Source organism: Schistocerca nitens, chromosome 1 (genome assembly GCF_023898315.1).
Source record: "Schistocerca nitens isolate TAMUIC-IGC-003100 chromosome 1, iqSchNite1.1, whole genome shotgun sequence".
NCBI lineage: Eukaryota > Metazoa > Arthropoda > Insecta > Orthoptera > Acrididae > Schistocerca > Schistocerca nitens.
Window position 1 is genome coordinate 493,040,354 of NC_064614.1, and position 121,896 is coordinate 493,162,249.

The 121,896-nt window shown below is 40.7% G+C and overlaps 1 protein-coding gene across 2 annotated transcripts; it reads left to right on the top strand.

Moving 5' to 3' along the window:
• The first annotated feature begins 51,355 nt into the window (after positions 1-51,355).
• LOC126252625 (N(G),N(G)-dimethylarginine dimethylaminohydrolase 1) lies at positions 51,356-117,068 on the top strand. 2 transcript variants are annotated; one of them, XM_049953529.1, is made up of 6 exons: positions 51,356-51,649; positions 52,547-52,649; positions 54,138-54,286; positions 90,141-90,236; positions 91,102-91,230; positions 115,084-117,068. In XM_049953529.1, exons 1-6 carry the CDS (start codon positions 51,389-51,391, stop codon positions 115,207-115,209), a joined length of 864 nt encoding a protein of 287 aa, XP_049809486.1. In that variant the 5' UTR covers positions 51,356-51,388; the 3' UTR covers positions 115,210-117,068. The 2 variants fall into 2 exon arrangements, with proteins under 2 accessions (XP_049809486.1, XP_049809494.1); XM_049953537.1 differs by having other exon boundaries at positions 54,138-54,235; positions 115,084-117,067.
• The last annotated feature ends 4,828 nt before the right edge of the window (positions 117,069-121,896 follow it).

Genomic DNA, 121,896 nt, shown 5'->3' on the forward strand with positions numbered 1-121,896 from the left:
TAAAGATAATAGCAGTGCTTTGGTATCCTACGCCAAATACGTGTAGAGATATATGTTTCATCAAAGACGTCTGCCGTACTTGTTTTATACCAACTACCTTATCTGATGGAAAGAAGGAGATACATTACGATCTGTAACTTAATAAATCTACTATTTACATGATCCAAATGAGATATTATATAAAAGACTCGAACAATTCTTTGTAAAACAAATGCCGTGCCATAACAGCACGTTATGCACTGTATATTCCATGGCAAACACCCGCCAGTTATTGGCGCTAGCGAAACGTATCTGAGGGTAACGATTAACGAATTGGAATACGGAAACTAGCTATTCGGCCAAAGCCGGTAACGAATTGCCCGCCCCGAAGGAAAAGTGTGAATTACGAAACGTGTTAGGAGTTCCGAATCGGTGATCCGAGCTCCGTGAAACAGATGCGTCTTTAGAATGAAAGAACACACTGGTCAGTCAGCATGCCAGTAGCCCGATAGTGCCTTGGGTTATGACAGTTGACTTCGGTCTGATGACTGTTCTTTTAATCTGCGTGCACGTTTCTAGTTTCAGCAATGTTGCCTGAGGATCTGGCAGCTTAATGATTTCGTCACTGCAACCTACCAACGCTTTACAATAGCAGGCAAGAAACGAACAAGAGATTTTCGGTACATTCACAGCAACGTAAAGTATATAAGATTGCGTTATATAAAAACATCCACCCTGAAGTAAGTATTCTTGCGCCAGTTATATAACTCCAGACGAGAGTTGGGATTAATCCTTAACCATGTTTACTATCAATGTGCCCCTTAGTCCCGGTTGAATTTTACGTAACGCGGTATCTGTTGGCATCAGAGCATTGGTAGACATAAATGTGTCGGGCAAAAAGTGAAATTGCGGAAATAAAAACTACACGTGGACAGTAATAAACGCATTGCGAAGAGAAAGCGTGTGTGTAAACCAAAATGATGCAGTTTCGGAGTGCTGACAAAAAAGCTTTAAAGTAGAGGTAATGAGAGGAAATTGTGATTTACTGGCTATTTTGTACCACAGACACCATTTTTCTGTTCGCGTAATGTACCTTCTCATTGACAGAACGAAAGACGTTAAGTTACCTGCAAACATCATTCTTTCCGCACTCCATACTTGAATTGGACGGGAAGAAACGCTAACACGCTGTCTGACCGAAAGTATACCGACACCTTTTAGTGAACATTAATATGGGGAGTGTCCACACTTCGATTTTATAAACGCTTGACCTTTGCTGCCATCACTTTTAATGAGGTGTCTGTGGAGGAATGGCAGCCCATTGTTTCTCAAGAGTCGAAGCCACAGAAAGTACTGATGATGTAGACGCTGGAGACTAGATCGAGGTCAACGTTCTAATTCATCCCTAAAGTGTTCACGTCGGGGCAGGTACTTCCCTTCAGGAATGTTGTTGTCCAAAAACACCTGCCCCACAGATGTTGCTTCGTGGCGGAGTGTACTGTCACGCTGGTACAAAAATCCATCCTTTCCTAAGTGTTCCTTTATTCTAGTGATAGTCGCCCAACCAATACCCCTAACTTCAGTTTGCTGCAGAGTCCTTGAACATATTCTCAGTTCGAATATAATAAATTGTCTTGAGACCGAGAAGCTTGTGTTCACGAGTCAGCACAGTTTTAGAAAGAATCGCTCGTGTGAAACTCGGCGTACCCTTTTCTCACATGACATATTGCAAACTATGGATGAAGGGCGACAGGTAGGGTCCAAATTTTAAATTTCAAGAAAACATTTGACACGGTGCCCCACTGCAGGCTGTTAACGAAGGTACGAACACATGGAACAGATTCACAGATATGTAGTGGCTCGATGAATTTTTAAGCAATAGAACCCAGTATGTTGTCCTCGACGGTGAGTGCTCATCCGAGACAAGGGTACCGTCAGGAGTGGACCGCTGCTCTCTATGCACATAAATGATCTGGCGGTCAGGGTGGGCAGCAATCTGCAGTTGTTTGCTGATGATGCTGTGGTGTACGGTAAGGTGTCCATGTTGATGACAGTAGGAGGATACAAGATGACTTGGATGGATGATGGATGACAGTAAATGTGGAAAAATGTACACACATCAAAAAAAGTTTTGCATCACCTTGGCTCCGAGAGTTCCGGAACATGTACAGAAAACTGGAGTAGAGATCAACATAAAAATCATTTCCGCCCTTTTTATTGCTTCTGAAAACCACACATTGCATGTTGCACCACCATACAGTGAGACCTTCAGAGGTGGTGGTCCAGATTGCTGTACACACCGGTACCTCTAATAACCAGTAGCACGTCCTCTTGTATTGATGCATGCTTGTATTCGTCCTCGCATACTATTCACAAATTCATCAAGGCATTATTCGTCAAGATTGTCCCACTCTAAAACAGCGATTCGGCGTAGATCCCTCAGAGTGGTTAATTGGTCACGTCGTCCATAAACAGCCCTTTTCAATCTATCCCAGGCATGTTCGATAGGGTTCATGTCTGGAGAACATGCTGGCCACTCTAGTCGAGCAATGTCGTTATCCTGAAGGAAGTCATTCAGAAGATGTGCACGATGGTAGCGTGAATTGTCGTCCATGAAGACGAATGCCTCGTCAATATGCTGACGATGTGGTTGCACTATCGTACAGCCGTTACGGCACTTTCCGTGACCACCGGCGGCGTACGTCGACCCCACATAATACCACCCCAAAACAGCAGGGAACTCAACCTTGCTGCACTCGCTGGACAGTGTGTTTCAGCCTGACCGGGTTGCCTCCTAACACATCTCCGAAGATTGTCTGGTTGAAGGCATATGCGACACTCATCGGTGAAGAGAACGTGATGACAATCCTGATCGGTCCATTCGACGTGTTGTTGGGCCCATCTGCACCGCGCTACATGGTGTCGTGGTTGCAAAAAATGACTTCGCCATGAACGTTGGGAGTGAAATACATGGTGTCGTTGCTGTCAGCGTTCCTCCGAGCCATAATCCGTAGGTAGTGGTCATCCACTGCAATAGTAGCCCTTGGGACAACTGAGCAAGGCGTGTCATGGACAGTTCTTGTCTCTCAGTATCTCCCCCATGTCCGAGCAACATCGCTTTGGTTGACTCCGAGACGCCTGGACACATCCCTTGCTGAGAGCCCTTCCTGGCACAAAGTAACAATGCGGACGCCTTCGAACCGCGGTATTGACCGTCTAGGCATGGTTGAACTATAGACAACATGAGCGTGTAGCTCCTTCCTGGTGAAACGATTGGAAATGATCGCCTGTCAGACCCCCTTCGTCTAATGTGCGCTGCTCATGCATGGTTGTTTTTTTTTTTTTTTTTTACGTCTTTGGGCGAATTTAGTGACATCTCTGAACAGTCAAAGGGACTGTGTCTGTGATTCAAAACCCAAAATCAACATCTATCTTCACGAGTTCTTGGAAACGGGGTGATGCAAAACTTTTTTTGATGAGTGTATTTAATGCGGATGAGTAGGAAAAACAAACCTTTAATGTTCGAATACGGCATTAGCAGGGTCCTGATTGAGACGGTCACGTGATTTAAATATCTGGGCGTAACGTTGCAAAAGGATATGAAAAGGAATGTACCTGTGAAGGCTGTGGTAGGGATGGCGAATGGTCGACTTCAGTTAACTGGGAGAATTTTTGGGAAATTATGGTTCATCTGTAAAGAAGACCGCATATAGGACGCTGGTGCGACGTGTTCTTCAGTCGGATCGAGTGTTTGGGATCCGTACGAGGTCCGATTAAAGGAAGACAGCTAAGAAATTCAGAGGCGGGCTCCTAGATTTGTTACCGATAGCTTCGAACATTACAACAGAGATGCTTCATGAGCTCAAATGGGGATCCCTAGAGGGAAGGTGTCGTTCTTTTCGAGGGATACTATTGAGAAAATTTAGAGAACGGGCATTTGAAGCTGACTGTCGAGCGATCCTACTGCCTGTAACATACATTGCGCCTAAGGACCACGAAGATACGATGAGAAATTAGGGCTCATACGGAGGCATATAGATAGTCGCTTTTCCCTCGCTCTGTTTGCAAGTGGAACAGAAAAGGAAATGACTAATTGTGGTGCAATGTACCCTCTGCCACGCGCCGTACGGTGGCTTGCAGAGTATGTGTGTAGATGTAGACGGAGATGTTCCGCCCACTAGTCGGAGTCCCAGCTTTTATGGTGGTCAATTTTAAAGACATTTCCATTAGGTTTTCATAAAATTTTGATGTGAAGTATTTGGTAACTAATTATTATTATATGCCTTGTTGTAACTCTGCTTCGCAAATTTTGTAAACTAACGTTAGTTCCCTACTTTATAAATCAACATTACTAAGAAAGCGGTGGGCGGTTAGAAAATTTTACTGCTAACACAGATGCGAAAGTGGGCGGTAGGTAAAAAAGGTTGAATACCCCGGTTTTAGCGTATACAGTACACAATGTTGTAAAATATCATCATATTCCTCCGCATTTATCGTTTTCTCAAGCGCAGTAAGCGGGCCACAATGTGAGGGTACAAGATTTTCTAGATTTTTGTTGCCAAAGTTTTTTGAAACTAATCATTTTTTTATTGAGTGTGAAACCTCGTACTAATTTTGAATGTAAATGAACAAGTTATTCGGTTGTTATTCAGAAACATCGTCCAGAACATAAAAGTTTAAGTAAAAGGACCGATTAAGGAGCAAGTCTTGTTCCGTATGTTCCATTATTTGTCTGCTTTTCTACAGACAACACAATACTCCCTGACTTATTTTATACTGGCAGGTATGCTCTCGTGACATCTAATGGTCAACTCCACATGACATGGGGTTTCCCGATGCTTTAGATTATATTGCATATGTGTTACCATCTGTCATGGGCTTGACAATGTTTCTTAGGATACAGCTACAGATGTAATTTTAGAACAAAATCTGTGACATGTGGATTTCCTTCCAGGCTGCTATCGCTATAAACATCTAAGAATTTGTAACACTGTATTTCATTTATTGATTTACCACCACGCATTATTTCTAATGGTGCGCCAGGCCTTACGTAGTACAGAATTGCAAGTGTTATGTTTTATCCAAGTTCTATGGCAGATCATTTACAGAGAACCAGCTGTCAGTTTTCGAAAAAGGTTTTATTTCAATATTCAGGTCTTGGTTTCTGCATTAGACTTGATTTTAACACTTTCGTAGTCACTAAACAGTTCATAGAATATAACTAACACGTAGTATATGGAGACGTGGTCGATAATAAAATGATACCTGTTATTCTACTTGCTTACTGTCCCAGCGAATTATATCTCCATAAAGCGTGATACCATCGTCCTCGATGATAATACACCGAAACATATGACTAAAATAGTTACAGCTGATAGAGGGAGGAGGATAACCCAAACTTTTACCAGTTAACGTCCAGGACGGAATCAGTAATCATAAGGCTCGGGTAACATCAATGACTGCGTCTATAACGAACAATGTTTTAAGAAAATATTTTATCAAGAATGACAGGGTTGTGCACTGTGGACGAACGTGTGGAATACACATGCATGAAACTCAAAAGCGTTGTATAATATACTTTAGACAGGTTTGTGCTGAGCAATGTTGTGAAGTATGGAAACGACCCACATGTTTCAACATATGTGTTGGGAAGTTACTGCGAAAGTAAAGAAACCTTCAGTTCCGATTTAAGTCGAGCCAAAGCCTAGTATACAAACAAAGGTTGAATGAAGCCATAATAACTGTGAGTTGAGCGATGTGAGAAACATTCTATGAATTCCCACTGGACTCGCTTCAAATTCGCCTCCAGCCATCGAGACGAGGGTTTTCCGTTCAAAAATGGTTCAAATGGCTCTGAGCACTATGGGACTCAACTGCTGTGGTTATAAGTCCCCTAGAACTTAGAACTACTTAAACCTAACTAACCTAAGGACAGCACACAACACCCAGCCATCACGAGGCAGAGAAAATCCCTGACCCCGCCGGGAATCGAACCCGGGGTTTTCCGTGATTTGGCCGGCCGGTGTGGCCGTGCGGTTAAAGGCGCTTCAGTCTGGAACCGCGTGACCGCTACGGTCGCAGGTTCGAATCCTGCCTCGGGCATGGATGTGTGTGATGTCCTTAGGTTAGTTAGGTTTAATTAGTTCTAAGTTCTAGGCGACTGATGACCTCAGAAGTTGAGTCGCATAGTGCTCAGAGCCATTTGAACCATTTTTCCGTGATTTCCCTAAATCGCTCCAGCAAAATGCTGGCATGGTTCCTTGGAAAGGACACGGCCGATTTCCTTCTCACTTTCAAAAAAAAAAAAAAAAAACAGTTAGAGCTTCTACTCCGTCTCTCTAATGAGCCCATTGTCGACGGGACGTCGTTTCCTTCATTAAAGGAATTTTAAAGTAAAATTTTTGCCAAACAATTTGATTGAAGATTTTAAGAAGTTTTGGTCGTACGTTAAGTCAGTAGGCGTATTGCAGTCATATTCTCACTCACTCAGTGACCATATTGGCCCTGAAGAGGAAGATAACAGAAAGAAGAACCATTTCACCACGGAAGATCATAATACGATTCCTCTTTTTAGCTATGTATCGCACGCATGCCGAAACGGAATATAATGTCGCGGGGTGTGGCCGCGCGGTTTAAGGCGCCATGATACGAATTGCGCGGCCCTCCCGCCCGAGGTTCGAGTCCTGCCTCGGGCATGGGAGTTGGTGGTGTTATTAGCAGTTAGTTTAAGTAGCGTGTAAGTCTACGGACCGATGACCTCAGCAGTTTGGTCCCTTAGCAATTCACACACATTTGAACACATCTGGCATATATTGACATAAGGGGTCGTGAAACAGAAATAGAATATTTTGGTTGGGAAACAGAAGTAAAGATCGGTCCTAATTACGTAATTAGTCATAAAAATCGATCCTAATTACGCAACTACATACATAGCGCTACACAAGGAGCGCCTAAAATCGCAATACAACTCAATAACTGACGACGCCATCGAATTGGTGTTATTCTCCTGCGAAAAATTTTCACAATACCACTTGAAACTAGTGGCAGACGTATTCAAACTCTACACTTCACCTATAAGCTGGTGGGGAAAAGGCTGGAGTGGAAGGTACTATCTTTATTTTTTTGGTGGGAAATATGTTCAACTGATGAGATGCTGGTGTTGAACAGAAAGGAGTTTAACACATGTATTACCCGTAAGCATACAGCTGAGGACTGTATCTGTTGCTGTTTGACGTCAAAATTCGCTACAGACACCTGCTCAACAATCACCCTGCAGCCCAGGTAACTGAAGCCAAAACTCACTACCACAACTGATAGAAAATGGTTCACTGCTCTAATTACGCATCGAAATTGTTGTTGTTGTTGTTGTTGTTGTTGTGGTCTTCAGTCCTGAGACTGGTTTGATGCAGCTCTCCATGCTACTCTATCCTGTGCAAGCTTCTTCATCTCCCAGTACCTACTGCAGCCTATATCCTTCTGAATCTGCTTAGTGTATTCATCTCTTGGTCTCCCTCTACGATTTTTACTCTCCACGATGCCCTCCAATACTACATTGGTGATCCCTTGATGCCTCAGAACATGTCCTACCAACCGATCCCTTCTTCTAGTCAAGTTGTGCCACAAACTCCTCTTCTCCCCAATTATATTCAATAACTCCTCATTACTTATGTGATCTACCCATCTAATCTTCAGCATTCTTCTGTAGCACCACATTTCGAAAGCTTCTATTCTCTTCTTGTCTAAATTATTTATCGTCCATGTTTCACTTCCATGCATGGCTACGCTCCATACAAATACTTTCAGAAACGACTTCCTGACACTTAAATCAATACTCGATGTTAACAAATTTCTCTTCTTCAGAAACGATTTCCTTGCCATTGCCAGTCTACATTTTATATCCTCTCTACTTCGACCATCATCAGTTATTTTGCTCCCCAAATAGCTAAACTCCTTTACTACTTTAAGTGTCTCATTTCCTAATCTAATTCCCTCAGCATCACCCGACTTAATTCGACTACCTTCCATTATCGTCGTTTTGTTTTTGTTGATGTTCATCTTATATCCTCCTTTCAAGACACTCTCCATTCCGTTCAACTGCTCTTCCAAGTCCTTTTCTGTCTCTTACAATGTCATCGGCGAACCTCAAAATTTTTATTTCTTCTCCATGGATTTTAATACCTACTCCGAACTTTTCTTTTGTTTCCTTTACAGCTTGCTCAATATACAGATTGAATAGCATCGGGGAGAGGCTACAACCCTGTCTCACTCCCTTCCCAACCACTGATTCCCTTTCAAGTCCCTCGACTCTTATAGCTGCCATCTGCTTTCTGTACAAATTGTAAATAGCCTTCCGCTCCCTGTATTTTACCCCTGCCACCTTCAGAATTTGAAAGAGAGTATTCCAGTCATTATTGTCAAAAGATTTCTCTAAGTCTATAAATGCTAGAAACGTAGATTTGCCTTTTCTTAATCTTTCTTCTAATATAAGTCGTAGGGTCAGTATTGATTCACGTGTTCCAACATTTCTACCGAATCCAAACTGATCTTCCCCGAGGTCGGCTTGTACCAGTTTTTCCATTCGTCTGTAAAGAATTCGCGTTAGTATTTTGCAGCTGTGATTTATTAAACTGATAGTTCGGTAATTTTCACATCTGTCAACACCTAATTTCTTTGGGATTGGAATTATTATATTCTTCTTGAAGTCTGAGGGAATTTCGCCTGTCTCATACATCTTGCTCACCAGATGGTAGAGTTTTGACAGGACTGGCTCTCCCAAGGCTGTCAGTAGTTCTAATGGAATGTTGTCTACTCCCGGGGCCTTGTTTCGACTCAGGTCTTTCAGTGCTCTGTCCAACTCTTCACGCAGTATCATATCTCCCATTTCATCTTCATCTACATCCTCTTCCATTTCCATAATATTGTCCTCAAGAACATCGCCTCTGTATAGACCCTCTACATACTCCTTCGATCTTTCTGCTTTCCCTTCTTTGCTTAGAACTGTGTTTCCATCTGAGCTCTTGATATGCATGCAAGTGGTTCTCTTTTCTCCAATTTTCCGGTAGGCAGTATCTATCTTACCCCTAGTGAGATAAGCCTCTACATCCTTACATTTGTCCTCTAGCCATCCCTGCTTAGCCATTTTGCACTTCCTGTCGATCTCATTTTTGAGACGTTTGTATTCCTTTTTGCCTGCTTCACTTACTGCGTTTTTGTATTTTCTCCTTTCATCAATTAAATTCAGTATTTCTTCTGTTACCCAAGGATTTCTATTAGCCTTCGTCTTTTTACCTACTTGATCCTCTGCTGCCTTCACTATTTCATTCCTCAATGCTACCCATTCTTCTTCTGCTGTATTTGTTTCCCTCATTCCTGTCAATTGTTCCTTTATGCTCTCCCTGAAACTCTGTACAACCTCTGGTTCTTTCAGTTTAACCAGGTCCCATCTCCTTAAATTCCCACCTTTTTGCAGTTTCTTCAGTTTTAATCTACAGTTCATAACCAATAGATTGTGGTTAAAAACAGCAGTCGTAATAAATGGGTCATGTGCAGCAAATGTATTGGGGAAAATCGTTGTCCCAAAAGATTGCAGAAGTGGTGGCAGTTGAATGTGCGTTCTTCGATGTACGGCACGGAACTAGGGAAATTATAGGCACTCCTACCTCCTCTCATCCCTCCCCCTCCCTCCCTCCCTATGGTTGGGACACAGGTATTTTCAAACAGCTAGCTGCTACCGCGGATGCTAGCCGCGCCCTGCTTTGTGACCTAATGCCATCACCCCAGAGGATGAGTTCGTGGTCAATGGCTGCCTTGAAGTGACGGCCCAAGGATCAGCCCTTCACCAAAACAAAAGTATCTAAAGCCACCTATACAATATGAGAGAAATCAGGTCTGCTCCAAGTGCACCTTGTTTGTTCATATGAAATGTAGTGGCCTTGAGTTTCCATCACGTGCATCGCTACATGAGTCTGCTGACAAGCTCTCTGATGTGTCATACCAATACACGGATTTGTTTCCAAACTACAAATTTCCAATCTGCACCTCTCATTGAGTCTCATCTCAGTGTTAGGCGAGTGTAACTATACTTTTCACGATCATCCTATCCAAAGTGCATGCATTTATATCAGCAGGAAGAGGGGAATTCTTAGGATATTTTAGTAGGCTGGTGTGTAGGACATAAATGTCCTTGTATAAAAATCAAACAACACATGGGTATTCCAGCAATATGACCATATGCATACGGAAAAATATCGAAAAAATATGAAATAATGACATAAAATCGATAAAAATTGAGGAAAATCTAATATAATTACGACAAATTGATGGGAAATGCGTAAAATTGAGGGAACTACGACGAAGACATATTAAATCCATTAATTTCCTAAGAGACAAAACAGCAGTCTCCTGACTTCATTCTGTTAGGTCTATAAGCAGCTCAAGCAGCGGATATACACTGATGATGCCTTCCTAGTACACCTGGATAGTGTAGTAAGAAATATTTTTATCATTTTAAAGTTTTTCACCATAGCGCTTGGGGTGTAAACTTGCAGAATGGTTGTATGCCTGATGTTGGACAAATATATCCTGCATTATAGTATTAAGAGCATTGCATTCATCACAACTAATACTTCATAAACCATATGACTATAAAAATATATCATTTTTAGGTGCAGAACCATGTAACCATAGGAGTGTGTGTTTACACTCTACGATCATTCCTCTCGTGCCGATATCTGCCTAGTACTGACTCCAGACAGTGGAGTAATACTTCAGAATTGATAGCACAGCTGGTTTACGTGATCTGTTTCAAACTCCATCCATCTGGAGCTCCATCATGTATAAACCACACGTTTCTTCTTGACCGTCTCTTATATCATCGCAATACTCTCACATCTGCTATACGCCGATAAGAGGTGCTAGCCTCCTTGACTTGCATGCATCTGGAGGGATCTTGAGCATTTGGATGGGTGCTGTGAGTAAGATTGGTGTGGAACAGTCTTCACCGAACAGCAGATTTGGACACAGCTCGCCCTGTTCCTTCATGAGACGTGGAATGTTGTGCGTGTAGGAACCTCATATTTCTGGTCAGTTGCAGATTAAATTGGCGACCTTGTTGCAGGGAGGATTGGTCGAGAAAAATGTTGGAGGGATCAGTCAATCTCTGACTTTATCCTACGAATGCGGGAATACTCTTTGACACCCATCCACACAGGGAAAGATGGCCAGTTGTAATCGTAAACTCTGCACTATGATCGATGTACTGAAAAGATGTAGATAAATTAATTGTATCAGTATAGGACGCTGTCTGGTATACTTTGAGGTATATGGTAGAATGCATGTACTGCACAGTCATGTATCTGCATTTGCAATCTAGTATATGGTACCTCTAAAGTAGTGGCGGGGTGATTTAGTGATGATACAGAAATTGGGAAGCATCCTGCTGTGTCATTGGCTGGGTTTGAAATTATGAAACAGCTGGAACACTTCGGTGTATGTGATCGAATTGACGTACTGCACAGTCATTTATCTGCATTTACAATTTAGTTTACGCTGTACATGACCAAATGGACGTACTGTGCAGTCATCTACCTGCATTCGCAATCTAGTACACTACTGGCCATTAAAATTGCTACACCACGAAGATGACGTGCTACAGACGCGAAATTTAACCGACAGGAAGAAGATGCTGTGATATGCAAATGATTTGCTTTTCAGAGCATTCACACAAGGTTGGCGACGGTGGCGACACCTACAACGTGCTGACGTGAGGAACGTTTCCAACCGATTTCTCATACACAAACAGCAGTTGACCGGCGTTACCTGGTGAAAGGATTTTGTGATGAATCGTGTAAGGAGGAGAAATGCGTACCATCACGTTTCCGACTTTTATAAAGGTCGGATTGTAGACTATCGCGATTGCGGTTTATCCTATCGCGACGTTGCTGCTCGCGTTGGTCGGGATCCAATGACTGATAGCAGAATATGGAATCGGAGGGTTCAGGAGGGTAATACGGAACGCCGTGCTGGATCCCAACGGCCTCGTATCACTCGCAGTCGAGATGACACACATCTTATCCGCATAGCTGTAACGGATCGTGCAGCCACGTCTCGATCCCTGAGTGAACAGATGGGGACGTTTGCAAGATAACAACCATCTGCACGAACAGTTAGACGACGTATGCAGCAGCATGGACTATCAGCTCTTAGACCATGGCTGCGGGTACCCTTGACTCTGCATCACAGACAGGAGCGCCTGTACTCAACGACGAACCTTGGTTCACGAATGGCAAAATGTCATTTTTTCGGATGAATCCAGGTTCTATTTACGGCATCACGATGATCGCATCTGTGTTTAGCGACATCGCGGTGAACGCACATTGGAAGCGTGTATTCGTCATCGCCATACTGGCGTATCACCCGGCGTGATGGTATGGACTTCCATTGGTTACACGTCTCGGTCACCTCTTGTTCGCATTGACGGTGCTTTGAACAGTGGAAGTTACATTTCAGATGTGTTACGACCCGTGGCTCTACCCTTCATTCGATCCTGGCGAAACCCTACATTTCAGCAGGATAATGCACGACCGCATGTTGCAGGTCCTGTACGGGCCTTTCTGAATACAGAAAATGTTCGACTTCTGCCCTGGCCAGCACATTCTCCAGATCTCTCACCAATTGAAAAAGTCTGGTCAATGGTGGCCCAGCAACTGGCTCGTCACAATACGCCAGTCACTACTCTTGATGAACTGTGGTATCGTGTTGAAGCTGTATGGGCACCTGTATCTGTACACGCCATCCATGCTCTGTTTGACTCAATGCCCAGGCGTATCAAGGCCGTTATTACGGCCAGAGGTGATTGTTCTGGGTACTGATTTCTCAGGATCTATGCACCCAAACTGCGTGAAAATGTAATCACATGTCAGTTCTAGTATAATATATTTGTCCAATGAAAACCCGTTTATCATCTGCATTTCTTCTTGGTGTACTAATTTTAATGGCCAGTAGTGTATATTGTACTTGCAAAGCAGTGGAGGGGTGATTTAGTGATGATACAAAAATTGGAAAGCTTTCTGCTTTGTCATTGATTGGCATTGAAATTACAGAACAACTGTAAAAATGCTGAAATTCATTGTGCTATCAACTTTCGGTTTAGCTCCTGACACAGACCTTGAAGTCATGACATAAAAAACAAGTGGATGGCATTGTATAAAGCTGTAGTCATACACTGCTTAGATGTGTTACAGCCGAAAGAAACAGTGTATTAAACTGCTCATGAAGGACTAATACAGGAACCCTCTCTTGCGATTGATAGTCTGCTGGATATGGTCTTCCTCCAGTACAGTCAATAATACTTTATGCATATCTGGTTCAAATGGCTCTGAGCACTATGGGTCTTAACATCTGTGGTCATCAGTCCCCTAGAACTTAGAACTACTTAAACCTAACTAACCTAAGGACATCACACACATCCATGCCCGAGGCAGGATTCGATCCTGCGACCGTAGCGGTCACGCGGTTCCAGACTGAAGCGCCGAGAACCGCACGGTCACACCGGCCGGCTATGCATATCTGTGCATGCGACTTCGAGCACTGGCCATGTGCTCCAATGGGGCGATTCATGTATATACAGGGTTATTACAAATGATTGAAGCGATTTCACAGCTCTACAATAACTTTATTATTTGAGATATTTTCACAATGCTTTGCACACACATACAAAAACTCAAAAAGTTTTTTAGGCATTCACAAATGTTCGATATGTGCCCCTTTAGTGATTCGGCAGACATCAAGCCGATAATCAAGTTCCTCCCACACTCAGCGCAGCATGTCCCCATCAATGAGTTCGAAAGCATCATTGATGCGAGCTCACAGTTCTGGCACGTTTCTTGGTAGAGGAGGTTTAAACACTGAATCTTTCACATAACCCCACAGAAAGAAATCACATGGGGTTAAGTCAGGAGAGTGTGGAGGCCATGACATGAATTGCTGATCATGATCCCCACCACGACCGATCCATCGGTTTTCCAATCTCCTGTTTAAGAAATGCCGAACATCATGATGGAAGTGCGGTGGAGCACCATCCTTTTGAAGGATGCAGTCGGCGCTGTCGGTCTCCAGTTGTGGCATGAGCCAATTTTCCAGCATGTCCAGATACACGTGTCCTGTAACGTTTTTTTCGCAGAAGAAAAAGGGGCCGTAAACTTTAAACCGTGAGATTGCACAAAACATGTTAACTTTTGGTGAATTGCGAATTTGCTGCACGAATGCGTGAGGATTCTCTACCGCCCAGATTCGCACATTGTGTCTCTTCACTTCACCATTAAGAAAAAATGTTGCTTCATCACTGAAAACAAGTTTCGCACTGAACGCATCCTCTTCCATGAGCTGTTGCAACTGCGCCGAAAATTCAAAGCGTTTGACTTTGTCATCGGGTGTCAGGGCTTGTAGCAATTGTAAACGGTAAGGCCTCTGCTTTAGCCTTTTCCGTAAGATTTTCCAAACCTTCGGCTGTGGTACGTTTAGCTCCCTGCTTGCTTTGTTCGTCGACTTCCGCGGGCTACGCGTGAAACTTGCCCGCACGCGTTCAACCGTTTCTTCGCTCACTGCAGGCCGACCCGTTGATTTCCCATTACAGAGGCATCCAGAAGCTTTAAACTGCGCATACCATCGCCGAATGGAGTTAGCAGTTGGTGGATCTTTGTTGAACTTCGTCCTGAAGTGTCGTTGCACTTTTATGACTGACTGATGAGAGTGCATTTCAAGCACGACATACACTTTCTTGGCTCCTGTCGGTATTTTGTCTCACTGCGCTCTCGAGCGCTCTGGCGGCAGAAACCTGAAGTGCGGCTTCAGCCGAACAAAACTTTATGAGTTTTTCTACTTATCTGTAGTGTGTCGTGACCATATGTCAATGAATGGAGCTACAGTGAATTTATGAAATCGCTTCAATCATTTGTAATAGCCCTGTATAATATGCTTGATGTCAATACGCAGATGGTATTTGTTTTTTCAATATATTTTTTTCGATATATCAGAAGAAAGAGATGCAGTAAAATCTTATAGGAGGTGCTATTATAAGGAGTGGTATAGCTGGTTAAAGTCTGGATGCAGACAGTTCTCTCAAAACTACACAGATTTTTCTCATAAAACACATAGAAATCAGATGTATCTATTCTCGTGGAATCATGACTGTTTTTATAACTATCATCATGCCCGTTTGTTTAAAAAATAGGTGTTACCACAGGTTCTGTGTTATTTCATATTTCATAACCTCTAATTATAGACAAGATTTGAATTATTACTCATTGTGAAACATAGAAATAATACTGTTTTCCTGACGTGTGTAAATCGCATGAAACAGGCTGTAATGATCAATTTGCTTACAAAACTAGAGCGCAATAATCTGCTGCTATTGCGAAAGATTGTCTGCTGGATAAAAGAAATTTTACATGGAGGTCTATAGAAGGGAGCGATGGAGCAAAAAATATTAAACACTGGCTCCAAGCACTATGGAACTTAACACCTGAGGTCATCAGTCCCCTAGACTTAGAACTACTTAAACCTAACTAACCTAAGGACAGCACACACATCCATGCCCAAGGAAGGATTCGAACCTGCGACCGTAGCAGCAGCGCGGTTCTATACTGAAGCACCTAGAACCGCTCGGCCACAGTAGCCGGCCAAAAATGTCAAACGTTTAGCACGCGGACGGTATTTGTTCCCAACATATCGGAAGCGAGAGACACGGTAAAATCTATCACAAGACAGGCTCTCATGACTTGTTTTGAAAGAACCAGTGTGATATAGCATCCCATCGGTGTTGCTGTAGTTTCTCCCACTTCGCTGGATGTCGCTAAGTAATAAGATGCGCATTGTATCCTGCAGTCGAATGTAAAAACTATAATAATTTTGCTCATAAAACTAGAAGAAAATGGACTGGGTCTATATTCGTGCAAAGAGTACATTTCTTATCATTGCGATTGTGTTTTTCTTCTTAAACCTAAGTAACCTACTCTGTAGGAATCAGTATGGGTTTCGAAAAAGACGTTCGTGTGAAAACCAGCTTGCGCTATTCGTCCACGAGACTCAAGAGGGCCATAGACACGGGTTCACAGGTAGATGCCGTGTTTCTTGACTTCCACAAGGCATTCGATACAGTTCCCTACTGTCGTTTAATGAACAAAGTAAGAGCGTATGGACTATCAGACCAATTGTGTGATTGGATTGAAGAGTTCCTAGATAACAGAACGCAGCATGTCATTCTCAATGGAGAGAAGTCTTCCGAAGTAAGACTGATTTCAGGTGTGCCGCAGGGGAGTGTCGTAGGACAGTTGCTATTCACAATATACATCAATGACCTTGTGGATGACATCGGAAGTTCACTGAGGCTTTTTGCGGGTGATGCTGTGGTATATCGAGAGGTTGTAACATTGGAAAATTGTACTGAAATGCAGGAGGATCTGCAGCGAATTGACTCATGGTGCAGGGAATGGCAATTGAATCTCAATGTAGACAAGTGTAATGTGCTGCTACTACATAGAAAGAAAGATCCCTTATCATTTAGCTACAATATAGGAGGTCAGCAGCTGGAAGCAGTTAATTCCATAAATTATCTGGGAGTACGCATTAGGAGTGATTTAAAATGGAATGATCATATAAAGTTGATCGTCGGTAAAGCAGATGCCAGACTGAGATTCATTGGAAGAACCCTAAGGAAATGCAATCCGAAAACAAAGGAAGTAGGTTACAGTACGCTTGTTCGCCCACTGCTTGAATACTGCTCAGCAGTGTGGGATCCGTACCAGATAGGGTTGATAGAAGAGATAGAGAAGATCCAACGGAGAGCAGTGCGCTTCGTTACAGGATCATTTAGTAATCGCGAAAGCGTTACGGAGATGATAGATAAACTCCAGTGGAAGACTCTGCAGGAGAGACGCTCAGTAGCTCGGTACGGGCTTTTGTTGAAGTTTCGAGAACATACCTTCACCGAGGAGTCAAGCAGTATATTGCTCCTCCTACGTATATCTCGCGAAGAGACCATGAGGATAAAATCAGAGATATTAGAGCCCACACAGAGGCATACCGACAATCCTCCTTTCCACGAGCAATACGAGACTAGAATAGAATGGAGAACCGATAGAGGTACCCAAGGTACCCTCCGCCACACACCGTCAGGTGGCTTGCGGAGTATGGATGTAGATGTAGATGTAGAATAGAGCTCGATTGTAAGATATATATTGACGTTAAATACAGTTGTTACAATTAAGTGTTTACGCATTCAGAATGGCGGGCACTTGTGGAGGCGGTGTGGAGACGGTCCAGTGCGGCGACGCAGCTGTGCCCCGACCAGGTGGCCAGCAACCGCGAGCTCGTCCGCTGGGGGATGCCAGTAAGTCACAAAACATGTTGAGGCACATGGAAGTGGGCAGTAGCATCTGGCCATTTGAAAATAACTGTCCCCCCTCTGTTGGTGGAGGGAGGGAGGGAGTGGGAGGCATGAGAGTAGGTAAGAGTGCCTGTAATTTCGCTATTTCGTGGCTGTACATCAAGGATAATACACGTTCAACTGCCGCCCCCTCTGCAGTCTTTTGCGATAACGATTTTCCCCAGTACATTTGTTCCAAATGACCCTTTGATTATGACTGCCGATTTTGTCTTTTTTTTTCACGACAATTTCGATGTGTAATTAGAACAGTGAAGCATTTTCCATCAATTGTGGTAGTGTGTATTGACATCAATTACCTGGCCTGCAGGGTAATTGTCAAGTAGTCGTCTGTAGAGAACTCTGATGTGGAACAGCAATAGATTCAGTCCCCAGCTGTATGCTTACAGTTAATAGACTTACTAATCTCCTCTCAGAGCTCAGATGGCAACCCAGTACTAAGCAAAGAAGGAAGGCAGAAAGCTGGAAGGAGTATATAGAGGGTTTATACAAGGGCGATGTACTTGCGGACAATATTATGGAAATGGAAGAGGATGTAGATGAAGACGAAATGGGAGATAAGATACTGCGTGAAGAGTTTGACAGAGCACTGAAAGACATGAGTCGAAACAAGGCCCCGGGAGTAGACAACATTCCATTAGAACTACTGATGGCCTTGGGAGAGCCAGTCATGACAAAACTCTACCATCTGGTGAGCAAGATGTATGAGACTTCAAGAAAAATATAATAATTCCAATCCCAAAGAAAGCAGGCGTTGACAGATGTGAAAATTACCGAACTATCAGTTTAATAAGTCATGGCTGCAAAATACTAACGCGAATTCTTTACAGACGAATGGAAAAACTGGTACAAGCCGACCTCGGGGAAGATCAGTTTGGATTCCGTAGAAATGTTGGAACACGTGAGGCAATACTAACCTTACGACTTATCATAGAAGAAAGATTAAGAAAAGGCAAACCTACGTTTCTAGCATTTGTAGACTTAGAGAAATCTTTTGACAATGTTAACTGGAATACTCTCTTTCAAATTCTGAAGGTGGCAGGGGTAAAATACAGGGAGCGAAAGGCTATTTACAATTTGCACAGAAACCAGATGGCAGTTATAAGAGTCGAGGGGCATGAAAGGGAAGCAGTGGTTGGGAAAGGAGTGAGACAGGGTTGTAGCATCTCCCCGATGTTATTCAATCTGTATATTGAGCAAGCAGTAAAGGAAACAAAAGAAAAATTTGGAGTAGGTATTAAAATTCATGGAGAAGAAGTAAAAACTTTGAGGTTCGCCGATGACATTGTAATTCTGTCAGAGACAGCAAAGGACTTGGAAGAGCAGTTGAACGGAATGGACAGTGTCTTGAAAGGAGGGTATAAGATGAACATCAACAAAAGCAAAACGAGGATAATGGAATGTAGTCAAATTAAATCGGGTGATGCTGAGGGAATTAGATTAGGAAATGAGACATTTAAAGTGGTAAAGGAGTTTTGCTATTTAGGGAGTAAAATAACTGATGATGGTCGAAGTAGAGAGGATATAAAATGTAGACTGGCAATGGCAAGGAAATCGTTTCTGAAGAAGAGAAATTGTTAACGTCGAGTATAGATTTAAGTGTCAGGAAGTCGTTTCTGAAAGTATTTGTATGGCGTGTAGCCATGTATGGAAGTGAAACATGGACGATAACTAGTTTGGACAAGAAGAGAATAGAAGCTTTCGAAATGTGGTGCTACAGAAGAATGCTGAAGATAAGGTGGGTAGATCACGTAACTAATGAGCAGGTATTGAATAGGATTGGGGAGAAGAGAAGTTTGTGGCACAACTTGACTAGAAGAAGGGATCGGTTGGTAGGACATGTTTTGAGGCATCAAGGGATCACAAATTTAGCATTGGAGGGCACCGTGGAGGGTAAAAATCGTAGAGGGAGACCAAGAGATGAATACACTAAGCAGATTCAGAAGGATGTAGGTTGCAGTAGGTACTGGGAGATGAAGAAGCTTGCACAGGATAGAGTAGCATGGAGAGCTGCATCAAACCAGTCTCAGGACTGAAGACCACAACAACAACAACAACAATCTCCTCTCTGTCTCTGTCCAACACCATCATATCATCAATTTAACATATTTCCCGCCAAAAAAAATAAAGATAGTACCTCCCACTCCAGCCCTTTTCCCACCAACTTACAGGTTAAGGGTAGAGTTTGAGTATGTCTGCTAGTAGTCTCAAGTGGTATTGTGAAATTTTTCCCAGCTGGATAACACCAGTTGTATGGCATAGTCACTTTTAGAATTGTATTGCGCTTTTATGAACTCCTTGTGTAGCGCTATGCATGTAGTTGTGTAATCAGGGCCGATCTTTATGATTAATTACGTAATTAGGACCAATCTTTACTTCAGTTTCCCAACCAAATTAAATAAAGTACACTAATCTAACCTTTCTATCCTGCATATGGACAATTTCCATGTGTTGGGGTGCACTGGGGCTTTACATCCAGAAGGAACAGCTTCTGAGTCCCAGAAAGAACACCACCGTCTTTAATTTCCCGCCAATTCCCGGGTGGCGTGGGATGGGACCTCAGCACAGTCATGGGACAAAGAAATTCCCACAAAAATTCAAAATTCCCACCAATAGGATATGTGGAGGAGGTGGAGTGGTAGGGGGAGGTCCGCAGGCTGAAGAAAACACATGACCTCATCCAGGTGTGAGGGTGGGGGTGGTCTTGGGTGGGTGGGTGTAATTAATCAATCAGTTTAATTAATATGCATGTCAGGTTGATATCAAAATAGTGCTCGGAGTACCCTTCTACTAGGGAGGAATAGTGCTCGGAGTACCCTTCTACTAAGGAGGAATGATTATCATAATAACATAAGAGAAATCAGAGCTCACACGGAAAAATTTAAGTGTTCGTTTTTCCTGCACGTTGTTCGAGAGTTGAATGGTAGAGAAATAGTTTGAAGGTGGTTCGATAGAGCCTCTGCCAGACACTTAATTTTGAATTGCAAAGTGATCATGAGAATGTAGCTGTAGATGTTGTAGTCCAGACTGCTAAGACGTCGCACGTCGTCTGCAAACGGCGATGAAGACGTCTACGTTCACCCCGTTTCCCACTTTTGCGTCAGCCAAGAGGCACACGGGAGCCACGAAACAGCCGGGCAGTCCCTCCGCAGTGGGCAGCTACTGTGCCGTTCTCACGGTGACGCGTGGGGTAGTGGGGGCTTGTAATCATTGATGGCTTCACGTCCGTCAGGCATAGCGCGGCAGGGAATGGCAGTAATCGAGCCAACAACAGCGCGTACGTCAACTCAGTCGTTCCACTGTTATTTAACGTTCTTTTTGTTTTCGTAACTCTCGTAGTCCTACAACTGGCTTGCGAAATAGACATAGAACGATTAATTTCTTTAATAGAAGAACGGTCAGTTTTTGTGACAAAACTATAGAAAATCACAGTGACAGGGTTCAAACAAAAACTGCGAGGATTGATATATTCAAGGATCCTAGTGGATCGTTTCAAAACGTGAACGACTTGGAAAAAATAAGTATGGTAAGTTGTTCAAACTCTTACATATATTTTATTGTACCATTTTCAGAAATGTGTTTACATTGAATGGAGTAATAACAATCATCCTAAAGAATTATATTTTAGAAAACTGACAATTTAAAGAGATAGCTGTAGTCAACAAGCAATCCATCATTACGTTTTTCACACTGTTTACTGAAATTCCTCCTCGTACCTATCTAGCTGTCTGCACTCATTGTCCAATTATCCTTAATGTGTCTTTAGTTTCATATCCGTCTCTGTCACGAACATAGTTATGGAAAACGACACAGGCTTTTACAAAGTCTACAGAAAAGTCAAGTTCCAAGTTCAAAGGTCTTTAAAGAAATACTCCATTTGTTGCTCAGTATTCTGAAGGCACATTCTACACACGTGCGAGCTCTGGCAAGACGGTAATTCAAAATTATTTTGGCATTTGTCAGTATATTCTCTCTTCATAATCGAAGGAGGTGTCTGTGCAGTCGAAAAGTGTCATCCCCCACGAAAAAATGAGGTATCTTGAGACCTGCTGTACCAGGAAGACGTTTATCTTCAGGAATTTCGAGATATTTAGTTACTAGTGATTTCCACATGGCACTTGCTCTGAATATGTTTGCGTCACAATCCTTTCCATAACTTCCAATAACGACAAATATGAACTAGTACTTTGAATCTGCAACCGCTATCAACACTATGGATGATATCCTTTGTAGTTTAAAAATATTGAATTTCATGGCTTCACAGTTCGAATATGTGTACTATCAACAGCTTCAGTGCAGAGTGGAAAATTTGCTTCAGCGCTCGGGAGGCCAATTGAGGAACTACTTGAATGAGAAGTAGCGGCACCAGTCACGATAACTGATAGCTGTCGGGAGAGTGGCGTGCTGACCACGTGCCCCTCCATATCCACATCCGGTGATGCCCAATAAAGGGCTGAGAACGGCAATGCGGCGTTCGGTACTCTTGGGCCTCCAAGGCCTATTCGGACGGCGTATTGTGTTAAGAAATTGTCAGCAATTGTTTCCCACTGCACTTACGTAAACACAGTCATGCATTCGCAATGCAGAGACCAAACACTATAAATGTGCAACGGCTTGCAAGATATGAAATGATAAAAACAGAAGAAAGCTACAAATTAGCGTCGAAACAATATTTGTAATTGAGTAAATTTTTTTCGTTTACTTATCAAGTTGATTTCTTTGCACTGATGGAGCTCGTGAAGTGTGTGAACATATCTCCGTTTCTGTGTCTGCGTTCAGGCAAAAGTGTTATGAAAAAGTGGGCAAATGTTCGAGATTCTCGTAACGAAAGCAAAAAGAAGAGTAAGTGTTCCTCTAAATCAGCGGGTGGAAGAAAGGCAACCAAATCATATGTTTATGGAAAACATTACAAATTTTGGAGAAAGTGACTGGCAGAGCCTCTACAGAAGGAAGCAAGTCAGTTGGTAACGAAGAATCTGTTGATGGTAATTGTGACACTGATTCTAGCAGAGAGACACACATCTTACTCTAAGGAAGAAAACGTTCCTAATTATCGGTCGGTATTCGTGGGATGTTTCCACTGAAAGAGAAAATTTTAAACGAGAGCTTTTTGCGTCTAATCAGACATGGGCATCTGTGGTTTTTCATCTCCAACTAGAAAACAATTACATAGTTTCGCAAAGTTTATATTATAGTACAACCAAAGCAAAATGTCATCTTACATTACTTTATTCTCCTCTCCTACTTTCAAATACGAAGTGCACATTCCGCGTAATAGTAAGCTGAGGGCAAGAATTAATTGTTTGTCTTTTATGATGTAACATGTAGTACTGGCATCGTGCAAATACTCACATATACATGTCAAAGAAGATAGTCATTAGTGTCATTGCCATATCAAAAGCTCTTTTGTACTTTTAGCTATGTTTCAATCGTAATAATGTGCAGTCTAGAACTTAGCCAATGCTATCATACTTTTCCAGAACAATATTTGTAAATCAAATGCATTTACTTGACAAATAGCACCATATAACAAAGACTGTTGCGATTATAAAGCATTTATGCATTTTATTAAGAAATGACTCCATGCCACCACACGTGAAAAAAAATCTGGTATTTTAACTGGTTAGTTTCTTGAAAATCGACTGAGAGATGTTACGGAAGTAAAACATCACGTGATATGATTAGAAAGTTTTTTTCTTTTTTCACAAGGAAAGTAAAGATTTTAATGAAAAAATGAGTTCATAAAAGGATGTGGCATAATATTTTCGACGTTTCTCCATGCCGTGAGCAACAACAGCCGGACAACTGTGAAATCACCGCGCCGGCATGTCGTGTACAAGGCGCCGTTTTGACGGCTGCCGGGTAAATGTGAAATAGGCGCGTAGGGAGCGGGGATTGAAAGCCCTCGCCCACCTCACTCGCTAAAGTTACGATCTTCGTCGTTTGTGTGCGGAGCCCAAGCTCTGTCCGCTGACATAGCGCCTTTCTCATAAGCCTAATCTGTTACTGTAGACTCTTTCTCATATTATTCAAACATCAATTTTAGACGCGTGATTACTGAATGCAGTTTGTTCTGTTGTTAGTTCTTTATCACTATTTACAACAACCTAATTATACAAGCCGGTCATGTGGCTTAATTCACATTTCATTCTTAACCATAATAATTCATTGCATTTTAGATGAATGTTTATAGTAATATAGTATAATTAAAAATCTGTAATGGAACAATGAGCATATACCATTTGTTCAAAAGTATCCGGACACCCTTACGTAATGCGGAATTAATCAATAGATGTCACGAGAGATGTACCCGCCATTACGAAAGGAGAGTATCCTGTTGACAGTAGAGAAGTAGAAACTACAGAATAGGTCCACCAGGACATATCAATGATTTTGAATGGGCCCATGTCGCCTATTGGTGATGCGATTATGAAATGGAAATGTGAATGAACAACCACAACTAAACCAAGACCAGGGCAGATCTCATTTACCGACAGACATGGATAATCAAACACTGCGGAGGGTAACTGTAAGAATCGCATGAAATAAGCGGAGCGAATCACCCATGAATTCAATATGCTAGAGTCTGTGCAGGATACAGTATCCGATGCGCAGTGACCAATTTTCGTCCAAAGCATTGGGCGAGTTCATTTGTTTCTTTGGAAGGGGAGGCCGACAAGTGTTTTGTCACCTTTTGGCCGATCGGCGACGACAGAATCGAGGTGCACGCCCTGAAATCTTTCTCAACCGATTTTATAGAAACTATTCAGAGAAAATTTCATTTTTGCTTTACTTGTAGCTTTGCATGTCAGGTTCATGTTATGATCATAGTTATTGTGATATTTACTTGGAAGTAAGACACTGTGACAAATTCGAAAAAGTTTTCAGTGAAAAATAGGGGACGCTATGTTTTTGCGTTTGGTGCATATTACATAATATGTTGCCGCATATGAGATTTAGCCAACATACTGAATTTTTCGTTAGACATGGTTTGAGATCTCTATCTCTCAGCGATCACGAGAAAACTGATCTGTCGTAGCACACGTTTGCGATCGCGCCACGCCAGCAATAAAGCCCGAGTGAAGCGTCTATAACATTCCTCATATTTCATAGATAGTTTGACATATCAACATGACATCGTGGCAAAAAATAGCACACAAAGAGGAGAGCATTTTGTCGTATCTTTATTATGCGCCGGGCGGTGTGGTCGAGCGGTTCTAGGCGCTACAGTCTGGAACCGCGCGACCGGTCGCAGGTTCGAATCCTGCCTCGGGCATGGAAGTGTGTGATGTCCTTAGCTTACTTAGGTTTAAGTAGTTATAAGTTCAAGGGACTGATGACCACAGAAGTTAAGTCCCATAGTGCTCAGAGCCATTTGTACCATTTGAGCCATTTGGTTATTATGCAAAACTTCATCATCTAACGTGTTGTTTCACTAACTACAGACATTATCTATGAAAGATTGTAATTTTTATGGGCCATCAATAGCTCGGGAAACGAGTAATACAATGGGTTTTGGTACACCATAAGTGAAGACATTACACATTTATTTTGTACCAAGGATGTGTTTTTTCATTAGATAGTAACCTTACTTTTCCTCAGCTCCTCACTTAATAACTCACTGTTTCAGAATTTTCTCGCAATTACATCTGCACAACATATTAATGAGGTGATAATGTGTAAACTCCGCTGTGTTTTGGCAAACTAAGCAAATTTTAACATGGCAACAAGATAAACGTGTAGGTTTTACTCAAACTTCGCCACTCATGATGCTCCTCTAAAAGTTACAAATGGTTAACAAGTCAGGCGAAAATAAATCGCTGAATTATTGGCGGAATTCTTTTTAGATACCCAACCAAAATAGAAATGACATCTTTTTGAATGGTCACCATGCAAGCATTGGCGTGGAGGGGCCCTACTTAGGCTTCAGTGTAGAACGGCTTTCCCCTCCAGCACTCGGCATTCCCCCTACGACGCCTGCCCATAATCCCCACCACTACCGCTCTCCCCACGCATGCCCTCCCATCTGTGCATCTGCTGGCCACGGTATTCTGAGCGAACTCTACTATCAGCAAGTAATAAGTATATCCAGGAAGTTAAAAAGAATAGGGTATAGTGATCGAGCAATTCCTCACTAGCCACACATTTCTGTAGCCTATGCTAAGCGTCGCCACTGGATAGTGGACTGGAAACGAGTGATTTGGAATGATGAATCATATACCGTGTGGCAAACCGATTAAAGGGTCTGGGTTTGGCGAATGTCTTAGAGCGTTATCTGCCATCGTGCGTAGTGCAAACAGTGAAGCACGAAGTGACATTACGGGAAGAGTGTGTTCTTCGTGATTAGGGTGTGTCTCATTGCTGCCCTAAAGAAAACGCCAAATGAGGAAGGATATGGACATAGTTTACAGAATTCCATACTGTGTACATTAGAGCAACAGTTTGGAGACGACGATTGTTTGTATCAGCATGACGATGGGTCCTGTCATAACACAGCATCTGTGAAGAAATGGTTTGTGGACAAGATCATTCTTGAAATGCACTTTCCTGTTCAGAGTCTCGACCTGAAACCAATGGAACACCTTTGCGGTGAGTAAAAATGTCGACTTCGGTCCAGGCCCCAGCATCCAACATCACTAGCTTCTCTAGTTTCGGCTCTTAACTGAAATACTCAAACAATGGAGAGTCCAAGATGGACTAACAACGATACTGTTGAACTGAAATATTGTATTGTAGTCCGCACAATGTGCGGGTCCTTTGGCGGCGAACAAAAAGAGCAATGAAATTTCGGAAGCGGGTCCAACGGAACAAATGTCGAAATAAGTCAACAAAAATGATAAGAGAGGGACATTTTTGCTAATCCCCGGAATTTTAAGGAAAAGCAGGTGCACAAAAGATGCGGTGTTTCAAAGTACTCCTATCCTAGCGGCATAGCCGGTGCAGTGTACACACGAGAATACAATTAACTTCATACTTAGCTTCCCAGATTTTTCTTTTTTTTTTGTCACACACTGTCCCATATGCGGTCTGACAGACCGCTATGTTTAAATTGCCATAAAAATTGCATTTACCAATGTCAGTGAGACAGAGCAGCTTTTTATATAAAATGTTGCATTAATAACACACACAAAATAGACTCAAATAAATTTTAAAGTTTATTTTTACGAAAAAGCGCATTTGAATACAGAACTGCACAAAACTGACGTAACATTACATAATAATATCAAAGCTATAAAAACTTAAATACCATGCACTCCAAATTTTACTTTTTGCTACATTTTTATTGTTTATTATAAGTGTAATAATAAAAAAAGAAACTCCCATAGAACATTTAAAAAATTACACGAGTGCTCTTTTGGTTTTTGGTTTCATTCTAAGAAGTTTTCTTTGCATGCCCTGCAAGTTTTTTTTAGAGCGTTGAAGCGGATTGGCTACTTGCAACAATGGCAGACATAAGAAGTCTTCCTCTATGCTTTTGGGGCACAGGTGCAGCATGTTTTGCGTTTTTCCGATCGTTCTACGAGTTCTGCTCTTGGTTCTTCTACACCCAAAACACGGTAAATGGGTGCACGAAGTTCACGAGGTATGTGAGAGTTGTTGACTCGCTTTTCTATTTGTAGTGTCACCAATGCGATTGCAAGCTTCTTCAAAAAATTAAAGCGGTTATTTTGAGTAGTGTCTTTGTAGGAGTTGTGAAGGGCAAAGGTATTCACCCCACTTACGTCCAACATGCGGAGAAACAATGTCACTGGCCATTATTGCGTACGTCGTGCTGTTGAATGCTCGGCACACTTCTCATCTAGGGAATCAACGTCACCTTTAAAGTGATTATAGTATGAAATTATTTCTGGTTTACCTGTATCACCATCTTTACGTTCATTATGGCGCATAGATGATATTAGAATCACTGCCCTACCCTTTTTGCACAAATAAAACTGGAGTTACATCGTGTGTGAACGCATACACTGCAGAGCTAACTTCCTTGTTACTCGCAGGTAAGAATTCTTCTGGTATATACGTTCCTCTTGTTTTTCAGTGTCCCCACGTACTTCAGTCCTCTTGATTTGAGACATGTTCCTAACTCTATTGAACTAAAGCAGTTGCATGCAGTAATATTGCGGTTAGTCTGTGCAGTTGATTTAACTAGTCTAACCATAGCTTGAGTTGGTTTCTATAACTTTTTCTCTACTGAACTTAGATTTTGTCAGCTGATTTCCTTCTAGTGTAAACATATGCATTAAACAGATAACCAGTACATGAGCCACATGACTTTCAAGTCGTACTTGCATGATTTGTTCAGAATGTACATTCTGACTCTGCATTTGCCATGAAATGATACCAGCAGTTCATCAGTGCGTGTGCATTCTCTAATACTGTACAACATTGTACAGTCGATAATAAAATTTGTAAAAATTTTTGACACTGGCACCAGAGGATCGGTTTGCTTGTGTTCAAAATGTGTTGCAGGGCCTTCGAAATTCAAGCATGTTAGCAGTACACAAAACTGGTTTTTGGTTATAACGTATCTAAATATATTACATCCATTACCTTCTGTGGCACAAAATCATTTGTAATCTTCTCTGCTGGATTTGAAAATGTGTGAATGAAATAGTAAACCGAAAAATGCTTTTAGTTCATATAAATCAGCTTCATACCACACATTTGGACCATTTTCAAGTTTTTCTTGGTTTATTTTTACCTTAGTCTATTTCAATATGACACTCAAAATATCGTTCGTCACAAGCAAATTCCAAATAGTAAGAGGATCTGGATTATTGCCTACTTGAGCAGCTGGTCGCACTGTCGGCAAACGAGTGATGTTGTGCTGCCGAACACGAGATCGCCTGAGAAAAGGCTCTGGCGACCAGCTATACTTGTTTCGACCAAATACACACATCAAAAAAAGTTTTGCATCACCCTGGTTCCCAGAACTCTTGAAGATAGACGTTGGCTGTGGATACTGTATCACAGACACAGTCCCTCTGACTGTTCAGAGATATCACTAAACCCGCGCAAAGATGTAAACAACCATGCATGAGCAGCACCTATCAGACGGAGGGGGGCCGACAGCCCATCCGTTCCGGTCATTCCACCAGGAAGGAGGTACACGGCTCTTGTTGTCTGTAGTTCAACCATGCCTAGAGGTCAATACTGCGGTTCGATCGCGTCCGCATTGTTACTTTGTGCCAGGAAGGGCTCTCAACAAGGGAAGTGTCCAGGCATCTCGGAGTGAACCAAAGCGATGTTGTTCGGACATGGAGGAGATATAGAGAGACAGGAACTGTCGATGACATGCCTCGCCCAGGCCGCCCAAGGGCTACAACTGTAGTGGGTGACCGCTACCTGCGGATTATGGCTCGGAGGAACCGTGACAGCAACGCCACCCTGTTGAATAACGCTTTTCGTGCAGCCACAAGACGTCGTGTTACGACTCAAACTGTGCGCAATAGGCTACATGATCCGCAACTTCAATCCCAACGTCCATGGCGAGGTCCATCTTTGCAACCACGACACCATCCAGCGCGTTAGAGATGGGCCCAACAACATGCAAATGGACCGCTCAGGACTAGCGTCACGTTCTCTTCACCAATGAGTGTCGCATAGGCCTTCAACTAGACAATCGTCGGAGACATGTATGGAGGCAACCCAGTCAGGCTGAACGCCTTAGACACACTGTCCAGCAAGGTGAAGGTTCAAATGGTTCAAAGGGCTCTAAGCACTATGGGACTTAACATCTGAGGTCATCAGTCCCCTAGACGTAGAACTACTTAAACCTGACTAACCTAAGAACATCACACACATCCATGCTCGAGGCAGGATTCGGACCTGCGACCGTAGTAGCCGCGTGGTTTCGGACTGAAGTGCCTAGAGCCGCTCGGTCACATCGGCCGGCCAGTGGAGGTTCGCTGCTGTTTTGTGGTGGAATTATGTGGGCCGACGTACGCCGCTGGTGGTCATGGAAGGCGCCATAATGGCTGTACGATACGTGAATGCCATCCTCCGACCGATAGTGCAACCACATTGGCAGCATATTGGCGAGGCATTCTTCTTCATGGACGACAATTCGCGCCCCCACCGTGCACATCTAGTGAATGACTTCCTTCAGGATAACGACACCGCTCGACTAGAGTGGCCAGCATGTTCTCCTGACATGAACCCTATTGAATGTACCTGGGATAGATTGGAAAGGTCTGTTTATGGACGACGTGACCTACCAACCACTCTGAGGGATCTACGCCGAATCGCCGTTGAGGAGTGGGACAATCTGGACCAGCAGTGCCTTGATGTACTTGTGGATAGTATGCCACGACGAATACAGGCATGCATCAATGTAAAAGGACGTGCTACTGGGTATTAGAGGTACCAGTGTGTACAGCAATGTGGACCACCACGTATGAAGGTGTCGCTGTATGGTGGTACAACATCCAATGAGTGGTTTTCATAAGCAAAAAAAAGTGCGTAAATGATGTTTATGTTGATCTCTATTCCAATTTTCTGTACAGTTCCGGAACTCTCGGAACTGAGGTGATGCAAAAGTTTTTATGATGGGTGTATATTTCTAGCAGAATAATTAGCTAAAAGTTCAGTTTCTACACTTCTGTCCTGATCACTCTGACTACTTGTTTCATCTTCACTTTCACACTGTTCCGATTCTTAATTACGTCACTTTTCAGTTTTGTTATCACTATCTGATCCAACATCACTTCCTAAACTGTTCTCAAACCATGTTAAAACAGTACTCTGTAAGTCAGGGTCTGTAACATGAGCAGCGGACGAACCTGGCTACTGAATCCATAACGTAAAGTCTCAGGTGCGGTCTCAGACCGATACACTAAATAAGCAGTAATAGTGCCGATCCACGTCACGTTCAAGTGGCTACTGACGAAGAAAACCACGGCGGCTTTGGGAAAGAACAACGAGACAACGCTGTAATCGCCTGCCCCACACCTTTCCATTAGCAGCAGAGTAGCAATAAACGCTAGCGGTCTGTGAGACCGCACGTGGGACGTTAAGTGTTAAAATTTGCAAAGTATAACTACGATGTTGGGTAAACAAATTACGTTTAATTTTCTGCGAAAATATAACTTTTTTCTTTTTACTGCTGAAGTCTTCCATTTGTAAGGTATGCGACCATCCATACTTGGCATTCTGTAATTCCTTGGCAACGTCTTGATCTCTAAAAACATTATTTATGATCCTTTTTGAGTCATCATCATCAAATAACTGTGCAAAATTTGCACAACAAACAAACTAGAAAAGTTAATGCATAATAACTACAAGGCCAATGTAACATCAGGAATGGAAGTACATACCAAGTACACGTACTTACAATATGATAAGGAAAGCTCATAGAAGTGAGCAACACAAGAAAAACGTACAGTATCATGCACAGTTGCCGTTAGGCGTATTTGAAAAAGATGTTATTTGGAGACGTCACATGCCATACTGAAGACAGCAGACTCGAGGACCTTGCTGTATCAACTTGGCGACGGATGGTGTTGATGTCAAAGATCGAGTGAAGCTAAAACATAAACTTCTTGTCCCGACATCCCATCAAGACCAAATTTTGTCTCAGTTTTGCAAAATACTGTTATGAGCTTGGCTCAAGTACTGAAATCACGCCATCTGTTTGAGCAACAGGTAAATGCAACTTCAGTTAGTCTTATTTAGGTCAACAAGGCTATGTTGACCAGTTCGACTCACAAATGGCGTTGCATGTTATTTATCCTGTATCGACGATACAAACACCTTCTATATCTACCGCCATCAGTTGAAAAAACATCAGACTCTCTGGTAGTACAGGGCTGGAAGTATTTAAGCAACGCCACGCAGAAGAATCGGGCAGCTCCCATTTGAACAGCGATCTGAAAAGACAGTTCTCTCTAAACGTAATACGAACAACACGTGGCAGATTAATAATGTCTGAAGTGTTTACTACTGGTATATAAGGCTTGAAGCGTATAGTGACCTGTACTTCGATGACTAAATTGTCATTGTCGACTCTTTTCCGTCTAATAAACTTTTCATATCTTATGAAAATGCCTAAGCATGGAAAGGGAAAGTGTTACGTTTCGGCTGATTACACAAAAGAGCGGACTTTTGTCAAGAAAGGACATATGGGTCAGGATGCGCTGTGTGAGATTTGTAGCTGTTTTACCTCAGTAACTCACGGGGGTAAGGCAGATGTGAGGCATCACATTTCTACGAGGATTCATGCAAATACGCGAATGGTTTGAAAAGTTCTCGGAACGGAATAGAAAAAAAGTATTTACATCACTGAAACTTTTTTTATTTTTCAATGTAGTCTCCTTGTAGATTAATGCACTTGGTCCAGCGATGTTCCAGTGCCTTGATATTATCTCGAAAACGAGTTTCCTCCGGCCCTGAAAAATTGTTGTCCACTCCAACTATGAATTCTTGGTTTGAAGTGAATCTTCGTCCACCAGGAAAAATTTTCAGTTTTGGGAAGAGATGGAAGTCTGATAGAATCATATCAGGTGAATAAGGCGGATGTGACAATAGTTCGTGTAATTTTACCATGCAACGCACATGTGTGTGGGCGCGCATTGTCTTGATGGAAGATGACTTTCTTCCTTGCTACACCTGGCCTTTTTTCGCATATCTTTTGTTGTAATTTATCCAGGAGATTAGCATAGTATTCTCCAGTAATTGTTTGCCCAGTTGGGAGATAATCTACAAACAGAATCCCCTTCGCATCCCAGAACACTGATGCCATGACCTTTCCCGCCGAAGGAATTGTCTTTGCTCTCTTTGGTGGCGGAGGGTCAGCATGTTTCCACTACTTTGACTGTTGTTTTGTCGTTGGGGCATAGTAGTGCACCGAAGTTTCATCTTTGGTCACATACCGGCATAAAAAATCTTGTTCGTTTCTCCTAAAACGGGCCAAACATTGTTCCGATATGTCCATCCTCATGAGTTTTTATCCAGCGTCAAGAGTCGCGGCACCCAACTTGCAGATATTTTTTTCATTTCTAATTCTTTAGTTAAAATGTGATATACCCTTTCAGATGACATCTGACAAGCGTGAGCAATTTCACGTATTTCAATCGGCGATCCTCCATGACCATTTTGTGCACTTTTGCAATGATTTCTGGAGTAGTGACACATCTTGGCCGACTAGTGCGCGGATCATCATCTAAGCTCTCCCGACCAAATTTAAATTCATTTGTCCGCCTGGCAACAGTTGAATATGAAGGAACTGAGTCCCCCAGTGTATTCTGGAAATCGGCATGACTGTCCCTTGCTTTCAACCCTTCTTTACGAAGTACTTAATCACTGATCGAATCTCTATTTTTTTCCATCTTCGCAAATCACTACGCGGGGACCTGCTTTCAACCCTTCTTTACGAAGTACTTAATCACTGATCGAATCTCTATTTTTTTCGATCTTCGCAAATCACTACGCGGGAACAACAACAGAATCACGTCACCGCCATAGCTCTCTTCCAAGAGCACTGACGTGGCACCTTTTTACAGGCAACAGTCCAATGAATATCACGTGTAGAGCTCGTTGAGCTAGCGCCGATCTCTCGTGGTGATTCCGAGAGTTTTTCAAACCACCCTCGTAGATTCGCGGTAGCATTAACATCAAAGCCTGTTTCTATATTCATTATTAAAGAAGATAAAAAAAAAGCACTCCGTCTTCAGGCCACGAGTGGCCTACCGGGACCATCCGACCGCCGTGTCATCCTCAAGGAGGATGCGGATAGGAGGGGCGTAGGGTCAGCACACCACTCTCCCGGTCGTTTTGATGGTATTCTTTACCGAAGCCGCTACTATTCGGTCGAGTAGCTCCTCAATTGGCATCACGAGGCTGAGTGCACCCCCCTCCCCCCCCCCCCCCCGCCCTCACAGTAAAAATTGCTCGTTGCTGCTGCTGAACCCTTATGCAGTCGTCAACCATCATCAGTCCTTCAGTTTTCTTGACTGTACGATAAAACTGAATGCTCCAATGTATCCTGGCTCCGAACCTCCCGTAACGCAGACTACAGCCAGGACCAAAGCTACAGCGATTGTTAAAAATATTCTCGCACCACACTCCGTGTCCGAACACATGAAACAATAGCAAGAAGTTTCAGTTTATGGCATAGGCACCGAAGCATCGAACCACAAGACCGAACAGATGTTTGCTTTGGTTGTTCAATGCTTAACTGAAACTGCCAGAATTCAACAGAAGCTGTTGAAGTTTGATTGTCTGAATAACGAAACATCGGAGACAATTGCAAAGTTTTGTCTAGACACTTTAAGACAACTGCAAATTCCATTAGATAAATTAATCGCTTTTTGTGGAGACAAACTAGTACCAACTTCGGAGGGTTTCATCGACGCAGCCAGCGAAATGTGTTTCACCAAATTAAAGAAGAACTAGGAAAAAAATAGAAAGAATTGGATGGCCTGCCCATATTCTCCATAGTACTGTATCAAGCGCTGTTGGTACCTTAACTGTCGGCAGTGAAACAACCGATATGAAAATATTTATTTTTCAATATACCCGGTAAGGACAGCTGAAAGAGTACTGCTTATACGTTGATATCAATCATCAGACTCTTCTATCTCAATCATAAACAAGATGGCTGTCGTTAATGTCGGCAGCTCAAAGAATTCTTTAGCTTTGGATTCCATTAAAACAATTTTTTGACTCCAAAGAGGGGCCACCGAAAATAATTTCAGAATTTTTCAGTTGTCCGATCAATGAAATCTACTTCACGTTTCTGCAATCAAACTTGGTTCAGTTTGAAAAAAAAAAAAAAAAAGTCGTGAAGAAGAAGAAAAGTCTCGATAGTTGAGATAAATATATTAATCGACACTCGAAGTTGTTTGAATGGAAGGAAGACTGCCAATTTCATCGGCATGCAGACCAGGATGAATCTGAACAAATTAAAGACTGAGAATCGTAAACAAGAAACAATTACTTTGATTTCGAAATTTGAGGAAGAGACAAAGGCTTTATATGCCATAACATTTGATTACTCAGAGATATGGGCTATTTCTTTTGACAAATATCAAGTATTTGATTGGATGACGCCATCTGAAACCCCAGACTGGGTGATGATTGAAAACGCTGTTATATACTGTACCTGCCTAAAATGGTGTGAAGATTACGGGCGACAACTATTTTCAGGAATATAAGTACCTGAAGAGCGTTTTAGAAACTGATCGTGACTCGAAAGAATGGAAGTCTAAAAGACTCCGTGGAAGAAAGGTGGACTTACTTTCTTATAGAAACCGAAAATCCTGAACGCCAATGCCAACTGATAAAATTACGCGAGTATTTGTTTTCTATTTACGTACGCAACGCCTCTGTGGAAAGAGCATTTTCACCCAGTGGACCGATGAAAAAATCGACTGCTGCCAGGGTATGTGGAACCAGTCTTACAGTGCCAATTTAACTACAAGCTGACTTGCATGGAGTTTTATAAATACGTAGAAGCGAAAGAAGACTTGCTGAGAAAGAGGAGAAATCTTCCGAAAAATATGCAGCACCAACTACATCTGTCGCAACAAGTTCCTTGTAATTATGTTCTAAAAAAATAATTCCATTAAATAAAATTTTACTTCATTTCTACACCCCCGTCTCAGATTGTCCTGACGAGGTCCCAGCTAGATATGGCAAGCCTGAGTATAGTAGACGTCCATAACGGAATGAATGGCCATGTTTTGATTTCCAGCGACTCCAGTAGTCATATTGTACATGCAGAGAACTGAACTGGTAGAGTCTATTCTTACCTATTACCATCTACTGAACAAATACATCCGCGGTCTCCTCTATTCGTGGAGTCCGTCTCTGAACACTGCCCACAATTCAGTGCCCTGTTGCATGTTTAAAAAAAAAAAAAAAAAAAATCCGAAACACTTCCTGTTGACCTCCACATAAGTTTTCCCTCAAAAATTAGAACATTTGGCCAGTTTTCTCACTATCTTACAGTTACGCTTCTTTGTCTTTTCGTTTCTTAACAGGCACGTTACTTTCTTTCCACCGTCCCTTCAATATTCGTGTTTCTACCACGTTCCTCTTTCTCTCCCTCCTCTACCGTCCGTTCCTGCCAGTGCCCTCAGTTTAAATCTACCTGATTCCGATCTGTCTTTGTTATCCTACGTTTCATAAACCAGCATGAATTCTATCTGCAGTAGCTACTCCAGGCTATTTACTTATATTATGGTTATTTCTGAATGTTGTATTCATATTAAATGTAAGTACACTGACGGAAGAAAATCGTAACACCAAGAAAGAGTTGTGCGACATAAACAAAAGATGGTAGGCGTGGTCTTACATCTGAAACATGTCTATTCAAGTTACGTGCCTGTCGGGTAAGAGTTGCACTAGTAGTGCCACCATGAGGATGCAAATCAGGATTGCTTTAAACACACGCAGTAACGGTCGTGATCGTTAGTTACCTCTGAGATTGAACGTGGTAAGTTGACGGTAGTCAAGAATGCCTTTACGACGATAAAGACGTCATTATCTTCATCTCACTAAGTTTAAACGATTGGGCTACGACAATCTGGATGTTCCTTCTGCGATGCTGCAGAAAGACTTGGCAGGAATGTATCTACTGTACATGATTGCTGGCCGCTGAGATCATGAGAATGGCCGCGCGGAGTGGCCGAGCGGTTTGAGGCGGCTTATCACGGACTGCGTGGCCCCTCCCGCCCCCTGGGCATGGGTGTGAGTGTTGTTCTTAGCATAAGTTAGTTTCATTGGTGGGTAAGTCTAGGGACCGATGACCTTGGCAGTTTGGTCCCTTAAGAATTGAAACACATTTGAACATTTCACAAGAATGTACGATCGCAAGAAGACCGGGCTGGCCACGTGGCACGAGTTTGCGACGTTTGCACGGAATGACACTTGTACGGAGAAGGAATCTGTTGACATTTGTAACGGAACCCAGGACACTAGGTAACGGACGGTTCCAGAAGTAGGATACACCGGCCTGCCCGCCCCTACTTGCGACGTATTCTGGGGAAGGCCAAAGTCCATTTCCTGCACCAAGTTCCCTGTCTCCGTACCAGTTCGTAGTGTGCGCGGCTTTCTCCCAGAGTTTAGTCTTTCACTTGACCCATGACCGGCAAATAGTGTTCCATATTTTAGTGCTGAGTTAATGGGGTTCTCCGAGACCACCTAAGGTAAGCATTTACTGATTTACACTGGGCTCCAGTATACAGGGAGTTACAAAAAGGTACGGCCAAGCTTTCAGGAAACATTCCTCACACACAAATAAAGAAAAGATTTTATGTGCACATGTGCCCGGAAACGCTTAATTTCCATGTTGGAGTTCATTTTAGTTTCGTTCGTATGTACTGTACTTCCTCGATTCACCGCCAGTTGGCCCAATTGAAGGAAGGAAATGTTGACTTCGGTGCTTGTGTTGACATGCGACTCATTGCTCTACAGTATAGCATCAAGCACATCAGTACGTAGCATCAACAGGTTAGTGTTCATCACGAACGTGGTTTTGCAGTCAGTGCAATGTTTACAAATGCGGATGCCCATTTGATGTATGGATTAGCACGGGGAAATAGCCGTGGCGCGGTACGTTTCTATCGAGACAGATTTCCAGAACGAAGGTGTCCCGACAGGAAGACGTTCGAAGCAATTGATCGGCGTCTTAGGGAGCACGGAACATTCCAGCCTATGACTCGCGACTGGGGAAGACGTAGAACGACAAGGACACCTGCAATGGACGAGGCAATTCTTCGTGCACTTGACGATAACCCTAATGTCAGCGTCAGAAAAGTTGCTGCTGTACAAGGTAACGTTGACCACGTCACTGTATGGAGAGTGCTACGGGAGAACCAGTTGTTTCCGTACCATGTATAGCGTGTGCAGGCACTATCAGTAGCTGATTGGTCTCCACGGGTACACTTCTGCGAATGGTTCATCCAACAATGTGTCAATCCTCATTTCAGTGCAAATGTTCTCTTTACGGATGAGGCTTCATTCCAACGTGATCAAATTGTAAATTTTCACAATTAACATGTGTGGGCTGACGAGAATCCGCACGCGATTGTGCAACCACGTCATCAACACAGATTTTCTGTGAACGTTTGGGCAGGCATTGTTGGTGATGTCTTGATTGGGCCCCATGTTCTTCCACCTACGCTCAATGGAGCACGTTATCATGATTTCATACGGGATACTCTGCCTGTGCTGCTAGAACATGTGCCTTTACAAGTATGACACAACATGTGGTTCATGCACGATGGAGCTCCTGCACATCTCAGTCGAAGTGTTCGTACGCTTCTCAACAACAGATTCGGTGACCGATGGGTTGGTAGAGGCGGACCAATTCCATGGCCTCCACGCTCTCTTGACTTCAACCCTCTTGACTTTCATTTATGGGTGCATTTGAAAGCTCTTGTCTACGCAACCACGGTACTAAATGTAGAGACTCTTCGTGCTCGTATTGTGGACGGCTGTGATACAATACGCCATCCTCCAGGGCTGCATCAGCGCATCAGGGATTCCATGCGACGGAGGGTGGATGCATGTATCCTCGCTAACGGAGGACATTTTGAACATTTCCTGTAACAAAGTGTTTGAAGTCACGCTGGTACGTTCTGTTGCTGTGTGTTTCCATTCCATGATTAATGTGATTTGAAGAGAAGTAATAAAATGAGCTCTAACATGGAACGTAAGCGTTTCCGGACACATGTCCACATAACATATTTTCTTTCTTTGTGTGTGAGGAATGTTTCCTGAAAGTATGGCCGTACCTTTTTGTAACACCCTGTATGGTGGAGTATACAAACAAACAAGAAGTGACTTATTGGCGCAGTGTAAACTTTAAAAAGAATAAATGCGGAAGAAGTCCATCCACAGAAAAAAACACAGTTTTAGGGGAAGGTAGTCATGTTTGTATTCCAGATGAAGAAGAAAATGAAGTGCGAAAACATTTTGTCAGCGCAACGAAGCGAGCAAAAGAAACAGACGCTACAGAAACAGCAGTTTACGTTGAAGAAGTGGGGCAGCTCTTCAATCGAGGCTACGACTTAGTAACATTGCAACCATCACACAGAAGTCTGAAGCAATCGTTATATCGCATTAGGCAAAAACACGTGGGAATTAGACAAGATCCCACTGATTCTGGAGATACATTCATCGAAGAAAATAATTTACTGATGAATGATAAGAGCAATTTTTAACTTGCAGATGATAACAGAAGGCCGAATAACGGAATATTTGTATTTGCCGGCGAAAGGGAAAAGCGTGTCCATAAAACTGCGAATCATTCTTTTTGGATGGAACATTCAAGAGTTCGAGCAAGTAGTTTGTTCAGTTGTTTATACTCCACGCCGACTTTAACAGTTCTTGGGAGGAAACAAACACCATTCCAGTTGTTTACACTTTGCTGCCAAATAAAAAGCGAGAAACATAAGAACGTTTCTTTAAAAGCTTCTAAAACTAACGTGACTGAATGGAGCCCTGCATCTCTGACAATGGGCTTCGGAATTGCTATCGTTCAAGCAGCTAATAGTTTGTTTCCTGGAACAGAGGTTACTGGTTGCAGTTATCACTTTAATCAGTGTATGTGGAAAGAAGTTCAGTGTTGCCGCTTCGTTGCAGCTACAATGAAAACAAGGAAATACGCTGTTACATAAGAATGTACTCTGCTCTAGCACATCTTCCCCTGGAAATGTTGGATGATGGATGCCTGTGTATTCAGGAAAACATGCCTGAAAACCCGAAGCTGCAGGATTTTTATGACTTTATGAATATGTGCCAACAGACACTGCAGTGAAAGGCGCCATCGCACTAATAACGTCTCAGAAGCATGCCATAGAGGAATAAATACATCAATACCAAAAGCTCATCCGAATGTTTACTCATTAGTGAAAGATATTCGGGAAGATGGCAGAGTACCACGACCACAAGTTTGACCGACTGATTTAAAAGTTTGATGGGAAAAGAAGAAAAAATCAGCAATTAAGACGACGAACGATTACAGAGTCTTTAAAGAAACTCCAAACTGATGGGAACACAAAATCATTTCTGACTTATGTGGCCTATGCAAAAAAGTTTCATTGACGAAGAAAACGTCAGAATCTTTGAAAAATTTGTAAATATTGAAAAGTAATTCAATGTAATCATTGGCTATCTTGTAAATATTGTAAATTAATTCTTAGAATCAAAATCTATACAGCAGAAACGCAGGCAAATGACATGCAATTAAAACCATTCTCCTTCCGTTGGAATATCAGCAATCCAGCCTGAAACTGGTAAAGACAAATTAAATTATCATGAAAAAGTGGCTGGTCGCATTTTTCAACCTTACAACGTACGTTAAAACTAATTTCTAGAAACACGTATCTCAGACTACAGCAGTCCTGTTCAAGGATGCGGCTAGGCTATCGCTCGCCGCCTGGGATGTGAGCGCTCGCGGTGAAATGGGACCGTCAGACGCCGTTACGTAGGGCAGCACGGCCGTCTGGTAGCACAGCAGAAGGGCAAACAATGGGCTGCCTTCTGAGGAATCACTATGATTAAGTTCGGCGTAACCTTAGATACGAACATACAATATATACAGCGCAGTGCTTAAGGGGAGATTCTACCCAAAAATTGGACTTTTCTTCCACTTTGCCGATAGCAACCAAATTTGAGTCTATTATGCAAAGATATAGCAATATCTACGTTTAGAAGTCCATAACTTCACTGGTTTTCGAGTTTTGAATTTTTAATGTGATTTTAATGGTATTCTTGAAAACCAACTTTTGGTACTCACACCAGTGTTTATACTCACGCCACAGTTTTTAGCCGGCCTGTGTGGTCGTGCGGTTCTAGGCGCTTCAGTCTGGAACCGCGTGACTGCTACGGTCGCAGGTTCGAATCCTGCCTGGGGCATGGATGTGTGTGATGTCCTTAGGTTCGTTAGGTTTAAGTAGTTCTAAGTTCTAAGGGACTGATGACCTCAGATGTTAAGTCCCATAGTGCTCAGAGCCATTTGAACAGTTTTTACATGCCCAATTCTATACGTACATTCACAAGACATAGTTCAATGGTTTTGTGCAGTCATTTTATAAGAAATATTAATAACTTGTTTTCAGTGTTTATTTCAAATTTTCGCCTTAAATTTTCTTTACTTATCGGACGTAAATCTGATGATAAAATAAACACATTACATTTTAAATAATATTAATGCATCAAGACTACTTCCTGCGAAAATATTATTCAGATTGGTTAATGTTTATGATAAAAAGTTGGCACTGAGCTTAAAAATCAAACTTATGGTAAAATATATTTTAACCTTTTATCGCAAAATGGAATGTTGCTGTGAGACACATACACATTAAAATTCATTGGCACCATAGCGTTTTTCCTTCCTTCTTATATGAGGCTGCTTATTGTAATTTCAAGATCAGAGTAGCCTTTTTCTCGAATTTGCAGAATAAAAATCTACTCACAGTCTTCTTGAGAAGGCGCAGTGGTCTGATATCTGATTATAAGCCATTGCCTATTTCCTTGGAGCTTATTGATTGTACTGAACAAAAAATGGCTCTGAGCACTATGGGACTTAACTTCTGAGGTCATCAGCCCCCTAGAACTTAGAACTACTTAAACCTAACTAACCTAAGGACATCACACATATCCATGCCCGAGGCAGGATTCGAACCTGCGACCATAGCGGTCGCGCGATTCCAGACTGTAGCGCCTAGAACCGCTCGGCCACACCGGCCGGCCGTACTGAACAGGACTTCAGTTTCTTCCCTAAATTTATATTTACATAGTCAGCAGGGAAAGTAATTGATTTCCGAAGACTGGCTGCCAGTTGTTTCGCTTCGGTTTTCCTGGAACTCTTGCTACTTGTTTTTTTCCAGTTTGAGTTTATGTCAAGTTCGAAGTAGAGATGGTTCTATTTGATGGCGATAGAAATCAAAAATTATCTTTGGCATCTTTAAATGTGCCACAACCCGTTACGCAATTCGTAGTTCAAACATTTCTTAGACGTACTTGTAATTCGACTACAGCCAAATCATTTTGGGATGTAAGAGTACACTCCAAAGATGTGAAATAGGCATTGCCAGCCGCTGTGGACGAGCGGTTCTAGGCCTTCAGTCCGGAACCGCACTGCTGCTACGGTCGCAGGTTCGAGTCCTACCTCGGCATGGATGTGTGTGATGTCCTTAGGTTAGTTAGGTTAACGTCGTTCTAAGTCTAGGGGACTGATGACCTCAGATGTTAAGTCCCATAGTGCTTAGAGCCATTTTGAAATAGGCATTAAATTCTTTTTTGAAAAAGGTGAAGTTTTAGAGTGGAGTCTCCCTCAAAATGGAGGTCTAGTTAGAAACTTAAAAGCGGTCAGATACATCAACATCAACGTATCAGTGTAGGATGCCTAGTCTATATGTTTATTGTATGCAGTGGTATCTTGATAGGCTTAGTGGTCTTTTAATATGCTTCAAAACGTTGAATACAACGAAAAAATTCTGTTTACAACAACATTATAATAGATCCCATGTAAAAGATTATGGACACTTGGAATGCGGAAAAAAATGCTTTTAAGCGATGTTATTGGAGAAAGTATTCGTCATACGGGAGCAGAAAGAAAAATGTCTCAGTAATTTTTTAGTATGAAAATACATTTTTGTTTTCAGGGGGAACACTGAATGACTGAATCTACCGTTAGATCAAGTTACCATACTGCTTTTCAGCTCGCAAGATGTCGTGCAGTTTCACCTATTTTCGGATTATGTTGACAGTGTGAAAACTCGAATACAGCTACAAACTATATAACTACACTATGACGTTTGCGTGATTAGTTTCATAGCCAAATTAGGTTCGTAAACTTCTGTTTCCTCAATGTAAATTTTCACAACTTTACAAGTCTGCAGGTGTGATTATGTTGATGTTTAGACTCACATGTACATGCTACTTTTTTGTACAATGAAGAGAACGAAATCCACACATAGAAGCTCACTGGCAGACTTCAACTTAAGAGCTTGTCTTCGAACCGGCATTCCTCGAAGAGTGACACCAGACACTATTCTTTAGTAAAAAGCAAAATTATTAATTATTCGTTGGCATTCTGAGTTTTTATGTTTAACTTATAAATAAAATGGTAACGAAATACAAGTTTGTCAATTTAAATTTCGTCCTAAAACAGCAGTCATCGTAAGGCTGCAACAGTCTTAAGAAATACCATGTTTCTTACTTAGCTGCCCTCCGTTCCCAGCACAACAAAATATTAAGAGAGATGTTGAATTTCGTTGTCAGTTATTCTTATGTTGGATTTCATTGTCAGTTCTTGTTAGTACAACAGTATTGAAGACAAATTTGCCACGAAGCGTGTTAATGAGGCAACCTGAAGCGATACATGGTTGCCCACTGCTGTGGCGTGGGCGCGAGGAAATACAGAAGCGTCCGATCTTACCCGTCGGCTTTGACCCATGACGTCACAAATGTAGCGGAAACGACCATAAACGACAATTCCAATATGGCGGATATAAAAACATCGCATACGTATTATCCAATATGGCGGATATAAAAACATCGCATACGTATTATAAACACTAAAATACACAAGTTTTTCAAAAAGCCTAATGACTCTAACGGGCCAACCTTTGGAAATTGGGGGTTTTTGGGTGGGGACAAACTAAATATACACAAATGTAGCCACCGACGGCCATACAAAACCACGCAAAACAACGAAATAAATCAACATCACAAAACTGACCAAATACCAAAAAACACATTCCTATCCAGAATCGGACACTTCCCTTGACCTATATAGGTCAACAGAACCTACCGATCACATCCCCCAATACAAAACTAAAAAACCAACACTTCCCTTACACCTACATACATCTACAACAGCTCCCGATCACATAAATTACGATCGAACACTTCCGTTGACCTATATAGCTCAACAGAACCTACCGATCACATCCCCCAACACCAACCTAAAAAACCAACACTTCCCTTACACCTACATACATCTACAACAGCTCCCAAACACATAAATTACGATCGAACAAAGATAATAATAAACAAGTGGTACTCGAGGCCAGGCAGGGGGGGCTGCGCCCCCCCCCTGACCCCCCCCCCCCCCCGCCAAAAAAAAACCTCCCAACCTAACCTCGTATTCAGGGCTACGCTACAGATCAATGTGTAGGTCCCTAACGTCACAGCTCCCAATCACATAAATTACGATCGAACAAAGATAATAATAAACAAGTGGTACTCGAGGCCAGGCAGGGGGGGGGGGCTGCGCCCCCCCCCCTGACCCCCCCCCCCCCCCGCCAAAAAAAAACCTCCCAACCTAACCTCGTATTCAGGGCTACGCTACAGATCAATGTGTAGGTCCCTAACGTCACGGGTCAAAGCCGACGCGTGAGATCGGATGTTTCTGTTGACACGATGCCTGTCATCTCGACTGCTAGTGATACGAGGCCGTTGGGATCCAGCACGGCGTTCCATATTACCCTCCTGAACCCAGCGATTTCATATTCTGCTAATAGTCATTGGGTCTCGACCAACGCGAGCAGCAATGTCGCGATACGATAAACCGCAATCGCGATAGGCTACAATCCGACCTTTATCAAAGTCGGGAACGCGATGGTACATATTCCTCCTCCTTACACGAGGCATCACAACAACGTTTCACCAGGCAACGCCGGTCAACTGCTGTTTGTGTATGAGAAATCGGTTGGAAACTTTCCTCATGTCAGCACGTTGTAGGTGCCGCCACCGGCGCCAACCTTGTATGAATGCTCTATAAAACTAATCATTTGCATATCACAGCATCTTCTTCCTATCGGTTAAATTTCGCGTCTGTAGCACGTCATCTTCGTGGTGTAGCAATTTTAATGGCCAGTAGTGTATTAGACTTCTTAGTGTGCCTGTATCTGCGTAAAGTCGGTTAGCTCTTCAAGAGCCCCAGGCTTCGTGCGTGACTCCGTGCAAGTGTTACAACCCCTGTGGCACTACCGAAAGGGAAGACCATCGTGTTCGGATTATGGCTCTGGTGCATCGTACTGCATCTGCAGCAGCAATTTGAGCAGCAGTTGGCACTACAGTGACACAAGGAACTGCTACAAATCGGTTACTTCAAGGACAGCTCCGAGCCAGAGACCCTGTGGGCCGGCCGCAGTGGCCAAGCGGTTCTAGGCGCTCACTCCGGAACCGCGAGACTGCTACAGTCGCAGGTTCGAATCCTGCTTCGGGCATGGATGTGTGTGATGTCCTTAGGTTAGTTAGGTTTAATTAGTTCTAAATTCTAGGGGACTGATGACCTCAGATGTTAAGTCCCATAGTGCTCAGAGCCATTTTTAGACCCTGTGGCGAACATTCCACTGACCCCAAACCACCGCCATTTGCGGCTTCAGTGATGTCAAGTGAGAGCTCATTGGAGGGCAGGGTGGAGGTCTGTTGTGTTTTCTGATGAAAGCTGGTTCTGCCTTAGTGTCAGTGAAGACCGTGTATTGGCTAGAAGGAGGCCAACTGAGGGCCTGCAAGCAACCTGTCTGCGTGCTAGACACACTGAGCTGGAGCTAAAGTCTGGGGTGTGATTTCGTACGACAGCAGGAGCACTCTCGTGACTATCTCACGCACCCTGACTGCATATTTGTACATCAGTGTCGTTACTCGATCTGCTGTGCTGCCGTTCATAAACAGCATTCCAACAGGACAATGCTCGCCCACATAGCGCCGCTATAACCCAACATGCACTACAGAGCGTCGTCATGTTGTCTTGGTCCGCTCGATCACCAGATCTGTCTCAAATGGAGTCCATGTGGGGCATCATTGGACTCCAGCGTCACCCACAAACTGCATTAACCGTCCCTGTATTGACCGAGCAAACGCAACAGGCGTGGAACTCCATCCCCCAAATTTGGCATCTGGCAAATGTACAATATAATGCATTCACATTTTGCATGCTTGCGTTCAACATCCTGGCAGTTACATCGGTTATTAATGTACCTGAATTTAACGTTTGCGATTAACCTATGATCTTGCAATGTTAATCATTTAAATATGTTACCTGCACAGATGTATACCCGGAATTTCATTACCTTACATTAATTATTTTTTGGTGCTGCGATTTTTTCCGTTGGCGTATTTTTATAACATCTGTGTTGTTATGTGAACAAAATGTAAAATACACTACTGGCCATTAAAATTGCTACACCAAGAAAGAATGCATATGATAAACGGGTATTCATTGGACAAATATATTATACTAGAACTGACATGTAATTACATTTGCACGCAATTTGGGTGCATAGATCCTGAGAAATCAGTACCTTCAGTTTGGAACCGCGCGGCTTCTACGGTCGCAGGTTCGAATCCTGCCTCGGGCATGGATGTGTGTGCTGTCCTTTGGTTAGTTAGGTTTAAGTAGTTCTAAGTTCTAGGGGACTGATGACTTCAGATGTTAACTCCCGTAGTGCTCAGAGCCATTTGAACCAAATCAGTACCCAGAACATCCACCTCTGGCCGTAATAACGGCCTTGATACGCCTGGGCATTGAGTCAAACAGAGCTTGGATGGTGTGTACAGGTACAGCTGCCCATGCAGCTTCAACACGATACCACAGTTCATCAAGAGTAGTGACTGGCGTTTTGTGACGAGCCAGTTGCTACGCCACCATTGACCAGACGTTTTCAATTGGCGAGAGATCTGGAGAATGTGCTGGCCAGGGCAGCAGTCGAACATTTTCTGTATCCAGAAAGGCCCGTACAGGACCTGCAACATGCGGTCGTGCATTATCCTGCTGAAATGTAGGGTTTCGCAGGAAATCGAATGAAGGGTAGAGCCACGGGTCGTAACACATCTGAAATGTAACGTCCACTGATGCGACAATAGGTGACCGAGACGTGTAACCAATGACACTCCATACCATCACGCCGGGTGATACGCCAGTATGGCGATGACGAATACACGTTTCCAATGTGTGTTCACCGCGATGTCGCCAAACACGGATGCGAACATCGTGATGCTGTAAACAGAACCTGGATTCATCCGAAAAAATGACGTTTTGCCATTCGTGCACCTAGGTTCGTCGTTGAGTACATCATCACAGGCGCTCCTGTCTGTGATGCAGCGTCAAGGGTAGCCGCAGCCATGGTCTGCTGCAAACGTCGTCGAACTGTTCGTGTAGATGGTTTTTGTCTTGCAAACATCCCCATCTGTTGACTCAGGGATCGAGACATGGCTGCACGATCCGTTACGATGTGGATAGGATGTCTGTCATACGACTGCTAGTGATACGAGGCCGTTGGGATCCAGCACGGCGTTCCGTATTACCCTCTTGAACCCACCGATTGCATATTCTGCTACCAGTCATTGGATCTCGACCAACGCGAGTAGCAATGTCGCGATTCGATAAACTGCAATCGCAATAGCCTACAATCCGACCTTTATCAAAGTCGGAAACGTGATCGTACGCATTTCTCCTCCTTACACGAGGCATCACAACAACGTTTCACCAGACAACGCCGGTCAACTGCTGTTTGTGTATGAGAAATCGGTTGAAAACTTTCTTCATGTCAGCACGTTGTAGGTGTCGCCACCGGCGCCAACCTTGTGTGAATGCTCCGAAAAATTAATCATTTGCATATCACAGCTTCTTCTTGCTGTCGGTTAAATTTCGCGTCTGTAGCACGTCATCTTCGTGGTGTAGTAATTTTAATGTCCAGTAGTGTATATTGGGTGAATATTAATAAAACTGACAAACTGCATGGACGAATTCTTGGCTGAAAATTGAGGGAAAAAACTATGAAAATGTGTCCGGAAATGGACGGTGTGCGTACAACGACAACAAATCGTCCAGGAACACAGTACAGAGATGCATCGCAGCCACATCACAACAGATGTTCAAAGTGGCCTCGATGTGCTACAGTGCACGCGGTCACATGTCGCGTCACGGATTGCCGCACTCTTTAGCACATTCCGACTTCTCTCCAAATAGCGCCACAGGCGTCGTAAACTTGCTGTTGAAGGCTGTGCACATCAGGAACTGGTTCAGCATATACGATGCTTTTTAGATGCCACCAGAAGAAAAAATCCAGGGTGTTTAAGTCTGGTGATCTAAGCAGGCCATGCTACAGGACCTCCACGTCCTACCTGCCTAACGCCCGGGGAAGATGTTGAGGTGTCGGCGATCTGTAATGCGGAAGTGCGGTGGTGCTCTGTCCTGCACATTCTCGCTTGATGCCTTTCGGAATATGAGAGGTTACGTGGTATCTTACGGCAAGAAAAAAGGAATAAAAGTGAGATAGTGTTAATACTTTCATCCTTCTTTACCTCCTCTGCATTACTGCAGATGACGTGTCACTGAGCACATTTGTACTGTGCATGCAGTACACGTGAGGTGCCTAGTTGTTTCCACTGCCCTGTGTGGAATACATAAGTTATTGTACACTTCACTAACCTACTGTCTTCATGATGATGATGTCCCCAGCGCAGAAAACAGCACGCAGGTCGTGGATTCTTTTTCTTGAGGCTGAAATTAACTTCGCAAGGAACTGCTGCTACGAATAAACTATAACTCATTTGGGATGCCACTCGCGTTTTTATTGATACAGACGCGAGAAACTATTCTTGATAACAACGTATTAAACATATCTTTCCACAGTCAATATATCTGGCTAAAATAACATGAAATACATCCTGCCACAGACAACATGCCTGTCTACTGGAACCGTCAGAACTGGAGAATAAAATTACATGAATCAAATACTACTATTACAGACAACATGTCTGTACCTAGCGACTGTCGGAACTGTAGTAACTAAAATTGCATGAAACAAATACTGTTGTAACAGATAACATGTCTGTCTACTGGAACGGTCAGAACTGGAGAGCCGGACTGCCCGAGACATTTGCGCGCCAAGCCAGCAAGGCGTGACCCGAACGTCACCGAAGTGCACCGGCAGTAATATCGTCAGTCTTTTGTTTTAGTAATACTTTGATTTTAATAATTTTGAAATGACTGATTGATAGCTGGCCGTTGAGATATGTTTATTTAAAAAATGAAGTAATTTGGATGACAGGTTTAATTAATAGTAGCAACTAAAGTTTAACGTTTTGGCGCCCTACCGCCGAACACAGCAGCCAATCACAGAGCAGCAGCATCACGCCGGCGGTCTTTCTCACGGGAGTGGTACCGAATCTAACATCTGTCACCGGTACCTCATCCCACATTGCGTCATCTCTATGCTTCTTGCGTCTCCACTGCCCTGGGAAAAGGTTCCTGGAGCCTAATATGATGGCTGAATAAGCCAGAAATATTACAATCTGCAAGACGGAGCATCACCCCAGATAGAGCATTCTACGCGAAATTCACGTACGTTCTTCCATAGAGGCGTTGTGGAATAATAAACGGTCCAAGTATGACGTCATCAGGAATCCCTGCCCACACACTGATGCTGAACCGACGCTGTTGAGACGTCTCAACCATTCCCCGAGGACTGTCTGTAGCGCACAGATGACGGTCACACAGATCGATGATGCCAGTTCTGGTGAAGGTTGCTTCATCGGTGAAGAGGTTTGATGACAGAAATTCCAAAATTGTGATGGTTTGGTGAAAAACTATCGACAAAATTTTTCCGTAGCGGGAAATCCGCTGCTGGTAATAATTGCATTCGTTGCAGGTGATAGGGATAGTAGCGGTTGTCATGCAGGATAACATAATCGTACTTTAGCTTACACCATGTCGGCAGACCACTTGTGTGGCGCTTGTACTAGGGTTCGTCTTCCCTGCACGTTCGTCTATCTGAAAGGACCCGCAATCACACAAACGACCAAAAACGGCCTGAATTGTCTTGTGATGGGGTTGGTGTCTGTGAGGGTACCTGATTTGGTATGGCCGTGCTGCCTCTCGACCTTCCATCTGCGTGGCCGTACACAAACGCTATCTCGGTTTGTTCGCGGCACGAATGCCGGACCATTCTGTTGCTTGCAGTACGCTACGTCAGTCACACATCCTGCATCACACAAGGAACACACGGCACATGGTCAGAAAACTTTCATTCGTCAGCGGCGTCTACCATGTCAAAGATGAATTTCGGACACATGTTCACAGCACCTCCATTCCCAGTCAAGATCCGTCCCTGCAGTTTGCCTGGCTCTAATAAGAGACCGATTGATGACCCTAATCTCGCCAGTAACAATAAATAAATGAAATTATTGGTGTCCGTATTCGTTCAGTGACGAAGGTACTGTTTCCATCAGTGGATTACGTCGTCCAAGATGACAACGTAACACTTAAAATTTGCGTGCATCTATCCCAGACGGCTATAGGCTGTTTCTGATACCAAAGTTGTCCTGAACAATTTCAGAAAAATTACAATATTACATAATGATAAGTTACTAAGGTGGATGGTGACGATAGTAAAGCAAAAGTTTAAAAGCTTAACTCCGTTTTCAAATGTTACTTTACAAAGGGAAACCCAGGGAAATAGCCCCAATTTAAACCTCGTACGATTGAAAAGCTCAACTCACACTTTTCTCACATGATATTCTAAAAGCTTTGGATCAAGACAGTCAAGTAGATGCAGTATTTCTCGATTTCCGAAAAGCATTTGAGCCAGTACCACATCTGCACTTATTGTCAAAGGTACGAACATATGGAATACCGAGCTAAATTTATGACGGACTTGAGGATTTTTTTGGTAGTGAGGACGCAGCTTGCTATCTTGGGTGGACAGTCAGACGCAAAAGTTAATTTTTGTGTGTACCCCAGGGCAGTGTGCTGGGACCCCTGCTGTTCATATTGTAGACAATATCAATAGTAACCTCTGACTTTTTGCAGGTGATGCAGTTATCTGTGTTGAAGTACTGTCCGAAAGAAGCTGCATACATATTGGGTCAGACCTCGATAAGTTTTCAAATAGGTGCAAAGATTGTCAACTTGCTTTAAACGTTCAGAATTGTAAAATTGTGCACTTAACAAAGCGGAAAAAACATAGTGTTCCATAATATCAGTGAGACCCAATTGGTATCAGCCAGCTCATACAAATAATGGCTCAGTCTTGAGTAAAGAAGGTGGTAGACTTCGGTTTATTGGTAGAATACTTGGAAATTCAATAGTTTACAAAGGTGATTGTTTATGTATCACTTGTGTGACCCATTCTAGAGTATTGCTCAAGTGTGTGTGACCCATACCAGATAGAACTAATAGGGGATAATGAACGTTTACAGAGAAGTGCAGCACGAATGGTCAGACGTTTGTTGATGTTTGGACCACGGGAGAGCGTCGCAGAAATGCTGAAGAAACCGAAATGGAAAACTCTCGAAAAAGAGACGTAAAGTCTGCTTACAAAGTTTCAAGAACTGGATTTGTGATGACTTTAGGAATATATTATAATCCCTATATAACACTCACATAGGAATCGTGAGGACAGGATTCGATTAATTACAGACGCACAGAAGGATTTAAACAATCATTTTACCGCGTTCTACATGTGAATGGAACGGGAAGGAACGTCAGTGAACTGGTACCACGCATCCTGCCTCGGGCATGGATGTGTGTGATGTCCCTAGGTTAGTTAGGTTTAACTAGTTCTAAGTTCTAGGGGACTAATGACCTCAGCAGTTGAGTCCCATAGCGCTCAGAGCCATTTGAACCATTTTTTGGTACCACGCACATCACAGTGGTTTGCAGGCTATAGATGTCGATGTAGATGTAGACGTAGAAGTTAATTTTGCATGCCTTGGAGGATGATGCACTAGTTATTAGCTTTAAAAAATTTCTCTCCTTATGAGTTGTCTACACAAAGAAAATAATTTTTTGGGTTGTTGGGGCTCCTTGATGCGTTTACCCCTTTCCACTTTGGCGCCTGTTGCATCTGGTAACGTCAGCAGTGGGGAGACGCGCGGAGCCATTGGGCGTCGAGCGAGGGCTCCGGCCAACGAGGCGCGGCCGCCACTGCACCGCCGACCCGCCCCCCCTCGCCGCACACACACCGGGCTGGAAGGCGGCCGCAGTAGCTCGGAGACCACAGAAGCAACATGGCGTCTTCTCTGAAGTATACACACGCAGTGGTGTGTCGCATACCGCTCTCATTCAGGACGCGAGCCGAAATCGAACTCGAGGAGGCGAAGCGGCAACATGAAGCCTACGTGCGACTTCTACGCGAGTTGGGTCTCGACGTAATCGAGTTGCCACCGGACGAAGCGCAGCCAGAATGCGTTTACGTAGAGGATACGGCCGTCGTATGCAACGGAATAGCGCTTATCACCCGACCGGGATCGGCGAGTCGCACGAAGGAGGTGAGCAAACGCCAGTGTTGCGGCGTGTGCAGGAGTGACGTCAGTCATTACAAGCAATTTTTTATTGTGGTAGACGGGCGGGAATCTCGTGGGGTGTATGTAGCACCCTTCCCAGATCTGGGTCACGGGGTTGGAGCTAGAAAGCGGTTGTGCGCATGCTCGATACAGAGACGCCTTTAAAGCTCCATAGGGTAGTTGTTAATGACGTTAAAATTAGTGCGCTCTGGTCAAGTCCTCACTATCTAGTCGCGCCTTTTCTCAAGTGGGTCAGAGACTGCAGCACGAATGACATCACCGGCACAGTGATGTCATGTGTGCTACTATCGCCTGTTACAGCCGATTGATGATCTCATACAACGCTTCCTTTCACTATCTGTTACAGGAAATAGTAGCGCACCGTTCTCGGTCGACTTACATTAAAGGGGAGCGGACTTAACTGTACCTTAGCGGATCGTGAATAAATCGGCTCGGACTTGGAGTGGATATTTTGTTGTTACTAATTCATTTTACAGATTTAAAGAAATTTTTCCCACGAATTCCGTACGTAAAAGTGAAATTAAGATTACATCAGTTTACTTTCGAAATGAAATCTGATTTTTGGTCCTGAATTGTATGCAATAAATCAGCATAGTTCTTGTCAAGTTAATGCGATGCAAGTCAATACTGACATAAAACATGAAAACCCTTTCCTATTATTGCTATCTGAACAAATAAATGTTCCACAGATAATCTCATTTTTTGTAGATTCGTTAATTTAATACAGTCTGGTTTCAACCTACAGGTGGGAACTGTAAGAGCACCCTTTCCTATTATTGCTATCTGAACAAATAAATGTTCCACAGATAATCTCATTTTTGTAGGTTCGTTAATTTAATATAGTCTGGTTTCAACCTACAGGTGGAAACTGTAAGAGCAGTTTTGAAGAAAGAACTTGACCTTCCAATTGTTGAAATTGCAGATGAATCAGCAAAGCTGGATGGTGGAGATGTCTTGTTCACAGGTGATAAAGAATTTTAATACTTTGACATGTCCTATATTACACGTACATTTACTGTACACATTGTAATCTTACAGGATCAAATAAAATTCAATTCAATTCAACAGCTACTGTTTGGATTCTTGTTGGTGCTGTAAGTGTTAAGAAAGTATTACTGAACACTGCCCCTACATGCAGTTGTCTATACAGCTATTAGGGGAGAACAACAGAGAAAACATGCATTTTAACACATTTTCAACTTTGTGCAAAGATTTAATATCTATTTTCTATGGAACAGTTATGAAAAATTGTAATATCTATTAGCAGGTTGTCAAATCCATTGAATTCAGGTCACTAACTTAACCCTTGCATTTCCACAAGAAACTGGTTGAATGATAAATAGTAAATTTCTTTTATAGAAAATCTGTTACTTCATTTCGTAGTTCATATCAAATAAACAGGACTTAACTAAAAATGTTTTGACAATTTGAAGTGGCTAGTTATTTTTCATTTCATATTTAGATTTCTCATTCATGAACTGTGTACTAGGCTGTAAAATGATCTGACTCCTGTTTTAAAAGTTGAATTTGCTTTGGTAATGTTGGCTGCTTTTACTTATAATATTTATGATGTGTAAACATTTTTCAGAGGTTTTTAGATGTAAATTTAATGTAATTTTAATTGTAATTGCATTGAATGCAGGTAATTCATTTCTATATTGGAAAGTAAATGGCTTTACATGCAGCTTTTCAAGGTAGATTATCCAGATGAATAACATTCAGTGGGTTTTTGTTACTGTAAATTTTATCAGTGTTAATTCGAATTGCCTAGATGGCTTTTGCTCTTTCATATGTTTGTTTTGCACTGATACAATACATTTGTTTCTTCCACATTCCATTTCTAGTAGTCCAGCACTAATGGAGAACAATCTGCTGCTTTCAGAATTGAATTACTGTAGGCTATATCTACATTTTTCAAAAAAAATACCGAGTAGTGAGATATTCTATGTGCAGGCAATAGGGGATATTTGATTATAGGTGATACACAACCGAAAAATCTATCCCTGAAAATCAAGGAAGGGAAAAAGACAACTAAGTTGTGGAAGTAATATGAGAAACATTTCTAATTTTGTAATGCTAACAGTTTTCTTTGTGAAGTTCCCTGTGAGGGTCGGTCATTTACTTGCCTTATGATGCTTTCTTCTTTCATGTGTTCACAATTGGTAAAATGATTGTTTACTCTAGAGGGTAATATGAAGCTTACAGTCATTTGTTGAATAGGCGTATTTCTCATGGCTTTTGTATTATATTGATGAACAAATAATGCTACATACTCATATCAATCTATGAAGTTTCTATTTCTGTTAGGGTTGACAGTTATGAGAATTTATATTTTGTTGGACATGTGTCTTACATTGGCCTCTTTTTGTCAGTTTTGAATTGTATGATCTAGCTTTTCACCAAACCCATCCTTCAATTTTACCTCATGATACAACCAGTCTGTCATTTGTAGGTCGCGAGTTCTTTGTTGGTTTGTCTGAATGGACAAATGAAGCAGGAGCGAGAGCTGTGGCAGCGGCATTTCCAGAATTTCCCTGCACACCGGTCAAGGTGAGACCTTGTGTAGACATCGATGACACCTTCAACTTAGACATGATACAGGTGAGAGTAAAAGCAGGGGCAAAAACTGATGGCATTGGCATGGAGGATTTCCCCAGCGCACAGATTGGCACAGTAGTCTATTGGTTCTTCATCCATGAATTAAAGCATCTAAAGCTATTACCTTAAGTTTTGAATTTATTTATTTTGTGCTACGCCTGGAAAAAACTATTACAAGTGCTACAATTGTTTGGTTAGTTTCGTGTTCCCCAAATTAGTGTACTATGTCATAATGATGTGAAATGAGTCATTTTATATTCACATCATAAATTATTTTTTAAACATGGCTACATGCTGACCAGTTAAAAGATTTTTTATTTATTTTATTTTTTAAAGAAAAGCTCATAACTTGAATATTGCCTTAATATTCCCCTACAATATGATTTTGACAGTCTAAGATTCTCTTTGAATATGAAGTTGATAGTGACATAAGTTGTGTTGCTTTCAAATCTTGGGGTTCAAGAAGCCTATGCTAAAGTGCAATGCAATACATGGCTGAGTGCCATGAAATGTTAATATTTGCAAACCAATTTGGAACACAATAGTAAATGAACGAATGAGGTGCACTTAAATATATGTATCAGTTGGAGAAGAACAGAAAATTGGGAAATCCCCAAATAAGTTGTTACAGTGAAAAAGTTTCATTGTATTTTACTGCAATGCATAATACAAGAAAATATTGTCAGTTATTTTTAACATCTCTGTACCTAGGCATATATGCATCAGAGCAATCAGAGGTCACTTAACAAGGACCATACACCTGCATAACCTAGTTTCCTCTCATATTTTATAATGTAGAGACCCAGACTTTGAGTAATTACTTCACCACACTCATATAAATTTCATTTTTATGAAATTCTGAAGTAAATAGTACAATATGCTAAATTATAATTGTAATCATTTGAGACAGTCAATGTCAAATGAACATTTTTATCACGATTCTATTAGACCTCGTTGGAATGCTTGTGTGCTGTCTCAGTGGTACAGATAGTCATACCAGTAGTATAATGACATCAGACATGTACCTGTTGTGAGGCCTGACTAACATATGCTTCCTTGAAGAGTAGCAGCAGCACTTTTAGTAGTTGCAGGGGCAACAGGCTGGATGATTGCTCATCTGGTCCTGTAACATTAGGTAACATGGCCTTCCTAAGTTGGTACTGTGCTATGGCTGATAGCTAGGCGAAACTACAGTTTCTTTTTATTTCATGAAGGCTTGAAGCTCCGTTGTATGATGATGGCATCATTGTGAGCAAAATATTCAGGAGATAAAACTGGCCCTCTGGGCAAGGTCATCTCAGAGGATGATGTCATTGAGAGAGGAGGGTAGGGAGGAGGGGGTGGGTGGGTTAAGTGGCATTCTACTAGTCATAGCATAGAATGTTAGAGAATTTGAATATAGAAATGCATTTGTTGGAATTTATATAGTGGGAACTAGTGAAGTGTTGTGACTAAGTACAGCATTTCTAGTGAGGGTTATCAACACAATCAAATGTGGGTGATGCAGTGGTAGGCGTAACAATGAAAAAGATAATAGAAATTCAGGTGAACTTCCTCAAACAGCGTAGTGAATATGTTATCATAGCTAATACCAAGACCCACCACAGAAGTACGACTATATATTCCTACTATCTCGCAGATTAGGAACGGACTGTGATGAAAGAAAAATTATTCAGTGCCTTAAGGGAGACAGAAATATAATTGAGATGGGGGACTTTAATTAGATAGTAAGAAGAGGAGGAGAAGGAAAGATAGTAAGAGAATGTACATTGGAGGAGAGGAATGAAAGGGGAGCTGCCTGATAGAATTATGCACATTCCATGATTTAATCATTATTAGTTGATTTCAGTATGAGAAAAACAGATAGTATACCAGAAAGAGTCTTAGAGACACAAGAAAGTTTCAGATATACAGGGTAATTATAATTAAAGTTTAACTTTCAAACCACTAGTCAGAATGATGTCAGATTGCAACGGAATATTTTCGAGAAGGGGGTAAGGTATGGCAGAAGAAAAATAAATAGTTACAAAATTAACATTAGATGGCCCTGTAGACATCGTAATTTAATAGTGCTCGACTACAAATGACAAATGAATCATACAACAATGTCTAAGGTGTACATTTGACACTAAACAAACTGTACTACTCAGTGTGCATGGGTGTACAGGTGTGATACTGTTAGTTATGTAAGCCTATCCGCCACGGCTAGGTCATATCACATTGGATCGGAAAAATCAGTTTTTAATTGTCCTGTGGCCAAAAACCGCATAAAAATCATAGCTCAAATCAGTTTTTAATGGTCCTGAAGCCAAAAACCGCATAAAAAGCATCAATCAAAATCAGATCAGATTATTACCTTCCGTGTGACTGGTGCAAAACATGTTCAATATGCTGTCCACCATTTTCTGCAACAAGCTGAAATCGAGAAACAGCATGTTCTGCATCTGACTGAAGTGTTTCTGGGGTCACGTTCAGAATGTGTTGCACAATGCATGCCTTCGATGCAGCTAAGTTGAACACAACATCTTTCAGATAGCCCCACAGCCAGAAGTCACACAGATTAAGGTCAGGTGACTGGGACGGCCAGTCTGTAGGGAAATGGCAACTGATAATTCTAGCATTTCCGAAATGGCTCTAGCACCTGCTCAATTGGACTTGCAGTGTGCGGAGGTGTGCCATCTTACATGAGAATGATTCCATACACACATCCATGCTGTTGAAGAGCTGGTATGACGTGATTGTGCAAAAGACACTCATAGTGCTTACCAGTGATGGTACAGGTAACAGGACTGGAAGCACTTGTCTCTTCGAAAAATGTGGCCCTATGATAAGTGATGCCGTAAACCTGCACCACGCTGTGACATATTCAGGATGAAGTGTTACTGGGTGATTTGCGTGTGGATTTTGTGCTGCCCATATTTGACAATTCTGTGTATTGACACATCCTGTCAGATGGAAGTGGGCTTCATCTGTCCACAAAATCTTCCACTGGCAATCATTGTCCACTTCCATGTGAGCAAGAAATTCTAAAGCAAAGGTCTCTCTTACTGGCAGGTCAACAGGAAGCAACTTGTACACAGGGTAATTTGGAATGGATGGCAAAGAAGGACAATTCATAGAATTTTACGCACTGTGCTCACGGGTGTGTCTAGTGTTCGGGCAATTTTCCATACACTAAACATACGCACACCACTGCTTCTCTCCTTCTGCATTGCTGTGGCCACTGCTTCCACTGATGTTGAGTCAATTCATTTCCTCCCTCTACCAGGTTGCACGCCAAAAGAACCCGTATTTTCAAATTTCTGAATCATTTTCTCCAGACCCATGGCAGTAATCAGACCAATGCCTTTTTTTCCTAAAACCTTCAGTGTCCAGAATTTCTGTAGAGTGACATGTGGACAGTCATCATTCTTGTAATACAGCTTTACAAGCAGAGAGCAGGCAAATTTCGCAGAAATGAAAGGAGGAAAAGCCGTGTACCCGGTGTGTTTATACCTACTTCAATGGGTCATGCACATGACAGATGTTTTGATTTACGTATTCTGGCACATACAGCACCATCTATTGATCAATTTTCATACGATATTTTTTTTTTTTCTTCTGCCTTACATTTTCCCCCTTCTCCAATAATGTTCCATTGCAATTTGACGTCATTCTGACCAGTTGTGTTATTTCTACAGTGTTTTGAAAGTTTAACTTTCATTATAATATCCCTGTATATATAATGTAATGGTAAAATCAAACAATGGGAAATCCAAGATGGGATAATAACAGTCTGAAAAGGATAATTACTACTCATCACATAGAGGAGTCATTGAACTGCAGTTAGGCATAACGACAAAGAATGCTAGGTATATTCCACTGTTGGACTAATCCTTCAACATATATCAAATACATACACATTTACACAAGCAAGCCCAACTCTCACACACATAGCCACTGCCATCTTCATGTACTAAATTGTGCCTTAGTGCCCGAAGACAATAGTGGCTGTATTTGTGTGAATTGGGCTTATAAGAATGTGGGATTTTCTATGTCTGGTGAATACATTTGGCATTACATAATGTTGAAAAAGAGATTTAGGATTCAAATGCTAAACAATGAAACATTTGCAGAAACAGATGTGGTCTGTGATTATGGTTAAATTATTTTGAATTGAAGATCAGAGCTGAAGAAGTGTAGGAAATTGAGGAAATGGAACTTGGATAAATTGAGAGAGCTGCTGGTGTTTAACAGTTGGGCAATGATTGATTGAAAAAAAAAAAGAAAGAAAACAGTGAAAGAAAAATGAGTAGCTTTAAGGCAGCAGAGGATCAAGTGGCCAGAAAGATTAAGCTAAGCAGAAACACCTGAATAACAAACACGACTTCGAATTTAATTGAGGAAAAGAGAAAATATAAAAATGCAGCAGATGATGCAGGCAGAAGGAAATGTTCACATCTGAAAAATTAGATTGACAGGAAGTTCAAAATGATATAGCAAGAATGATCAAAGGGAGTAATGCAAAGCTGTAGGATCATGCAGTGTTACGAGAAAGATTGGATGCCACATGTAGGCAATACTAAATACTAACGGGAACAATTGAATGAAAACAATTCATTCAGTTGATTGTTGGAAAACAATAGACTCATTTAGTTGAGGTTTTATGTATTAGTCGAATTTTTCATTCAACAATGTTGTACAAAGTATACATAGCTACTCACTATAAAGGCGACATGTTGAGTTACAGACAGTCACAACAAAAAGACTGTTACACATATAGCTTTACTCTGAAGCTGTCTTTAGAAAGGAAAACACATACCAGCACACTTTATGCAACACATGATCACTATCTTCCGACAAAATGCGACTGTGTCATGTTGTACAAAAGTAGCAATCTGGAGTAGGTTGGGGAAGGGGGAGGGATAGGATTGTATGGATAGGTGGAGAGAAGTCAGCATTGCTTGGCAGAGCATGCAGGGATTAGATAATGGCAGGACAGGGCTGTGAGCTGCAGTGTTGGGAAGCTCTGGGTTAGATAGGCGAGGGGGGAAGGGTCTTGGGGAGCATAAACTGGAGAGGAGCAGAAAGGGGGAAAGACCAGTGGGGTGCATTGGCAGTGAGCTGTCCACAGTGAGGGGACATGAATTGGGGGCAGGTGATAGCATGGGCAGTGGAGACTGTTAGGTTGAGGGTTTGGAGCAATAGGTTACTGTAAGTTGAAGCTGGGACGATTTTGGGAGTGGAGAATGGTTGAAAGGATAACTGCCGTCTGCTTAGTTCAGAGAAGCTGGTGGTGGAGCTGAGGATTCAGGTGGTCCAGGTCGGGGAGCAGCCATTGAAATCAAGCATGGTTATTCATCCTGATGATGGTAATGGACGAATAGCCACCTCGAAACTATGGCCAAGAGAAAAGTGGACCACCCTGTGACACAACATACAGCTGAACATAACATGCTTGATTTCAATGGCTTCTTCCCAACCCAGACCATCTGAGTCCTCCACTCTGCCACCAACTCTTTTGAACTGCACCAATCAGAGTTAACCTTTCAATACATTCTCCGTTCCCGAAATTATCCTGGCCTCAATCTAAGGTAACCTACTGTCCCCCCACTGTGCACCCAACAGTTTCCACCCCTTCTGTCCTATAATCTCCTGTCAATTCACGTCCCATCACCCTCACTATGCACAGCTCACCGCCTGTGCACCCACTGGTATTTTCCACTTTTTTCTTCCTCTCCTTTCCCACTCCATGCTGACTTTTCATCTCCACTTGTACTCTGCTATCCCTTCTCCACATCACTCCAGGTTGCTGCTTCTGTTCGATGTACACAATTGCATTTTGGCCGGAGGTAGTGGTCACGTGTGTCTGTGGTGTGCTTGCTTCTGTGAATATCTGTGTTTCCCTTTCTGAGGAAAACTTTGGCTGAAAACTCAATATGTAACAATCTTTTCATTGTGCCCGTCTGCAACGGAATTTCTCATCTTTATGGTTAGTAGCACTCTATCCTTTGCATAATGTTGTTGATTTTGCAACCTAGACTTTCCATTGCTACAGTTTTTCATTCATTCTTTGGAGTGAAAGCAGTCTGTGGGAGCAACCAAATGAAAACAGTTGATTCAGTCAGTTATAGTGTTATGTATCCGTGCTTTATCATCACCTGTCATCACTGTTGTTGCTGTTCCGATATTTGCTTTTTATTGAGTGCCACGTGCCACTAAGTAGCTTTCAGTTCAGAGGGTTTTTTAAATCAGAATTCTGAAACACTCCATGGTGTGGGAATAGAAACAGCCTTAAGTTAAATTCATTGTGATATACAGTATCTTCAAATATGATTCATATTATGAACCCATATTAATTAAAGAAGCTCAAATAAAATTCACGAATGATAACAAATATTTCCCTACACACTTCCAGGAAGTAACAGTATATACTTAAACAGCAAACAATTTAAAAAATTGAATCTAACATGCTTTCTGTTCACATCACCTCAGCATTTAACAAAACAGAATTATCGATGATGGGTGCAAACCAGCAGGAAGAGAGAGACAGAGATACAATAAATTGAAGAGCATTTGTTCTTTTATTTAAACATAAATTTATAATGTAGTACGAGTTACTAATCTTTTAAAATCAACCAAAAAGCCATATTTAATGCCAGGAGTGTGAAAAATTTGTGTTTAAGTAAATAAATAGATAAATTTTGAAAATACTTCATTTTTAGAAATGAGTTTTTTATTCACCTTGTTTTGAAATGAGGTACATTATTTATCTTTACAGGAGATTACCCTAGTCATAGTTGTTGTATAACTGAATAGGCTGAAAAACTAGTCATTTTTAATCAATTACTGAAAAGGCTGAAAAAGTATGTAAGTGAAATCATTCAGACCCAAGACTAAGTGAAAAGATGCGTACAGCTTTCATATACTTGTGCCAGTCAGTTATCTCAATTAATGGAATCACTTAAGCCTGGAGTTTCATGTAGCTGACGTGCCCACAGAGACAAAACTGACTGGATTAAAAAAAAAAAAAAAAAAAAAAAAAATTTGCTGGCCAGTTTGTTGTTAATACCAGTCAGCTGTTATAGTGTAGTTTGAGCTTTTATAAAAGAATTACCAAAGAGTTTGACAGTATAATATAGGTTTAAGAAAAGAAGAAGGGAAGGCTGTTAGGTGCAAGAAGGCATTGAAAGGCCTAAAGTGAGCTAAGGCACTGCTGACAGGTACGAATATTACTGAACTGTTATCCTAACAAATCATGATTGCAAAATGCTAAGTTTTTTATTGTATTTATTTATTATTTTCAAAAGAATAGAATGACTTGTATAACCTCCCATGGTGAAGATTAGCTTGGTTGGACAATATCAACTTGAACACAACTTCGAAGTTCGGAACTTGCCGCATATAAAATGTGAAAGGTTATCTACCACTCATACAGAAACCATACCACAGGTACGAGAGTTGAACGACATCAATGGGAATCAGTGGATGGGAAGGAAGAAAGCCAGAGTTATAGCCTATTCCAATGTTATTCAACATGTACACTGGGCAAGCAGTAAAAGAAATAAAGAAGAGATTTGAAAATGAATTAAAGTCCAGGGAGAGAATAAAAATTCTGAGGTTTGCGAACAACATTCCTTCCCTGTCAGAGACAGGAAAGCACTAAGAAGAGCAGTTGAATGGAATCCATTTCTCAAAAAGATGCTAGAAGATGAACAACAATGAAGTAAGACATAGGTAATCGAATGTAGTTGAAGTAAATCAGATGATGCTGAGGAAATTAGATTAGGAAATCAGACATTGGTTGGACAATATCAACTTGAACACAACTCCGAAGTTCGGAACTTGCCGCATGTAAAATGGGATGTGCAATAGCAAACAAACTTTTCTGAAAAAGAGAAATATTTTAACATAAAATATAAATTTAAATGCTAGAAAGTATTTTATGGAAGTAAATGTCTAGTGCATAGCCTTATAAGACAGCAAAATTTAGATGATAAATAGAACAGACAAGAAGTGAATAGAAGCTTTTGAAATTGGTGGTAATGAAGATTTCTGAAGGTGAAGTGGGAGATTGAATGATTGAATAACTAATGAAGAGGTATTGAATCAAACACCGGAGAAAGGAAATTTATGGCACAGCTTGATTTAAAAAAGGGCTTGGTTTATTGGATACAACCTGGGCCCATCAAGGAATAGTCAGTTTGGTAATGGAGAGAAATATTGGGGAGGGAGGGGGGGCAGATTGAGTAGTGACAACAATATATAAATTCATCAGTTATGTTGTTGCAGTAAGCTTGTGCATTTAGAAAGAGGAGAGGGAGAAGGAGGAATTAAGTTCATATAACAGAAATAAATTATTGAAGTATTTAATAGATTATTTTTATTTGTTTGTTTTAATTTTTAGCGTGTTTTGACTCTTTTTCTCAAAAACTGGCAGTGAGACAGTGTCACAAACAACTTCTTCCGTGTTCATCTCATTTAGAACTCAGTGTTGTGATTCTCTGCTGTATGCAAGGGAAAAAAAAGTGGACTGAAAGTAAAAGGAAATTACTTGAGAAAATCTAACAATTTTAAATTGACTGTATGTCCACTTGTTATTAAAGTTTTATTTAAAAAGGAAGCTATCTTTTGATGATATTATCTTATAATTTATGGATGAAGTCCAATAGACACATTTATTTCCATTGCTGGGCTGTGTTTACAGAATGCCACATCCCTGCACTAGTTGTGGAGTGTTGCTTCTGTTCTGTTACAGTGCTTGTCATATTGCCAACACTGATGGCTCTTATGATGATGGAGCAACATATTCAGGTTGCTGTAGTGTTCGTGCATTAATGCTTTTTGCTGGTACTGGTATAGTCACAACAGCGATTTTGTAACATTTCAATGCTACAGTATCTAGAAAGAGCACATGAACAAGTCTCAACCCATAGTAGACTGGAACAGTTGAAGAAGAGTGAGTGCGCAATATAATATGTACTTCTTTTTGAATATTTAATAGGGATGTTTATTACATAATGTTTTATACTCTTTGATTTTTAACTGCTGCTGTATAAATGAAGCTATCACTTATCAATCAAATCACATGTAGAGATGTATCATTGCTTCTTGTAGAGAAAGATCTTAATTCTTTATTTTACTCCTCTTTCTCTGTCTCTTCTTTTTATCTTTCTCTTCTTCCCTTTTTTTCATTGCAGTTGTTCTGTTTCTATTGAATTGTATTTCTTATGCTTTCATTTGTTTTAAATTCACCTTTGGCCTCATCAGCTTTAACCCTCCATCCTCTGTTATTTTATGTATTTTTTGCTCATGTTCTGCTTCTTTAATCAGTTTAACATAATTTCAAGAGCCGTTTATTGTTCAGAAGAGATTCCTTACATAAGAATGAAGAGAAAATTTGAAAATATATTGTGTCTCGGCTTTCTGTTTATCAACTAGAATGTGTGTAATAGCACAAAATAGCATCCAAATATGGATGATCCTTAGCATAACATAATTTAAATTTGCAGGAGTGAAATCAGTGTTCTATTCTGGTAGACACAATGTGTATTCATAAAAAACTGTATTTTTGGTAGGAAGCAGAAAAGCGGTTTCAGGTCCTGGATATTTATTATTCCTCATTCTAGTAGTAGCCTCATCACCACAGGTTAAATGTTTTATCACATGGTGGTTCTTCTGATCAGCAAAAGATCAGGGAATCACTAAATATTGCCAAGAATTGAATAGTTTGTGCTCAAGCAGATGGTGACAAGGCATTTGAGCACAAATGGTAGGGAAAAGGGAGAGGGGTCATTATACTCACATTGCTGAAAACCAGTTTTCAACGTGCTTGCACTTTTTTTAAGATTGCTTCCACAGCTGCTCCTTTTAAATAGGTGTCAGGAAATTGGATTTACAGTTTTTTTAATTTTTTTGTTTTTATTTTAATCAAGCGCATCTCCCCATGCCAGTTCTGTTGCAGTGGCCTAAAGCTAACTCCCTGTTGATCACATGGATGACAGTGAGGACAACACCAAAGCTTACAATTGCTCAAAGACCAATGCCTGTCTCAAAGACAGCCTGCCACATCATGTTGTGTCTTCCTTATCTCTGCAGCACAATGAAATTACTACAGTGTCACTTCCCTTGTCAGTTAATTGCTTCCCTAAACAAGTACCAAGCTGTCAATAACTTTTTGCACCAATTTGCCTTGCAAATGAAAAAATTGATCACTCCACATAACAGCCATCTTATTTTTTTGTGCTGTAATAGTGCCATTGCTGACAAAACTACTCTTCCTATTTCTACCCAAATAACTGACATTTTTGTATACTCATAAATAAGTCTGAAGTCTTCACACATCACGAGAACTTTAAAGCTTGCAAAAGAATGGAAAATGATCAAAGGAGGAAAGCACAAAAGAGAGGATAATTGATCAGAATGTGAGGCATGGAAGATTTAGTGGATAGTAAATGTTGAATGTAATATCAAAGAGTTCAATTTTTGTAATACGCTGAGAGACAAACACAACGAGACACCATGAAGTGATTATCCTAATGAGACAGAAATCAGTAGCTGTGATGTACATGTACAGCCAAACAAATGATTACAGTTCCAGATAAATTGGATTTACAGGTTTTTTTTGTCAAGTGCATTTCACCATGCCATTTCTGTTGCAGTGGGCTAAATGTCTGGCTCTTATTCAAGCAGTTATTCGGCTTGGCATTGATGGAAATGTTGGATGTCCTCCAAAGTATATCATAATAAATTCTGTCCAATTGTATTTAGATCATCAATATCCTGAGCTGGTTGGAGGGCGCTACCCATAATGCTCCAAACATTCTCAGTTGGGGAGAGATCCGATGACCTTGCTGGCCAAGGTAGGGTTTGACAAGCACAAAGACAAGCAGTAGAAACTCGCAACATGTGTGGGCAGACACTATCTTGCTAAAATGTAGTCCCAGGGTGGCTTGCCCTGAAGGGCAGTAATAAGGGGCATAGAATATTGTTGACGTATCACTGTGCTGTAAGGGAGCCACGAATGACAACCGAGGGTGTCCTGCTATGAAAAGAATAGTTTTCCCAGACCATCACTCATGGTTGTTGGGCTATATGTTGGGCGACAGTCAGGTTGGTATCCCACTGCTGTCTGTGGCATCTTCAGACATGTCTTCGCTAGTCATCAGAGCTCAATTTGAAATGGGACTCATAACTGAAGACAATTTTACTCTAGTCAGTGAGATTCAAGGCCAAAGACATGTTCATGTCCTGAAGACAGATGGTCTACATAGGCATATAAACAGCTCTTGAAGATTGTTGCATGAATGTTTAACATTTGTTGAAATAAAAATTCAGCTGTCTATCATTCACCCATTATCAGTATATGAAATTCCAAATATTTGACTTCAGTTCCAAAATCTCAGTGAATGATGTACAGTGTGAACCCAGATTCAACCAACAAATTTTTGTTGGTTTTTCACTGATATTTCCAGAGTATGTTTGCATTAAGGAACTGTGGCCTCCATTGATTTGTTACAGAGTAATTGCTTTTTATGTGATTTCATACTTCCATTTCTTGGAGTTGGTGTTTGAAGTCAGTTTTATTATCTATTAAATTCTTTACTTCATGGGTAGGTGGTCAAAGATTTTTATGGCTGGATTGCTCACTCCTTTCTGTGCCACACTAAGGCTGAGTAAAGGATAATATAAGCTGTTTTTCCTGTTAGTTTTATGTTTATGAATGCTACTGTTATTTTCAAAATGTATTCGGTTTTTGATAACAAATGTTGTAATGGAGTAAATGTACTGTGAGGCTGCCATCAGTATACTAAACTGTTTATAACTGTAAAGGTTTGTATAATCATTTTTACACTGTTGTCTTCAACCAACACTCTCTTCTTCAATCATGAGTTTCTGCATTAATGTCATAACACATTTAGCATGAAACTATGAAAAGTAAGTAAAGTTTTTTAAATTTACATGCCCCTATAACAAAAATTATAGTGCTTAGATATTTAAGATGATTTTCAACATGCAACTTCCAGTTTACAGGTTTTTTCAATATAAACTCGTAAGAATTTAGAATATTCACTTTCTTTCTTTCTAGTGGTGTGGTGAGGGTTTATCATGGGGATTTATAATGGAGTCAGTGATTTGGAAAAGGCCCATTGGTAGTTTAGAGCAGCTTACAGACATTATAGGATGCCATTGGAATGATGCACATATCATGTTCAGAATCAAAGGTTACTGTACAATGTTGTATTTGTAAGCAGGGTATAAATCACAATGACTTAAGAAAGAAGTTACCTTGCTACACTTTTTTCTGTTTGTATTTACACTTTTATTCATTTTACTGTCTGTTGCAGTGCGCATGCCATGATTCAAACTCTGTAGCTCTCCCTCACTGTTAGCAGTCAGTTGCTTTGAGAATGTTATTAGGTAGCATATGTGTGATAATCCTCCAGTACAGTAGCCTGTACGTAATGCATGCTCTTAGATTGGGGTTTTCTGCATCTTATACATTTGTCTTTCAATTTTACCACTATTATTATTTTGTACATCAGTCATAGACATTTTTTGTGGCAAGTACATCTTTTTTAATATTTTGTTATAAATTTAGCATTTGGATATTATTCAAGTAGTGTGTATTAAAGCACTGTACAAACATTTGTGTTGTAGTGAAGTGCTGGAAGTAAGTAGTCTTGCTTCAGTTTCCAGCATACTGGTTACAGATTACAAATTTTGTAACACAGTTTTCAAGTATTGCAGTACCTTTTCTCCTTTATTTGCAACATTCATTTTTATTTCTTTAATTCTATAACAACTGCATTAAAAGTGGATTTATTTTTTTCGTGTCGATAATGAAACAGTGTATGCCCAGAAAGGTATATAAGGTATCTTAATTTTTGCCCCTGAAAAGCACTATTTAAAAGAAGGTTGCAGATATGCAGTGGAGATGTCATGGTGAATACCATTATATTGGAAATATTCCTGACAGTGACAACACAGGTCATGCACTTTAAGTATTGATAACTGAAAACATTTTTCAAGAGTATTTTCCTGCCTACGTAGGAATGGTGTAGACTTCCCTGTATGTACACTGATATCATTATGTGAATTCAGATGTCTTGGTAGCTTTTAGGGAGTGAGACCATAATACACTGTTGACAAGGTTGTTTTTTGAGGTGCAGTTGTCTACCTCAAGTGTGTAGATACAGAAATAGGTAGAGAGTGAAAAAAGTGTCAAATCTTGGGTACAGAAAGCTAGTAGTGCATTTATTTGAGTATAAAATTTGAATAAGACTGAATGTTTCCCAAAAAATCAGAATTAGTTTATTCAAAACTAATTTAAAACAAATGATTCGCTATCGATGTTGTGATGCTAATGCTTCTTCATGTCACCTGTTCCTAATTAGGAATGACCTTTAATTTGACCATGAGGCATTGTACTGAAACAATCAAGACAGTAATTGCCAGTAGTGGCTGCTTTGAAACTAATTTTTCAGTCTGTGTCTAATGACAAGTCAATGAATTTAAGCTACTACACTTGAAAATGATATATCAAAATTACAATAGGAGTAATGAACGAGTTGCTGCTCATACTAACACCTTTCCAGTAAAGATGAGATGGCTGGAGGGAGGGTTGGTACAGATACTATAAATAGGACACTTTACTTTGAATAACACTTCCTACACACTTCTACTCAGTGTCAACACGCACAACATACAATAATAAATAACAGTTATGTAAAAGACACATATTAAAAAAATGTATAAATAATGTGGACTGCACTGAAGGTACAGAGTGTGCTGTGGTGACTGGTTATCTGTATACATAGTTGTATAAGGATCATTCTACATTAATTATGAAGTTTTTGAATTTAACGCTTTACAGTAGTTTTAGTGGTAAGCATGAATTAATTGAACATATCTCTGTAAGAGTTTGAACATTTCATGGTCTAGCTTTGTCATGTGTAATGAAAGAAACTGTTTTCATTGTCATTAATTTCACAACAGTTCATCCTCTGAATGAAAATTAATTTGACTTGTTACCTGTGGAAGTTGATGTCATTGTATCATTCACAGCCCATAGTAAAATTCCTACAGAAAGCTTGATTTGTAAAGATTTAATTGACTATTTTTATTATGTACTGGAAGTATTCATTTCACCTTGTAACAGTATTATTATACAGGGTGTTACAAAAAGGTATGGCCAAACTTTCGGGAAACATTCCTCACACACAAAGAAAGAAAATATGTTATGTGGACATGTGTCCGGAAACGCTTACTTTCCATGTTAGAGCTCATTTTATTACTTCTCTTCAAATCACATTAATCATGGAATGGAAACACACAGCAACAGAACGTACCTGCGTGACTTTAAACACTTTGTTACAGGAAATGTTCAAAATGTCCTCCGTTAGCGAGGATACATGCATCCACACTCCGTCACATGGAATCCCTGATGTGCTGATGCAGCCCTGGAGAATGGCGTATTGTATCACAGCCGTCCACAATACGAGCACGAAGAGTCTCTACATTTGGTACCGGGGTTGCGTAGACAAGAGCATTCAAATGCCCCCATAAATGAAAGTCAAGAGGGTTGAGGTCAGGAGAGCATGGAGGCCATGGAATTGGTCCACCTCTACCAATCCATCGGTCACCGAATCTGTTGTTGAGAAGCGTACGAACACTTAGACTGAAATGTGCAGGAGCTCCATCGAGCGTGAACCACATGTTGTGTCGTATTTGTAAAGGCACATGTTCTAGCAGCACAGGTAGAGTATCCCGTATGAAATCATGGCGGTGAATCGAGGAAGTACAGTACATACTGACGAAACTAAAATAAGCTCTAACATGGAAATTAAGTGTTTCCGGACACATGTCCACATAACATCTTTTCTTTATTTCTGTGTGAGGAATGTTTCCTGAAAGTTTGGCCGTACCTTTTTGTAACACCCTGTATATTACTGTAAAATATGAGCTTTTTAGATCATAGAAGATAGGAAGGGTATTTGTTTGCTGTTCATGAAATGAAACAAGTGCCAACAGAAGCACTTTTCATGTAGGAAATTATTGAACTTGTTCCACAGAGGGAGCTTCACTTTACAAAACCAAAACACTTGACTTCACATAGCAGTGTCTTGTGAACCACTTCACTGACAAACACAACAGTCATTATCAAAATACTTTAATACTATAGTCACTTTAGCAGGTCCCCAAGTAGTATTTCATGTAAGAGCAGCTTTGAGGCTTTCTCTAAATATTGAGTCCATGACTACCCACTACTGTGTCACAAAAAAACTGCTAAAAAGGCTGGCTACCTAGCCAGTTCCCTTAAATGATGTATACTTTCTGTATAACCATTACTCTCTCTCTAAATATGTTTATACGTTCTGGTAATAATATTTGATGGTTTAGTTTATACACAGTACTGCATTGCTACATGTACACAGCAAATCGTTACAGTAGGTAGAGAGTTACAACAATCAATAGCCGCTAGAAGGTAGTTAGTAGCTTACAGGATTGCCCACTTTAGGTTTGTACTCTTTGTTTAAGTATTATGACTGCTGCTAGACAATGTGAGAATGCACAGATCTGCTACCTACACTGGTGTATCTCATCTTACTCTTTACAAATGCAGAACAATGAAAGTTACGGTGACAATAGTATGGAGATGGCAATAAGTGTATTATTAGAATGTGAAGAATGGGAAAGCCGCTTAACATATACTCCATGAAATCTGATTGTTTGGGAATTGCTATTATGAGATGATAATTATGTTGAATGACCAGAGGTGATTTCAGTAAAGAAAAGAAGTTAAAAGGGACGTGGTTACGACATATGCTATGGAAACTGAAAGGTGCTTTTGATGAGACGGTGCTTCCATAAAGTTTGTAAGGTACCAGAAATTGTGAAAGATCATGAAACAGCTGGAAATGTACTATTTAAGAGGCTTTGAAAGAGAAAAGGGATACTAAACAGATATAAAGGTCATGCTTAAAAACAGAACAAACAGGACATCTTTCACGGATGCTATATTTTCCAGCAGTTTCCCGTCATTTCAATTCTCATCCATATCATCACAGGCATCCAGTAAACTAAACTGAACTGTTGTACGTAACATTCAATTATAACCATAATTAATTTCACTTTGAAATGAATACTATGGTTGGAGCACAATATCTAAAAAGTCTTCATTCACATCACTTTGTAATCTTAGGTAAGCGGGAGGAAAGGATACCGTGATGTGAAACTCGGTGAAGGATCAGTAGACATTAACGACAACAACAACAATAATAGTAATATTTATACCTCCCATCATTGATGGAATGTGGGAATGCAGAATTAGAATAGGAATACATTTGCCTTGGAGTGCCAAAATGATTGTCAGTTTCTTTTTAAAGTGCCATGTTTGCTTTCAGGGCTACCAGCTCCATTCTCAGATACACGTAGTATATATACTCGTACATATAATCAGTATGAAGGTATGCATCTTCATGTTTCTGCGGCGCAAAGACTGTTCCATAAAATTTCGGCGGTCAGTCGCTTAAATTCAGCTTCTTCTAATATTTTGGCTGAATACCGTCCAGCCATCTTCAGAGTGTGCCAAGGTGACTAACGCTCCAGCACTTACTCCGTCCTTTAAACCAAGGAGTGGTTTGGTCCTCGGGTTTAAAAGGACGAAGTAAATGCTGGAGCGTTAGTCACCTCGGCTGACCCTGAAGATGGCTGGACAGTATTCAGCCGAAATATTAGAAGAAGAAGCTGAATTTATGTGGCTGTATGCCCGAAACTTTATGGAATGGTATGGGGTATGTCTGTCTTAGGATCATAGCTTGCTGGACAGTGGCAGCAGCAAACCTATGATCACAGGAAAAACTTACCTCGTATCAGTCTGTGTACATAGACCAGGTGTGCCTGAGAATGAGCCTGGCAGCCCTGAAATCAATCATGGCACAATAAATAGAAATTGGAGATCATTTTTGCAGCCAGTGGCAAATTTATTCCTAACCTCAATGAATGAAATAATAATAATAATAAAAATTGAACCCTTGTAATAGATCAGACTAAGTGCCTTATAGTGACATCCATGCTAATCATAGATTTCAATTTGAGGTATTCGGCTTTAGGAACTTGGTTGAAGCTGCAATCCCAGAGTACCTTTTCCCATATTTTCATCAGATACAGCAGAAGCACTATTATTAATATCTACATTATCAAAACTATTGCAAAGAAAGGCATGAATGGCTTAGTGATTATTTAAGACTGACCCACATTTCTTGCCCTCTCTCTGAAATCCACATTCAAGAAAGTGCATAGCGTTCCTGGATTTATATGTTCAGACAGACAAATCTGTCTTAGCTATTACATTATTGCAATCTGTCATATGAAGGATTCTGAAACAATCATGGACGTAAAGAGTACAAAACATATTTAGAACACTCACAAATGAACATTGAAGAAGAGAATACTATATGCTCTTGAAAAACATAAAATATTTGGGGCCAAGTTTAAACCACTATCAGCATAAATGTTAGCATAAACTCAATTATGCTTTACTAGATGCAGTTCTCTACAGGCCACTGTTAACTGCATCTCAGAGGTTACTTCCAATTGTTGCAGTTAATAGGGCTTCTTCTCATTCCTTTCGTGTATGGGGTACAGGAATGAATGACTGCTTAAACATCTCTACGCACACTGTAATTAGTACCTTGTTTTCACAGTCCATATAGAAGTGATACATAAGAGAGTTGTGTAGCTGGAATAAAATAACTTTGTGATTAACACATTGAAATGATTGAAAGGGGGGGGGGCATTGTTGTCATGATTTACACACTTGCCAACACTCTTCATGTACCTACAAAAACAAGCAACAAGCAACAAGCAAACACATGGTGCTTGAGAAAGAATTGTGATTAGCTGTCATTAAATTCTTCATTAAAAGTTGGCTGTGGTATCATCATAATAATTCTCTGTGGTAAAATAAGGATTAATTTATTGTATGTGCTGTACTTTCTCCGAGCTTTAGCAAGCAAGGGCCAGCTGTGGCCTTTCAAAATATTTTTGGTGCATTTTGTGCTTCTAGCACATCTGGATCACAGTTGTTAGGTACATACTGTGTTGTTAATACTGAATAAATTACCAGAACCACTCTTCAACAAATGATACTTATAATCCCTCTTTCAGTGCTCACAGACAACCATAAACACACATAGAGAGCAGCTCTGTTGACAACCATGTGTTCTCTGTTTCTTCAGTTTCGTATCAATGTCCAGAGTGCATGCATTGTTAAACTGATGCTTTTTTGCTGTCCTTTGTGACTTAATTAAGAGTCCAAAAAGGGTGATAAATCTAAAAAAAAAACCTTCTAGTGATTGTGTATCAGAAACTATATGCTGTAATGCAACTAGATTCTTAGGTAGTGGTCAAAACTATCGCTTGGGAGTTAGGGGTAAGAAAAAGTGCTGTTAGAGACTGTATGAAAACTAGAACAGAAATTGAAAAGTGGTGTACTTTCTAACCTAGTGGAAGTGGAATAAAAAGAAGGAAGGCAATGTTGAAAGGTAAGCATAAAGCAGTTGAGGAAGCTTTATTTTTGTGGCACAAACATTTAAGAGGAAAAGGTTTACCCATAATTGGACCGATATTGCAGGTAAAAGCATTGCAGTTTCAGCTGAAAATAGAAGAAGATTCAGAATTTACTGCCCATGATGAATGGTTGGATTGGTGGATAAAACAATTTGGTATTTGCCAGATTACCATTAGTGGAGAGGCTGTATGCACTGACAAAGAGGCCGTGCCAGTGCATAAGAATGGTCTTTCAATGTTAATTGAAAAGAATGGAATTTCTGGTGAACAGTTGCGCAATAGCAATGAGAGTGGTTAAAATTAAAAGATGCTCCTTACAAAAACACTTGCTTCAAAAAATGAATCAGCAGCACTTGGATACAGGTAGGGAACAAGTTACCATATTGACTTACACAGCAAATGTAACTGACAACCACAAGTTTAGGGGAATCATGGAAACCTAGAAGTTTCCAAAACCTGAAAAATCAGGAATCAGTCCTACTACACTCTTTGTTAGCCAATAAACCAGGGCATCCTTGACATGCTAAAGAAGTATCCCACTGTCTTCTCAGTTTGTGTATATTAGCAACTGATAAAAATGAAGGTTGGGTAGCTATTCTGAAGAGGATTGACTTGCTAGATGTCATAAGGTGGTTGGCCAAAGCAAGGGGAGGGATTCTGAACAAATCACTCATGTAAGGTTTAGGATCATTCTTTTAGACCATAAAGGTAGACATTTTCACTTTGAATACAAGAGTAAAATGGAACTGAAAGATGGAAACGGTAATATGTTTTTGTTGGTCAAAAATGTATTGGGCCCTGTGGATGTCGATGCAAGGGACATCAAAATGGATGGCAAATGGTGAAGTTGATGAACTAACTGCCAGTAACACAGTGGAAATGGTGAGGCAGGGGGAAGTAACACAAGACGAGAATGCAAACTTTGTAGATGACTGGAGAAATCTCTTCCCAAATTTGGAAGGATAAAGACAATTGAAGCAGCACTACAGTATATTAGTGAGCAGGAGGAAGCAACTCCAGCTGATATCGTCTGTTTGCATAAGTTGAGGGATATTTCACCATGGAAGAGGGCTAAAGGAGGCAAAACATCATCCATCAAAGACTTTTTTTAAAACCTCAAAATATCTGTTTTTCGCCTTTTTTGTTAGGCGTGGCTTTTCACTTGTGTAATCACACATTCATACTTTACAATGCAGATCATTTTATGTTTTGTGTAATAATTTTTGAAGGGTGTAGTATGTATGTAATAAACACTTATAACTAGCATGTATTACATAATAAGTCAGAAAATGTTAATAAAATTGAGTTTTGGTATTTAAAATAGGGTGTTCTGAATGGCATGGCTCAGGTCAGAAGAAAGAATTTATAGACTTGGAAGTGTGTGCCTGGAACTCACACCACATTAGGCTGGCTAGTCAAGAGTCTACTGTTTCTCAGAATGGGTCATGCAAGTTTTTCGTAAGCACTCTCCTTTGTAGACTGCCTTTTTCCCAGTATCCTACCAGTGATCCACCAGATTTACTTACAAATGTGTGTATATGATCATGCCATTTCATATCCCTACAAACTGTTACAGACAGGTATTTGTATGAGTCACCTGATTCCAGTTATGACACCCTGACTTTTTAGTTGTGGGATACTACATTTTTGTGATGTGTGAAGTGCACTAGTTTACATTATTAACATTAGTTGCCAACCTTTCCAGCACTTAGAAGTCTTATCAGCTCTGACAATAATTGTGCAACTTTTTACACAGTACTTCAGTATAATAACTGAATTATCTGCAAAAAGTCGGAGGTTACTATCGATATTGTCTCACAGGTCATTAATATAGAACATGAACAGCAAAGCCACAACACAAACCTCTTGTTCATACCTGAAGTTCCTTCTTCTATGTCTCCTCATGATTCTCCATCTTAGGTAGCAAGCTGTGTCCTCCCTATGAAAACTGACCCCATCCTAGTCGCAAACATTTTTTGATACTCAAAATGATCATACTTTCTGTAATAAGTGCTAGTGTGGTATGGAGTCTGTTGCTTTTCAGAAGTCAAGGAATTCTACAGCTGCGTGATTTCCTTGATCCATGGCTTTCAGGGTATCATGTGAGATAAGCATGAGTTGCGGTCCACCTGACCAGTTTTTTCAGAATCCATTTGGTTGGTGTGGATGTCATTCTATTTGAGACACCTCATTGTTTGAGCTCAGAATGTGCAATAAGTTTATAAAACACAATAATGTCAATGATTTTGGACAATACTTTTGTGGATCACTTCTGCTACCCTCCTGTTGATGGGTGTGAACCCCATGCTTCTTTCTGATTACTGGGTCCAGTTTTTTGTTTGGGGGATCCAGGGTATATTATGGTTAAGAGTGGCCTACTCAGCTGTAAATAGTGTCTGATAGGCATTCCATAGGGACCTGTAGTTTTGTTCAGCTGTTTCTCAGCACTGCTGACACTAATATCTGTACCATTCATCTCTTTGGTGTGGTAAGAGAATTAAACTGGGGCAGCACTACGGGATTTTCCTTTGTAAAGGAGCATTTCAAGATGGAGTTCAGCATTTCTGCTTTTACTTTGTTATCCTCAGTTCAGTTGCTGAGTCATCCATGAGTGTGTGGCCGCTAACGTTGGTGCCACTGAAAGACGTTAGATTTGAATATGATTTCTTTCGGTTTTTATGAGAAGTCTTTTGATAAGATTCTGTTTCAGTAGCCATTGAAGGCTTCATACATTGCCTCATTTGACAACCATTCACACTTTTTTTGCATCTGTATGTCTATGGTCCTACGCTTTTGTAAACCATTGTTCAGTAGTTGCTGTTTCTCAAGTCAAGGGCTGTTCTAATTGGTTAGCATCTGTGTAGTGCTTGGTCATTTTTTTTTTTTTTATACATGAGTCACAGTTCTTCTACATGTCCTTGCCCAGAGCTAAATGTTTCAAAACCTTGAGATATGACACTTCTGCTTCTTTATCTAGTTTACTTTCTACTTGTTTTAGTGAGCCTTTTTAATTTGGTAATCTCTTTGCTACAACTGGCTCATGGTTATTAGTATCAGCTTCAATGCAAACACACTCAAAGAAGTCAGGACTATCTGTTGTCACTAGTTCTAATATATTTCCATCATGTATGGGATTCTGAAGCCTTTTTGGAGAAGGCATGTAGAATTGTTTAGTAGGATATCTTATTACACCTACCAATTACAAAACTGTAATCATCCTAGTGATTGCTGGATGGTCAAAGTTCCCTCCAATGATGTCAGTATTGTTGAGGTATATTATTAATAGACATTAAATCATGGGCTGTCCAAGACTGTAACTTCTATGTTAGAGTTATATCAATCAATAATATTTCATCTTCAGTCAAAATATTTGTATTTTCTTATATTATCCAACACATTTTGGACCTACAGCTCCATTCTCAAGACTGTTTACACTGTATAAGTGTTACATCTGCTTCAGTTTTTTTTTAATGCAGTTGAGCTACATAATTAAGTACTACTGTTATGAGGTTTTCTCTTAAGTTTTTGGTTAGGGGTGAGTCTGGTTGACTATAGAAGCATCCAAATGTAAGTTTATACCCATCCTGGATACTGAGTTTTAGCCAGTCTTGCATGCAGCTTCAGTTTGTATTTCGATAGATTAGAGTTTCCTGTCTACCATGACACATACCCCACAGCTCTGTTTCCCGTTAGCCTCTCCTTTCGGTACACACTTATACAGGGTTTCATAAAAGGATATCTTAAGTTATAAATTTGAGTATACTGTCAACTGTAATCACTGCCAGTGTTGGTTCAAGGTCACAATTAAAAAATAACTCAAACAGTTCTAGATAAGTGCATGTGCCAGTACTGCTTTGTTGTTTTCATACTTGCAGTGTTGCATGGGTGAAATAGTAACTCCTGAGAGTAAAGCATTTTTTGTTCTGCAATTTCAGTTCACCGTGCTTTTCATTTAAAGTTTGTGATACTCTATGTGGCAAAAACATTTGCTAAAAACATTTGCTGATGGATAGTCATTTGAAACAACCAGATGTGTGTGTAAAGGGAAAAGCGTAGGATGACAAAAAGTGTCTGAAGAGGATGTTAACCATGTCAGGGCATCTTACCTTCATTGTCCTAAGAAATCTTTTCGGGAAGTGAATATTGAACTTCAGCTGCTAAAGATGACTGTGTGGAGGGCTTAAAAAATGTTTACATATGCATCCATACCGGCTACAGTTGGTACATGCTTGCCAGATGACTGTGGTTTACATTATAACTTTTCAAGTAAAGTATTACAGTGGGAAGATGACTTTCTTGATCATGTGGTGTTAAACAATGAGACAACTTTTCATCTAAGTGGGTGTCTGAATGTCCTCATGAACTTGTACAATATCAAAGCCATTTGTCAAAATTAAATGTTTTCAGCATTGTGTTCAGACGTCAAGTGTAAGGGCCTTTTTTTCCTACTGAAGCTGCCACAACAGGGGTGGCTTGTCTGCATATGTTACAGGAATGGCTGTTTCCCCAGTTAGGAGGTGAACCTGAAAACTATTTGGCAACAAGGTGGATCCCCTCCCCATTGGCTTCTCTCCATCAAAGTTCCTGACTGTTGGATTGGTCACAGTCGTCATTATGAGAAAGGCCATTTCCACTGGCCTGCACATCTATATTGATTTCACACCATGTGATTTTTTTATTTTTTTTATGAAAGACAGCGTCTATGTTCTGCCATACCTAATGATTTGCCAAAGTGAGAGACAGAAGTGAAGAGGCTTTTGCTTCCATTACTTGGACTTGTTAACCAATGTTGGGAAGAATTGGTTTTGAGGTTGGATGGGTGCCATATAACAAAAGGTGCACATGTTGAAGATTTGTAAGAGAAACTAGATTAGTTTACCTTTTTATTTGTCATAAATAGTCTGAATAAAAATGTTATAATAGAACATTGAAATAGGCACATTATTTTACCGACAAGCTGTATTTACCTTAAACTCTCTTTTAATATTTAGCCAATTAGATGTATCTAATATGTGGGATCCACTGTGTTTTAGGAGTGGCTCAAACTCTGGGACTTGGATGTGAAAGAATGTTTCAGCATTTAATCAGTTGGATTTTAAAAGTCTCATCTGTGGTGAGCATACACCAGTACTTCAGAGATGGCTTGAAAGTTGCCTGATGTGTATAGCTCAAATGTGTAACTCACTCAAAGTCCACTGAAATTCTGATAACACCTTCTGATGTGTAGTGTACCCCTGAATCATTTAGTGAAGCTGCACAGTTCTTAGCCCTGTGGCCGAAGTCTAGAAAATTAAAGCCTAGCTTACCACATCTATTATGAATAAAATTTTTATACTTCAGAACCTTCAAAGTATCTGGTTCAAGCCTTCTGCTTGACTTAGGATCAGGGAACCATGATGAATTCTGGGCAGCTTGGTCTTACGTGATAGTCACTGGAATGATCAAAGTACTATCTCAAAGCACTGATGACAGGTAAAGTGCTCTGCAAATAGGGCATTTCATTCGTTCATACTCGCTTAAGCCCACCGCGCTTGGCCATGGCTTGCTTAAGTATGAATGCTTGAAGCAAGCAGAATGTGGTTGAACAAGGCACTATGCGGAGGGCAGAGGCCACCTGTTCTGGTGCGCTCACTGCACTGCTGTTGCAACTGTTTTAGTAGTAGCTACGTGTTTGTGCAGGCTCTGGTGTCACTTGTGATATACTCCCACCAGCCGATGGAACTAAACTCAAATCACTTTAGTTATGCTATGGACATACATTCCTGGGTGGTAGTGTCTAATAGCAATTCTGTTATGATCCTTAAGAGAAAATAGCAATCTTCATGCAATAACAAAAATCTGGAAACAATTTGTAGTTTTACAGAAAAACTATGTAACCATCAACTTTCTTCAGTCTCATAATGAAAAATCACATCGCTATTTTTTTGTATCACCATCTGCTTTATTGATTCAAATGTACATAGTGAACCTGACCACCCAACAAATTAGACATGTAATAAGAACAAAATTGTTTCCAAATCATTCCCTATTGGTTTGCAGTTTGCCTTATCCATCCGAGATAACATTCCAAACCACACTGAAATTTCTTTCGCTATTCACATTTTAAGCTGGAACACAAAACATTCTTCTCACTAAATTTGATATGGGCAAGAGACTACGGTTACACTTTCACCTCTCAGCCGGATATTAGTCATCAAGACTATCCATTCAGGTTAATACAAGTTATCTTCGTCAGTAGATTGAGTGTGATGTGGCCTACTGTCTGGTCACTCCAAAAACAGAAACTTCATTTTTATGGCAGTTGAGTGTGGCTGACATTCTCTCTACGGTCATAAATAAATATTTACAGATTTAATGAAAACAGAGTAAGATATTACTTCGATGTTATAATTTTGTTCTACCTTATCAGAAACTGGTATTTCATCACACATTTGGTGCACAATATTTAATGTCTCATCTCTATCGGAAACAAACATCATTCCAATAATTGGTATGGTGACTACAGAATTGTTAATATTCTGTGCAACACCAGAATTTTGACTTTCTCACTACAGTTAAAATATGATAATATGACCTTTGTACTGTACAGCCAAAATACCAGTGACACTGAAACTGGCATTTTGCAATTAAGCACAGTTTTCATTTGCTGGACATGTGGCATGACTACATTAATTTAAACGTATGTACCTCTGTATTACAACGACCTTTCAGTTTGTACATCCTTAACAAAACAAATTGTGTTGTTGGGAACTTGTCACTTTCCACCATTTTGGCGCTAAAATCTCACACTCTTTTGCAGTGTTGTTGTCGCCACCAGAAAGGTTCTCAGAGATGCCTCTTTCTGGAAGCAGTTCCATAGTTTTGTTGTACTGCCCTACTACATATTGTAGCATTCTAAACAACCTTTCTGACTTACTCTCCATTTCTTGCTTCAAGCGTGTCTACATCGAACTCACATCACCAGTTTTCTTCATGAAACAGATACTATCTTTAGCAGCATAAGTCATATAATAAATCACTCCTAGTCCATTTATCAAATAATTGTGACCCAACATGTGTTACAGGACTGTGTCAAAACATGTGTAATGCATGCATAATGCTGAAAGGTTTGCAGTGCCTTCCCTATATTAGTGCCTTGGTCAGTGGCAGATGAAATCTTATTAAAGTGTGGGATTTTCTCTTATATCACCAATACCATATTTCACAGAGCCTTACCTTGACAAGCAAAGTGTGCAGTACTAGATGGATAACACATTTTCTGATAAGTATTGGTCCATATACCCTCTGTACATCCTCATGCGTTCATGCTTCCATCCTGGATAATGCTGGGCGTCGTCATACTGGCTTATATTTCATTGGCTTGTCTTTCAGTGTTTCGTGCTACCTTCAGAGGACAAGGCAAAATGGAAACATCTACATGTTTTAATTCTGAACTGATATTTACAACTTTCTGCCATAAAGCGAGTAATCCTACACCTAATGTTAATGAAAATTGACAAAGGTCTCTGGCACACATTTCTGTGCACCTTTTCAAGTACTGTAGCCTTCACTGAAACTGCTGATGTCTCAAAACATACACTTTGATGTGTTCTGCATATACATGCCTTCATATGTGTGGTGGCGGATCTGTAGAACAGGAGAGTAGAGCAGTTGCTACAGTATATGTAGCCGACATATTCGTCAGTCACAAATGAAAATCTCTCCCAAACATTGTTACAACCACCGTCTTTTGCATTCAGGATATATTATTTCAAATTAAGTTTTGCTTTCACACTCTCCTGCATCTCAAGTTCATGCACTGTTATCCTACAGTGGGCAACTGAGCAGCACTTGGGTAACTATGGTAGATGGTCGAGCAATTAAAGTGTCATGGAAGTTGAGTGCAGTTGCCCCCTCAGTCCAAAGCAGCAGTATTGACATCTGATGGATTTGTGCGGAACTACATGCACTGAGCAATTCGAGCTAGCGGAAATGTCAGATGCAGGCCTCTAGACAGGCATAGTTTGTTCCAACATGTGCCATATTGTGCACTTGTCTCCTCAATGGCTGCTGGAACTGCCTCTTCATCATATTGACAGAAGTCTCAAGCTTACACATGATTCTTCGTGTAACCTATGACTTACATTAAAGAAGAAAAATTTTAGCATGTAAGTAAAAAACACCTATATTGTGGGAGTCTTTTTCATGATGTGACAAGTTCCCAACAACACAATTTGTTTTGTTAAGCTATCATGCTTACCAAATAACCCTGTGACGGAACGCGCCGCTCTTCTTTGGATCTTCTCTATCTCCTCCGTCAACCCGATCTGGTACAGATCCCACACTGATGAGCAATACTCAAGTATAGGTCGAACGAGTGTTTTGCAAGCCACCTCCTTTGTTGATGGACTACATTTTCTAAGGACTCTCCCAATGAATCTCAACCTGGTACCCGCCTTACCAACAATTAATTTTATGTGATCATTCCACTTCAAATCGTTCCACACGCATACTCCCAGATATTTTACAGAAGTAACTGCTACCAGTGTTTGTTCCGTTATCATATAATCATACAATAAAGGATCCTTCTTTCTATGTATTCGCAATACATTACATTTGTCTATGTTAAGAGTCAGTTGCCACTTGCTGCACCAAGTGCCTATCCGCTGCAGATCTTCCTGCATTTCGCTACAATTTTCTAATGCTGCAACTTCTCTGTATACTACAGCATCATCCGCGAAAAGCCGCATGGAACTTCCCGCACTATTTACTAGGTCATTTATATATATTGTGAAAAGCAATGGTCCCATAACACTCCCCTGTGGCACGCCAGAGGTTACTTTAACATCTGTAGATGTCTCTCCATTGAGAACAACATGCTGTGTTTTGTTTGCTAAAAACTCTTCAATCCAGTCACACAGTTGGTCTGATATTCTGTAGGCTCTTACTTTGTTTATCAGGCGACAGTGCAGAACTGTATCGAACGCCTTCCGGAAGTCAAGGAAAATAGCATCTACCTGGGAGCCTGTATCTAATATTTTCTGGGTCTCATGAACAAATAAAGCGAGTTGGGTCTCACACGATCGCTGTTTCTGGAATCCATGTTGATTCCTATAGAGTAGATTCTGGGTTTCCAGAAACAACATGATACGTGAGCAAAAAACATGTTCTAAAATTCTACAACAGTTCAACGTCAGAGATACAGGTCTACAGTTTTGCGCATCTGCTCGATGACCCTTCTTGAAGATTGGGGCTAGCTGTGCTCTTTTCCAATCATTTGGAACCTTCCGTTCCTCTAGAGACTTGCGGTACACGGCTGTTAGAAGGGGCAAGTTCTTTCGCTTACTCTGTGTAGAATCGAATTGGTATTCTGTCAGGTCCAGTGGACTTTCCTCAGTTGAGTGATTTCAGTCGCTTTTCTATTCCTTGGACACTTATTTCCATGTCAGCCATTTTTTCGTTCGTGCGAGGATTTAGAGAAGGAACTGCAGTGCGGTCTTCCTCTGTGAAACAGCTTTGGAAAAATGTGTGTAGTATTTCAGCTTTACGCGTGTCATCCTCTGTTTCAATGCCATCATCATCCCGGAGTGTCTGAATATGCTGTTTCAAGCCACTTACTGATTTAACGTAAGACCAGAACTTCCTAGGATTTTCTGTCAAGTCGGTACATAGAATTTTACTTTCAAATTCACTGAACGCTTCATGCATAGCCCTCCTTACGCTAACTTTTACATCATTTAGCTTCTGTTTGTTTGAGAGGTTTTGGCTGCGTTTAAACTTGGAGTGAAGCTCTCTTTGCTTTCGCAGTAGTTTACTAACTTTGTTGTTGAACCACAGTGGGTTTTTCCCGTCCCTCACAGTTTTACTCAGCACGTACCTGTCTAAAACGCATTTTACAATTGCCTTGAACTTTTTCCATAAACACTCAACATTGTCAGTGTCGGAACAGAAATTTTCATTTTGATCTGTTAGGAAGTCTGAAATCTGCCTTCTATTACTCTTGCTAAACAGATAAACCTTCCGCCCTTTTTTTATATTCCTATTTACTTCCATATTCAGGGATGCTGCAACGGCCTTATGATCACTGATTCCCTGTTCTGCGCTTACAGAGTCGAAAAGTTCGGGTCTGTTTGTTATTAGTAGGTCCAAGATGTTATCTCCACGAGTCGGTTCTCTGTTCAATTGCTCGAGGTAATTTTCGGATGGTGCACTCAATATAATGTCACTCGATGCTCTGTCCCTACCACCCGTCCTAAACATCTGAGTGTCCCAGTCTATATCTGGTAAATTGAAATCTCCACCTAAGACTATAACATGCTGAGAAAATTTATGTGAAATATATTCCAGATTTTCTCTCAGTTGTTGTGCCACTAATGCTGCTGAGTCGGGAGGTCAGTAAAAGGAGCCAATTATTAACCTAGATCAGTTGTTGAGTGTAACCTCCACCCATAATAATTCACAGGAACTATCCACTTCTACTTGACTACAGGATAAACTACTACTATCAGCGACAAACACGCCACCACTGGTTGCATGCAATCTATCCTTTCTAAACACCATCTGTGCCTTTGTAAAAATTTCAGTAGAATTCATCTCTGGCTTCAGCTTCGGTGCTTTCTATCAGCGCTTGAAGTTCCGGTACTTTACCAATGCAGCTTCGACAGTTTACAATTACAATACCGATTGCTGCTTGGTCCCCGCATGTCCTGACTTTGCCCCGCACCCTTTGAGGCTGTTGCCCTTTCTGTACTTGCCCGAGGCCATCTAACCTAAAAATCCACCCAGTCCATGCCACACAACCCCTGCTACCCGTGTAGCCGCCTGCTGCATGTAGTGGACTCCTGACCTCTCCAGCGGATAGGTTTGTATGTACTTCCTTGTCTGCACACTATGCATCACTGATCATTAACCTGGACTTTATCTCTCATGAACTTTGCTACCATATAAGATCCCAAATTTCATTTTGCAAAATATCCAGTGAGTCTGGACTGCATCTTATAGTTTTCAGGATCATAGAAGCATCCATTATGGAATCGATAACTATCTCAACAACACCATCAGTTGCCTACTGTAACGGATGTGAGTTTTGCTGAGATTCATCATGTCAAGTTCCCGAAGTAAAATTGTTTCTCATTTTCATAGCTTATTTCTAACATGTTCCCTTTGGATGAACAGTTGTCTTTAGGGTTCCTGAGAACCATAATGGCACAAAACTTACAATTAGCGTTTTCAAAATAACTTTCTTTATGCAAATTTTTAGAACATGAGATGACTGTGATCTTGTTTACATCCCAGTAATCGATCATACAATTTTGTCTAGCGTTGTCTCAATACTGAAGCACTGCAACAGAAGTTGACATAAAACTTCATTCTGGAAAGATGTGGACAGGCCGGCTTGGGTGGTTTAATGCTGTTTGACATGGGCTGGACCAAATGCATGAATGCCATGTGTTGATTTCCATTTTCAAGAAATCATGGACACTTTAGCCTGCAGTAAGCCAGTGCATCCAATTTCTGGCATGTTAAGTGGCAAAATATAGTGTGTTTAGATGACTGTCATTCTAACCTTTCCTATTGTCATAGATACATAAGTGTTACGCTATCATTGTTGTTACAGACTAGTAGTTGGCACAGTTGAGTAACATAGCAGGCAAAACCAAATGCTATGGTCTGTTGTGCCATTGGGTACAATATGTGAGCTTGACTGCTACATATTGAAGGCAGTTTGATTGAACAGCAGCCACTACATCAAGGAGGCCTGAATCTCGAGGTATTTTCCCTCCTTCATTCAACCTCATGTGCTGTACTTTACAATGGCAATGAATAGCAACTGATAAGGAAGTTGTAAGTCTTCTTTGCAGGACAGTGGGTACCACTACTTCCCTGACCTGCATGTCACTTGTTGAAGATGTTTGGAGGGGAAATATGTTAATTGAAGTTCTCCGGAACCACTGTTGCCAAGGGTACTCGCATATACACTACAATAAGGGAAATAACCATGTAGGCCATATTTGATTTCATGGCCCAACATTTAAGGGCTTTCATTGCAGACCATGGCAGTATTGTATCACTGTCAATCATTATAAACTTGCACAACACAGTATTAGAATTCCCACCAAAAAACTTTTAATTTGCTTCCACATAAAGTAAATTACAGACACACTGTTAGTGACATAGTAATAGGTACAACACATGAAGTCTGGGATTACATTAAGGCACAGTCTAAAATGAAGTGTTCCCTAGTGACGAAACCATTAGAGCGACGCGGGCATTGCACACTGGCTTATATATGGCTGTTTGAATACAGCACAGTGCTTGCTGTGCCATCTGTGCTGATGTGAGGCGGGCTCTTTAGGCCAGCCGTGGAGGCGCATGCTGTTTAATTGTACAAACTTACTGTGTAGGGTTACAATGCTCTTTCCCCCTTGGGGGAAAACTGTTCACCGTGGAGATGTCCATGTCTTCATTGGAAGGGGGTGACTACTGGGTCAGATGTCATGCCTTCACAGCAGAATATGGTCTGAAATGTTACTGACGTGGATGGGCATGGCACCCACTCCCCCACAAGAGACCGTAAGGGAGCACCGGTGATGGGGGCAGTGTATCCGAGTCCACCTCTGGGCAGGCACTCAGCTATGGAGGTAGCAGAAAAGACAAAGGTGGTGGCAGCAGTAGTAACAGGGGCCATGGAGATAGCCCAGCACTAACCACTCTGCCTGGTGGTAGCAGCACCCAGAAAGTAGACAGTGCAGGAGCCGAAGAGGGTGTGGGCTGCGCTGTGGGGGCCGATGGAGACTGTGGAGGCAACCGCAGGGGTGGCAAGGTATCTGGTGTGTGATCAGTCACACGTGGGCCTTTGGGTAGCACTGGTTGTAATGTCATGACACCGAGCTATCAGACATGCACGTGACACAGAGGTGACAGCCTCAGCAGTGGTGGACAAATGCTGGTATCCACATAGGGTGCCAGCCAAACATGTGGGCCTATGTGATGGAGCCTGGATGGAACCACTGCGAGGTAAGCACTGGTGGGTGGCCGGGTGTCGGCCAGAGCAGAGGAAGTAGTGTATGGGACTGGCAGCTGTGAAGCAGCTCCAACAGGCTACGGTCGCCAACTGAAGGGCTTCCCTGGGAGAAGATTGTGTGTTGTATTTTTTCATCTTAGTTTTGATATGGAGGGACCATAACATGCCAAATGTCACTCATTGTACAAATATTTTCAAAATCATGAGACACAAGTTGTGGACTGTTGTCCTTCACAAACGTATATGGTAATCCTCCCAAGGAAAAAAGTTTTGCAAGGGCCATGACCATAGTTGCCATGGATGTGGTTGGGCAACAAACCACATAAGGAAATTTCAAGAAAGCATCAACTACAAGAAGCTAGAAGGAGTTAAGGAAGGGATTCACAAAATTACCATGAATACACTCCCAGGGGTGCGGGAGGTGGGCCATGGGGAAGTAGAGGCCAGTGGTACCACTTGATGGGCAGTGTGCTGTAGATGGGCTGACATAAAAAGTTTGATTTCATTGTCAATATGTGGCAAAACCCCTGGCTGTGGGCCAGCAGTTTCGTAAGAGAAACATGCCACTGATCCAGATGGAGATTCCCACTGCAGTGCGGACAGGATCACAACCATGGGCACTGACTCTTCAGCAGCCAATAGTAACACACCATCAAGAACTGAGAGGGGGTGGCAGAGAGCGTAATAATTAAGCGAAGGATCTGACACTTGGCCCGGTGGATTTTCTGGCCAGTCATTGTGGACTTGCAGTAAGACAGGATCAGCTGCAATAACCACAAAAATCTGAGAACTGGTAATTGGAAAACTATCCATGGCATTTTGGGCTTTGATGTTTAAACAAAAACAAAACAGTTCATCCTGATGAAATGCAGGATCGTGGTTAATCGGCAACTGAGAAAGAGCCTCCATATGAGCTTGTGCTGTGAGGTAGAAGTGAATCTCATGGTTACAGTGAAATAAAAACGGAGCCCAGCATTGCAGGCAATGGGCTGCTTTGTCTGGAAGAGATGCTGAAGGATGGAATAGAGAAAACAGAGGTTTATGATTCAGTAATCAAATCAAATTTAGAACCGTAGAGGGAAACATGAAATTTTTTGAGTGCATACACAATAGCAAGTGCCTTTTTCTATCTGGGAGTAGTACTGTTGCACCTGATTCAGGGTTTTGGAAGCATGTGCTGTAGTGCATTCAGAACTGTCCGCATCTTTGTGTGCAAGAATGACTCCAAGGCCATAATGGAAGGCATCTGTAGCCAAAACAAGATATTGGAAGGTAACTGAGGAAGGAGCCTAGTGTAATTTTGACTTCAACAGGATAAAAAGCACACTCACAGGCTGGCAACCAGTGAAAGGGAACACCTGCACATAAGAGAGCGTAAAGGGGATGAGCCGCCGTGGCATACCAGGAAGAAATTTATGGTAGGAGGCAATCTTTCCAAGAAAGTCCTTCAATTCTTTTACGTTGGTAGGATGCAGCAAAGCCATAATGGCATTGACATGCTGGTGTAATGGCTTGACTCCAGCTCACAAGACTTCGAAACCAAGATAGACAATAGATGGGTGAAAAAACTGCAATTTTTCAGCGTGGTGGCTTGCAGCACAGTGAACATAGCACGAAGGACCTGCAAGTGTTCATCTGCAGAGGATCCAGAGACCACAGTATCATCCAGGCAGTTAATGCACCCTCGCATGGTGGCACTGAGTTGCTCTAAAAATCAATGAAAAATAGCAGGAGTGGTAGCTATGCCAAATGGCAGGTGGTGGTATTGGTATAACCCAAGAGGGGTACTCAGTACAAGGAAACGTTTGGAATCGTCATCCAGAGATAGTTTGAAAGTGAGCTTCAGAGAAGTCGATTTTGGAAAAATACTCTCCACCTGTAGGCTGAGCTAAGAGTATATCCAGACAGGGTAAGAGGTAGGTGTCAGTAACAGGCTGTCAATTTTTAAAATCACCATAGAATCGAAGGTTGCCATTAGGTTTTGTGACAAATACCAACATGGTAGACCATTCTTTAGAGGAGACAGAGGTGATAACACACAAGGACATAAATCAGTAGTTCTGCTTTGACTTGTTTCCGTAAAGCAATGGGGATTGGATGGGCATGGGGAAAAAAAAAATAGAGAGAGAGAGAGAGCGTGCCATCAGCTTCATTGTGACGTGAGCCTTGAAACTGGTACCACTCCTTAAACAGTCCAAAAACAGGGAGTAAAATTCTGAACAGAGTGTGTCCAGTTGTTAGTATGGAACTTGATACATCAACAGATGCAGTTGATCAAAAATAGAGAATCCAAAAAGCTGAAGGCATCTAACCCAAATAAGTTTCCAGTATTGGCATCAACTACCTCTAGAAAGGTCCATGGCCGAACAACTGCTGGGGGCTATAAAACTGTCCCAATAAGGATGTTTGTTGTAACTCACCAACCGCCGATAGATAGGACAACGCCAGTGACCAGAGACCCACATAGGTTTGAGAATTTTCAGCACGGCACTGCCTTATGCAATGTGGGGACTGCGACTGCACAGACACGACGCAATCTGCCCTCTGTGAGCTAACCAGTGGCAGCTGAGGAAGAGAAGCAGTGGTGGCTACTTCACACCAAGCTTCCTGCTTCCCTAGATACTTCAAAAGATTTAGCAGTGTTCAAAACCTCTTTGAGAGAGGGATTTTCATGTTTTAAAGCGTGTTCACAAACTTAACTATCAGGGGCCAAGCATGTTGTAACTTCATGAACCAACAGATCAGCATCTGAGTCTCAGCGAGTGTCAGTAAAAAACTGGCAATGACAGCTAATCCATTGATATGACTTTTGTGGCTGCTTTTGGCAATGGTGGAACGCAATGCAAGCAGCAATAACATGAGTATGCTTGCAGTGAAAATTAGAGCGCAACGGACACTTTTCATCAAGAGAAAGTGGCAGGTTCATGCAGAGAAATTAGCATACCCAAAAGGTGGTAAACACGAGGACAAATCCGTGACAGAAAGAAAACCGTACACATGTTGGGATCAGTGACACCAAAAGCTTGGAAATGTTGCCAAAGGCATTTTTCATATGCGTCAGAATCCTCCATACTATCGTCATATGGAGGTAACTGGGGGTTGTGTCACTGGCAGTGAACCCCAGGGCATCAACAAAGCTGCCAAACTGTTTAGTGTGGTAGAGAGAGCCTGCTGCTGGTTGGTGAGAGTTCACTGCTAAGAGATTGAAGAATTTCTTCCACCGGTATACTGGCCATAGTGAACCATGAAACAAAACACACTTAAGTAGAGTCCCATCCTTGTCATCAAAAGTATTGTAATGTTGCGCAGCACGAAGTTAGAAACCTCACCAACTAACTGTTAATTTGCTTCCCTGCGAAGGAAATTACTGACACACTGAATAATGTAGTAAAAGGTACAACACATGAAATCAGGGGTTACATTAATGCACAGTCATGAAAACATTAGAGCAGCTGAGGGCACAGTTTATATACATGGCTGTCTGCACACAGCATAGCACTTGCTGCACTGTCTGTGCTGATCTGAGGAGACCTCTTTAGGCCTGCCATGGAGGTGTGTGCTGTTTAATTATGTGTGCGCACTGTATAAGGTTCCAAGAGTCATCGTGTACTATTCATGAGTCATAATCATTTGCATATTGCCATTACAAGATGTGGTACGGCATTCATTTCAGTTACATACATCTGTTTTTACTACTGGAATATTCACAAACATTAGTGTAAAAAGCAGATATACAGAAAGAAAGTGGCATGTCGTCTGACACACCTGGCCAATTGTTGGAGTTTTTTAGAGGTAGATTTTTCTCAGGTGTGTAGAAGAAAATGCTCTGTGGTGATGTGATGGATGTAAATAAAAGCTACTGCCCCTGTTCATCATACCTGAGCAAATATATCAGCACAAGAAAGAATCAGAAAGTATTCCATTAAGTAAGAAGCTCTGTGTGGAAAGAAACACACTAATAAATTTTGCATTGTCAGAGATACTGAAAGACGAAATCTTACAGTACTGAATGAAGAGCTGAGAGCTGCTGGTGAAAATATCTGTGTCATAAAAATAGATGGAGAAAAAAAGCAAAGTGATAAAAATGTAAAGGAAATGTACTATTTAAGATTTGTGTTTGTGTGAAAATTCAGCACATGCAGTTCATGTTAAACCCAATTATAAAAAATGTGATAGCTGGAAAGCAACTGTCCATATTCCCAGACAAGTCTATTATAAGACTAGTCATCACCTTTCCTGATTATAATTGTCTTTAGCAGTACCTTTAGAGCTATGTTTGATGCAATTCTGTTTACTCTGCAGGTAGCAGAATCACGGCACCTGAAGGCTCTGGTATCAATGGCAGGACCTGATGTCATGTGTGTTGGAGCTGGAAAAGCTGCTCAGGAAGTTCTAAAGGTACATACCTGTACAATCATTAAACTAAATGGTACCGATAAATTTACCTACTGAAACTGAAACAATATTTCCTATAGACTATGAAAGTTTCTTTATAGTGAAAAAAATGGCAGCCTTTAGACAGTTATTCCAAGTTTACTTACTCACTCCCTGCCTCTCCCTCCTCTCTCTGTCTCTCTTCTCTATCTCACTTTATGTTTATTTCTCCCCCCCCCCCCCCCCCCTTCTGTAACTCCACTAGTACTCAAACACAGTAAGCTGCTGGTATGATACTTCTAACTGAGCATAAACCTTTCCTTAAAGTCGTGGAGACAAGTCAGAAGCAGGAATCAAATTCAAGAACATATGCAACATGAGGTTGCACTGAGACTTGCCTTCAAATTTTTCCTGCTCCTTCCTGAGGCGCAGTTAATTTTTATTGTGAAGGGTGAAACAGTAGTAAACAGTCATGTAATGAGACAATTACTGCAACAGTTGTGTGATGATTTGCTTTCTCGCACTAGCCATAACATACCTTATGCTTACTTCATAAAACAGACAACGAGGAAATTTAAACTGTCAAAAACTGTTCTGTTCATGAATTTTAATAAGAAATGTTTTAATGCTAGTATTTGAACTTGCCAAAGTTAGTGTTGCTATAAAGCCACAAATTCCATCCATGGAGTTGGGTTTATACAGCTTAATCTAAGTACAGGAACCTTAACACGAATTCCAGTCATGGGTTATGAATACTCTGCATTTCGACAGTAATCTCTTCATTTTACAGTCATATAACTATTTACCAATCTCACATGTATTAGTACATTGTGTAATAAAATACAAAGATGATATCATTTTTATGGCAAAATATTGTTTTAATTGACAGCGTATTGAACGAGAAGCAACTTTCAGCTACCAGACGCTGACAGTACCTGAAGATATAGCAGCAAATGTTCTGTACGTGAATGGTACTCTGATTCATCGATCAGTTGAAGAAATTCCAGAGTCTTGCAAGGTTAGCATTGTACATTCATTCTCTAGAAACATTTAAATATGGAAACACATATTCCAATTATGTTTGTTATTAATATCTATGTAACAAATTATTCATTTACTTAAAAATGATAATCATGATGGCTTTGACTTTATAGTAGTCATGGATATTAACCCTCAAGCATTCCCCATATATAATCTACATCTATCTCACCTTAGTGTGTGGCAGGAGTGCTTCATTTACCTCTATAATCCCCATCCCCCTTTTTTTCCTGGCCCATTTGTAAATAGTGTGTGGGAAGAATGATCATCAGAAACAATCCATTTGGTTTGAATTCTCTGGTTTTACTGTCTTGGTAATTTTGTGAGACGTGATGTAGATAGTAATATGCTGTTTGACATCATCTCTGAATTTTGACAGTAAACCTGTCATGTATATTGCATAGTACTACTCTTGTGGAGTCTGCCATTGGATTTGAATGACCATGTCCATGACATTCTCTTGCTTATCAAACCAAACTGTGACAAAATGTGCTGCTCTTCTTATGATCATCACAATCTCCTCTTTCAATACTACATGGTATGTGTCCCAATACAATGAGTGGTGCTCAAGAATTGTTGAGCAATGATTATTTGAGATTCATCCTTCATAGGTGAATCACATTACCTAAAAATCCTTTCTATGCTTCTCATTCTGGCATATTCCTACAACTAGTTTTACTTGGTTGTTCCATTTAATCATTGTGAATGTGTACTCTTACACATTTAATGGTTGTGACTGTTTTCAGTTACCAGTCACCAACCACATAGTGTAACAGTAATGGGTACTTCCACCTCCTTGGGCACAGTGGACTAAATTTATTTATGATGAATCAACAGTGCACCTTCTTGTATTTATCAACGATTTTCTTCTGTTATCACTTCCCTGTATGCAACAGCATCACCTGCAAATGGTCTCGTGAGCTTCAATGAATGATCTTGAAATATCCCTTTTGGTATGCCTGAACCTACTTTGAAGTCTGACAACTTCTCCCTATTACTAACGACACATTGAGTTCTGTTGGTGCTATGAATGTGGATGCAACAGTGTAATACCTCCTGGATGTAGTGTACAGACAGACTGAATGGAGCTTTTCAAGATGGCTGTTTTTGGAATACATGGTGATTCCTACTAATTAATTTTTCATTCTCCAAAATGATCATAATACCCATACATAAAATTTGTTCCTCAATTTCAACACAGATTGACATCAGTAGTTAGGTGTGTCTGTGATGACCATTCTTGAAAATGGGAATTACCTGCTGCTAGAAAGTGAGTCCACTATTTTGCATAATAATTTAGGTATTTGTATGTTCTGTGGGTCATACTCCAATGAGCCAAAACATTATGACCACAGTCCAATGCGAGACTGCATGCCATCTGATAGCCTTTGTAAGCACCCTACCTGTAAACTGTTATCACAGTTTAATTAATTTTCAACAGTCACACTACTTAATTAGGAATAAAGTTCACATCTGTGGGTAGTATTTGGGTTTAATAGTGACCAGATGCCCTAACGAGTACAACTGCAGTTAAAATCATTACTACAAACCTGTTAGAAGTGTGATTAAAAAGTAATGGGAATTTTTTAATTTCACAGGCTATATATACGTCCGATTTTCAAATCATTTTTATCAACTTGTTGGTACACATGTTCATGATGTATATTTGCATTTTCAATTGTTTTGAATGTTCAGCGTATTGTTGACATTCAAAAAGGTTATACATTTTTTTGAGTGCTTGGCAAATTTTTACTTATGAAAAAAATGGATCAAAGAATTTCCATTAAATTTTGCTTTAAAAATGGAGTAGTGCCACACCACATTTGAAGTGTTGACTGTGGCTTTTGACAAATCTACTGTGAGTAAGAAAAGTTAACGAGTGGTGTAAACGTTTCAAAGAAGGTCGAGAAGACATTGAAGATGACGACTACCCTGGATGCCTTAACAAATCAATTACTGATGACAAAGTGGAAGAACTAAAAAAAAATGGTTCTGGAACATCACCAAATTGCCATCAGAGGGGCTGCTGAGTCACATGTGAAGGTTCTTCTTACTATTTTCTTAAATTACTGCTGGGATGGTTCCTTTGAAAGGGCATGGCCAACTTCCTTCCCCTTCCTTCCCTAATCCAATGGGACCAATGACCTTGCCGTTAGGTCCCCCACCCTAAATCAATCAGCCTTCTTCGATAGTCCATAATGACTTCCTGCCTTATAGTTGTACAGTCAATAAGGAGTACTACTTGGAAGTTATGAGCTGTTTGTATGATGCAATCCGAAGAAAATAACCAGAATTGTGGTAAAATGAATTGTGGAAATTGTGTCATGATAATGCTCCAACTCACAGCTCAGTACTTCTTCATGATTTTTTTTGGCCAAAAACAAAACTGTTACAGTACCTCAGCCACCGTATTTGCCAGACATGGCCCCCCTGATGCTGAAGAGACTCATGAAAGAATGTCGTTTTGCCACCATTGGTGAGATAAAAACAGAATTGCTGAAGGAGCAGAACACAATAACAAAAACTGAGTTCCAGAAGTGCTTCCAAGATTGGAAAAAGCACTGGCACAAGTGTGTTATATCTGAGGGGGATCATGCTGAAGTGGACAAAGATGATATCAGTGAATAAATAAAGATACATCAAGAAAAACAAATGTTTCCATTAATTTTTGATCACATCTAATACATTAATGACAAGGAAACTATAGTACAATAACAGTTCTAGTCAAGTTGCATGACACCTTTGAATTTATTATCAAGTATTCTCTTTGAGTATGATTACTAGCTCTTAAAAGCACAGTCTACTTTTCATTAGCAGTGACAGTTCTGCCAGTTATTTGTTAACAGTTCTGCCAGTTATTTGTTATGATCCAAGATACATTCCACATAACTCACTCACAGTATCATTTTGTCTCTTCCCTGATAAGTAACTGCAGTAAAACCCCACATTTACGTCCCTGGAATCAATGTTTTCCCCACCATTTACAACAATTTTTATTGTCTCCTTCAAAGTTCCTACATTCTTAAAGTTAATTTGCACTTGTTTTTGAGTCAGCATATTTATAATTGTCCCACAATTTACACTGGATGAAACAAAGTTTGTGGAGAAAAACTGATATGGCTAGCATAAAACGATTCTGTCTTGGAATTAGCCTTCAAGTAGTGTTTACAGATGTTAAAGTTTACAGATGTTAAACACTTAACTTTATTGAGCCCTGAGTGCTCTTCTAAGTAGATCTGGAATGGTAAAAGTCAAAACAATTTGTGGCACTACCGCTTTGTCTCCTGCAGCTGCCAACCTCTACTCGACTTAGTAGCTGAAGGACGTAACTGTTTTCATAGAAGTCAGAAGAAGGTGTTACTTTGGATGAACATTTCTTACTACCAACCTGAGCTTCCAGTACTGTGTGTTATAAAATAATTGTTCGCTAACAATATTTTAGGCACATTGTTTCAGTTTTAATTTCATCCTATGATTATGATCATATGCAGAGGACATCTATGTCCCAGTATGTGTAACTTTAATAGAGTTATATTTATAATTCATATACACACTGAACACAGTGTCGTCTACTAGTCAAGGTTGACTGTGCCAACAAAGCCATTGCTGCAAACGGAGGCAAGTTGATTTCAGTCAACACAGCTATCCCATCAACCACCAAGACAAGAGTTAATTTTGTGTACTAAGTAGCATTATTTGTAGCCATGCATAAGTGATCTGAGTGTTGTGTTGTAACCTGCATTTTGCAAGTAGAAGTTCAGTGTTTTCCATCACAGCTTTAGGGTGAAAACATTGTGAAAACAGATCTACATCTACATCTGTACTCTGCAAACCACTGTGAAATGCATGGCAGAGAATATGTCCCATTGTACCTCTTATTAGGGTTTCTTCCCATTCCATTCATCTATTGAACGTGGAAAGAATGATTGTTTAAATGCCTCTGCATGCGTTGCAACTTGTCCTCATGATCCCTATGTGAGTAAAAATAGGAGATGGTCATATATTCCTAGAATCATCATTTAAGGCTGCTTCTTGAAACTTTGTAGGCTTTCATGGGATAGTTTACAGCAAAAACTTGAGTCGCATTCGGGAGGACGACGGTTCAATCCCGTCTCCGGCCATCCTGATTTAGGTTTTCCGTGATTTCCCTAAATCGCTTCAGGCAAATGCCGGGATGGTTCCTTTGAAAGGGCACGGCTGATTTCCTTCCCCATCCTTCCCTCACCCGAGCTTGCCCTCCGTCTCTAATGACCTCGTTGTCGACGGGACGTTAAACACTAATCTCCTCCTCCTCCTCCAAAAACTTGAGTCTTATACAAAAAGGGAGTACATTACTTCAGCACAAGGGTGTTCGATGCACTCTCATGAAACATAAAACCTCTTACCAGTGCAATGCTGTTATTTAAGAGTAAATTGAAGAATTATGTATTATAAAACTCTTTTTACTCTCTTGATGAAATTTTTAATGTAAATATTTCTTCATTATAGATTAGATGAAAATGTTTAATGCCGTAGTATAATTTTAGCATTTTACAACTTGGAATGTATATGGACTACAATATATAATTTTAATGTCTTATACTTAAGTTTTGCTGTAGATTAAGCTTGTGTTTGTAATAATTAAATTATTTTTTTCCCAATTTCACAGTATTATAGTTTGTAATTATCCCATATTTAGTTTTCTGTTCACATTTATGGTTACAATCTCTCAGTTTTTAATTTTCATGTTTGTTTTTACTTTGTTAAAATTGACTTGTTTCATATTCATACAATTCCTTTGTCTACTGGATCAACAAAACAAAAATGAATAAATAAATAAGCAGATACATGTGTGACAATTCATGCTGCCCTCTTCTGTGTACATTCAATATCCCCTGTTAGTCCTATTTGGTACGGGTCTCACACACTTGAACAACACCCCAGAGTGGGTCGCATCAGTGATTTGTAAGCAATCTCTTGTGTAGAGTGATTGTCTCTTCCTAGTATTCTACCAATAAACTGAAATCTGTGTGATCATTCCATTTCATATCCCTACGAAATGTTACACCCCGGTATTTGTAAGAATTGGCAGAGTCCAAATGTGACTCATTGACATTGTAGTCATAGGACACTGTTTTCTTCTTTTAGTGAAGTGCACAATGTCACACTTCCAAACATTTTAAAACAAATTGCCAATCTTTGCACCACTTTGAAATCTTATGAAGATCTGATTGAATATTTATGCAGCTTCTTTCAGACAGTAATTCACTATAGATAACTGTCATCTACAGAAAGTCTGAGGTCACTGTTAATATTGTCCAGAAGATCATTAATATATGGCATGAACAGCAAGTCTCCCAACAAGCTTCCCTGCTGCACACCCAAGATTACTTCTACATCTAGTGATGACTTTTCAGCCAAGATAACAGATTGCGCATCTCTATCAAAAAATCCTCAATCCAGTCACAAATTTCACCCTGTACCCCATATGATAATACTTCTGACAATAAGTGTAAATATGGTACTGAGTCAAATGCTTTTTTGGAAATCAAGAAATACTGCAGCTACCTGCCTGCCTTGATCCGAAGATTTCAGTATGTTACACGAGAAAAGTGCAGGTTGGGTTTCACAAAATCATTGTTTTTGGAATCCACGCTGATTGGCATGTAGGAGGTCATTGTGTTCAAAATACCACATTATGTTTGAGCTCAGAATATGTTCTAAGATTCCACAACAAATTGATGTCAAAGATAGTGGCTCAAATGGCTCTGAGCACTATGGGACTTAACATCTGAGGTCATCAGTCCCCTAGAACTTAGAACTACTTAAACCTAGCTAACCTAAGGACATCACACACATCCATGCCCAAGGTAGGATTCGAACCTGCGACTGTAGTGGTCGCACGGTTCCAGACTGAGGCACCTAGAACCGTTGGGCCACAGGGGCCAGCTCAAAGATAGTGGACAGTGGTTTTGTGGATCACTTCTACTACCCTTCTTGTAAACAGGTGTAACCTGTGCTTTCTTCCAACTATTGGGCAGGGTTTTTTGTCTGAGGAATCTACAATGGATTATAGTTAGAAGAGGGGATAACTCGGCTACAGATTCAGTATAGAATCTGACAGAGACTCCATCGGGCCCTGGAGCTTTGTTCAATTTTAACTATTTCAGCTGTTTCTCAACACCACTATCACTAACATTTATTTCAGACATCTTTTCAGTGGTATGAGTATTAAATGGGGCCAATCTCCTGGGTTTTCCTTCGTACAGGAACATTTGAAAATGGAGTTAAGCATTTCAGCTTTTGCTTTGCTACCCTCAATTTCAGCTCCGGTCTCATTCACAAGTGACTGGACACTAACTTTGGTGCAACTGACAGCCTTTGCATATGACCAGAATTCCTTTGGCTTTTGTGAAAGATCATTTGACAACATTCCGCTATGGTACTCATTGAAGGCTTCACGTATTGCTCTCTTGATAATGCATTTTATTCAGAACAGTCTCTATCTACAGCCCTGTGCTTTGTTTTACTCCTATTATGCCATAGTCTCTGTTACTTTAGAACTTTCTTTACAGTGATTGTATACCATGGAGGATCCCTTCCATTATGAACTGTTCTACTGTGGTACATACACTGATGAGCCAAAACATTATTACCACTGCCCACCATAAGGTTGTATCCTCCCTGTTGACACTAAGGGCACATGGGGTGGTAAGACAAGTATATGAATGGAGCATAAATGAATGGTGAATCATTCTAGTGTCGATAAGTGGTGCAGATGCAGAAATCCCCCAACTTAAGTGATTCTGACAAAAGCCAGATTGTTGTGGTCCAGTGCCTGAGAGCAAGCATCCCAAAATTGGTGAAGCTGGTTGGCTGTTCACCTGTTACTATCATGAGCATCTGTGGAAAGTGGTTGAAGAATGCTGAAACCTTAAGCAGGCAACAAGAAGCTGGACATCCTTACCTCATCATAGAACATACGGATCTGAGGCTTGCCCACTGTCTAGAGGAGGATAGGTGGCAATCTGTGGCAGATTTGAAACAGAGTACAGTGCTGGTGCAGGCACAAGTGTTTTGGAGAACACTGATCAGCGCACAGTGTTGAACACGGTGTTCCACACCAGAGGACTCCTATGTGTTCCCATGTTGACCCACCACCACCATCAGTTATGATTACAATGGGGACGGAATCATTGAGATTGGACCATGGATCAATGGAATCATGTCACCTGGTTGGATAAATCCTGTTTATTGTCAAAACCAAGTTGATAGTCATGTCTAGATATGCTGGCCTCCAGGCAAACAGCTGCTCAAAACATGCAGCACACAACGGACGATGGTTGATGGGAGCACTGTTATGTTATGGGGGCATTCATCTGGGCTTCCATTGGACCTGTGTTAGTAATTGAAGGCGCTGTGACAGCTTTGGACTATGTAAACATTATAAGGGATAACTGTCTGTGTCACAATGCCACAATCGTGCTGCAATGGTTTGAGGGGCATGATAGTTAACTCATGTTGATGTCTTGGCCATCAAATTCAGCTTACTTGAATCCAATTAAACCCAACTGGAATGTAATAGGATGCCAGCTTCGCGCCAACAAACCAACCACCAGTAAATTACGGGAAGCGTATGACCTGTGCACAGAAATCTGGTGCCACAAACCTGTGGAGACTTATCAAGTACTTGTCGAACCCATGGCATGCAGAATCACTGCTGAATTGCATCCAGAAGTGGACTGACATGCTTCTAAGTAGATGGTCATAATATTTTGGCTCATCAGTGTATCTGTCTAGTGCATAGTCCCTCTACGTGCTCCTATCCTGTACTGAAACTTTCAGTTCCTCACTTATAAATGACGCTACTGCTCTTTTACCCAGTTTACTTAACATGTACACTTGTACTTGTTTTAGTTGTCCTTTGTTGGTTTTAGTTGTCTGTTGTACTTTAGTAATCATTATTGTCACAACCTTGTCATGCTCACTGATGCCAGTTTTGATGTGGATGTCCTCAAAGAGGTCAAGTCTATTTGTTGTCATTAGATCTTACATATTTACATCATGAGTGGTGTTCTGAACTATCTTTTCTATATAGTTTTCAGAACATGTGTTGCATTAACACAGGGTCTAGGGATTGTCAGTGCAGAACTCTATTATCAAATACAAAGACTCTTGTTTTGGAAAGTGCATGTAACAGTGAGCAAAACTTAGAAAAGATGAAATATGACATTTACTCTAAAAATGCTGAGCTGAATGCTTGGAATCGAAAACTACTCTGCATCTAATCAGTGGATCAGTAGATTCAAGAAGTATGATAACATGGTGTACAAAACTACATGGGGCAAAGAAAATAGTGTAAACATACACTGAATTGCCAAAGAAACTGCTATAGACATGCGTATTCAAATACAGAGATATTTAAACAGACAGTATACAGCACTGTGATCGGCAACACCTATATAAGACAACAAGTGTCTGTTGCAGTTGTTAGATCGGTTACTGCTGCTATAGCGACAGGTTATCAAGATTTAGGTGAATTTGAATGTGGTATTAAAGTTGGTACACAAGCGATGAGGCACAGTATCTCCGAGGTAGTGATGAAGTGGGGATCTTTGCATGTGACCATTTCACGAGTGTACCGTGAATATCAGGGATCTGGTGAAACATCAAATCTCCAATATCACTGCTGTCGAAAAAAGATTCCGCAAGAACAGGACCAATGGCGACTGAAGAGAATTGTTCAACATCGTAGAAGTGCAGCCCTTCCACAAATTGGTGCATATTTCAATGCTGGGCCATCTACAAGTGTCAGTGTGCGAATCATTTAACAAAACATCATCGAGATGGGCTTTCGGAACCAAAGGCCCACTCGTGTACCCTTGATGACTGCATGACACAAAGCTTTACACCTCACCTGGGCCCATCGGTGTTGACGCCTACATTGGACTGTTAATGACTGGAAACATGTTCCGTGGTCGGATGAGTCTCGTTTCAAATTGTATCGAGTGGATGGACGTGGACGTGTATGGGTATGAAGGCAACCTCATGAATCCATGGACCCTGTATGTCAGCAGGGGACTGATCAAACTGGTGAAGGCTCTGTAATGGTGTGAGGTGTGTAAAGTTAGGGTGATATGGGACCCCTGATACGTCTAGATATGATTATGATGGGTGACATGTACATAAGCATCCTGTCTGATCATCTGCATCCATTCATGTCCATTGTGCAGTCCGATGGACTTGGGTAATTCCGTTAGGACAATGTGACATCCCACACATCCAGAATGACTAGAGTGGTTCCAGGAACACTCTTCTGAGTTTAAACACTTCCGCTGACCACCAAACTACCCAGACATTAACATTATTACAGTGTAAAAATGATAATTTTCTTGTTTTATTTAAAAGTTAAGATTTATTGCACATAATGAATACTAAGTACACTGCTCAAAAGAATTAGGGGAACATGACTTTGGGTGTTTGCTCTGTTCCGTTGTGCAATAATTGAGGAATGGGTATGTTGCCAAATTATATCTTTATCTTTCACAAATTAAGTACAGAACAAAACTTCATTACATCCTCAGTTGTTTACTTAAAAAGAACTGAAATGCCCGACAGGTGTCAAAAACAAAGTGGAAACAGTCATCCGTCCTGTCATCATGGGTGGTTTTCAGTGGGCTTTGAGAACTTCAATAGAGTGTATGCCTTCCATGAGCATTTATCACTGCCTGCTCTTATGTGGCATGCTCCATTAAGTCTATGGAGCTCACCCTGTGGTATTTGTTCCCATTCTTCAATGGGTGTGTATGATAGTTCTTGGCGAGTCTGATGGAACAGTGCTTGGCAAGTCTGATGGAACAGGATGACCATGATCACATCTGTTAAGCATGTCCCTTATACACAATGGGATTTAGGTCATGACTCACTGCCAGCCATTCCATTACTTCAGTGTGGTGATTCCGTCACGAGCAACGGCATGGCTATATAAGCATGGCAATGATAACCACACAACAGTCATCCACTAGACAATGGCAGAGGAGATCTCTGCTGAAAACTTGTGGGCAGTAAACCACTTAATGCATCTTGAAACCCGAGAATGTTTTATTAACAGATATCACCGCGAAAGCATGCATTCATACTTTCATCCCCTATTTCATCTCCTAAGGGAAGGTACCGTATTTACTCGAATCTAAGCCGCACTTTTTTTCCGGTTTTTGTAATCCAAAAAACCACCTGCGGCTTAGAATCGAGTGCAAACCAAGCGGGAGTTCTGAAAAATGTTGGTGGGTGCCGCCACAACTAACTTCTGCCGTCGAATATATGTAGCGCCACACAGGCATGCTTTGTAGGCACAAAGATACATACTGGCACCAAAATCTCTGTGTCAGTAAATAAATTTAAAAAAAAAAAAAAAAGTGGAAGACGAGCCTTTTTCCTCCGCCCAGAGTTTCGACCACTGCATTTTGGTACATTATCCAATGAAGTAAATACAAATTCTGTATTGTTGATCTTCGAATGTAGCAACATTTCAATGTACTATGAAAATCCGACTTGCAAGACTGTTTGGGATGTTTGTCAATATGGCCAACTCTACGTTCTGAATTTTTTCCTACCTGTGAGAAGAGATGGTTGCTAATAGGAGCTTTTATGAATTGTGAATCACATGTAGTATTCTCTTCGCCATAAGATTAATATGAATATAAACATTTTGCCATGTATTGTTTCGTGTTTGCTACTATTTCATTTAAATCCTGTCTGCCTAATAAACTACGAAACAACAGCAAACGGGGAAGAATATACATGTCATGTTTATATTCGTATTATTCTTATGCCTGATAGTGATACAGTCAGAAATGAAGCACGGCAACTGACTAGATTTTTAAATCTAAGATGACTCTAATTTCTGTGCAGAATGTAATGAACTAAAGAGGCACCTGCAAAGATTTTGGAACGGAGAAAAATTTTCGCTAAAATTTCGTTCAGAACATCATCTATCATACGCAGTCTGTTATTTGGTTCTTGTTGATCATTATCAAAGAAAGCAGTAGTGTAAGTAACAAAAAATGTTTCGCTAATGAGACGACTCCTCTCTATTTTTTATTTGTAAGCGGCGGTAGCGCGCACAAAAGCAAGCCACGCCGCGAGCGGTGACAGGCCGTAAACACGCACTATCAGAATGCGACAAACAATGCATGACACAGTGCAGTAATGCATTTTCAGCTTGGAGTGACGTAAACACCTATAACAAAGACAACGGCACTTATCGGATCAAAGAAAAATAAGCAATCAATTCAAACCAGACGAAGCACGTGAAAAAGGAAGGATATCCATATAAATACGGACGGAGCGCGTGACGCGTAGCAATGGCTACCTGGTAAACCGTAACTGCTAAGCTTTCGACTCGAACCAAACTACTGCAGCTGTATCGTCATTCATTCGACCTAAATTGTGTCTCATATTACAACTAGACGAACTTTGTTTCGATTTGGAGTGCGACCTAAAACTTTTCTCTCCCCTTGAATTTCGAGTCTCAAATTTCAGGTGCGGCTTAGATTTGGGAAAAATTTTTTTCCTTGATTTCGAGTCTCATTTTTCAGGTGCGGCTTAGATTCGAGTGCGGCTTAGATTCGAGTAAATATGGTATCTCAGAAAATCTCTTCTTCAACAATCCTACAGCATAAGATCAACACCCTCTGCAAATTTCAAGTTTCTATCCTTAGTGGTTTGGGTTGGGCAATGATGAGGCAGTGAGTGAGTAAGTCAATCAGTCAGGGCATTATCTTTTATATATGGTATATATGGATATATTATTACACATTCAGAAATTATTTAACTGCTTTATGGAGTAGAAGGTTTGTGTATGAAATAAATTTTCTTTTGAATTAAAGTCTTTACACGACTGAGTATGTGGTCAAAGATTTTATTGCTGAATATCTCACTTCATTTTCTGCCACACTTGAGGCTCTGTGAAGAACAGTGTTTCTTTGTGTTTCACAGCTTAAAACATATCCTATTGGTGCCTTGTACGCTAGGATTACTAGCTTTGTGTTCCTGTTCTAATTAAATGACACAACATTCGGGCAGCTGTATAGTAGTCTTTCAGGTATAGGGCCTGTGACTGATCCATGGTTTTATAATATTATGACACTAAAGTGTTTTTGTTATCTCAGCCGAATGCAGGGCTCTGTTAATAGTTTGTGAGTCCTCATTGTACACCATTGTCAAAGCTAGTAGAGATTTACTGTGCTGAAAGGGTGGTCAGTGTACACACTTACAGTATACAATAGGCACATGATGTTTTCAGCAGCTAGTTTGACAACTCACATGCACTGGAAATATTTTAGGCAGTGTAGTTGCAAACAGGCCTGACAATATTGACAGTGTCAGTATAGAGACAAGGCTCAGTGATCACGATGTCATCTTAGTAACAATGGTTGAGTAATAAATCCATCAAGAAGAGTAAGAGAGTTTCCATGCTGAAAAGAGCAGATAAGCTGTTGTCGGCATTCTAATTAGACAAGGAATGGACATCATTTAGTTCTAATATGATCCATAGAGAAATTATGGGTTTAAACTCATGTAAAATCTTACTCTGGAGAATTATGTGCCTTTTAAGGGGATTGAAGGTGGAAAAGTCCCACCACAGCTCAAAACAAAATTCAGGAAATGTTGAAGAAGCAGAGATTGTTGCTCTGTCAGTTAAAAAAGAATATGGAAGTGTTGACAGGCAAAAATTAGTAAAAATTTGTGCATCTACAAAAAGGTCGATGGGGGTAGCATACTACAGCTTCCACCATCATATCTAAGTGAAAAATCTTACTGGAAAATTCTGGTCTTGTGTAGATTCACTATGCGGATTGAAGGCTTCTATCCAGTCACTTTTGAGCCAGTCTGATGTAACAGTCGAAGACAACAAAAGGAAAGCTGAAATTTTAAATGACCATTTATGCAGCAGTATTTTACAGACATACCATCATTTGACTGTTGCATGGGCTCCCCTATGGAGGACACAGTAATAGGCATTTTATGGATAGTGCACTCTGGCATTGGCCCCTTACTTAGCTTGCATTTATTGTGAACCTTTCGAGTAAAGCAAAGTCCCAAGCGAATGGATAAAAGCACAATTGACTCCTGTATATAAGAAGGGTATAAGAACAGACATGCAAAATTACAGACCAATATCTGCAACATTGGATTGCTTCTTCTGAATTCTTGAATATATTATAAGTTCAAATATAATACATTTCCTTGGGACAGAAAAGCTTCTGTCCACAAGTTAGCACTGTTTAAGGAAGCATCACACATGTAGAACTCAGCTTGTCCTTTTCTTACAAGATCCTTGTGAACCATGGATGAAGGGCAACAAGCAGGGCCCATATTTCCAGGTTTATGGAAAGTGTTTGACATAGTACCCCACTGCACATTGTTAATGAAGGTCCAAGTGGCTTGGAGACTTCTTAAGTGATAGAACCTCACACACAGTCTTCAGAGACACAGGTATTGTCAGGAGTGCCCCAGGGCAATGTGATATGTCCACTCTTGTTCTCTATATACATAAAATAATTGACAGATAGGGTGAGTGTTAATCTGCTGATGGTGCTGTATTGTACAGGAAAATTGCTTTGTTGAGTGGATGTAGAATAATACAGGATAACTTTTGGACAGAATTTCTGTTTGGTGTGATGAATGACAGTTAGCCATAAATGTAGAAAAATGTAAATTAAGGAAGATGAGTAGGAAAAACAATCCTCTGTTTTTGAATACAGTATTAGTATCAGGCTGTTTGACACAGTAACATCAATTAAATATCAAGGCATAACATAGCAAAGTCGTATGCAATAGATCAAGCACAGCTGGATGATAGTAGGGAAGGTGAAAGGTCAACTTTAGTTTATTGGAAGAAGTGTAGCTCATCTATAAGGGAGACCACATACAGAACTAGTGCGGCCAATTCTTGAGTACTGCGTGATTGTTTGGGACCTTCACCAGCTTGGGTTAAAAGACATCAAAGCAATTCAGAGGTGTGCTGCTAGATTTGTTTTTGGTAGGTTTGATCATTGTGCAAGTATTAAAGAGATCCTTTGTGAACTACATCCTTTGTGAATTACATAGAAAATTTAGAACACTGGAATTTGCAGCTAACTGCAGAATGATTGTACTGCCATCAAGGTACATTTCTCATAAGGACAATAAAGACAAGGTTAGAGAAGTTAGGACTGGTCCGGACGTTTTGAACAGTCATTTTTCATTCCCTCCACTTGCAAGTGGAACAGTAAAGGAAATGGCTAGTAGCGGTACCAGCTACCCTCTTCCCTACACCATACGGTGGCGTGCAGAATATATATGTAGGTGTAGTTATATGACAGATCAGTTATACGCTCATAGGACATTTAACATTTTAAACAGGGACACAAATGTCAGTACTATTTATATAACAATCATCTAAGAAGGAAGGGAAGTTAGAGTTTAGTTTCTTAATGACAAGAAGGTAACTGGAAATGGAACCTAATTCAGATGGGACAAGGAGGGAGAAGGCTCTCGGCCATGGTATTGTTTAAGAAACCAAGTTGATATTTTCCTGAAATAGATTAAAGAAAGCATAGAAACCTGAATCGGGTTGGAGAGACAGCATTTTGAATGTGCTGTGCAATTATGTTTGTTCAGATCTTTTTCATTTGTAACATAATTGTATAGAATGTAATGATGAATAACTGGTGAATGTAAATAAGTGGTTCCAAAAAACAGAAAGCAGCTACAGTGTGATGCAAAGGAAAGATCCTTCTGATTTTGGCTGTATGTTTCTGTCAAGAACTGAAACACGAACAACTTGACATGTGCTTATTTCTCTCTTCGGTGTAGATTTTCTTAGTCTGAAAGGATTATTTCTGTTTGTCAAGAATCTCACATGCTGTGAATAGTACCACATGACAGGTCACCTGTGTTTACAAAATGGGTAAACGAATAGATACATAGAATTACAGACTAGTATTGCAAATATCCATCTGTTGTAGGATCTTAGATCATATTTTAACTCCAAATCTTATGACATTCCTCGTGTAAAATATGTTTCTCTTAAAAAAGCAGCATAAGTTCAGAAAAGAAAAAAACTCTTTGTGTGAAACAGAACTAGGGCAACGGCCTTCCCGTAGTGAATACACTGGTTCCGTGAGATCACCGAAGTTAAGCGCTGTTGGGCGTGGCCGGCACTTGGATGGGTGACCATCCAGCCGCCATGCGCTGTTGCCATTTTTCAGGGTGCACTCAGGCTCATGATGCCAATTGAGGAGCTGCTCGACTGAATAGTAGCGGCTTCGGTCAAGAATACCATCATAATGACTGGGAGAGCAGTGTGCTGACCCCACGCCCTTCCTATCCGCATCCTCCTCTGAGGATGACACGGCGGTCGGATGGTCCTGGTAGGCCACTTGAGGCCTGAAGACGGAGTGAGTGAAACAGAACTGGTTCATTCATGTGCAATGTGTTGCAAAAAATAGAAGCTGGTAAACAGGTAGATCCCATTAACCCATGAGCAGGCATGTCATTTTTCATAACATGAGTGGCCACATGGTGTACTTTATACACATGTAAAGGGTAGCTGTCTTTATGTTACTGAGGTAATTATGTGTGAACAAAATCACAGTTTAATCTTAATTTAATTCAAGACCAATAAAATAAACTTATATTGCCTTAGCTAAGGCACTGTTTAATTAAACAATAACAAAGTAAACTTTTATGATATCATTCTTTTGTCACATGCAAGTGTTACCCCACAGATCTCTGCCAACTGCTTATGTGATTACCAGTTATCTCATAAACAACTGCCTAATTATGGGCCGGCCGCAGTGGCCAAGTGGCTCTAGGCCTTTCAGTCCGGAACCGCGCGACTGCTACTGTCGCAGGTTCGAATCCTGCCGCGGGCATGGCTGTGTGTGATGTCCTTAGGTTAGTTAGGTTTAAGTAGTTCTAAGTTCTAGGGGACTGATGACATCAGATGTTAAGTCCCATAGTGCTCTGAGCCATTTGAACCATTTGTCAGAAGCGTGGAGGAACAGCTAAAATCACTACAATTTAACAAGGCTCCAGGGCATGAGGATGATGGGATGCTGTCAGATTCTATACAGAATATGCAGCTCAAGTTAGCCCTCATTTTAATCATAATGTAGCATAGGTCCCCTGAATAAAAAGCTGCCCACAGTAATTGGGAGAAAGCATAGCTCACACCTGCTACAAAAAGGATAACAGAAGTGGTCCACGAAACTTTAGTCTGATGTCTATCTGTTCTAGAATCTTAGAACATACACTGAACTGAAGATGATGAGATATCTCAAACAGAATGATCTCCATGCCAACCAACATGAATTTGAAAACATTTTTCATACAAAACACATGTTGCACTTCTCTAACGTGACATCTTAAAAACCATGGATCAAGATAATAACATGAAGGCAGTATTTCTTGACTTATGAGAAGCATTGTTTATTAAAAAAAAGAAATGTCATATGGAGTATCGAAGAAATGGGAGGATGAAGACACAGGATGTTACCTTGAATGATGGGCCATTAACAGATGCAGAAGGAACTTCTGGCATGCACCACAAAATTGTGTTGGAATCCTTGCTGTTCATGTTGTATATTAATGACTTGGTAGACAATATTAACACGAACATCAGAATTATTTGAAGATGATGCAGTTATCGATAATGAAGTACTACCTGAAAAGCTGTACAAAAATGCGGTCAGATCATGAGAAGATTTCAAAGTGATGGAAGGATTGGCAACTTGATTTAAATGTTCAGATATGTAAAATCGTGCACTTTACAACATGCACAGAAATATTGTCGTGTGGCTATAACATCCTTTAGTCACCATTGGAATCAATCACCTTGTTCAAATACATAGCCCTAACAACTTGTTGGGATACGAAATGGAATAATCACATAGACTCAGGAGGCAGGTAGCAGAGTTCAGTTCATAAATAGGAAACTGCTTACAAAAAACTTGTGCATTCCATCATAGAATAATGCTCAAATGTGTGGGACACACACCGAATAGGACTTAACAGGGGATATTGAATGTTTACAGAGGAGGGCAGCATGTTTGTTTGGCTCGCAGAAAGGCTGAAAAATATGAGTTGGTGGACAGTTGAAGATAAACATCAATTAAACCTGTGAAAGCCTATTTGCAAAGTTTCAAGGATAAGTATTATGTGAAGAATCTAGAAATTTACTTCACCCACCTACATATCACTCACCTAGTGACCAGGAAGACAAGATTAGACAGCATGCATCGAGATATTTAAGCAGTCATTCTTCCCATGCTCCATATGTGATTGATGTGAAAGAAACCCTGCATGTGATATAATGCTAGGTATCCTCTGCCATACACTTCAGTGATTTGCTGACGATGTACTTAGGTGTTGGTGTACTTGAACAATCTGCAACCTCTAATACAGAGGTCATGAGAATAAGATCTGGTATATTAGAGCTCATACCAATAAATTTTCCCTTGTTCGGTGTAGAAAGGAAACAGGACAAAAAAAAGTTACTGGTATTGGCATAAAGTACCCTCTGCTATGCATTGTATAGTGGCAGAGTATGTTTGTAGGTGGGTTCTACACAGCAGGAAAAGAGAATATAGTGTAATACATGCTGAGCAGATGAAAAAAGGTGAAGTGGTAAGCTAAGAAGAGAAGGAGGCTCCACATTACAGGAAACGTCATAGTAGGGAAAGCTGTATGAGAATTTTGTTTGCACTTAGAAAATAGAATGTTAAGAGTGTAAAACAGTAGCAAATATAGCAGAAAATAAATAGAAGAGCAACATGAATCAGATGATGAGCAGGAAGAAAGGATGTAATTATTAATACTGAATAAGCATCTGTTTGGAAAGGGAGAGAATTTACTAAAATGATTGTATGGCATTATTGGCTGGGAGACCCCGTCTGAGGTATTTCGGCCGCCTTGAACAAATTTTTCTATTTGATGCCAATTCAGCAACTTGGCCATAGATGAAGATCAAGACAACAAATCTCCAACCAGGCCAGGAATCGAATTTGGGAATCTGAGTTCTAGAGACAGATGCTAGCTACTAGACAATGAGCTGCTGATGAGGGAAAGAATAAGAAATGGGAATAACTAATTTTAACAAAAGCAGGATTTTGAACTGGATAATCAGTGGGAAAAGAGAATAAAATCAAGTTGTTAAATAAGTGTAAATAAGATAAAACATACGAATGGACAATGTAGGGAAGAACTAACACATATGTAAAAAGTATTGATCCTAAAAAGTTGCCTGGACTAAAATAGTGTATGGAAGGAAAGTGAAATGATTTTTGTTTCATTAAAGTCAAGCCTACTTACCAGTGCCCACTTTTTTTGTTTTAATTGCTTATCTTCATTCTACTTACAAGATGTCCCTTTTGTGAACTACTGATATCATTCTATTTTCTGTCCTGCAAGGCTCATTTCTCCCTTTTATTTGGTTAATTCTGCAGTATCATTCTTTGGCTACGAAGTCTTTCGCGACGTATTTCTTGAGTAAAAATGTCTCAGTGTACATGCCGCGTCAATTCAGGATAAAACTCCAAGCTTTCGACCACTACCTCCATGGTCGTCGTCAGGGCTAAAACTGACTGTCGTGAACTAGCGAGGTTCCCACTTTTTTATGCAAAGAACGGCTTCTGATTGGCTGGAATACGTCAGCGATATGGCGCGTAGTGAAGTGGTGCCCTCTACTTCCATAGATGTAGTTGCTATCCCGCGTTGCTTGCAGCGCTGTCCCTTCAATCAGGAGGTAAAGTGCGAGAAGTTTTTCTCTGCGATTTTTCTTTATCCAGTGCACTCTTCCAAGTGTTGCTAAGTGCATAGCCGTTGTCTCTATTAAAGTTATTATCGCTAAGTCTAATTTCAACTGCTTCCCGGATCACAGAGTCCCAGTAATTCGATGCGTGGTCTATTACTCTGGTTTCTTCAAATAAAATCTTATGCTTGTTAAGCAGGCTATGTTCAGCCACCGCTGATTTTTCCAAATACCTGTATTTCAGGTGGCTTTGGTGCTCGATGCAGCGGTCGGCAACGGTTCTTACAGACTGGCCCACGTAATTCTTGCCGCATTCGCAAGGAATAGTATAAATTCCCGGCACTCTTAAGCCGAGACTATCTTTGACTGGTCTCAACGTTTCCTTAATTTTCCTAGGTGGTCGGAAAACTGGTTTTATTCCTTGCCTCTTCAGGACTCTGGCTATCTTGCTCGTTGTAGCACCGCAAAAAGGAAGCCGCGCTATGTGTTGGTCCTCTTCTTGTATGTGGCCGGCATCGTGTCTTACTTTCTTGGACAATACAATTTCACCGGCAGAATAACCATTCCTCTTGAAAACAGTCATCAAATGGTTAATCTCGGGACCGAGGTGGTCCTTGTCGGAAATAGTCCTGGCTCTGTGTACTAAAGTATTCAGCATAGCTCTCTTCTGAGACGGATGATGGAAGCTATGGCTATGCAGATGTAAGTCTGTATGGGTTGGCTTCCTGTACACAGAATGGCCCAGTCGTCCATCCGGCTTTTGCTCTACCAACACATCTAAAAAAGGTAACTTCCCTTCCTTCTCTACCTCCAAAGTAAATTTTATGTTTGGATGTACACCATTCAGATGTTCGACGAACTGCTGCAGTCAGTTTTAGCCCTGACGACGACCATGGAGGTAGTGGTCGAAAGCTTGGAGTTTTATCCTGAATTGACGCGGCATGTACACCAAGAGATTTTTACTCAAGAAATACGTCGCGAAAGACTTCGTAGCCATATTAGTTTCCTCTACAGGGAGGATATAGCGCGCAGCGTTTGTCACCTGGAGAAGCTGCGCTTGAAATAGTCTCAGTTGCTGAGCAATCTGGCTTTTTTACAACGCTGTCGTGACAAGGAGGTAGTACCGAAGTTTGCAGTCATCAAACACCACATCAGAAGCACTGCAGTAAACAGAATTTTACGAAAGACCAGCCATGCTATTGTGAAAGAGAGGATACGTCATACCAGGTATGAACTAGACATGAACGCTCGCCTGTTATTTAGTTGCCATTTATTTCTGGCCGGAGTCCTCTCACCATTGGACTGGGAATGGGTGGATATGACTTTGGCGGCACACCAACGAGCCAATTTAAGCAGGACTACGGCGAAACAGGCCGATAAATTTGAGCGGCTTAACCGTGATTAAGGAACTACTGGGTCCAACGGCATTCGCTGTACTGTTATTAACTTCTCTGACAAGGAACTTGATGAAGCTACCATCTCGGCTCTCAGTAAAGGATTGAACTTTGCCCCAGCTCCACGTAAGTTACCGGTGGTTGAGATCATTAGTGGAGTGGAACAAGCAGTTCGTCATCTTCCTCAAGAAGCAGCGGATGACGTAAGGCTTGCTACTAGCCGGATTTTAGCGACATCCAAGCCGCCTAAGTCAAACATCAGCAGAGAGGAGAGACAAAGACTGAAATTGTTGCAGAAGGATGAAGATCTAGTTGTTTTACCTGCTGACAAGGGGAACGCCATGGTAATACTCAATGCTACAGATTACCACAAGAAAGTTGGATTATTACTGGAGGACAGCACATACCGGATTCTCAGACGGGATCCCACATCAGCACTCAGCAGGAAGACAAGGGAGCTACTAAAAAACTCTGGCCTCTCCGACGAACTGGTGAAGAACTTACGGCCGAGAGCACCTAGGCCACCAAGACTGTACGGTTTGCCAAAGGTTCATAAGGAGAACGTCCCGTTGAGACCGATTGTTAGTGCTATTGGCTCTCCTACGTACAAGCTTGCAAAGCACTTAACTAAATTGTTGGCACCTATAGTTGGTCACTGCCCACAACATATTAAAAATTCAAAAATGTTTGTTGATATCATAAAACAGATGAAGATAGGCCCAAGTGATATCATGGTCAGCCTCGACGTGGTTTCTCTGTTCACCAAAGTACCTGTGGATGACACATTACAACTGTTGGCTGCTCATTTCTCCTCAGAAATTTTGAAGTTGTTCCAGCATACCTTGACGACTACTTATTTTTTATACAGTGGAAATTATTATGAAATGACAGATGGAACAGCCATGGGTTCGCCACTGTCACCAGCAATAGCGAATTTTTTCATGGAGGACTTTGAAGAACGAGCCCTGAGCAGTGCTCACCTCCGCCCATCATGCTTCTACAGATACGTCGACGATACTTTTTTAATCTGGCCACACGGCAGCGACACGCTGCAGCAGTTCGTCGAACATCTGAATGGTGTACATCCAAACATAAAATTTACATTGGAGGTAGAGAAGGAAGGGAAGTTACCTTTTTTAGATGTGTTGGTAGAGCGAAAGCCGGATGGACGACTGGGCCATTCTGTGTACAGGAAGCCAACCCATACAGACTTATATCTGCATAGCCATAGCTTCCATCATCCGTCTCAGAAGAGAGCTATGCTGAATACTTTAGTACACAGAGCCAGGACTATTTCCGACAAGGACCACCTCGGTCCCGAGATTAACCATTTGACGACTGTTTTCAAGAGGAATGGTTATTCTGCCGGTGAAATTAAATCAGTATTGTCCAAGAAAGTAAGACATGATGCCGGCCACATACAAGAAGAGGACCAACACATAGCGCGGCTTCCTTTTTGCAGTGCTACAACGAGCAAGATAGCCAGAGTCCTGAAGAGGCAAGGAATAAATCCAGTTTTCCGACCACCTAGGAAAATTAAGGAAATGTTGAGACCAGTCAAAGATAGTCTCGGCTTAAGAGTGCCGGGAATTTATACTATTCCTTGCGAATGCGGCAAGAATTACGTGGGCCAGTCTGTAAGAACCGTTGCCGACTGCTGCATCGAGCACCAACGCCACCTGAAATACAGGTATTTGGAAAAATCAGCGGTGGCTGAACATAGCCTGCTTAGCAAGCATAAGATTTTATTTGAAGAAACCAGAGTAATAGACCACGCATCGAATTACTGGGACTCTGTGATCCGGGAAGCAGTTGAAATTAGACTTAGCGATAATAACTTTAATAGAGACAACGGCTATGCACTTAGCAACACTTGGAAGAGTGCACTGGATAAAGAAAAATCACAGAGAAAAACTTCTCGCACTTTACCTCCTGATTGAAGGGATGGCGCTGCAAGCAATGCGGGATAGCAACTACATCTATGGAAGTAGAGGGCACCACTTCACTACGCGCCATATCACTGACGTATTCCAGCCAATCAGAAGCCGTCCTTTGCATAAAAAAGTGGGAACCTCGCTAGTTCACGACAGTCAGTTTTAGCCCTGACGACGACCATGGAGGTAGTGGTCGAAAGCTTGGAGTTTTATCCTGAATTGACGCGGCATGTACACCGAGAGATTTTTACTCAGTATCATTCTTTGTTTGATTTTAATTTTTCACAATCTTGATAAAATCTTAGGCTGGCAGTATGAAGAGCATTTGAAAAATGATGTCAGCAGTAGGATGTGCTTAATATCCTAGGTAAACAATCTAAGTACATGAACTTTGCTTTGTGGAGGTTTGTTAATCAAGTGTAAATCTATCAGACAGAAACATCTAGTGAGCAACAATGATGCTGTCAATTTGGCTGAGCTCATATTTTGGGAAAAGGTAGGAATAAGAAGTACAGGATTATGTTCAAGTTAGGCAGTTGCCAATTATAACCATAGGATGTCCTTTTTTACCTGTCTGTTTCTTCCTGTTTCCATATATACTGCACAAAGCATAATACTTTATACCAACATTAGTAATTTTCTGTTCTTTTCCTTTTGTGTACTGAATGAAAGAAAAATAGCTGTGTATTTGCCTAGGACATAGTCGGTTACTTTGGTTCAGAGGGGTGTCCATTATTCAGGAATACACATTTTCAATAACTTACCAACAGCCATAAAAAGTATAGCTATTGATAAAGTTAAGTTAAAGATGATCATAAAGTATTTATTGGTGGCAAACTACTACTCCACTGATGAATTTATTATTAGAACTAATTGAGGTATACATTATTAATAATATCAAATAACACTAGTGTTGTGTAATTGTACATCTTCAGTGCAGTGATATGATTAATGTAAGTAAATGTTGCAAACTGCTTTCTGTTTGATGATGCATGGCTACACACACACACACACACACACACATACACACACCTCCTCACTGTAGATGTACGTCTCTTCTTATTATCCCTACACAAGATATACAATAATGGCTGCAGAATTGTTGCGCAGTCTTCCTCAAATACCAGGGTGTAATGAGAATAATGTTGCCTGTCTTCCAAAAGTTCCCCTTTAAGTTCCATGCCCATCTATTACACTTCTGTATGGGCTATACCGCCCTGTTATAAACTTAGCAGTGGGTCACTGAATTCATGTGATATCTGATGCCAAATCTATTTGATTAAGATTCCAAATGCAGGAAAAGCATTCTAGAGTTGGTCACATGAATAGCTTCTATGCAGTTGCCTTTGTATCAAATGAAGGAAAGAAAGAAGATTAGCATGTAATGTGCCACCAATAACAAGGCCATTAGAGATAGAACATGAGCTCATATTGGAGAAGGAGAGGACAGAAAATCTTGGCATTCACCTAAGATAATTAGGGAACTTGCAGGGAACCTAAATCTGGATTTATGAAATGGATTTAAACTACTGTCCTCCTGTCTTAGCACTGTGCCACCTTTCTCAGCCCCCATTGTGTCAATGTTAGTTCATATGGGCACAGGGACCTTCCTTTATTAATCATTCATATTTTGTACCACTTATCTGTTCCAGCTTTTCTAGTACATTAATTACATTTAGTATCATCCGCAAAGCATGGCATAATGTTGTAAAACTGATTCTGTTTTTTAGGTTTTTGCAGAGCGTATAGACTTCCCACGTCGCTCACTTAGCATGTCAGAACTGGCAAAGGCAGGCAGTGGTTTATCATCTTGCTGCTTACTCTTTCGCCGAATGAAGCACATTCGTAATCTGTGAACCAAGTCCATCATAAGGTGCTCATGTTGTAAGAATGAAATCTGCTCATTCATCAGTGCATCATTGTATAAAGCTACACACTGTTCTATCACAAAAATCATCTTCAGGAGGTCTAATATGAGATGTAATTAAAAACTTGTAGAACAACATTTGCTGTGGAATTTGGAGGATACTTGAAGATTATTTCTCATTCCTAAGCATGAGACAGTCATATTATGATTCCATATCTTTTTCATTTGTTAATGTAATTATGACAATATATTTTTTCATAAATCCCAGCATAAAGTAAAACTTTAACTGCTGACTCCATTGTTATATAAACAAGATAGCCATCTTGTATAAATCAATAATGGCTGTGAATAGAATACATTACTAATTTTAAACAACTTTTAGTGTGTACTTGCTTTCTTGTGTAATAGGTAGTAGGCCTATGTTGTGCTACATTATATAAGGCATAATTTGGCACATTTGTTTCCGAAGTACATGGTAAAGAATTTGCTGTTATTGACTAAACTGAAAGAAATAATATGGTTGAAAATCATATTTTACACCAGGTAGAAATGATGGCAGCTACAATGCAGTTGAAATATGACAATATAGTTTTAAAATGCGATATTAGTTAATCTCCTTTGTGGTCCTTAACTGTACCTTTTTTTGTATATTCCATATATTGGTGGCAATGAATAGATCTGGAATCAGTCTCATGACTTTATGCATAGCTTACTGCTAAATACATTGCAAACTCTGAATGTGAAATGGAGTTGTTGCAAAAGCATAATTATACACTGCCACTCTCTTTGTCTCTAGGATACAGCTTTTATGTGATGTTAGATATAAAGTAGCTTTTAGATTTTGTACATCTTGACTGTTTTGGATAAAATAATATGTACAGAGAAATCTGATATGTTTATCAACTAGTGTTGTGTGACAGAATAACAAAGAAGAGTATATTAAGCCTGTTAGAAATGTGCAGAATCAATTTAAGATGACAACACACTTTCTGTAGTTACTGTCAGCAATTATTGTACCCAGTGCATGTTTGCTTTTAAATGTTCAAGGAGTGATAATGAAGACAATTGTCAACTCCTGTCTTGCCAGTTAAGGTCTGTGCTGCTGCTTTACATATTTGGAAAAAGTTACTTTATGTGTAAAAGACTGGTAACCACAAAAACTGCCATTAAATTGTGGTATTAATGGTTATATATACCTTGTAGTAGATATGCTGAATATTTTGTTATCATGACTTTAAGCTTCTTGCGTGAATGTACATCAGTCTCATATTATTCTCAACATTGATGCATTTTACATGAGCTTGCGAGCAAAACTGCATTTAAGTATTATTAAATTTCTACTCATAAAGATTGGCGAATTAATTTACAAAAGGTGCGGGTATTCCCCAGAAGAAATTAACTGAGACTTATTAAGGAAACAGCAGTACATGCAATAGTGCCTCTGTATGTTTGGTAATTTTTGCCTTTGACATCAAGTGTATTTGCAAAATTTTTACTTTGGGACACTGGAGAGATATTTATTCATAAGCCCAGAATTGAAAAAGGAAAGTATACACAAAGAGATTGTTTCTGAAAACAGTAGCAGAACTTATGTCTAAAATTTATATTTATTTATTTCAAAAATATGATGTTAATTTGAATATTTGATATTCAAAATGTTCTGTAATTCACTGGTAACAATGTCACAAGCTTTTCTACTGTACTTATAAATGCAATGAAGAGCTCACAATGATAGAAAATGACACCCATATATTTGAGATTAGTTTGTATAATGAAAATATGTGGCTACACCTGAATGCAAGATCTGCACATTATGTTGTGTCCTACTGAAAGCAATAATAAATTGTATATAATATTGCCAAAGTACTGTTTACATTATTCATTTAAACCATAAAAACTGACACAATCCATTCTACCCTTATATTTTATAACATGTGTGACTATACCATTTAGAACACAAATAATGACGTAAAACAGGGTGTATATGCTCCGGGAAATTTAGGATAAACCCAGAAATTTTTTTATCTGGGAGAAAACCGAGAAAAACCTGGGAATTTTCTAGAATACCAGGAATTTTTCGTAGTTTTAGTCTTCAGTTAAATTTTTGTGATTTTGACTGGTAAGAAGTGATAAACAGCAAAATGTGTCAAATGATTTAGGACGAAGACTATGGACTACTTCATAAAAGCAAACCCTCCGATGAGCATGACGTCACAACTGTTTACATTAAGTTTGTTTGGAGTAGTTGCCAGTGGGCTCGTGCACATGCACAGTTGAAATGCATAAAAGCAATGCCTTCTCCCTCTTCTGGATTCTTGAAGTGTGGCTGCAGCAGTAGCAAGAAGCAGTCATGCTACACAGAAAAATTTTTCTGGCGCACCTAAGCTGTCAGATTTGCGCATGCACAGAGCAATCTGGGTTTTAATGGGAAGAGGTTAGTGACCCGTGTTTACGTTTAGTGATTTTGCTGTTTCCTAATGTCCTATTTCCTCTTCATTTACAGTTCACACATCAATGAAAACAAAACTGATTTCTGTGGCCTGGAGCTACCATGTAAATTGAAATACATGCACATAATTACAGAAGGCTGTTATTAATATGTTTTCTGATTTTATGTTATTTCCACGTTTTTGGCAGTCAAGTATTAATTGCCTTGCGGAACAATGAAGTTATTTTTGTTGGTTTGCAAAATAAATGTGGCTTTTATTAATCTTTCCTGCAGATGAAGTCAATTGATAAGAAACTAAGTGTTTCATTCTACACTATTGGCTAGTTTCAACTGTTCACTGTATTTCAAGTGCACATTTTCATCTTCTGGCACATATGGCATTATGCCATAATAAATAATCAAACATGAAACAATATAGTACTGGTACTCCAAGGAAATTTGCACCCAAAAAAGTGCACTGAAAAGCTTAATATCAGGTTGGGACCTACTTCATTGTGAATCTGGACATATGAATGTGCCCTTTAACCTGAATTATGCATTTTGGTATGGTTTATGAAATACCTAAGCTCTTGGAGTATCCTTTGATGTCCTATTTCGTCATGTAAGATCTCTTAATGCTATATGTGTATGAACGTACGGGCTTCCTACGTCATCGTAGTTGCCCACACACAGTAATGCCTGTCTTCTGGTGCAGGTGCAACTTGACACTTTTCACAGGTGTAACTAACACCCGTATGCTCTCTGGCAGCTTCTGAAATGAACCCAAGTCTAAGAGGCCGCGGAAAAATATTGCGAATAGTTCTTTGAAAATCATTATTTTCAAAGGAAATTTTCATTTACGCAAGATGAACTATGTTACTTGTGAGAATATGCAATGAATTTCTTAAATCGCAGACCGTTTTACTCTCATTTAAAACTTAAAACTTTCAAGACCTGATACTTAGAATAATTTCGAGCCCAAAAGACCAGACGCTAATGTCATTGTTTAAAATTTTACTGGTACATTTGTGTGATGTATCTTATCCCTCGAGCAGGTGCGCTGGCACACAGAGTGCGCCAAATTTATATAATCAGCTTATCCAACATGTTGGCAACAATGGAGACCTTTGAAACTTGACGTTTTCCTTCATTATTGTTCTGACGACTGTTATGTGCAGCGCAAAAATGTCGATGCTAAGGAATTTGTTAAATGGAAAATGTAGTGTAGCACTGTCACTTCTGTTGCCCTCAGTGCGCTGTGCGGCTGGTCATGTAACTATTTTTTTTTTTTTACATCTTCAAACATTTTTACTTACAACATTCGTATGGCCCGTGTTCAACATAAATTTTTATTTTAGGGCAAGGCAGCGTTTAACTAACGAGGAACTCGAATGGCTCTTGAATGAAGACCCAGATTTTACGAAATATGTAGACACTATATCAGATGCTACAGATGAGGAACTGAAGGTAATTACTTGTAGTGACCATGACACTGAAAGTGAACAAGAGTATGGGTCAGACCAAAATGAAGGCAATAATTGTCAACCAGGTTTTATTGACGACTGGTTTGTGGGAAGAGACAAAACTTCTAAATGGAGGAAAAGTACTAGCTCTGCCACAAGCAAAGCGAGAAGGAAAAATATTGTAAAAATTTTTCGTGGACCCAAGGCTATTGCCAGAGACGTAACAACTGAGATTTCTGGATTCCTCAAGATAATTAACATGGAAATGATAGATACTATTGTGAAATATGCAAACAAATATATTCAGCCGAAACCAGAATTTTCTGATTACCAGAGAGGAAATAGACAAAATAGAAATGACAAGAAGTGAAATACTGGCACTTTTTGGGTTACTTTATCTCTTCGGAATGAAGAAGGCTAAACACGAATGTAATGGAACTGTGGAATACCGATGGATCAGGAATCAGAATTGAAAGAGCTGTAATGAGCTACAAGTGGATTCTATTCTTGCTGTGTTGTATTCGTGTCGACAGTAAAAGCACAAGAGAAGGGAGGAGAAGATCTGATAAGTTGGCCGCAGTGTGTTCGATTCTGGATGAGTTTGTAACCAATTGCAAAAGTACGTACAGCATTGGTGAGTTTGTAACCACTGATAAAAAGCTTCAAGCTTTTCATGGTCGTTGTGGATTTGTGCCATATATCCCCAACAAACATGCCAAATATGGCATTAAAATATTTGCGCTTTGTGATGCAAAATCATTTTTCATGAGCAATCTTGAGGTATATTGTGGAAAGCAGCCTTAAGGACCTTGTGCAGTCTCAAATTCAGTGTCGGAAATAGTTCACAGACTTTTGAGTTATATAGAGGGATACAACAGGAATATAACTATGGACAATTGGTAGACAAGTTGCCCCTTGCCTATGTTGCTATTAGGTAAAAGATGTATGCGTATTGGGATACTCAAAAAGAATAAACAAGAAATTCCCTTGGAATTCCTGCTTAAGAAAAATCGAGTACCTGTTTCATCCCTCTTCAGATATAAAAACGAACTGACGTTGTTTCGTATGTACCGAAGAAGAACAAGGCGGTTTTGTTGTTGTCAACTATGCATGATCCCAGTACTATCGATGAAGATTTTCGAAAGCCAGAGATTGTGTTAACTTATAATGCCACCAAGGGTGGTGTTGATATAGTCGACCAGATGTGTGGTGCATATTCTGTAGCTCGTGTAAAGAGAAGGTGGCCTTTGGTAATCTTTTTCGCTCTAATTGACATTGCTGGTATCAATGCCCAGATCCTTTTTTACTCAAATGGACAAAATCAAAAGGTTGCGAGAAGAGTATTTCTGAATAACCTTATGACCTCATGAAACCACATCTAACAGAAAGCGCCAAAATTCAGACCCTTCCCGAGGATATATTGCTGTTCCTTCAAAGGTACCAGACAACATCTAACAAAGTTGAGAACCATTCGGTTAAGAAACGGGGATGCTGTGTTATTTGTGGAAAGGCCAAGAATATTAACACAACAATAAAGTATGATTCTTGTAAAACTTTTGTTTGCAGGAAGCATATGAGTGTTAGTTACACCTGTGAAAAGTGTGATTTGAATCATGACATCTCTTAAATTACTAAGTAGTGAACATGGCCTGTTTGTAAGCTGTTGTAATATGGTTTCCGTAGGCATTCACTACAAATATATTAATTTTCAATGCTGACAGCGAAATATAGATTTTTTTAGAACTACGTCTTTTATGTGTTTTTCTAAATAAGTATGATTAACAGCCATGTTAAATCACAAAACATTCTTTCCCACTATAAGTGAGCAACAGTGTATACGCAGTGAAAGTGGCACACAAAATGCGTTATGTGACTGCTTGTTCAATAAAAACATGCGTGCCTGCCGGAGGGTTCAAGAGTAAGACACGCTAAAACGACCAGTGTCATCTGTCATCTTAATCTTGAAGACCAGTATTATATATGAAAGCTTAGCTTTTCTTGTAGCTACATTATGAACATTAATTTAAACCATTAACTTTTTCTATTTGTGCATTCATGCTACTTAACAATTATGTTGCTATTGACTGACTATGTCACGAGTCCTATGCTCTGAATAGCTGCTGTGATTGGCTGACGAGATCACATGACATGAGCTGTGATTGGCTTACAATAGTGCATTGCAATCTCTGTTTCAATGCTTCAGAAAGTAACATGCTTTGTTTGATGGAATTCGAATTTATAGTTTCAAACAATGGAAAATCCAGGATGGAATGTGACAGTACCAGAGAAGGAAAGTTGCTACTCACCCTACAGCGGGAATGCTGAGTCGCGATAGGCACAATAAAAAGATTCACACAATTAAAGCTTTCAGCCATTAAGGCCTTTGTCAGCAGTAGGCACACATACACACACTCACACACACACAATAACATAAATGCAACTTGCACACACGTCTGCTGTCTCTGAGAGCTGAGACCACACTGCGAGCAGCAGCACTAGTGCATGATGAGAGTGGCGACTGGGTGGGGGTAAGGAGGAGGCTGGAGCAGGGAGGGGGAGGGATAGTATGGTGGGAGTGGCGAACAGTCAAGTGTTGCAGTTTAGACGGAGGGCAGGAGAGAAGGTGCGGAAAGGAGAGAAATAAAAGAAATTAAAAGACTGAATGTGGCGGTGAAATGACGGCTGTGTAGTGCTGGAATGGGAACAGGGAGGGGGCTGGGTGGGTGAGGACAGTGACTAACGAAGGTTGAGGCCAGGAGGTTTACGGGAACGTAGGATGTATTGC

Bases quoted from the DNA above. Each gene is read 5' to 3' on its own strand.
- LOC126252625 (XM_049953529.1), top strand. From the start codon at position 51,389: ATGGCGTCTTCTCTGAAGTATACACACGCAGTGGTGTGTCGCATACCG. The intron at 54,287-90,140 runs GTGAGAGTAAAA...TTTACTCTGCAG, and splicing joins TCAACTTAGACATGATACAG to GTAGCAGAATCACGGCACCT. The intron at 91,231-115,083 runs GTTAGCATTGTA...TCTGTTTTTTAG, and splicing joins AAATTCCAGAGTCTTGCAAG to GTTTTTGCAGAGCGTATAGA.